The 144,179-nt window shown below is 32.8% G+C and overlaps 3 protein-coding genes across 4 annotated transcripts in view; all 3 read right to left on the bottom strand.

The window, feature by feature from the left end:
• The window catches only part of LOC129220147 (rabphilin-1-like), a 105,795-nt gene extending 87,247 nt beyond the window's left edge, over window positions 1–18,548 (bottom strand). The window contains exons 1-3 of one of the 2 annotated variants that reach the window (XM_054854499.1): window positions 18,521–18,548; window positions 17,241–17,337; window positions 8,729–8,866 (exon numbers count right to left, since the gene is read on the bottom strand). In XM_054854499.1, the coding sequence (XP_054710474.1) occupies window positions 8,729–8,866; window positions 17,241–17,311 (209 nt within the window). In that variant the 5' untranslated portion in view covers window positions 17,312–17,337; window positions 18,521–18,548. Of the gene's footprint in view, window positions 1–8,728; window positions 8,867–17,240; window positions 17,362–18,520 lie in introns of both variants that reach the window. The other variant, XM_054854498.1, reaches the window with a different exon arrangement.
• Window positions 18,549–37,540: 18,992 nt separating this feature from the next.
• Window positions 37,541–63,289, bottom strand: LOC129220101 (nucleoredoxin-like). The gene is made up of 7 exons (XM_054854441.1): window positions 62,981–63,289; window positions 48,536–48,790; window positions 44,524–44,731; window positions 43,866–43,954; window positions 40,837–40,927; window positions 39,097–39,230; window positions 37,541–37,732 (listed from the first exon to the last, which is right to left on the bottom strand). The coding sequence occupies exons 1-7, from the start codon at window positions 63,287–63,289 to the stop codon at window positions 37,541–37,543; spliced, it is 1,278 nt and encodes a 425-aa protein (XP_054710416.1).
• Window positions 63,290–71,756: 8,467 nt separating this feature from the next.
• On the bottom strand, window positions 71,757–134,417 carry LOC129219721 (huntingtin-interacting protein 1-like). The gene is given in 33 exon segments (XM_054854008.1): window positions 71,757–71,838; window positions 74,332–74,442; window positions 74,558–74,619; window positions 76,484–76,713; window positions 77,134–77,234; window positions 78,854–78,916; window positions 85,752–85,841; window positions 89,642–89,826; window positions 93,056–93,124; window positions 93,489–93,599; window positions 94,702–94,788; window positions 94,889–94,978; window positions 98,942–99,119; window positions 101,229–101,363; window positions 105,116–105,184; window positions 105,284–105,372; window positions 113,572–113,647; window positions 113,732–113,824; window positions 116,786–116,858; window positions 119,694–119,791; window positions 120,493–120,630; window positions 121,928–122,003; window positions 122,111–122,168; window positions 129,739–129,879; window positions 129,981–130,023; window positions 130,025–130,043; window positions 130,224–130,300; window positions 131,482–131,513; window positions 131,516–131,561; window positions 132,650–132,706; window positions 132,792–132,934; window positions 133,770–133,833; window positions 134,326–134,417. Coding segments are annotated over 33 exon segments (3,006 nt in total). The 5' UTR covers window positions 134,413–134,417; the 3' UTR covers window positions 71,757–71,823.
• Between the last annotated feature and the right edge of the window lie 9,762 nt (window positions 134,418–144,179).

Here is a 144,179-nt window from a genome sequence, read left to right as displayed (position 1 = left end):
CCACCATTAAGGCGCGGATGTGAATGTCACAGGAAAATTTGATGCCCAGTTTCCACCAGATGGAGACACCTGAGCTCTCTTCGATGCGAAACTGCAAAAGGAATTTAATTTTGTCAAAATCATTCACAATCAAACGACCTAAGGGATCTTTTGCATACCGATTAATGGAATGTATACCTAATGAATTAAATTAAGCATCTATGTAATTTTATTTTAACAGCATGTTGTTAATTTTAACAGCAATACATATCATATTTTACGACGCAGGTAATGATTTTTTTTCTTTAATACGATGTTAGCAAAACACTCTATTGCAAGAAATAGTAAATATCTTTAACTTAAAGAAAATAAGAGTTTAAAAAAAAAGGTAATATAGAAACGAAAAACTTAAAAAAAATTTACCTCGTATTCACCTTTTTTTGTTTCTTTGCTTGTAACGCAGTAAATAGCAGTAATTTTCACCTAGTAATTTATAGTTAAATGCAGATGTCTGTTTTTTGTTACGTTTAATGCTACCTTCACAATTTACTAAAGATGGATGCATAGATGCTAATTAAATAACTCCTTAGTACAAAGCCAGTGAATAACAATCAGAAAATGTATTCCAATGATGCAAATACAAATATGTTTAATGGAACAACATCGAATAAGAGATTTTTTCGTCAATTAAAAACTGACTAACTGTTTTCTTTTGGGATCATAGAATCACAATTTAGTAAGATTTAAAAGTAATCATTTCTAATAAATTACTTATTACATGCGTTAATATGGCCTAGCTTGTAATTTCATAAACTGATCACAGTAAAATATTCAAGTAATTTTCAATTTCATTTTTCTATAAAATTTTGATACCGCGAAAAGCTTGTTACATCAACTTCAAGTTTTATTTATTCATTTATTTTATTCATTTTACCTTCAAACACGAATTATTTTTGGGCATTTAATATGTTCCATGATAATGCTTAAATATTATGGGGAAAATATCAGTAAAAAATCTACGTAATTTGTTACTCAGAAAGGAGAGAGATGTTAAAAATAATCTAAAAATTCAAATAAAACTTTTATCAAAATATAAAATGAATCTGAAATGAACCATGCCAAAAATATAAAGAGTTAAAATTTAAAAAAAAAATCAGTAATTATTTTCTCTCATCCTCAAGCACACGAAATGTGTAGAATTTCTTTTTTCGCCGCTGACTTAGAATCTAAAATTAGTTTTTAAATGAAAAACACATAAACATGTAAAATTTCACGTATTATTAAGAAAACTTTAAAAGGAAGCACTGCGACTTACCTAGTTTGGGTAAACTTAATTTTGTTTTGCATACAATTTTTTGCTCAAGATGTGTTTCCTATAAGTATGACATAGATAAAAACTGCGTGTTAAAACAGAAAAGAATCGGACAGGGCCGATCCTAGCAGGTGTGCAGAGTGTGCACCTCACAAGGGCGGCCAAAGCAAGGGGCGGCCGCAGGCTGCATCATATAGTTCTTTTAATCAATCAAAATTCCTCAAGAATTTCTCACAAGATAACATAATAAGTCAAATAAATATGCTGAATTTCAAATGTTCAATTATCAAAGTAAGTGTCAATTTTCCAACAGCATAGGGTATTAAGAAAAATGGAATGTTAGAGCACATTGTGTTCCTCCATTATCCATTGATATCAACTCTTTACACACATGCTTCATTTGGTTGCAAAATTTGTGACTGAACTGGTAGTCAGGCATGGATACAGGGGAAGGGCAATGACGAAAATCCCCCCCCCCCGCCCCGAAGCATGAAAGTGCCTTCTAAAGCCCGCTAATGCTTCACCCAGCCTCCCAAGTTTTTATTGACCCTAAACAATGAAAATATATTTTGTGTAAAAAATACTATGCTGATAGGGTACTCTCGCAAGTATTTCAAACAACAAATTCTGTGTTCAGCAGTCGTGAATGCGCGGAGACTGGAGAGACAATGGAAAATTGCAGCTCCCCTGAGAGTCAAATATATATAATCAACGAACTAAAATTTTTAATTTTCCCCCTTTACAGCAATTTTTTCTAATTAAAATCACGAATGAACTGCCCGGTTTCAGATCAGGTAGGACGACAGGCCTTTTGCCCCGGGTTACAAATTTTAAGTGTGGCTCCAAAACGAAGATCAAAAGGATCCCTTGACGAGACTAAATAAGGCTTCAAACTGCGTTTTTAGGACTTTAATTTCGGAAAATTTCCCTGGTTGAACCACCGATTTTAAGGATCCAATTCAGGCTCTTATTCACCCTTTCTTTAGTAATGTAATCAAACATAGCCTAAAAATGATGGTTCCAAAATGTCTTTTCTGGAGACAACCCTTTCTAACGTCATCAAAAATTGCTCAATGGCACTTTTCAAATTTCTTTTTCGAAATTTTTGCGGTAGAGGGCCCTGAAATTCATTCCCTAAGATTGCTACCAAAGATAGTCTGAATTCGAGTCTTCAGAGAGGCTCCCAATCCCACCCCCTCTCACTTAACGTATTCAAAAACAAACTAAAATTGCGTTTTTCAATCATCTGTTTCGAAGAACCTCTTGGGGGAAATACTCCGAATCCCCCTTTTCTCCAACGTAATTACTATAGCTCAAAATTTCGCTTTTAGACGGTTCCGTGGAGCCACCAAATCCTTCCTGCCTAAACTAGCCTGAAATTGACTTCAATTTCAAAAAACAATTATCTTGAGGGCACACTGAACCCCCGCCCGCCCTTTGTCCCATCGTTATCAAACAATGCCTAAGATATGATTTTGGGACTTCCATTTCTGAAAAATTCCGGATGGCTTAGGTAAATTTTCACGGCGCTAGGGCATCCGGCATCCCCCCATCAATAGCCGAGGTGAGGTGCAGAAAAGTCTTTAGTTGTATTTTTCCAAATATTAATATCGAAAAATATTCAGAAAGATCGGTTGAAGCTTCCCGGTTTCCTTAACGTCACTAAAGATAGCACAAAATTGCGCTTTTTAGAGTCACAAAATCCTTCCTTCACAAAAATAGTCAAAAATTGATTTTAATTCCGTAAAATATTTCAGTTCGGAATACTTTCCCGTTTCCCCTATCGTGTCCAAATCTAACGAAAAATGTGTTTTTGATACAATAGTGCCGATAATTTACCGGAGGAAAGATTCCACACCCCCTAACGTCGCCAAAGACAGCCTAAATTTGAGTTTTAAAACTTCAATTTCGAAAACTTTCGATAGGAGACGACCGAATCTTCCTCCCTCCAGCAATTTCAACAAATATAACCCGAAATTGCGTGTTTAAAACTTCTGTTTCAGAAAATTTTCGGGAAGAGCGCCGATCGTTCCTAAACTAAGGTCACAAAAAATAGCTGCAATTTGACATCAATCTTGAAAGAATTTCAGGAAAGAATTCCAACATTACTTTCCCCTCAAGTCTCGAAAAAATTCTTAAAATTGCAATTTTTGACGTCAATATTGAAAAATTTTCCATGGACCTTGAATGTCCTCGACTTTTTTGTCCTTGCAAACAAACACAACCAAAGATTAATTTCAGCTATTTTTCATACGCCAATTTCGTATATTTTTCGGGGGCGATCCCTCCCTCCCCACCTTCCTCTGATGTCACCAAAATGCGTTTTTACGACTAGTAACTATTACTTTCTTCAAAGATATAAATTGTACCTAAGGAGTTTCTAACTTTTTACATAAATTCATCCTTCTTCTGTTTTTTTTATTTTTTTTTTTTTTTTTTATTTTTTTTTTTTAAATTAGAACTTGATACGGAATTTTATATGGGCGTTAAGTATTAGTCAAAACATGCAAATTGCTCTTCAGGGGCGGCACATTAGGTCTTTGCACACGGGCGGCCGACACCCTAGGATCGGCCCTGGAATCGGAATTCAATTACTGATTCATCAGGAACACTCCTCACTCTGGCTGTATTTCGTACAACATGCGTCTACGAAATCCACAAAAATCCAAAAAGAAAGGAGAAAGAAATAAAGAAAACCACGCTAATGAGACTGTGGGATGCGACGAAAGTGGCAATAAATGCTTGTTTTTACTTTGCCGATGGCAATTTGATGAACCAAAGGCGAGGGGCTGAATTTCAAGGTCACACGACCCAGCTGGTTTGAAAGAAGAAAGGGACATTTCCCCGTTTCGGACAAAGCAAAAAGCAGACGAAAATTGGGAACCTGTAGTTGTTGCACGAGGTTCTCGTGTTCTGAATTGACTCAAGCGCTGAGAATATTGCCGAATAATGGGAATATTTAAGGGGAAAATGCTGCGTTTTATAAAAACATTACCTTTCGGTAAAATTTTGTTGATGCGAGATGCAACAACTGAAAAAAGAGGACAGGGGTATTGGTCTTTCGGGAAGGGGGGTTCCGGACCCCATAGACCACCCCCTTGGCTACGTCCTTGTTTAAGCTTTAAATAAATCAAAAATAGTCTATTTGAACTGATTATTTTCTCGCAGCGGATATTATTAACATTTAATATTACTTTTGGTTTTTATTTTTAAGTCTTATATAAGGGGCCATCTCCTAATATTTCGTTGGTTTGGTCCGAAATATTGTTACAGAGCATTCCACTACACTGTCCACACATTGAGTTGCAATCGAACCTAGCTTTACGAAAGATACAGTTTGAAGCACATAATCTTCTTAATTGCAAGATACTAATTAGAGAAGTTCACTTGAAGCAGAAGTAATCTTCATGAACTTATGAAACAGTCTGTTGCATGAAGTATAATTCCAACCCCACTCTTCTGGGGGAAGTTTAAAACCTAACCAAGTTTGAATTTGGTGTTGATCCTAAAAACTATGGTGGAAACCTTAAAAAGATGTTGACGAGTGACGTCGGAAGTTGGTGGAAGTTTTGATAAATCAAAAGTGGACTTTAGGGATATTTTTCTGATTACTTGCTTTTCACAAACCTTGATTCAAACTTAGTTAGGTTTTTAACTTCCAGCAGAAGAATGGGTTTAGAAATATATTTCAAGCAACAGACTGATTCCTAAGATCATGACAATAACCTCTGTGCTCCAAGTGAAATTATTCTACTAATATCTTGCAACTGTAAAACATTGTGTTACAAACTGCAGCTGTCGTAAAACTGGGTTCGATTGTACGTCTATGTATGGACACTGTAGTGGAATGCATTGTAACAATATTTCAGACCCAGCCAAAAAACTGTTAAATGACCCCTTATGAAAGAAAAATTATAGTTATAATAAATTGATGCCTTTTTTTTTTTTTTGAATGCAACCTGTTTTTCAGAAACCAGTTGCTACATAGTCTTCGAGTTGTAACATTTCGCAAAACAACGGTTTACACTGATCAGTTTCATGGGCCGGATGTGACCCGTGGGACGTACGTTGGGCACCACTGGTTTATAATATTGTAAGAAGTGAAATAAAAAAAAGGAATATTTCGGTATCATCATTAGTTGTAAGCGTATAATCATAATACTGCTATTGTAATGTTTCGGACGGGGCGGGGAGGGGGGGGGGAGCAATAGGGCTAGGGACTTTGTGTTTTTTTAGTGTATACTTAGTATATCAACATCTTCAAAAAGAAAAAAAAAATCAGCTTTCCCCTATTTAGTTGGGACAAGAAAAGCGTATAATCATAGTACTGCTCTTGCAATGTTTCTGAAGGGGGGGGGGGGGGGCAGAAAGAGGAGTGGGGGTCGGGACTTTGTCTTATTTTAGTGTATATTTTTGTACTAATATCTTGTAAAACATCCGCTTTACCCAAATTAGTGCGACACGAAAAGAGCATAATCATAGTACTGCTCTTGCAATGTTTCGGAGGGGGTGGGAAGGAAAGCAAGAGGGGTGGGGATCGGGGCTTTGTACTTTTTTAAAGAATACAATACCTACTAACATCCTGACAAAATTCAGCTTTCTCTAAATTAGTTGCGACACGAAAAGCGTATAATCATAGTACCGCTATTGCAATGTTTCGGAGGGGGTGGGGGGAAAGCAAGAGGGGTGGGGGGTCGGGGCTTTGTGGCTTTTTAGTGTGTACTTTATGTACTAACATCCTGCCAAAATTCAGCTTTCCCCTAATTAGTTGCGAGACGAAAAGCGTATTATCATAGTACAGCTCTTGCAATGTTTCGGAGGGGGTGGGAGAGAAAGCAAGAGGGGTGGGGGTCAGGACTTTGTGGCTTTTTAGTGTGTACTTTATGTACTAACATCCTGCCAAAATTCAGCTTTCCCTAAATTAGTTGCGACACGAAACCTTTATTGACTGGGCTATTAGTTACACATTTGAAAAAGCCTTTTTTCATAGTCGTCGGAAGTCTACGAGACGCTCGCCGTGTTATTTACACCACTAAAAAGCAAAAAATAACTTACTTTTAAATTAAAAAAAAAAACCCTCTTCAAAAAATACCCAGGAACTAAAAAGCAAAAAATAACTGATTACACTCACATTCTATTTCCTACCCAAACATAGAAATGAAATTTATTTTACAATTCCAGTACAAAAATCAACTAAACTAAACAATGAATTATAAAATAAACACTGATTTATATTACTATACGATGAATTATTTTAAATACCTAACTAATTATATACGATCTCTTACTTTTTAATAACCTTTTGAAGTCGGGGCCTTCTATAAACTACTACCTAACGTAACTGAGTAGGTTTAATTTTAAAGATTAATTTCGCGTATAGTTGAATTAGTGTTTAATTCAGGATTCGGTGAGTTGTCAGTTACGTTATGTATTTGTTTATAGGAGGCCCCGACTTCAAAAGGTTATTAAAAATTAAGAGATCATACATAATTAGTTGGGTATTTAAAATAATTCATCGTATAGTAATATAAATCAGTGTTTATTTTATAATTCGGTGTTTAGTTTAGTTGATTTTTGTACTGGAATTGTAAAATAAATTTCATTTCTATGTTTGGGTAGGAAATAGAATGTAAGTGTAATCAGTTATTTTTTGCTCTTTAGTTCCTGGGTATTTTTTGAAGACGGTTTTTTTTATTTAAAAGTAATTTATTTACCTTAGGAAATTTGACTTTTACTGAAAATTTAATGGAATATGATCCATGGCGCAAGTTGCACAAAATTTATGGAAGGGGAGGGGTGTGGGAGAATGGATAGTTTAGAAGGATAAGAAATTTGATCTCACTTCAAAGTGGGGCTTTGTAGCATATGAGGAGGAGATCCTCCTTGGGGGGAGGGGGCATCCCGCTTAACTGATACTTTTTTTTTATGTTGAAGGTTTAACGCTGGCCACTGAAACTTGATACCCTTTACAAAAATTTCTGGATCCGCCCCTGGGGATAAGGATTGACTGCATTCAATGGTAATCCTTAATCATAAAAAATAAGATCTAATATTACCTGAACGTGAAAAATTCCAAATCAATTGAAACCACAGGAGTTAGAATTTTCAAATTGTTCGGATTTTCGAAAATAACCAAGGCAATACTGTTTAGAAAAATTGTATGCCATTTAATGAAATTAAGAGTCAAAAAGATATGTATACACATAACATACAAAACAGTACATAACGCTATAAGTGGGGGTAACGAGAAATGTTTCATCAAAGGGGGGGGGGGGCATATGAAATTTTTCGAAATTAAAGGAAGAAAAGCGCAATTTGAGGCCCCCTATTCTCCTTTGGTTACGCCACTGAACGCTGCTGCATGTAATTACATTTTCCATCGAAATTTAACATAAATTAATCTTCATTATTTGCTGAACATAAAAAAAAAATAATAATAAAGATTTACGGTTCCGTATGTACTATATTACAGTATTCTATTATACCGTAATATAATAAAGAATATTGAATGAACTGCTGAAAAATACACCGACCGATGCAACAAAGGAAGTTGAACTAATTTCTGTGAGAAAAACTGACTTTAGCTCATTTTTAAAAACTCACTGATTTTTGGTTGAGGGAACTATTAAATACTTTTGAGTTTTTAAACTTTTTGAGATTTTTGACTTTTACTGAAGTTTTAAAATGACTACGTATTGAATCATCAACATTTTGAATCATTAAGTTTTCACGCGCTTGCTATCCGTTCAGAGATTATGCAATCTAAGCGATAGCGGGATGGAGGAGGTAGTAGGGCTGTATTACAGGCATCCAGTTCTTTCTTTCCATAAAGCTTTATATAACGTTACAAGCTCCTAAAACGCATTCCTGCTTCTAAATAATCCATATGCACAAGTATGGACGAGCCAAAAAAAAAAAAAAAAACTATTTAACATTCATTCGGGGGTGAGCAAAATGTATCTTTTTTCGAAATTGGAGCGAAATGACGGTCATGTTTAAGAGGTTTTAAAAAGGATTCTAATCAAGTTATCTTTACTAATAATAAAGCTGAAAGTCTCTCTGTCTGTCCGGATCTCTGTCTGTCAGGATCTCTGTGACGCGCATAGCGCCTAGACCGTTCGGCGATTTTCATGAAATTTGGCACAAAGTTAGTTTGTAGCATGGGGGTGTGCACCTCGAAGCGATTTTTCAAAAATTCGATGTGGTTTTTTTTCTATTCCAATTTTAAGAACAAAATTATCATAAGATGGACGAGTAAATTACGAAATTATCATAACGTGGAACCGTAACATGTGCACAAGTCAATTGGGGAGAAAATTCACCACACATTATTTGTAAATATACAGGGGAACCAAAATACCTTTTAATTTTCTATTACTGGCAAAGCCGTGCGGGTATCACTAGTTCCTGAAATAAAAGAAGAAATATTAGTCTTACTGTATTCTTTCGGATTCTAGTATTTCCAAATGCTTAGCTCTGTGAAGAACATCTTCGATCGACTGCCTTTCTGTTGAGGGCAGGACAGTACCTTTTCTGAACACATCATTCGAATGAACAGACCACCCAGCACCCAATCTGAAGAAATACAAAATAATACGAATATTCAACAAATAAAATGTGGATATTCGTACAATAAATGAAACACGATGTAAGAGCCATTCCGCGGAAAAGTAGATCCCATTTCAAAACGAGTAAGAAACAAACAAAATTTTGCCTGAGAAATCCCGCCTGTATGTGTGATTCCTTACGAAAAAAAAGTGATTAACTTTTTAAAATAGTGTTCGTAAAAGAAAATATAGAGCTGTCAAATGGGCAGGATAAAATGCTTTACTTTCTGTGAAATGGCCTAGTTATTAATTTTTTTTTTTTAAGTTACACTAAAAATAATTAGGCAGAAAGCGAAGTATTGAGTATAAAAAGTATGCAACAATCAATTCAGACGACGCGACGCTACGTTTTGTTAGTTTTAAGGAAGTCCGACTGATGCCCAAAAGTGTGTCCTGATCTGAAAATAACGGTTTATCCCCAGTTTCGCCGACATTTCATATTTCCTCCCCGTCCTCCTTAATATATCAAAAGGTATGATTAAAACTGAAAACCGTGGGGGGGGGGGGGATGAAATGTCGTCGAAACGGGAGAGACACCCAAATAACATTTAAATAAGATACTGTTTTTTTTTTAACTTAACAATTAAGGTCAACAAATTTTTAACTAATAGTCCAAAATAATATGTATGCGTACATATAAATGTAAAGGAAAATGAAGTCCAATTTGTCCTACACGAGATGGTGGGGATCACTCATTACGACGTTTAATTTACTCAAAAGCAATTAACAATAGTGATGTGCCGGATCGTTAAAAACGTAGATCCGCGGATACGGATACGGATCATTAGTGTCAAGATCCGCGGATACGGATCTCATTTTTTTTAAAACCCAATTCAATTATCCAAGTGTAAAATTTGTTACGGAAGGTATTCCCGTCAGAATAATGGCAGTTTCTTCAAAAAATGTCAACTGCGGCAAAAATATAATCAAGACTATGATTTACTCTTTAAAGAAATCTCCGTTAAAATTGAGGGAGAGTTGGAAGGAATGGGTCAGCGCTGCATTAATGCTTAGATGTAAAGTGAAAAATTATTTTTTAGCTTACTCGGTAGATGTAAGATACAGGAGCAAGAATGTAAAACTGCTTCTGGACAGGCTAGAAATAAGTTTTCCCATTTTATTTCAGTATAAATGCAGCACTGACCCATTCCACCGAACTTCTCCGAACGACGAAATACAGAGCCACAAACAGTAAATAGAGAATTAAATCTCACTTTCTTTGAAGGATGACGAGAAAAACAAAAATGAAGAATAACAGAAACCCCAAATCAATAACAAAAACTAATATTAAATTAAAAATTAAAAAAAAAAAAAAATCTGTGACCCACTTCCCCCAATTAACTCTAATTTGAATTCCGAAACTTTGAATTCAAATTATGTTTTTCGCAATCACGAGTTGCGACAAGACCCTACTGATTAGAGTTATTGTTTCTAGAAATGGCTCCACCCCCCCCCCAAGCATGTCCCTCCTCCTGGGTGGTTACGTGTGTATAGTTGTGTGTGTAGGCTTACGTGTGTATGTGTGTAAAGGCGTGCGCGCGTAGGGGAATGTGGATGAGCATGCATGTGTAGGACATGGACGCCACCGCCCAGCAAAAGTGGATTCCGGTGGACGGTGTTCAGGGCCAGCCGCGCCGCCGCCGGTGGACGGTGGTGCTGCAGCCCTGGTCCAAGCTGAAAAAGGAACCACAACGTCAAGGACGGTCAAATGAAAGCAATAAGCAATCGTGATTGCTCAAAAAACATGTCCCAGAGAGCCGACCTCATATTAAGATGAATTTCGCGGGTCAGAACATACATTTGTTAACAAATATGAACTGACAGCAGGTAAATTTTTTAAATCATTGAGCTTTTTCTCCTTATCTTCCGACTATGAAATCGGCTACCAATCACGCGTATAAAGGCTTAGAATTGCATTTAAAATTTACTTAACAAGATGATAGCTCCTACTGTATATAAGTTAGAAGTTTCAAACAAATATCAAACGCAGAAAACTTCGTTCTCTCAATTAAGGCCAACATCTTTAACGTACGGGTAAATTTTTACTACCATAATTGTGAAAAACGTGAAGTCGGTCTTTAATTAATATCTCCGGTAATTAAAATTCTACAAAAACGAGACCAAGCTAAGAACACTTTCGATCAAGTCACCTTTTGAACGAAAAATGAACTATCAAACTTGGTTCATCTGTTTAGGAGCTACGATGCCACAAAAAGACACACTGATATACAGTTTTAAAACTTATTTCCCTTTCCTTTTTGCAACAAGGGGGGGGGGGAAGATTGGTTTCTGAAATGAAAACTTATAATTTAAATAGGGAATAAAGCCTAATTTAAACGGAGTTTAAGAGTCTTTTATTCAAATATTTAAAATTTTTTATGATAGAAATGATCCGTTTAAGATCCGTCAGAAAGGTAATGGATACGGATACAGATCTTTATTTTCCCTCGGATATCCGCGGATACGGATATCCGGAACATCACTAATTAACTAATAGAGCGGCTACACAAAAAAAGTAAGTTACATTAAAAATTTCTGTAAGGAATGAAAATACATACATAGCCAAGCATTTATCGCTTGGTCTGCCAGGGCGGGTAAGGGACCGGACGGGGATCAAAGCTCACCAATGTTTAGCAGGAAAACTGCAGATTTCTCCATTAAAACTGCAGTTTTTCTGAAGGTAAAGCCTCAAATCTTTAAAATATCTGCATAATTCTTCAAAATTTCTGCAGATGAACTTCTGCAGATTTTGTGAGGAAAACACAGCACATTTGGCTATTCACGTTTAAAATTAGGCATTTTCGCGCAAAACAAAATGTGGTACTGATTTGATTACGCTAGTTACATTGATGTGTTTAGATACATGTATTTTAATTACAGTTATGTCATGAGATTTTAGGAAAAAAATGCTGGGATGAATTTGGAGATGACAGATGACTAATCTCTTTTGCGCGTAGTAATAATTGGACACTTTAATCAGAGGTTCCCCCCCCCCCCCGCAATGACACCCGAACCCCAAATGTTGCATAGCAACCCCCTCCCCCCTCCCTTCCTCAAAAAAGAAAGACCCTATAAAAGAGTGACTAAAAGCACGTTGAAAAATCAAATTCAAAAACAAAAACAGCGCATTCTGTGTCATGATCCCCCCCCCCCCTTTCCGTGTCTTCTCCGCCATTTTTTGGCACTAATGCTTCTTAGCCATTATTATTGAAATAACGTGCTCGAATGTTTTCCGACATGGCCGATGGCTGATCTCTACTACGCGTCTTAATATTCAGAAACCTTAGGGAGGGGTAACCCCCCCCCCCCCGCAGGAAAATGGTGCCACCTCCCAAATTTTGCAGCGCACCCCCCACCTCCTTTCCTAAAATAAGGAAACCTCCAGAAAAATGAGAGTAAATACACGTTCTAGAACCGCCATGAAACTTTTCAACTATGCATTCTGCGTCATGAACCCCCCCCCCCTCCCTTTGCCGCTATTTTTGGCACTAATGCTCTTCAGCCATTGTTATTGAAATAACGCGCTCGAATGTTTTGCGATATGGCCGATGGCTGATCTCTACTACGTATCTTAATATTCAGAAACTTTAGGGAGGGGGTTCCCCCCCCCCTCCAGGAAATGGGGACTTTCAAAAAAAAATTTTTTTTGGGGGGGGAGTACAGTTTCCTTAAGTTTCTGAATATTAAGACACCTACTAGAGATCAGCCGTCGACCATCTCGAAAAACACTCCAGTATTCAATATTTTAGCCATTATTATTGAAATAATAATGGCTAAAACGAATCAGTGCCCAAAAATGGCGGAGAAGACGGGGAAGGGGAGGGGGTCAAGACGAAGAATGCGCTATTTTTATTTTTGAATCCGATTTTTTAACATGCTTTTAGTCACTCTTTTAGAGAGTCTTTCTTTTTTGAGGAAGGGAAGGGGGAGGGCGGGAGAAACCTCTGGCTAAAGTATCCAATTATTGCTACGCGCAAAAGAGATTAACCATCTGCCATCTCCAAAATCATTCCAGCATTTTTTTTTTTAAATCTATAGCTTAATCAGTAGCTCCCTTTATAGTTCAAAATCACCCCCCCCCCTCCTCATACAGATCGCCCCTTGTTCTGAAAACCAGGAAGAAACTGCCATTACGTGTACTACGTACACGCTCACATACGTAATCTCATGACATAACTGTAACTAAAATTGATTCCCGAGTTAATTACAACGAGTTTTCCCGTGACGTCTGCATGTACGTATGTATGTCGCATAACTCAAGAACTGTATGCCCTAGAAAGTTAAAATTTGATACGTAGACTCCTAAAGGGGTCTAGTTGTGCACCTCCCTTTTTGGTTGCATTCGGGTGTTTCTAAAGGGATCTTTCGCACCTTTTTTGGGGGAAATTATTGTTAATTTCGATGCAACCTCAAGTGATGTTATAATTTGGCGGACACTCGACGACATATCGTCTTTTGGTCGCCAAGTTTTTTCACCACCTTGGCGACAAATTTGGCGATTTTTTTTTTTAAATCTGGTTTTAATTTGGACACTGTTGGTGATATTTAGAAAGTTAACTATTGAATCACATTAAAATAGCCAATAATGGGGAAATAACATTGAATTAGTGTAAAAAGGAAGACATGTGATGCGCTTATGAGCTCGTTTCATTTAAGGTTGGAAAAACTTTTTTATTTTATAGCTTCAATTTTGCGCTCCTGGGGTTTTACAACCGGTTACAGATGTTTCCTTGCTCTCGTAAGCTACGTCTTTGGTCATGTTTTGAATTTAAAAGAAAGTTTTCTTAAATAGTAATGATACTTTGCGCGGTTAAAAAAAAAAAAATAGCTGCACCTGAAAGATAAAAAGTACCTGGAAGTGGGAAAAGTGTCAAATGAAATAACAACATATAAAGACAATCTGATATTATGAAAAAGCTCAACTTAAACGCGATTAGGTGTGATAAAATAAAAATGAGAAGTATAATACAGCATTTTCTTTTCTTTTTTTTTTTTTTTTTTGTAAGCATGCGTAGAAGAAAATTTTTCATGAAAAAAAATGTTCATTCAAAAATAAGGGTTGCTTACGGCGTCAGCATAACAGGAACTTTCCGATACTTCGATGACCCAGTACGCTACTGCTAATGTCGACTAATAGTTACAATGTGGCACAACTAGTGATGTGGATCGGGTAAATACCCAGTGGGTAGGTAAATATTTTTTGGGTATTTACCCAAGGCCAGGGTAAATACCCAAAAACTGGGTATTTTACAAAAAAAAAAAAAAAAAAAAAGCAAAAAGTGAGTTGGAATTTTTTTTAAAAATCTAAATATGAAATAATTTTTAAAACTGATACATACATATGTATTATATATTTTTTATTGGAAGACTTGATGAAATTATGAAAGAAACATATTGTGAACCAAAGAATCTTTCTTTTCAATGTCATAATTGGACAAGTATAAGCAATTCAATGATGGACTTCAGGATTTCAAAATCACAATCTAGGTTAGTCATATCCAGAATGAAAAAAAAAAAGGTAAGCATGAGGGATGCTTGGAAGAATTTACTGAGAAGTTATTAAGACTATGATGTTATTCATTTATTTATATTATTGCTGTTTTAAGTGATAACGTGGCAAATATAGAAACAGTTTTCACATTAATAAGCAAAAATCAAAATCGAAATATTGTTTTGTTGCCTTGCTCATTTGCATTTGCTCCCCGGTACTTCATGATGAAAATTTATTCGAACTATTTTTAATACACCCAATTAGTGATGTAGGGTGGGAAGGCAAATATTTTTTTGGGTATTTCCCCTCAGCGTAAATCTCCTAGTAATTGAGCATTTTGCCCCCCCCAAAAAAAATTTAGTGGTATCAAAAGGTGATAATTTTCTTTTTAAAACTGTAAAAACTTTAAAACTTTACTTAACTTTAAAACAGTAAAAACTGTTAAAACTCTCTTTTTAAAACTTAAAACTGTTTTTACAACTGTAAAATGAAAGATAAAAAATGTAAAAATTTATATATTATAATTTTTTCAAATTTAAGGTGTAATGAAATCTTATCAAAAAAACTGTAAGAATTTGGAATGAACTATTCTAAAACTTAAATAGGATGGCAGGTTAATTCAATTTTTTAAGGGGTAAAGCAAAGGGATTTAAATTTACATAGATGGCGCTAGCGCAATTTATCATCTTTGATTTTTCATAATATCATGCTACTAGTTAGTTTTGGCTTTGATTTGTGATAAGTTTGTCCAAAGCCTCCTAAATACTAAATGCCTATCACATTTGCTTTAAAAGTGATCATCCGCCGGTACACAAACAACGCTACCTGACAGCAATACATGGATGGTGTTGGTATGATGAAGGATCCAAACAATTCAAATCAAATCGTTAATTGGTTAATTTTAAAATTTAGATTTAGAAGTTAACGAATTGTTTTCTCCGCTTTTAATTTTTAATGCTTTCGACCTTCGATAGTTGGCAGTAGCCAGAAGACCGAAATTATGCTTACTGGGATCATTTTGCTCTGTGTTAGAAGGGAGAACGTGATATTTAGTATTTAGGAGGCGTTAGTTTGTCACTCACTTTGTATTTGCACGGGAAAAACTTTAAATTTTGCTTTGAAAAGTGAAAAACAAAAAAAGAAAGATGGGGACATTGATTAGGCATATCCAACGCATTCAATGTGAATATCATATTAGATTGTTAAGTTGTTTCCACAATAATTCTTTAAATATGTGATCAAAATACAATTTTGGGGCAAAATTTTATTGTTTTGTATGGTTGGTTATATATATACATAGTAGAATACAGACAGAAAAGTATTTTAGCTAAATATAAATTTTTGAAATAAATACCCGGGTAAATACCCATTTTGGGTATTTACCCGGGTATATACCCTGGGTATTTACCCCAAAAAATAAATACCCAGGTATTTTACATCACTAGGCTCAACATATTGAATTTTTGATCTTGTTTCTTTTATTTTTTTTCCTCAAATTACCGTGGATTTTTTTTTTTTTTTTTTTTCAACAACTGTGGCGGAACCCAAGGGTTCCGCGGAACACACTTTGGAAATCGCTGCAGTAGACCCTCGTTTTACGCGGGTTTATTTTACGCGGCTTTGATGCGGTTTAAGATTTAATTTGATTTTACGCGGATGAGTTTTGATTTTAAGTGAATGCGACAATGCAAACGGACAATATTTTCTCTTCTTTCAAAATCCACACTCCTGATACTGCAGACCCACAAGTAATAAACTGTATTTTGGCGTGCTTATAATCGAGATTGGGCCACTGGAGACATTTTTTGCGATTGGTTCCAAAGCGCTTTCTAGAAATAAAGTTATTAAACTCACATAATTCAAAGCTAACTGGAAGAAGAGCTTGTACAAGTGACAAAGGAGAACGAAACCAATGAGGATACCGACATCGATGACATACAACCATAAGCGTTCACACTAAAATGCTTCAGCCATTCCTTGACAATAATAGCAAATGATCTTTCTCACTTGTTAGTGAAGGGAAGATCCCTTCATGGATGCGTTACTTTGCGACAGATCATGGATGTGTTGTTAATGCCACCAGGGGCGCGCACAGAAATTTTGGGGCCCGTCAGAAATGACTTTTCCGGACCCACCTCTATATTTTTAACTCCTAAATTTCGCGCCATGTTTTAAAAATATTGGGCCCTCTTCAGGCTCGGGTCCGGGCAACAGGTGTCCCTTCTTCCCCCTCCCCCCCTATGCACGCCCCTAAATGCCACTCAAAAAACTACAGAGAAAAATTCTTAATGACTGCAAAAAGACTATCCTGACCAGCTCCTTTTTATAAACACCAAATTAATTTATCTATTATTCTTCTGTTATGTTGTGCATATGTATCGATATAAGCGCACATTAAACTTATTATATAATTAGTCCTCACTAGAATGAAGGTTTTTTTTTTTTTTTTTTTTTTAACCTATGGAACCTAACCTTTATTTTAATACTATTAAGTCTTAATTTACGCGGTTTTGATCTATGCGGCATTTTAATGGAACGTAACCCCGCGTAAAACAAGGGTCTACTGTATACAAAACGTTACCTTTTGAATGAGATATATTTCGGATTTTAAAAATTTTAATACGGACCTTAATGTCATTTTCAGAATCTGACACCCTGCAGTAAATGGATTTTGAATTTGTTAAACAAATTCATGGCAACATAATGGTTTATACGCGACCAAAGTTTTACAGCTTCTTTTAAGAGGACATTGAATTTTTTAATTTATTTCGCTTTTCGAACAAATTTTCAAAGAAACAAATCAACAGAACTCTTAAGTCATCTCTTTAACTATTTTGATTGTGCAACTTACTTTGCTCGGAGTGTCAGTTCACGATCGCTTGGGCAAATCCAACTCTTCCCATTCCATTCCATTTTATCCATTCCATCACAAGTTGCCAAATTTATTTCTATGAAAGTAGATTTAAGAAATGCTAATGATGGAAAAAAAAGAATTTCAACAAAATTTATTTATACGATTTCATAGAATGAACGCCTGACTGAGTTGATGAAATATGTGGCTAACCGAAGTTGTAAAATACAAGCCAGAGCAGCAAAAAGGCTAATTTTCCTAAATGCGCTCTTTCAAAGTATGTTTGAGCATTGACAATTTTAGTTTTCTTCATTGCAATCTTTTCCATTCTTACAGACGTTACAAAATGGAATAATGATTTGTAAATTTTAATTTATCGTGTTTATATATCAGCAGAGGAGGTCAGAAAATTAGGCTTATTTCATGGGGTGTATCCATCCCCCCTCCCCCAACAGCGTTGGCACAGCCCTTGAATTCTTACGGTCATCAAGAATGTAACCACCCCCTCCCCCCCAAAAAAAGAACCAGACTCCGTAAAACACCCTAAAAATTTCATTGGCACAGACTGCCACATGTTCCCCTCCTCCCGCCCCACCCTACTAGAAGCATCCTTGCTTATTTTTTAGGTAATTAATTCTTCCTCAGGAAGAAATATTGAGTTCTTAATGTTCTTTTTCCCTATTTTAATGCTTTAAATTTACAATGTTATACTGATTAGTTTTTAGGCTGTCGAACACATAGCCATTAAAAAAAACCGCGATGTAGTGAAGCCGCGAAAGTCGAAGACCGAAGTAGCGAGGGACGACTATATAATATTAATATGTACACAAGTAATCCCCCCCCCCATATTCGGGAAATAGTGTAAAAATTGGGACTAAATTGGGAATTTAAAAAAAAAAACTATTTATCGGATTTTTTTGAACCCGTTCGCAAACCTTTTCCAGACTTGAAGAAACAAACTGAAAATTTCAGCGAAATCGATCGGGTATTCTTTAGTTTTGCGCGTTCAAACACTCAGGCGCTTTTTGGAGACGTCATTTTAGTACTATGCATTCATGAAAAGTAATTTCTAAGTCCCATTTCTTAGACATCAATTGATATTTAAATCATTTATGCAGCATTTACCCGCAGTTGTAGAATTCGATCAAACTTACAGGTGGAAATTCTATAGCCGAATCCAAGCATAAAAATATCAATAGCAACAAAACGAATCAAGTAAAGTAGGGTGTTCAATATTAAAAATATGAAATAATGACTCTAGAACTTGGTGAAATACTTACGAATACAATGAAGAATATTTCGAGTTCTACCCAAATGCGTAAGACGCAGAGATATGTGAGACTTTATGAAATGCTTTTAAAAGCGGATATGCCAAACCGCAACGCAGGAAACGGAACTCGGAAGATGGAATAAAAAGTCTACGTATGTCTGCGAGACATGTAAATCATATGTCATGAAATCACTGTTTTTTTTTTAACTTTGAAGACCTTGGTTCTAAAAGTTTTAAACTTTAATTTTTGAAGGTTTTGTCTCTATGTTTAATGTTATGTAATGACAGTGACACAAATACAATTGAATCAAATTTACCCAAACCCAAACACATTTAACAACCCAAATAATATTCGGTTCTAAGGAGAAAGCAAAGTTTGTCTTGTGTAATATAAAACTTCAGTTCTGAAAATAATACGTACCTTGAGTTGCAAAATTGGTGTAATGTTTACATTCACTTTCCTGTATAAAATCTGGGTCTACATCAATAGTTGATTTTCAAGACTCAATGCAAAAAAGTACTAACAAACAATATCAATAATGTAACCTCACAAAGTTAGCATTGTACTGAAGTAAACAAAGTAAGAGATTGAAATTGTTGAGTGCTTGCGCACCCGTAGCGACCAGACACTTTTTTTTTTTTTTCGTTGAAACTCGATATAATAATAAATCATTTTAATTAAACCTTAATAACTAAGTTCTTAAACTAATGAAAGTATACCTAAGTATATATTTTTGTAATAATTTAGAGTTTTTAAATAACCTTAATAACTCAGTTCTTAAATTAATGTAAGTATACCTAAGTAGTTTTGAGTCGGTGCCAAACAAGCAATTAATTATTTTTGTAAAGCGTGAGGCGCAGCGGTGGCGTATGGCGACACGCCACTTCGCCGGAAAATGCCGAGCGTTCACGAAGTTAAACCCGAACGTCGTCGAGTGGTCTCGAAGAAGCACGTGTCGAGTATTTGGCTGCTACTGAGCTTTTGCCTCATATACAACAGTCAAAATGTTTATATCATTGTTCATCATACTGAAGAAGGATTTCTCATCTTGTTAAAAGCTCAAATAAATGGTTTTGTGGGTCATAGTATTATTCAGCGTAAGTATGGCATAACAACTGTAGCCGTTAATTGCATACATGATCCTGAAGATTTTTCTCACTGGTTGTTTGCCTCTCTCGTGCGAGGTCCCAAAGGTTTCAAAGCTCCAACGAGAGGTACTTTTTGTTGTATACGATCTACTAGTATTCATGATTTAATGATGGCGTACGGAGGAAGCATTTTTTGAAACATTTATGTTTATCGCCGGACATTTCACATTACATTGCTAATTTTATTTGGTTATTTCTTTAAATTTAGGTAATTTAGGGATCTTTGTTTATTTATTGTTTGGCACCGACTCAAAACTACTTAGGTATACTTACATTAATTTAAGAACTGAGTTATTAAGGTTAATTAAAAACTCTAAATTATTACAAAAATATATACTTAGGTATACTTTCATCAGTTTAAGAACTTAGTTATTAAGGTTTAATTAAAATGATTTATTATTTTTTGCTTTTCAGTTTTTTCGGCGGTTCAATTTTTTTGTTAAAAAGTTTTTATTTTATAATTTTTTGTGGCTATAAGCTACTAATGTGGCTATAATCTGTATGCTTATATTTTTGATTACTTTTAAAATAGCTACCTACCTTACTTTATCTATTAACATATATATATAATCGTATTTTAACAATTATCTGTTGTGTTACATAAATAATTTTAAAAAAGCAGGCTTTATATACTAACATGGGTAGGCCTACAAAAAATGCTGCTCGGATGAGGAAAAGATGTTTAGAAGAATCTATTAATGAGAAAGAAAAAAGGTTGGAAGCAAACAGAAAGAGAATTACATTAACACGTTCACAGGAGAGTTTAGGTCAGCGCGAGGAAAGACTGTCAAGAATGAGAAGCTACAATAACGATAGGTTATTGCAAGAAGGTGATAAGCAGCGCGTTCGTCGTTTAGATATGATAAGAGAGCGACTTTCAAATGAGAGTGAAGAGCAACGCGCTCATCGTTTAGATCTGATAAGAGAGCGACTTTCAAATGAGAGTGAAGAGCAACGCGCTCATCGTTTAGATCTGATAAGAGAGCGAGTTTCAAATGAAATTGAGGACGAACGTATGCTGCGTTTGGATGCTGCTCGTAACCGTTCAGCGATGGTGGTACTTCACGAATCTTGCGAGGAGAGAACTAATCGTCTGAGCGCCATGCGACAAGCAGCTCGCGAGCGAAGAAACCAGTGTAACGCAGAAAACTTTAAGAAATCAATTAATGTTTATGCTGACTTGTCGTGTTCAATATGCAAAAAAAATTTGTATCCTCAGCAACGTAGGAAATTGCAAACTAAAAATTTAGGCTCTATTTTGCCTAACGAACTGGTAGCTTTAGGTAATATAATTACTTGTTCACGATGCACAAACAATATTAAAAAACATAAAACTCCACCCCAGGCCTATTGGAACAAAATGTCGGTAGCTGCAATACCTACAGAAATTGATGAGTTATCGGAAATTGAGAAACGTTTTATTTGCAGAGTAGTGCCATTTCTCTTAAAATAATAAAAGTTCAAAATCGTTTGAGTCAAGACTGGTGCAAAGGGCAGGCAATCCTTTTTGCTCAGGATGTGGTCGAGCTGGCGGAACAACTTCCGCTTGAACATAATCAAACTGGATTAGTGCTCGTAGTAGAAAGTCGTGAAAATTTAGAACATTTAGGGAGTTTCAAATTAATATAGGTAAACTTCAAGTGGCATTGCAGTGGCTCCTAAAGAATAATGCACTGTATAAAGATGTTCGTGTGCATTTTCCTACTGTGATCGATATTTCTACGATAACACAAATTGCTGACGAACCCGCACATGTTCATGACAGTGAAGAACCAATTGTTGAACGGTCAACTATTAATAAAAATAACTATACTGTCTTGCAAAACAATGTATCTATACTACATGGGTCCTTTCATCAGGGCAATGAACGATTTAGTCCACAGTCACGTGGTCGACAATGCACAGGGATTGCAACTGTTGCTATTGTGGCATTTTCTTTGATCAATCCTAATGATTGGTGCAAAAGTGACATAGATTATATGTTACTAGTAGGAGATAAGTATTATAGAGACTGTATTGCGGCTCGGGTTAACCCCAATCCTGAAGAAGCACACATAGATTATTTGGCTGCAACTGAGCTTTTACCAAGTATCATATACAATAATCGAAAAGTTCATATCAATATTCTTCATGAATCATCATTTAATGGTCACGCAGACAACGACAATAGTGGAGAAGGATTTCCGAATTTGTTAAACGCTCTAATAAATGTATTTAGGGATCATAGTTATGCCATACTTACTATGAATAATACAACTGTAGCCGTCCATTGCAGACCAGATCCTGGAGGTTTTTCTTACTGGTTGTTTGACTCCCACGCGCGAGGTCTAAAAGATTTCAAAGCTCCAACGAGAGGTACTTCATGTTGTATACAATTTACTAGTATCCATGAACTGCATAATATCGTGCGTAGAAATTTGATTATTAAAAACACATCTGTAAGTGTGTTAACTGGGAATGTTTTTTCACTGACACCAATTACGATAACACCCGAAAATACACTAGAACAGTTAAATCAAGGTAAAGAAACATCTTCAGTTCTTCAAAAACAACGCCAATGATTTAATTGTCATCAGCCGCAAATAATGCATACATCTAAAATCGTGCAACATAGTATGTCACCATCACTAAACTTCGCCCTATTTTTTCATACAAATCCTGAATATAAAAAATGTTTGACGACTGGCACTGAAAACTAACCCTAATCACAAGTACCAGAGATTGAGAGGTCTACACTGCCGTGTGCAGGTAAAGGGCTATAACTGCAATTTTATCTTTTTTTTTTTTTTTTTGCATTTTGTCATCATTGTTTGTACGTTAGCTTTGTTGTACAAACTAACTTATTTGGTTTCCGCTAAAAAAAAATATAATTCCAACATTTCCCAGTTGATAGTACTGAATCCAGCGCACAATTCTTCAAATATCTCGAAAACTCATTTCTGCAGATACTGTCGTTTACTTGCTCAAGACAGTGCACACGAGAGACATACAAGTCTGCATCTCATTCATCGTGAGGTTTTTTTTTTTTTTTTTGTTATACCTAATTCAGCATCAAAAAATCTTAGAGTGAACTACTAATCGCCCCCCTTTCCCCACCCTTAGGGTAGGATTTTTTCCCTCAAATTTATATAGGAACAACTTCAGGCTATACCCTTTCCAATAAAAAAAAGAATATTCTAAATCGGACTATTCTGTAAAAAGTTATGTGTGGTCATATATAAAAAAAAGTCTGTGAGTGAACAACAAATCTCCCCCTTTTCCCACCCTTAGGGTAGGAATTTTTTCTCCAAATTTATATGAGACCAACTTCAGGGTATAACCTCTCCAATAAAAAAAGAATTATCAAAATCGGACTATTTTGTAAAAAGTTATGTGTGGTCATACATTAAAAATCTGTGAGTGAACAACAAATCAACCCCCTTTTCCCACCCTTAGGGTAGGAATTTTTTTTCAAAAATGTTATGGGACCACCTTCGGGGTATACGCTTTCCAATAAAAAAAGAATTATCACAATCAGACTGTTCTGTAAAAAGTTATGCGTGGTCATACATTAAAAAAAATATATATATACGTGTCGAATTGAGAACCTCCTCCGTTTTTTCGTCGGTTAAAAACTTGAAAGAAGGTAATGGGGTCGTTTCCAAAATTTTAAAAGTATTTTTTTCTGAAAGAGCATGCTTAAAAACATAGGATCTGACCATTTTTTAAATGTATTTTTTAACTTTAACATTTAAAAAAATTACTTAAATCAGTGCTCTTTCATCGTTTAACGCTTCTGTCCGATGACATCACAAATGATGAAATGACATTCTGTGTTGCCATTCACAGAGCAAAATACTTAATTCGCATCTTTACTCACGTATATTGGCAACGATATGGTTGATAGCAAGCGTACAGCGCAATTTTAATTCGCTTCTTGATTATCATAACGTGGAATCGCGGTAGAAAGGTGCGGCAAAGTGCGTCATTTTTGACGTCATCAAGACCACGCCTTGTTTCAAAAATCAGACATTTTAAGAAAATAATTAAAAAATAAATGTTGGGAATATGAAAGTATTTTCTGGGTGATGTTTTTTTTTTTTTTTCCTTATTCTATCAATTTCAGTGACAAAAAGTACTATTTTTGACTGAAGGAAACAACCCCATTATAAGGGCGGCAGCTCCAAGTTTTTGCCCCAGCTCGAAAAACTCGAGTATCCGGCACTGAACCTGCCTCAAACAGTGGCGTAGGAAAAGAAGCGGAATCCGAACCCACTATTCTTACATTCAAAATTAATTAAATGAAACTTAAAGTTTTTCACTTTTGTTCAAAAGATGTTTTTCGCCAAGTTCTCAGTTTTATGAATGTAAAATTAAAATCAAAGTATGCCTGGTTGTTTTTACATTTCCAAGCCTCAAAGTTAGCTATTTTTTATTTATTTATTTTGGCTAGACCTTGTCGAATTTCTTGAAACGTTTCTGACCTGCAGTGGCTAAAATATGTTTGGATTTTGTAGGGGCCCATATGAACAAGCTTCTTTTTACTTCCTTTTTACAAAAAGGAAGTATTGTATTCGCGAAAAAAATTTCACTCAAAAATCGACCTTAATTTCCATTTTACTCACTCCCGAATGAATGATGAATTTTTTTTTCGACTCGACCACACGTGGATAAGTGCCGAAGAACGTATAGACACGCGAAATATCCATTTTGACGATTCCCGGGTCAATTACAACGAGTTTTATGTATGTAGCATAACTCAAGAACGGTAAGTCCTAGAAAGTTGAAATTTGGTACGTAGACTCCTAGTGGGGTCTAGTCGTGCACCTTTGGTTGCATTCGGGTGTTTCTAAGGGAGTCTTTTGTCCCTTTTTGGGGGGAAGTCATTCTTAATTTCGATGTAAACTCAAGTGGTGTTATTATTTGGTGGGCACTTGGCGATATATCGCCAATCTTTTGGTCGCCAACTTGGCGACAAATTTGGCGTGTTTTTTTTTTTTTTTTTTTTTTTTTTAATCTGTTTCAATTTGGCCACTGTTGGTGATATTTAGAGAGTAAACTATTGAATCACATTAAAATTGCCAGTAATGGGGAAATGACATTAAAAGAAAGGAGTAAAAGGAAATCATGTGATGCACACATCAGCTCGTTCTTTTGTGCAATCTAAAGTTATTAAAGGAGAAAACGCTAGGGTCAGATCTGTTCTTAAAATTTTTCGAGGTAGAACATAAAACTAAAACTGCCACCCTATTCATCTTCCTTCAAGTTTCTATACACGAATTTTTATTGTTATTATTATTTTTTTAAAGGCAGAAAAGGGGAGAATTCATAAAGCGTCAGATTATTTTAGTACTGGATGTTCTTTATGTGCTATGTCTTGCTTTGAAGGACAGATAAACATGGATAGAGTAAGTAAGATTAGAATTGAAATTGTGTTCATAATATAGAATTAATGTATGTTTATATTTCTGGTTTTGTGTTGAGTTTTCATGTTCAGATTTTGTAATAAAATACTACTATGTAAAAAGGAATTTTTATAGTTACATTTTTCCACTATATTTTATTAACTTTTTTTTTTTTGAAAATGTTGATTAAAACGTCCTTTCCTAACAAACCATTTTTTATAAGTTTTACACCCCTTTATAAATAAAAAAACATTTGGAATTCTTTTACACAGGAAAGGAGGTATTGTAATCACGAAAAAAAATCCGTCAAATTTCGGTTTAAAGTTCCATTTTACTTACCCTCAAATGAACACATAGACGGCAGAAATGTCGATTTTGATCATCCCCGCCCCCCCCCCCCCCCCCCCCCCCCCGAGTTTCTCATCACGAGTTTCCTTGTAACGTCTGTATGTGCGTATGTATCTTGCATAACTCAAAAATGGTAAGCCGTACCAAGGTTGAAATTTTCAATGTAGATTCTGAGTGGTGTCTAGTTGCACACTTCCCCTTTTGGTTGCATTAAAATGTTCCAAAAGAAGCCTTTTGCATGCTTTTGGAGGCAAATCCGTGTTTCAAACAACAGCAGTTTCAAAAAATAAAACAAAAAATAAATTTGTCAAAATCTTTATTTTCTTCATTGGAATATAATAATAAACAGCACATATTGTTCCATGCATACACATCTCTACAGTTTTATGAAAGTAAAAAGTTCCAAGCACAGGAAGAAAAGTAGATTGACGCTCACATGTGCAAATATTACAAGATTGTCAAATTTTGATTCATGAAAGGGTAACAGAGATTTATGCTTTGCATAATATATCTTGAAACACAGCAGTTCAGTTAGATAATTAATAATAGTGATGGGCTTCTTAGTTTTTTTTTTTTTTTTTTTGTGACCAGTTATTGCCATTACCAAAATCTGGCATAAATTAGCATAGTATTTAAAAGTATTTTGATCCACATGAGGCTTGAAATTGGCTTTAAAAAAATTTAAGTATTAAAAATCAATGAGAAGGAAGATAGCTGAGGATATCAAAAAGCTCATCATTTTATTTAATGGAAAATGAAGAGAGAAAAACGTGTGGAGGGGGGGGGGGATTCAGCTATTTTTATTCCAGATTTCAGTTCAATAACTGGTCAAAACAATTGCAGGTGATCATCTTTCTAAATTTTTTATCCCATGTATCCATTAGCATTCTCAAGGTGTTCTTTAATAATGAAATTAAGGAGCTTATAAAAGTTTTGATCCTCCAAAAACTAATAGCAACCCACCAGTGGTTCAACCTGCAGTTTGTGAAGTACTACTAGTGCAAAAATGCATAAAAATTTAGAATGGTACATAAAAGGTAATACAAAAAAATATAGAAAAAAACAAAACGAAAAGCAATTTAATTATTGTTAGATATTTATATAAAAAAATAATTTAGACTTTATTTAGTGTAGTATTAAATATGCATTAACATCATTAAAGAAAATTATGTTGTTTTCTGTTGTAACATTTTATGCCTCATTTACCACCAAATAAACCAACGTTAAAAATAATAAGAAAATACTTCTATCTAATATTACATACTAAATTTCCAATAATATTTGTTTGCAACCAAATTTTTCTGCAATAAACATATTTTTTCTTCCACCATCATTTTACTGAGAATACTTTTTTAGAAATTAAGAACAGTGTATACTACAACATGATTCATCACTTCATATCTTCCAATTAATTGAGAATCTATTGCACCATTAAACAGTAAATATTAAAAGTTAAAACACACTTGTACACACTTTTGCAAAAAAACATGAAAAATAAAGTAATAATGTTAAAACTTCACATGCAAATAAACTCCTTTCAAGAAGTATGCAAATGATGAAGTTTCCAGTGCCAATGTAGGTTAGTTTCGGTCACAGCATGAATTTCTACATTGCAACTTGAATGACAAAAAACCAGCAATTGTAGCGGAGGATTTACCCTGTTTCATTGTCACTAGTGCAGCTTGGTGGGTGGAACAACAAGGAATATGGACATTACGACATTGTGAAAGAGCCTTAAAGCCAACTGAATGACTTCAAAAGTAATTGTACAGTATAAATGCACAAAACTAGGTAATCACATGCAGCAATAAGCTGTCTTTTGCGATATACAGAAACAGTTCTGATGCAGCAATGATCACTGCAAGCAGGGCGGCATTTCAGCATTTCATTTGGGGGGTCAAGTTTCTTAAATCTGTATTACCAAACACACATTAGCTAACAGGAAGTGGTCATAAAAACGGTTTAATATGAATAAAAATGAGTGTTTAGAAACAATTAAAATTTTGAATCACTTTCTAATAAGTTGTCACACAAAACATCTCGATACTAAAGTTTTATACCTTTTGGAAAAGTTTTAATGCATGATTTTTAGAATTCGAAAGAGCAGGGAAATGTGTAACTAATCTATCAGTGTTCAGTGCCCAGTGACGTGCTGTTTTGCCAGTACAGCTAAACATAAAAGATGGTGAGAAGGCTCATGCCCTTCAGCATGTATGACTTCGTTTGAATTTTTTGCCCATTGTGCTTCGAAAATAATTCTCTAACCTCCTGAGACATTTTTTTTAAAAAAATCTTTCTCTACTAGCTGAGCTGATTGGAATAGTTAAAAAATAATTGAAGTAGCAAAGTTATGTATGAAAACACTTTTTATATCTTGCTCTTCAAAATTACCAAGACAACTTCAAAAATTGTAAGGGGCTTGATTTTTCATCATTGAATAATCTAGTCTCGTTGGCACTCTCAGCTTCAATGAGATATCATCTGCCTCCAGCTCTGTTATTCACTATTCCAGATTGATGAGTCCATAACAAGGACGAAACTGCAGTCTCTCGACATGATAACCGGTCTGTTGGTATATTGCTTGTAATTTTTCTTGCCTCGGGCTAAAAATTTTACTCATAATTGAAACATTTTATTTTTCGTTTCAAAAATCCAATACAGATAATATACTAACCATACAGAAAAATAATTTTCATCAAATCTTGTGTTAATTTCATTCGAAAGTAAACCCATTACTTCATACAAAATTTAAAAAATCAATGTTTGACTTCACATCATCATGTGGATTTTTGTCGCTTTTTTTTTTAAATTGCCTCGGAAGAAGAATTTTTTTAAAAAGTTTCACGCTTGATTGAAATATACATCTACAATATGCAAAATCTATTTTCAGTTTCAATTGTAGATTGAACTATGGTAGTATGGTGCACAGATCAGTTGTAGATTGAACTGTGGCTTGAATAGTCTAAAAATTAAGGGTAGCAGATTGAAGATGTTTTGATACAGAAAAGCATTTTTCAAAAACTTTCCTCAGTACAAACAAATTGAATACTAGTATGTTGTGGCCATCACGAAACTTTCTTCTATATTTTTCCTTTTTCTGATCCCTCCCCATGCTTGACGAGGAAGCAATATTCCCAACAAAAACAAAGTTACACATGCAAAAACTTGACGACCATCCCAATGTCTGAATTATTGCAAAAACAAAACAAAGAGCGAAAATTGAAAGTTACTTTAAAAGCCTTACTTGAATTAATTACAAATATTTTATTTATTAACAAACATAAGATGGCAACAGTTAAAAATTTTAAATTATTGAGATAATATTTCAGATCATTTCCATACAATTAAAATCACGAGAAATACGCAGACGACAATCTATTACGATTTATCTTTCTTATTGTTGCATTAATAAAACTATTTTTATTCGCAAAAAAAAAAAAAAAATCAACACCTCTTGGAGCGATTGGAGTCAAAATTGAACCAAAGCCTGTTTACGTATGGATTCACATATATTCCAAATTTCAACCAGAACGTAGCATTACTTCTTGAGATAGGGCACTCACAATGGAAAAAAAGAACGGGCGATTGCGCTACCCCCCTTTTTAGCTGTTGACACCAAAATAAAATCAGCTCTTATACCCACTAAGGGCTACTTGTCAAAAAATTTTTGTTTCATTCCGTCCGTTATTTCTTGAGATACAGCAGTCACAATTGATGACAAAAAACGTTCTATAACTCAACCCCCGTTTGAGCTATTGACACCAAAATTGAATCAGCACCTGCTCCTGTTAGGGGCAACACATGGACCAAATTTTGTTTGATTCCGCCAGTTACTTCCTGAGGAATAGCAAGCAGGAGTAACTCAAAAAAACGTCCCATTGCTCCACCCCCTTGGAGGAATTCGCGCCAAAAACTAATGGGCACAAGTTCACATAGGGGCACATATGTGTACCAAATTTCGTTCAATTTCATGCGGTAGTTTTTGCTGTAGAGCGGCCACAAAAAACTGGTCACACACAGACGTGACACACATACACACACACATACACACACACATACACACATACACACACACATACACACACACAGACAGACATTTTCCAAAAATAGTCGAAATGGACTCAGTACACCTCAAAACGTTCGAATCCGTCAAAATTCGAAATTCGAAAATTTGCACGAATCCAATACTTTCTTCTATATATTAGATATAGAAGAAAGTAAAAAATTCAAACTAAGTCAAATATGCTTAAAAGGCATGAGCTTTTTCACCGTTGAAAGAATCGTTTTGCAATAATTCTTCCAGTCGTCAAATCACTGCTTTGAAATTATAGAGTAATGTTTCTATGGTTTTAACTCTTGAAGACCATTTTATGGCACTCCGAGATTGCATAATTATAGAGCCCCATAACAGGTATTTGTCGATACGGTTTTTTTAATTCAATAATCACATGCATTTTTAAGAAGCTTCTAAAAAAAAAACATGTAATGCATTGAGCAGAAGTAGTAGAAGAAAGCGATGAACCCTCATTAAATAAATATACACTGAAAAAATGAGCGTAAAAATGAATGTTAAAATATCAAGGAATTTTCTTGTGAAAACCATGCAGTCACACCACTTTGCACGAGCCCCTCATATCGGACATACCATCGTTACACTGGGCACACAAGTATGAAATATTTAGCTTGTATGAGAAAATGTCTTCTTTAGTTAAAATTAACCATGGTTCTCTATCAGTTTTTTATGTTCTGAAAAGGCCGGAAAATACTTCATGAATTTCTAAGTCATCATCAAAATAACGAAAAATACTTTTTATAGTCTGGGAATGTGTCGAGTTTCATCAAATAGTTTCTGAGAACCAGCGAGATTTTTTTAAATGAACATTGAATTCCGACTTTCACAAATTGAATTCACCCATTTTCTAACATTCTGCGCAAAAAATTTGGGCATGCGATTGTCCCCTCTTGAACCCCCTATTTGCCGCCCCTGACTGCAAGGAACTTATCATGAAATGAGGGTTTTGGGAAGTCAATGGACACAAGCAGCAGCTCAGCTCCCCAACAGCATAATTCTCAACTCTTCAAAGTGCTATAACCTCTGTCATGTCGCCGGAGGTATCGTTCACTGTTTCATCTTGCTTGGCTGAGGCTTCCTCATGCTCAAAGAGGCATTGAGAATCCTGCACTAGGCTCCACAGCATTGGTTCACTTGTCTAGAGTAGTAATACAGCTTTTCTTCTAATACAGTTTGTGGTACTAAATTGCTACAGCAAATTAGTACCACACAGTGTTTATCAATGGATCCTGTTACACTTTTGGAGCAAATGATCTATGGATGTATGGAGGGGCATAAGCCTTTGTTTCAGAGGAGCATATAGACTGGGTTTTATGTTAAGGGATGCTATTTTTATGACAGCAGGTAGTCTCTGCAACCTTAACAACATCACACTACATTGACTCCTATGACCATTATTGTTCACAGTACATCATCCTGAGGACATTAAGCTGTAAGTTATTGCCCCTAATTTAGGGCTATCAGCTTGTTAGCACTCTCAGCTTTAATGAGATAGCATCTGCCTCCAGCTCAGTTATTCCCTATTTTATACTAAAGAGTCTATAACAAGGACATAACTTCAGTCTCTGGATGGGATAATCGTGAAGTTGGTGTATTGCATATAATCCTGACCCTGAGGACAGTTCTCAACAAGATAATACCAGGGTATTGACCCTAAAAACAGCTTTTGTATCACTTGAATGCCACTATAAACTGTTGTTAGTTCTCCTTCTGTGTTAGTAAGGCCAATAGACCTTTCCCCAATCAAACATGTCTGGGACCTGATAGTTTATCAGATTTGGGCTTCATAAATCAACCTAGACCCAGAGCAACAACAGATAAGTGCAAGGCAGAATTTATAGTTGGATGACTAGACTAGTAGAAATCTTTATCACTCCTTACCTAGGCATAACAAGGGTGCATCACAACACAGAGCTTCATCAGCTACTAATTTAAACACTTTGGGATCAATTTATTAATACATGTGTTTAATGGCCTTCAAATTTTTATAACTTCATTCTCTGTGTATGAGTTTTATACAAAATTTAATTTAAATAAAAAGGACATTTGCTTGAAACTTATTTTCTTTTTATGTTTTTGCAAAAGAGTGTATTCAACTAATATCCACATAGACACGTACCGAGTACTCGGTAACTACTCGGTACTCGGCCTTCTCGGCCAATTTGCCGAGTACTCGGTACTCGGCCAAATTTTGATCCGATACTCGGCCAATACCGAGTAGTTGCAAAAAATTGAATATTGTCCAAGACAGATATTAAAATTTATAAAAAAGTGCAAACATATATAATATTCTGCAATCATTTATAAAGGTCAAATTTAAATTTTGAGAATAATGAAGTTTGTAATGCTTCAATGGAATAAATCTCTATTTTAATGTCCCCAAAGTAAATAAAACTTATTTATTAAAAATTGTGCAAAAAAAAGTAAGTATAGAAAACATGGAATTTTTATATTAAAAATGGATTTTTGCTACAAACAAAAATTAGTTATAAGAATTATAAAAATACCTTTGCTTAAAAAATAAAAGGAAATAAAACAACGTTAAAAGCACATTACAGACATGTGTTATAGCATTACAAGGAATTCCTTTTTCAATGCACAAAGTGTGAGTTCGTGGTTTTAAAGGCATCCGACAAAAGTCGGATTCTTTTGTCAAATGTCTTTACATTCTTTAGCTCACATTTTATGCACTGAAAAAGACGTTCCTTATATCGCAGAAACACGTGTCTGCAGTGTTCCTACACATTTGTTTTATTTGCTTTTAAAAATTATTTATGTTTGGCAGACTATAACTATAATTGGTATAATTTGTTTTAATTCCAACTTGATTCATACCTTTTATTTATGTATTTTTAATTTTAAATATAATTTTTTTGTAAAATTTTTGACATAAACAAAATTTTTTAAATAATGCCTAATTAAATTTCAGCAGGAATTTAGTTTTAAAAACTATTATACATACAAGGAGGTCTATACAACTATTCCAATAAGTTCAAAATTCACCACGTGTGTCGGTGGTCCTTCTTAAAACGTAATTAGTACTTGGTAACTCAGCCGAGTAGTGAAAGGCCGAGTACTCGGTAACTCGGTACTTGGCCGAGTAATGAAAGGCCGAGTACTCGGTACTCGGCTACTCGGCCAAAGTGCTACTCGGTACGTCTCTAATAAACACACACACACACAGAATGTTGTGACTAGAAAAGAAACACAAAACATAAAGCATTCCTGCATACATAATTTTTGCACTTGCATATCATTTAAACTTCAATGACATATAACAAAATCCCAAGAACGTACCCAGGACTGCTGAAGTGAGAAAATATCTAGCACTATATCAAAAAGACTTATACCCATTTCAAACTGTCTAAGCAATGTGCAGTTTATCACTCTTAGGAAGAATTACCACAATAAGTAAAATAAGAAATAACAATGTTAAAAAGCACAAATTGCAGATTCCTGCAGACAGGTGTTTCGTTGTTATAAGAAACGCCTTTTTCAATGCAAAAGAAATGAGCTTATGGATGAAAAGACATCCGACAAATGTCATATGTCTTTTCTTGAAACACCTCTTCTGCAGTAATCTGCAATTTGTGCTTTTCAACGTTATTTCTGTTTTTACTTATTAGCATAAAGGTATTAATTTATTTCAACTCAATAAGGTTTCAATTAATTTATTCAAGACAAATAATCTCAATGTTATTGACTGGCTGAACAACGATTTAATTAATTAGTTTTTCTATATTTTGTTAATTATCGCTTTTATATTTGGTAAATTGATTGTATGAATGTGAATTCGGTTAGTTGATTAACTTAAACAGAAATAAGCATGTTTTCACTTCATTATTTTGTTGAAAGAGATAGTGAGCAATGATTGGTTTTACCACGTAATTTCAGACTAATAAAGAAGTAAGAAATAAATAAGTTTTGTCACAAGGTGCTCTTAAATACTTGCATCCCTTTATTAATAATAATTATTGATCAAAAAGGTTTAGAACATATAAAAATTGGACACACTACCTAAATATTCCTACCAATAGCCTTTTGCACTTACACTGCAATAAATATTCACAACTCCAGCGCTCGAATACGCTACCTTGCGGTGATTTATAAAACTGCCGGGAAAACTAACACATTGCCACGTTGCGTTCCACGTGTGTCTGCTGACGTAAACACATGCAGTTTGTTCTGATTATTTATTAACGCAATCGATGTGTCTAAGTTTGCTTTCAGCTACAGAAATTAATTCGTCCCTTAGTAGTATTCTCGAGCTTCTCAAAATAATGTTAGTTTTCATTATTTCCTTCTAAAATATGAGTTGAGAAATAGTGAAAGCGAAAATTCTGGATTAACAAGCTTGGATAACGTTATACAAGGTAAAAAATTTTATCGTTTTGTATGAATTTGTAAAAATATGGGTCTTTTTTTTTAAATCTTAAATTAATTAAACTAACCATATTTTACAGCAGCATTTAGTTGGAATGGACAGTATGCAAAATATTTTCTTGAATATATTATCGTAGAACAAAATGAGAAATGTTTAACCGAGAAAGAATTTACTTTATTCCTTTTATTCTCAGCTGAACGGTTTCACCAAATTTGTTTAGGGTTATAGTTTTAGTATTGTGCAAGCAAAGTAGCCTTGGCGAGATTTCGCGTTTTTAGTTAAACCATTTTTAATTTTTATCATGAGTGGAATAAAATGGTAGTAAGATTACAGAATTCGATAAGTAAAAAGAAATAATGGTCAATCAACTGAAAAGAAAACTACCACCATATATCCGTGAGAATTTTGTTGATGATTTGTATAACATGACATAATTAAATCGTAACTCAGAAATTAGAAAAATCGAAACAGAAAAATTTTAAATTAACCGATTCGGGAATTCGAGAGAAATAACTCAGCTACAAATGCAAAACAATAAGCGCTAGCCAAGCAAGGCAAAAAAGTATCATCTTCTTTCGATAATAATTTGTAATATCGTATTGAATTTTCTAGCATTAATTGTTATTCTTGTCAGGCCACAATTATTATTTAGTTTTATCAAGAATTGATAAATATCGAATTCAACATCGTGGAAATAGCTGCTTAGGACTACGAACTGCGTAGTTTGCATTAATCTTTGACGTTTAGTAATGCTTCTTGAATTCTCATTTCTTTCTACGTGGGCCAGAATATCCACAAGACTTTGAAAATTAATTTAAAAAGAATAAAGCGAAAAAATCATACATACGAACAAAAATCACAACACTTTTAGCATTTTCTTCGTTACCACATGCGTTTGTTTTAGTTTTTTCGTCCTCCATTAGACAGTGACTGCAGTGCCCCCTATAGTTCGTTGGAGTTGCGAATTACTAACACTATCAAACTAAAAGAAATTAAAAAATTAAAATATTATGTCTTTGGACTTGTTGAAATCTTATACTAAGTAAAAGTTGTTAAATCACAACATTTTAAATTTTTTTATGAAACATAACAAAACATGAGAAGTGTAACAACATATATGTAAAAATATTAATATTAAAATCTTTTTCAAAAGCAAAACAACTTGGACGCATTTGTGATTTTATCTTAGATGACTGACACATATTCACACACACATATATACACAAATATAATACACTAAAAGTAACATTAAAATGCAATTATATACTTTTTGGTATTTAAAGCACAGGTCTTTTACATTAAAAAGAAAATTTTAAAACATTGCACATTGAAAGGGAGTTATTTTCAAATTTCATAAAGAAAGAAAATGAACTTTGTGTGAACTAAGGAGATACAAAGGATAAACTCACTAAGTGCAGAAAAGCAGCAACACCAAGCCAGTGATTTTAAGTGTTTCCAGGGGGTTGAGTAAAAAGTGTCTACTCATTGCAAAATTTCATCAAAAAATTGCAAAAAACACACTCATTTATATGTGAAGGCATATATAAATGGCCTGTTTTGCTATAATGGATAATTTTTTAAAGCCAGGGGAAAACTGACTCCTCTACCCCCCCCCCCCCCCCAATGACGGGCCAGAGAAACTCTTCAGAACTATTGAATATCCCAAATCAAAGATTTTTGAGAGGAAAAAATTCCATACAACTACCAGTGTTTCATGCTAATAAAAACTATACCAGTATAGTATGAAAGTGATTGGTACAAATTTTGGGCACATGATAGATATCAATGAAATGGGAAGTATTTAGTTAAAAACAAAAATATTTTATCAACATTAGCAACAACATAACTATAGTATTTGACATGTACTAGATGTTTGAAAAATATTGTTGTCAAAGTATGGTAAAGCTGCATCAGAATTTTTGCTTTCGGGGTGGGTAATTTTGGTTGAAAATATTTTTCAGATATCTATGATAAAGAAAGGCAATACTGACAAAACCTTTTGTGTGCAACCAAAAAAATAGAGGTTAATTTTTCTTTTGTCAGATATCAAAAGTTTTGTTTTTAAACCAAAACCGCAAAATTTCTCGTTAGCAGCACAACTGTTTGGTTTCTTCATCGTAGACTATTATTTGAATGTGAATATCTCTCGCAATACACAGAGGAAAGAACAAAAAAAAAGGAAATTTGAGGAGAAATTATTCAAAGGATATCAATCAGATATAAAATGACTAGGCTTAGGAAAACCAAAATGCTTTCATATTTACCTCAAAGTTGTCTCAACCAGAGAAGGGTAAATCATGGTAATTTATAAACTGAAATGGATATCGTGGAAAAAACTTTTAAAAATATGATTGAGGTGTGCGAGTTTGTAATAGGAGATTTTCACTTTTAAAGATTTTTGATGACACTTGAGATTTTGACAAGCTCCTGACGTTGTGTAAAATCTTTGTACCTTGCATTACAAGCAACATACTTTTTACTTCCAAAGAGAGGACACCAGAGTATATATGTTCCGCAGGAGTTGAACAAATAAAAGATATTGTGATATTCATAATTTTTAGGTTCTACCATACAGGAAAACATTTATTGTATGGCACACCAGAGCTCAGATGTTTTGCATGTGTTAAACAAGTAAAAAGTATCGCATTAGTGATATTTAAGCTTTTTGGGTTTTATCATTCAAGAAAACATTTATTGTGTGGCACACCAGAGCTCAGATAATTTGCATGTGCTAAACAAGTAAAAAGTACTGCATTAGTGATATTTAAGTTTCTGGGTTTTACCATTCACGAAAACATTTATTGTACGATACACCAGAGCACAGAGGTTCAGCAAAGGTTCAACGAGAAAAAAAAATATTGCTTTTGAGATAGTTATGCTTTTTAAGTTTTACCATCCAAGAAAATATTTACTGCATGGTTCACCAGGGCACAGACATTTTGCACTTGTTGAACAAGAAAAAAGTATTGCATTAGAGATATTTATGCTGTTTAGGTTTTACCATACAAGAAAACATTGTATTGTCCACCAGAGCACATGGGTTGAACAAATAAAAAATATTGCATTTGTAATGTTTATGCTTTTTAGTTCTAAAAATAAATAAACAAATAAATAAATACATTAACAAGATGAATGTTTAATTCTAACTTATGTTGTCTAATCAACAATGGAATTTAAGATAATTACTGGTTCAATGAAGGAAATGATTTGAATAGCGCAATCTGATACAAGTTTTACTCAATAAATGACATATTTTGCTTTAAGCACTTGGTCCATTAAAACATCAACTGAATATTTAAATAATAATCATAACATTTGAACATTCTATCACTAATATTGATTTCACGCCAATGGCAACAAGAACAAAAAATTGTTGCAGAATTTTGAGCACCTCATTGGTTCTACATATTTAACCCTCATGCTGCGAATGGCTTATTCATTGGCTGTCATTTATTCAATAATTAAATATTACTTTCATCTAGTGGATTACAATTTGTTGATTGTGCTACAACATAATCAAGAAAATAGATAAATCATCATTACTGATGTAATATACATAACATCAGATGTATTCTGTTACTATCAGCTTATTGCAATTGGAGTAAAATCAGCATGTTTCTATAAAATCTATATTTGTACTCTTTGAGAGACATGAGTTATGAAGCTGGTGACAGCAAAAAATGGATGGAATTTTTAATTGCCAATAACACATGGCATCAGTTTTTGTGAGAGGAAATCTCTAACAAATTTTCCGATGGTCTCAGAGGATATAGCGTCTTTTTTATCATGAATGTATTTCTTACTATTGGCTATGTCCAAAATGACTAGAAATGGAGACTCATCGCCAAATCCGATTATGTCTCGAACGGAATCACAAATTTCAGCCTGAAATAGAGAAATAAATGCATTAAGAGTAAAAATGGAAGATTAAACATTTCAGTTTTAATTAGTGTTAAGGTACAAACATGTTGCCAATGTATGAATACAGGGTGTCCCAAAAGGTCGTTTACAAACTTAACATGCTGGTCAGTCATATCATGATGAACAAATTTATGCAGTAACATACAATCGCAAACACAATGCTGGTGGACTACATGCGCACAAAGTCAGATGCAACGGATGCACAACATGTTGCATATTCATTACACAAAGACAATTTTACACAACATTTTAGTTTTCAAGGAAGGCTTATAGCTGTTGTTAAAATATGCTGCCTTTAGCTGTCATACACTCGTTGCAACAACAAAGTACCGACCGACGTAATAATGATCCATTCTGACAAGATTTCACTGATCGCTGCGTTGTCGTTGCAACGTAATTATGAGAGCTGGCAGGACGTAAATTTTAGCAACTGCTTTGAGCTTTCCTTAAAAACTAAAATGTTGAGTAAAATTGTCTTTGTGTAATAGATATGTGACATGTTGTGCATCCGTTAGTGTCTGCCTTTGTGTGCATGTAGTGCGCCAGCATTGCGTTTGCAAACACATGTTCTTATGAAAATCTTGTTCATCATGATATGACAGACCAGCATGTTAAGATTGTAAACGACCTTTTGGGACACTCTGTATAAACAAGAAAATGTTTAAAAATAAAATAATTTTTCCAAACCAAACACCACATCAAAATAAAAATATAAAGTATCTGCGTACATAACTCAAAACTATCTGCAGGAATGAAAATCAACAAGCAGTGGGTCGGTAACATTTTTAGTAAGAAAATGCCTTTTGCTTTCAATCATGTATTTGTGAAAGCAATAATGAATATTTATCTTCAAATTTTGAAGATAATCAGTGTTTAATATGGATATTATTAATAATTTTCAGCCAATGCACATATCTACAGCAAATGTATCTGCACATCATCAAATGTATCTGTGCACGCGTACATCTATATTATCTAGCTATGCCAAACACATGTAATGAATCAATAGTCTATTCCCTGAAATTCTATTAAAGCAAGGCTCAGCTAAAGAGGACTTTTGGGGACTTGAAACTAAAAAAGGGACTTTTAGGGTAAAAGGAAAGAGCTCTCACATAGTCACTTTGTATTCGACAATTCAAATTTCCCTTTGAAGTTTGCAAGACTAACAAAGTACAACTTAGATACTAAAATAATAATTTTTCTCTGTCATTCCATGGATAATTAATAATACACATAACAGTAATCAATTTTGAATGCATCATGTTTAAAAATACTAAAACAGAGTAAAAATTACATTTTTGATAAGCTAAAAGGTTTTGAAAACTTACATCTCCAGCATAGAAAAAATTTAATTTTGGTATAGGATTTTCTTCAATTGAAGCCCGCTTCAATCTTGCTTCATATTCTTCAGCAACTGGCAACAAGGCAAAGTGAGCTAATTCCATTTCTTTCTCTTCGCATGCTTCAACATAAAAATTAATTCAGTTGATAAAGTTAAATGAATTAGCTTGTGTTTTCTTAAAACTAATACTTGTGCTTTGTAGCATAAAATAAAAGGTATTAAAACGTTTTTTAGCTTTTCTCCCCCTCCCCCCTTTTTTCGGAAAGGTTCAATCAGAGCTACAAAATACCATTTGCAATAAAAAATAAGACATAAATAAAATGGTTATAAATTAAAGTAGAAATATAATTTATGTTGACTACATTTTACATTAAGTGGACTAGTCATTATGTTTGTGGACTAGTATATCTACATGCTTACTGGTCACTAAGACCAATTATTTTTAAGGATTTTGACATTGCCAATTTTTAGAGCAGGGCTGATTTAAAAATACCACCTTACAAGTTACTATATGATGTTTTAGTTTCTTCTCAAAACGTGGGTAAGGCAGAATTCATTAGAAAGAGTGAAATCATTCATTCTGAGAAATTCATTATTGCAGTGAAGGGAAGACAGATACAAAAGTTGCAAGCCCTAAAACTACAATTTTAAACTTGTCTTTGTTAAAGTTAGAAAAATGAGCAAGGTGGGGTGAAAGGAATTTCTCTTAAAAAATGTTCAAAAGTGAAATCTTAAAGATGCGATCGTTTGATGATATTAAAAGAAGGGCCTTAAAGAAAAATCCAGCTTCTGGTTTTGAAAGAGGTTATTATTGAAAAGGGGTCAAAGAGCAACTTTGGGCTCATATAGAGAATCTGGGGTGTGTTTTCTAGATTTTAAATCCCCAAAATGCAGCTTTTAAGAAACAATCGGTAATTTAAGGGGGGGGGCCTTGACCCTCCCCTGAATCCATGTTTGGAAGGGCTAAAGTTCAGAGCCCCCAAAAAACTTTTGTTGTTGAAGTTTTTGAAACACAATTACAGGCTATACATAGTGACATTAGATTAGAAAGTAGGACTTACACAAAAAAAAAAATCATTGAAGGCCTGAAAATTTGCTTTAAGGCCCCCAGTGCTAAGTGCCATTAGGCTTTCCCCTAATGTTCGGAGCTCAACCCAGACTTTTTCTGATATTTAAGGGGCTAAAAATGCAATTTTATTGCTGTTTTATATGGTTGTAGGGAAAAGGGGAGGGAGAGGGAAGATTTTAAAGAGCTCTAGCTTCAGATCTTTGATTTTTACAAGCCGGGGCCAAAACTTAAAACTGCAGCCCCTATCCATCTTTCTTTAAGTTTTATTTTGAGTTTTAGTTAAAAAAAAAAAACACAGAAATAGGGTAAATTTGCCGCCCATCACAAGTTGTCACCTGCGACAAGGAGCACTTATTCCCCCTAGATCCGGCACTAAGGAGCTCTCTTCTTGGTTACAACACTTTTCTATCAAAACTAATTAATAAAGTGTGCATGAAAGTCTGATTGTACATTTGACTGATAATAAATGCTTGTATTTTACAAACTTTTGTCTTAAAATATTTTGACAAAAATTTAGCTTTAAACTTCTCAAGTACAAATCTTACCGTTTTTCAAGGGCTTTTTTGAAATCTTTAAAATTTGTCTGAATGAACTTATAAATAAATAAATAAATACATATATTATATGCATAAGCATAAGAAAAAGCAATATACTAACATGTAAAAAAGATGAGGCATGGTTCTTCATTCAATTTGGAAAAGTGCTTTTCTGCAAGTTCATCAACCAGTTTCGGCTTCCAAGGAAAATCCTTTGGGGAAATGTATACAATTAAGTAAAGACACATTATGCTAATAAGAACTCTACATCTTATAAATTGAAAACCGAGTATAATTTGTATGTATGTATCTATGTCATAGCTACTCCTGGTGAATGACAGAAAACTGAGCATCGAACTAGGCATCGATGGATTTTTGACTTTTCTGGCTACTTGTTTGACTTGGTTGCATAATTTTACGACTTTAATAAGCAGAGATATTAGGGGAGACTGGGGTAATAGGTGTCACCTAAGGGAAAATGTATATAAAACTTTACTTTGTGTTAAATTTGAAACTCAATCATGCAAAATTGCTTACATATAGTATATTTTATCTATTACAGATTCAAATTGAGCCTTAATTGATTTTACCTATTGAAAAATAAACAATATTGCACAATATTCATTCTCTTCCAGACAAAATGAATTTCAGGAGTTTTCAGGAGTCAAAAGCAAAATTTTCAGGAGTAATAACACGAGTGGTTTTTACAAGAAAATTAGTTTCAGTAACACTTAATCTACTTTGCTGTCAAAATTTAAAAATAATTTTTTTTTTATTCATTAGCAATTTTTTTTCACACTATTCAATCAAAAAATAATAATAATATGAGTATTCATCTGAAGACTTATTCAGTTCACAAATGTCAATTTACAGACACTTCCTTTTAACGCCACTATTAAACTTCATCCATTAAACACCCATTTACTGCCCGGCATATTATCAATACTAAATGTACTACGAAATAGCAATAGAACAACTAATTAGCAATAAAGAAAATATGCTTAATAGCTGTTAACACAAAACCTAGCACATGCTCTTGGTTCGTTCTCTAGTGGCAGTTACGATCAGTCAATGTAATGGGTATGATCGGACAGAGTAACTGGTCAGTCGTTAGAATAAACCCAATTTCTTTGCGAAAAGCACTGGGTGCTCTGTATAATATGAGAATTTTGATTGACTGCCAGCGATTCAATATGGCTGCTGAAACGGAGACGACATTAAAATTAAAATTAGCGATTGTTAAAGTTTTATTTCGAGATAGATGAAGCACTTATACTAGTCAAAATTATTTTCAGGAGGAGAGGGGGAAAATCAGGAGGTTAAAACAAAAATTCAGGAGTTTTAAGGGCCCTTAGAAGAAAAAATTAAATTTCAGGAGTTTTTCAGGATTTTCAGGAGGTGTACGAACCCTGATTGTAAAATCAGCTTCAACAGGATAACCCGTAACCTGGGATAGTGGTAGTCAGTAATGTCATTTACTACTTAACGGTTGTAAAGTAAGAAATATGAGGATTTTCAATGACATAAGCCCATTAAACTGAACTCTTTATGTTTATTTTATTATATAATTCTGCTTTTTAGATGTTACAAAAAGGAATTGAAAGTATAGACACGATATGTAGACAATGATTTAAAAAAACACCTTTCCATTGTAAAAAAGGTTAAATTAACTCAAGTTAATTTCACTTTACAGATCTCATCACATAAAAATAGCAATGTTTAAAACATTAATAAAACACTATGTGATACAACAATATGGTTTACCTTGTTCTTCTGAGAGCAGTCTTGTTCCGAGAAAAGTAAACAGTAAGAGCTGGTAGAGGATTAAACTATTCTATTTCTTATAAGGCAAAAAATCAAAAAAGTATTTCATACACAACGGGCAAACGACGACTGGCAAGATCCCCAGCGCTTCAGTAGTACAACACGTCTATAATTTGCCGTGAAATGGCAGCACCAATCAGTTTAAATCTGAGTTATTCACTTCACGAGAAATCATAGTGACTGCATTACCCGTGGACCGCCATTACCCCAGTCTCCCTTAATCAAAAACAATTATTGTTCTTCCTTGGTATTTAACTGTTTTTTTGTTTTTGTTTTTCCTTTCAGCATCTTCGTTTCTTCCTTCCATCTTTCCTTTTCATGGCCATATCGCTGAAACATTTCTAGCGGAAGTAAAAAACCAAATAAGGCACCTTTTTTGAAAGCTTTTGAATTGCCTCATCCATTCTGTTAGGGGAAAATTAAAGGCAGGTTGACCTTGGAATGGCTCCAGCAAAAGCGGGTCAAGTTGCCACACCGAAAATTAATCCACTGCCCAATAATTATTGTACTGCCCCAGGCGGCAAGGAGGGGGCAAAGTTCCCAAATAGTACATCCCCTTCGATGATGTAAACCAACGCCCCGTAATACAGTGAACAATAAAATTCAGTGAAAAAGTGTTGATGATGATATTAAAATTCTATTAGAAAGATTTATGTCTGTTGATAGAATTATTCCAAAATGTTTGAAAAAGTTAAATTGTTTAGTAGTTTAGTTATAAATAATTACAGGCAAATTACTTACACATTCTGATAAAAAAAAATCTTTTCGAAGGTCTGTGCAAGTTAACAGTAATACAGAACTAGCACAGTTACGCTTTAAGAGTAGACCTAACAGCTTTATAACTATTTGCAACTTGTGATAAAACATGTTTGCCATTACTTTTATCATTTTTAGCCCCCCCCCCCCCACACACACATAAAAAAAAGGATATAGTAAGGTTGAAAAATTGATAAAAAAAAGGTTGGAAATGAAAAGATTGAACTTGAGATGAACAACACAAAGTGTGACTTTGAAATATTGCGAAAGGAAAACTAGAATTAAAAATTGGAAGAAAATAAGATAACTAAGAAATAGAAAAACAATGTTTAAGACAAAAGTAACATGTAAATGAAAAGAAATACACTGTAAGATACACTGTCAAGAAATGTACACGTGAAAAATTCGTGAAGAACAACTGCACTGCCTATCCGTTCAAAATTGTAGTTTAATAACACAAACTAGATTGTATTATCATTTTTAAAAAAAGAGAAAGAAAGAAAGAACAAAACAAAGTGATCATTTTTAAACAAGAACTTTAATCAATAATAGTTATTATATTTTGCATACTTCTCCATCAGGATCTTCATTTACTTCCAGCCGACCTTCCTTTGTTATAACAAAGTTGCTTTCATCAAGTAAGATAAGGCTAGGTATACCTAATAAATAATATTATACTTTGTAGTTCACAGTGAACATTTTTCAAACAATAACTTAATGAAGCATTTCATTGTTATCAAAAAAAAAAATCAAAACAAGAAAAAATTTATAACAAACTGGTAATATTTTCTTTTCAGTAATGAAATTCAAACCAAAAATTTAATATTTTTTTAAATTTAGAAATAGTTTTAAAATACTGGATTTTTTACAATACATTTATTTGCACATGAATTCCCTGGAATAACTTTAAGCATATGCTTCAGTGGTAGTTATAAATGCATTTTATGATTAATGTAATAATTTAAAAATACATCAATAACAGATTGTGCATGTGAATTTATTTTACTTATTTAAAAATTATTTTGTTCATAATGTTATTTTAGTTGTTTGACTAGAAAAACACTCAAAATAATGTAGCTGGTGTCCAGTTACTTTTTTTGACAAATAAGTAGAACCTTGTGTAATTATTATAAAAGTAACAAATATTTTCGTTTGCATAAAACAAATTTTAATAACAGAATGCTTTTTAAATTGCATAAAACACGATAATTGACAAGAAATAGTATACCTCCAACACCGTAGACATAACCCAATTCTTTCCTTTTTTTCTCCTCTGAAAAAGGCACAGCAAGCCAAGGCATTGTAGAAAAATACTGCTTAAAAGATTGTTCACTGCGATCAGAACTCACAAAAATAATTTCAAATTTCTTGCCAGCTTTTTTAAGTTTTTTGTACAATTTGACTAAAATGGGAGTAAAAGCTTTACAAGGAGGGCACTGCAAGTAAAAAGAAAAGAAAGAAGCAATTAAAGTGAAATCGATTTAAAATTTCAAAACATGTTCTTTTACTGGCAGAGATTGTTGTTGCAAACAACAATGTTGCAACAACTAATCTTGTTGTAAACTGTGTATACCAATATAACATGAGTATTACTTTATGCATTAATTAATTTTTATCTTAATTATTAACTTTTATTTTATTACTTATTATTACATTTATTTTATTACTTATTATTTATTCATTTTTGTACATTTAGTGCTCACCAAAAATTAGGAAATATCTTCAATAATTCAGTACATTTAAGTAGTTAACATTATTTGCTACTATACTACAGCAGCATTTGGTATCAAATAAAATTTTTAAAAAATACAAATATGATTTTGGAGCAGAAATTTGAAGTTCAGGACTAATATCTTCTGTTTCTTCATCAATATCAGAAAATGAGTCTACAGTTAAGAAGTTCTTGTCAAAGGTTTCTAAATTGTTCAGAAAATATCAAAGCTCATAAATCAGAAAAGCTTCTTTGTTTCTTTCTCAAAGCCAAAAATTCTGCCACATAAAATTTGCTTGAAGTAAATATACATTTTAGATCAGGTTCGAGAACGCAAAATACAATGACTTTCTCATTTTTTACCAGACGATGATAAGGTTGTAATTTTAGAAATTTTTGGAGCGTCATAGCCGATTCTCTAGCATTTAGGGATCGTTACAAGCGTTTGAAATTGCATTAATGACGTAGGCCTTCAGTTAGGACCGTTCAAATGTTCCCTACAACCAGGGGATCATTACATCCCGGGTTCACTATAGAAGGGTTCGACTGTATTCTAACATTCAAAGTAATTTAATGTGAAAGAAAACACCATTATAAATTAAAATTTTTTCGCCTTTCGATTTTTCTTAAGTCTTTTAATACATTAACCTACTATTACTAACTCATTTACTCATTTAATACAAAACAGAAACTAGAGACAAAAAATAGCCTTATAATATTAAGTGTTCATAAATATGTGAAACCATAAATATGTAACAACTGACTTTTTTTAAGAAAATATTCAGGTAAAGAAATATTGTTTCATAAATATTTAAAAAAATAAATTAATAAAACAAATAAATTAACAAAATATTTTGTAGTATTTTAATTGCTGAAGTTTTATACTACATTGAAGATCTCTGTTTACACGTTTTTGAGGGGAATGTATGAAAGAAGCGTACAAACGAAAAAACGTATAATAGGTATAGATTAATGTTAATATGTATTAGGCTTCTGAGGGACCAATTTTAGAAACGTATAATTGATAAAAACGTATAAAAGAGAAACGTATAAACGGTGCTTCACTGTATATGAAATATTAAATATTGCTTAAAAACAAACTAATTAAATTAATCACTGTAATCAAGGTTTTATAACAGTAAGTTATGGTATAGAACATTAGGCATTCTGTATTTTCAGGTTGCAGCCTATTACATTTTCGTTCATTGGCAGTCCCTGTTTCTGAAAATAGACTTTCACTATCAGTTGCAGTTTAAAAATGTCAACCAAATATTCAACATTCGGTTTGAGTAAACCAATATTCAATGTTCAGCAAATTTTGATATTCAGTGCATCTCTAAACAGTGGCGGCGCTAGGCGTCGGCGACTGCCGACGGCCTCGCGCAGATAGGGCCTCGCAAAATTCTCAGAAGTAAATTCTCAGAAGTTTTAAAAAATTTCCATGTTTTCAATTGGAGCTCTTATTAAATACAACAGACACAAAAGTAATCAAAATTACACAAATTAATTCCATGAATTCAATTATTAGTCTGAGAATATTTTATGATTACAAGGGCCTCGCAAAACTGCATCGCCGACGTCTACTTTTGTTCTCGCGCCGCCACTGTCTCTAAATTCAATATTGTTTCTGGAAATCGTTAAAATACAGTAGAACCTCGATTATTCGAAGTAATTGGAACCGAACTTACTTCGGATAATCGAAAATTTTCGGATAATCGGGAATTCATCTATAATCATCTAGTTTAATATGTAGTATCGCCATTCAACTGTTATGGCTATTTTAACTGTTAAATAAATTTAAATTATAAATGAAAATTAATTTATCTCTGAAACAAAATTTACAATGGTTTAAATGGAAGCTTTATCTGGTACAAATTGGCTGTATTTTGCCGTGCAGTTCTATCCCAAAGTTTTCTTAAGATCATGAGTTCAGAGGAATCACACTGTTTCTGTTGTTCCAACCAAATAAGACCTTTTGAGAAACTCTCAAAAGCATCATTGAAACTTATCTTATTTATTCGAGAATCATTCTCATATTCATCATCACCTTCTTCTTTTGGAGAATTCCGGACTTCTGCTATTAATTCCTCATCATTGAGCAACTGGAAACCTGCAACTTCCGTGTCACAATTCAACTGATCTGTGATTTCTCTATCACCACAATTTTCAAAGCCTTTTATTGTGCTAAAAACGCTTGAAAACTCAGTGACAATATCTTTCGCAATGTCTGTAGCACTTTCATCTGCGCCACTTGAAAAATTCAGCTAAATTTTTCGCCAACTTCGTCTTAGTGTCGATTGCAGCAAAGATTCCTACGCGTCACTAATCATATGAATGCAGTCTTTGATGTTGTCTTTTCCGAAACTCAGTTATTGAAGCTGCACCAGATTCAGAATCTCCTTCAAGAAGTAATTTTCTGATCAACTGCTTTCAGTAACGTCGTTTTAAAGACTGCAAGACACCTTGATCCATAGGCTGCAGCACAGACCTTGTATTCGGGGGGTAAAGATAAACATGGCATGTTACCAGATTTTAGAGAATTATGTTCCGGATGAGCTGGACAGTTGTCGAATAACAGAAGCGCTTCATTCAAACGTTATTTTTCTTGCCAAGATTTTACTGCAGGCATAAAAAAAAAAAAAAAAAAACAGGACAGAGAACAGCAAATGGGTTTTCCTTCCTTTCCCCTGTTCTGGGATAGAATTGTCCACAACAGATAAGTGACACAAAGTGACCTCTCCCTTTTCAAATTCTGCTGCGAAGAAAACTTCTCTGTTCTTGAGATAACAAAAGAAGTGATTCTTTGCATTCGCTTACAATCAGATGGTGCAATAACATTTGATTGTTCTGGGACTTGGTAGTATGACCTTCAAAATTTCGAAATGGGGTGTTTTTTTGTTCAGAACAGGAACGCTTGGAAGTGAGGAAGAGTACACTCATACTAAAAATTGAGCTTGTGAGAAGGAATTCCAAAATATTTATCTGCACTCGTAGTTTGGAAAGGACGGCTTGCATACGAAAGAAATGTGGGTGGGGGAGGATTTAAACATAGATGTTTGTTAAGAGAACATTTTAGACGATAACAACAAATGAAAAAAGAAAGTGAACTAAAAGAGACTTCTGTTTCGGAGAGTTTCGGTTAATAGAGGTTCGGATAACAGAGGTTCTACTGTATAATCGCATAATATGGAAGTAGCAGGAGTGGCCACCTAGGGGGGGGGGGGGGGGGGTCATGGCACAGACTGCGGCATTAAAATTTTTAAGGTGAGGGGTGTTTTGAGGGTATTTTTCTTTTTTCTTGGGGGGGGGGGTCTTTGCAATACTGAGGGGGTGCACCCTTGCCCTAAGAGTGGGTGGGCTCCCTTGGAAGAAGTTCATTTTTTTCATAATTCAACATGTATTTTGACTTTTTGTAGGATGCTTTGTGCAACATCATTGCTTTTGATTGGAAATAAGGCGCACATTATATGTTTTACAAAAAGCATATTGTCACAATTTTATCTCAAGTATGAAGTTAAAATACAAATACCCAGTGAGCTGAGAAGTAAAGGCCTTTGATGCTATCTGAAATGGTATCAAATGACACTCTTCCATTAGTTGCAGATATCAGAGAAATTTCAGTAAGAACTTCTGTTGAATGTCTCATCTTCCATGGAAAACAAAGGCCAAGAGGATCATCCATAACACAAGCACGACCAAATGAAGTTATCAGTTTCCCTGAATTAGCTTCAATGATAACAAGAGCTGGAATGCTCTGCACACGATATTTTCGTGCAAGATCCATCTGCAGCAAAAATTTGAAAATATATTAAAAAATAAAATAACTTCAATGAAATTTAGAAAAACAAATTCTGCACTAAAACTCATCTTTTAAAGCTTACTTAATACAGAGTTGGTACTAGTGTCGAACCGAGTACATACTTGGCCAATACCAAATGAAATATTTATTTGTATGAATGAAGACAAATAATTTGTAATTGATAAAAAAGTATTCAAATATAAATTTACAATATGCAATTATTTATTAATGCTGGACTGATAAAATATGGCTTATTAAAGGTGGAGTCAGGACTTATTTATTGGATCACAGGGCACATTGTGCCAGTTTTTATAACTTTAATATTAATGTTTCTTACTTAAATTTATGACAAACGAATAACAACAGCCAAACCCAAAAAAAACCTATAATGAAACCACATGGAGGTTACAATGAACAAATTTTAGAGTGAAGACACATTATTTTTAACTGATAAAAAGTATTCAGATATAAACTTAAAATAGTGAAAATGCAATCATTTATTACTGCCATGGGTGCAAGTTTAGTGATGTGTTCAAGACAGATATTTTAAGTCCCTCCCTCCCCAAGCATGTGTGTTTAAAAAAAATTTATGTGTATAAACGTTGTAGATTTTAGCTATGCCAGTTTTGAAATCTGATTTGAATTTTAAGCTTTGGATTTTTCTAACAACTTGAATTTAGGTTAAATTGTAATATTTAAGAGCTTTGATATTGTAATTCCAAAGACCTAAAAACCGCCAATAGCAGGGGGTCTGGGGGTTTTTTTAATTGAAGTTCAAAAAACGCAATAGTAGGCCATTTTGGTAAAGTTCAGGGAAAGGAGGGGTTCAGAGACTCTCTTACATGAATTTTTTCAAACTGATAGTCCGACCTGATTGGGCGACCTTCAAAATTATTAAGAGAAAGAGGCGGGGGATGCGCTCTGGTCTCTCCCTGACATTGAAGCTTTGAAAACGAGTTCAGGAACTCTCCTTCAGCAATATTTCGAAATTGAAGTTTCAAAAACGCAATTTTAGACGATGTTGAATAATGTTAGGGGTAAAAGCGTTCGGGGTTCCCCGACATTAGTTTTTTGCCGATTGTAAACAATTTTATTGCAGCAATAAAATCGTTGGAACATAAGATTTTCACATTTGCAACATAAATCAGTTCTGATCTGAAAGTCTACACATGGTAGTGCCAACAAACTAGAAAAGAAGGAAAGGTGGGGGAAGGGTATGATTGACTAATGATAACAAACTGGCACCTTTCCCCCACACAGTCTTCATTTGATAAAAAAATCTTTTATAAGATAGCAGGTAATGAAATTAGCCATAAAAAAAACCCACTGCAGTGAAGTCGATACATTTTTCAAACAAGATACACTTTCCAATATTCATTAATTAAAAAAAAGCAATAGGGGAACTGAATCCTTACCCCAGAGAGGGCCACCGAATCACATCCTTCTGAAGGCACTCAAATATAGCCTAAAGTGACCTTTGTAATATTTCAGCATAGAAAAATTTTTGGAATGAAACTCCCGAACCCCTTCTTCTGAATTCATTAAATATCCTAAATTTGAGTTTTAAGGCTTCAGTTTCAAAAATTTTTTTCTAGGAACAGTACCCCATTTACCTACATACATGACTTATGATCACCTTAAAGTTTTAATACTTTAATTTCGGAACCTTTTTGAAAGAAACTTCCTACTCCTTTCCCCTTTAAGTCATCCAAAGATAGCCCAAAACAGAGCCTTTAAAATTTCAGAAACAGAAACATTTCGGGCTGGGCTGAGGAATACCCCATCCCCCTTTCTCTTTGTCTTTATTAAAGGCAGTGTACATAGGCGGATTTATGCCGAAATATTTGGGGGTGCAACAATAACAGGGATCTGGGGAGGGGAGAGGGGAGGCATTTCTGGAATAAAAAGGCAGTGGCGAAATCAGAAAATGATTTTAGGCCGGGACACACTTTTAAGCCTAAAAAACGCGATGTAAACCATTTTTAGTAAGATTAGGGGATGGGTGTATCCAGCTACTGGTTTGGAATGGGATTCACGCCCCAGAAAAAAATTTGAAATAGTAGTTTTGAAAACGCAGTTTTACAGTTCTTGGTGATATTTTAGGGGCAAGAAAGGTACATGTGGATCCAAGGCTATTTTTAGAAATTTTACTCTTATAAATGTGATTATAGTCCAGTGGCGGATCACCGCATAGGCGCATGAGGCGATAGCTGGGGCCTCAAGCAAAGCAGGGGGCCTCGGAGCTGCCAAGTGTCACATCCTCAAAATTATGGTTTTCCATGATAAATCCTCAAAACTCATGGAAATTGATAGATAATCATGGATTTTAGGCGCGGGATGATTGCTCATTGCTCCCAATGGAGATAGGGCCCCCTGAGTCTTAAGGGGCCCCAGGCTTCAGGTGCCTTTGTTTAGATTTCCCCAGGAGTTTGGATTTTCCTCATTCTTCCCAGAATTTCAGTACAAAATAGTATGTTCTTAAATACTCCACAAAACTGTTTAGTACTTTCCGATAAAATGCAGTTAGTCTTGCTAGAATGATTTTTACCGTTCCAAACAGTTTTTTGGCCGAGTACTCCGTACACTCGACCACTTACTACTTTGCTGAATAAAGAATATTCATCTTGTTAAAAAAAAAAACTGTTGATCACGAAGATATTTGCTTTAATTGGAATAGCCAAGGACAGGCCCGGATCTGCCCCGCTGATCCCGCAGTGCGGGTGCCCACCTCCGTAAGGGGCCCAACGGCCCAAGAAATTGAAGGGAAAATTTTAAAAAAAGAAAAAAAAAAACTAGCACTAAGGCTTATTAACATTACAAATATACACTGCTGACCTCTAGAGAGGGGCCCTACAGATTTTGATGCAGGGGGGCCCAAAATTTATAGCTCAGGGCCTGGCCAAGAACGTGTCTAGAGGGGGTTAGACCCCCCCCCCCCAAACAAACGATAACCAGTCGTTATTTGTCGCAGCATTATATCAGTCCTCAAAATATCCCAGTCGTCATTTGTGAGATTATGCCCGAGTCGGTGTTTTTAAGGCAAGTAGGACTTTTATTGAATGGGATGTAACTCGACCTATTCGAATGGTCACTTTTCTTGACGAACAATTATATTGCCCTTCCTTATCTAGAAGGGAGCAGACAGATCGGTGGGGGGTCCAGATCGAAGTCATCGGCACAATGGCACAGCTGTGTTTTCTTTCTTTACTTTTTGCAAAGTTTCCCGCTTTCCCACCAGTAACCAACCCGTAACAAAATAGCTTTATGACGTATTTAGTTAAATAAGTAATTGGGAAAAGGCAGGAATTTTTTCTTTTTTTGGAGGAAGAACGAGAAACGTTCGTCATTCGCTGTTTTGATTCACTCGTGCTCGTGAACGTGCTTTTGCTCTGTCTTCAATCAACGACAAGACCATTCTTTTTGAGATAAGTTTAATGATATGTTTTAACAACTTTAATTTTTAGAATAATGCTGCTATCATGGTGTTAAATGATGATATGGTGTTTTGAACAAATAGGTTTAATGGTACAAAGGTATAGCTTTTAAAAAAAATATATACTGTTCATTCTTCTTTAAATTATATTTCCATTACAGAGAAAAGGAACATCTGTTAATTCATTGCAAAAACGCTTTATAAAATTACTATAAAAATTTTAAATGCCTCTGCTGCGAAAGTAGTTGATTTTGAGTGTTCTCCTTCTTTCACTGGTGCCATTTGTTTGTAATATATTTTACAATTTCCACTTCATAAAGATTGATTTACTCATTAAAGGTAAACGTTTTATATATAAACTGTAGTTAGGGCAAACCTAGCCTGACAGCGTCGTAATGCAATAATTAAGAATTAGACCTGCGTAACTTTCACAATGCTGCCAGGTTAGGTTTTCCCTAACTATAGAAGTGTTTCAGTTTTATTTTCAGGAGTGTAAATATGCCATATTCTACACAGGTAAAGAGCGTGTTTTAATGCTTTAAAAAAAAAAAAAAAATGATGGTAATGATTTAAAAAAAAAAAAAATTAAAAAAACATAGGCTTTAAGATTTACTTGAAAACTTCTGAAGAATAAGGATTTTCGAACTTTGAATTTCAGAAGAAAATAAATAATTCCAGGAAAATGCTGTCAAAATATCTGGATACTCAAAAACTCTTATGTTTCTTTTATATTTTTTTTCATTCTGTAAAAGTACTACGAAAGAAATTCATCATCCAACTGAAGTCAAAAAATAAATAAATAAATAAAGGAACGAAAATAAAAGGGCTTCATTGATGACTTATTAAATGACCCTCGAAAAATTACTGACCCTAATGTTACAAAATATGATCTTAAGAATCGCCTTTTTAAGACTTAAATTTCAGGAAACATTTGAACAAGGTTCCCCGAACTGCCTTCCTTTAATATTATAAGAAAATCAAGTTTTTTGAACTACACTGGTGCCATTTGTTTGTAATACATATTACAATTTCTACATCATAAAGATTGATTTACTCATTAAAGGCAAAAGTTTTATAAACTGTAGTTGGGGCAAACCTAACCTGACAGCGTCGCAATGCTATAATTAAGAATTAGACCTGCGTAACTTTCACAATGCTGCCAGGTTAGGTTTTCCCCAACTATAGAAGTGTTTAAGTTTCATTTTCAGGAGTGTACATATGCCATATTCTACACAGGCAAAGAGCGTGTTTTAATGCTTCGAAAAAAAAAAGATGGTAATGGTTTAAAAATTTTATTTTAAAAACATAGGCTTTTAGATTTACTTGAAAACTTCTGAAGAATAAGGATTTTCGAATTTTGAATTTCAGAAGAAAATAAACAATTCCAGGAAAATACTTTTAAAAAATCTGGATACTCAGGAATTCTGATGTTTCTTTCATATTTTCTTCATTCTGTAAATGTACTACAAAAGAAATTCATCATCCAACTGAAGTCGAAAAATAAATAAATAAGTAAAGGAACGAATATAAAAGGGCTTCATTGATGACTTATTAAATGACCCTCGAAAAATTTACTGGTTACAAAATATGGTCTTAAGAATCGCCTTTTTAAGACTTAAATTTCAGGAAATATTCGAGCAAGGGTCCCCGAACACCTTTAATATTATAAAAAAATCAGGTTTTTTAAACTACACTTAAAAAAAAACTTAATTGGAATAGCCCCTGAGTAAAAAAACAAAAAAAATGCTGAAGCTTAGGACCATAATTTTTGAACAAATTTTCACGGAAGAGATTCAGCACCTCTTTCTTGAAAAATTGTTTATCATGTAACGTTTGTCTACAATTGCGTTTTTGGAACTTCAATTTCGAAAATTGGGAAGGGGGGAGGGGAGAGAGAAAGAAATTGATTTCGATCTATTTTTTAAAAAGATTGATCGGGGGCACTCCCTTGGCTCCATCCCTTACCCTAACGTTGATAAATATGGCCTATAATCGCGTTTGTAATGCTTCATTTTCTACTACTTTCCGCTGAAACACCTGCACCTTTTTGTTCCCAAACATCAGCAAAGAAAGTCTAAAATTACGTTTTTAAAACTTCAAGTTTCAAAATTTTTGCGGGGGAGAACCCCCGGACCCCCCTTCACTTCTTAGATCACAGGTTTTCTCTTTTCTTTTGTTAAGTGTCCCGCCCTCCAAAGACTTTTTTCTGGTTGCGCCACTAAATTACACTTGCATTGGAAAACTGGGTAAAGCTGGGATTTTGCTAAATGCCAGAAATCGGGGCTCGGTGGAAATCTCCCCTTGCACTGACTAAGTTACGAAAAAATATAGTTTTTTTTTGGTCAGAAATGTCGTTTTTTCCCTTTTAAATAAGAATGTAACTGCGCCCCCACCTCTTCCAAAACTTGTTTTTTATCATATATATATGTATATATATATATATATATATATATATGATTTTCTGTATTGTTAATATTAATAAACTATATCGTTTTTGTTGTGTCAATAGAGGGCCTCCGGATAAGGCTGCGCCTGGGGCCTCACAATCCCATGATCCGCCACTGTTATAGTCCATATTTATAGTTATAGTTTGGGTTAGGAATGAGACTTATAGACTGTCTCCAATCGATTTTTTGAAAAGCAGATAGAAATACGTACCCCCTCCCCTTACCCATGCTACCTCTTTAACTTTTCATAATTGAAGTTCCAAAAATACTATGGAGGACAGTTTTTGATGCTGTTTATAAACGAGGTGTTCTGGAGCTCTCCCCTGGAAAATTTTCGAAATTGAAGTCCTAAAAATGAAGTTCTTCTGCAATACTCCATGGAATTTAAAAAAAAAAGGATTCTCCCAAACATTTCGAAATAGTAGTTTTCAAAACCAAAATATTCTCTTTGATGATATTAGAGAAAGGGGGCCGGATGCCCTTGTTTGAATATTTTCCAAAATTACAGTCTTAAACACATGAGTGTAGGACCATATTTGGTAACGTTAGGGACACGGCAGTTTTTCAAAACTGAAGCTTCAAAAACGCAATTTTAAACTATTTTCGATGTATTTAGGTGATTAGAAGAGCTTCCTTGGAAATTTTGCGAAAGTGAAGCTCAAGAAACGAAATTTGAGGTACTCTGTAATAACTTTGGCTGGAGAAAGGGCTTTGGAGAAGAAAAATTTTGAAGACTAATGGAAAAAATGAAAACGAAATATTTAAAAATGAAAAAAAAGGGAGGGGGAGATATGAAAGAAAGAGGATTGTGCGAGGAGAGGGGAGGAGGCACACAATTCGCCGTCAATAATCTGAAACTGTTGAAAAATTAAAATGTCAATATTTCTTTTTGAAAGAAATTAAGATTTTTCCTCAACATTCTTTTTTTTTTTTTTCATAAAATAACTGCGTTTTCCCAAAATGAGATCTTTTCTTCTCTTCAATAATAAAGAATATTTTTTTAAAAACATCTACTCAGCATTTTGTGGGGAGGGTCACCAGTGTTGTGATTTTGTTTAAAACCTCAACCTCCCCATTTTTACACCATTAAAGACAGCCTAAATATTTTTGACTTTTAAATTTTTAAGAGTTTACAGAGGAAAAGTCCCAAACATCACTCCTAGCTTCAAAATACTATCAACTCAGTTTTTCAATAATTTATTCTGGAGCCCTTGAGTAGCCCCCCCCCCCCCCTCTTAGATTGTCCAAGATACAAACATTTTAAGACCTCAGTATAGGGGATTTATTTGCGGACTTACCCTCTTTACAACAGCAGCGTTTTTTCGTAAATTCGTGCAGCCCTTAATTTACGTTTCCTTTTCTCTCTTCTCTCTCTCGCTCCCCCCATATTTTCATTCTAGCGAGTGTTAGATTGAAAGACAATGGAATTCAGTGATTCCTCAAGTCTTAGAATATTTTACTAGAAACATGTCAAAAATTCAGGAACAGTTGCCCATTGGTGTTTCAAACCAGCTTGAAAATTTCCCCCAACTCTTTCCAAAATTCCCATTTTATTAAAATCTTTAAAGTAACTGATAGTTCCCGTTTTGTCTGGTATGTGGACGCACTTTGCTGTGGTGTAAACATTTCATCCCATCAGCAATCACTATAAATCGGTGATTCAGATTCAACTCTAAGACCTTTTTTGCAAAAAAAAAAAACGCAAATAAAAAACCAAACAAAAGGATGATCGAAAATAGAAAGAGCAAAGGCTAAATTTTCAAATCGAGACGATTAATCTGATAAATCAGGGAGAATAGCGAGCAACTCCGCAGTCTGCAATGCATTGAGTTGGAAATAACAGAGCAACCTAAAACAAAGTCAAATGGTGCGAGTCTAAAAGCCACTCCTCCAAAAGCATGTTGCAAACAAAACAAGCCCATGGCGGAAAATCGTGAGAATGTCAATGTAAATTCGTGGTTATGGAACGGCCCAGTAATATTAATTAGCATATTTTTCAAACATGCAATTTTTCTTTTTTAAGTAAAAACTGAAAGAAAGTCATCTAATTTCTTTCTGTCCCAACCTCTGTCTCAGAAATTTTGTCCAAGACGGAAGGTCTTGCACCAATTATTACTGCTTGACTCATCATAAAATATGAACTTTTGTCGAAAAACATTAAATGTGAAATTAACAGGTAAAATAAAATTAGCTATGCACATATTGTATATATTGTTTCTACCAATGGGTCATTCCATGTCAGTTCAACCACACCCCAACACCCACCATCTCAGATTCCAATGAAACTTTGTATACTTCTACTTTTCATAGTCCTAAGTAACCTCCTAAAGTATTTCTTCTCTATTAAAAATAGTTTTTATTTTTTGGCCCTTCAAAGTTTTGCGATTTTGCGTTAGTTGTCATTTACTGTTCTCTGAGAATGAATAGCAGCTGTTTGCAAAAAAAATTATTTCTCAATAACTAAAGATAAAAAAATTTGGAAAATTTTTATATTAAATATTAAGATTTCAAGTATTTCAGAAAAAAATATGTGAAAAATCTAAATTTATATTCAGCAATTAAAAAAATTAACAAACTGAAAAATTTTAAATTTTTTCAATAAAAAAATGATAGTCAAAATTTTGGCATGAGGGTCTAAATCAAAATAATTTATATATTTTTTTTAATGATCATTAACATGTGTGCTAACATATAAAATGAAAATCTTTAGGGGACTTTGAGGGATTCTGCCCCCCCCCCCAGCCCCTTATTTTGATTAATGAAAAAAAGTTGACTACAATATTACAAGCTAAGTTAATAATTGCATTAAAGAAAATTTAAATATTGAAATACATTGGTGTTTGAACTTAAATGTAAACATTTAAATACTCAAGATTTTTTTTTGAATTGTAAATAATTAATTAAATTAATTAATAATAAACAATAAAAATAAGATATCGCAAAATTCGAAATTTTCCTACAACAATTTATGCATGCTAAAAATTATTGTTAAACAACATAGAAATTAAAACTTTAAATCTAATTCTAATTTATAATTACGCAGTTTATACAAAGTATTAAAAATCCTATAAATACCAGCTTAGAGCTTTTAACTTGATTCATTAATCGAATGCAATATCAAACTGAAAATTGGATTTGGTTTAACATAGCAATTTATTGGGTATGAGTTTAAAATGGTTACCATTGCCCAAAATGTTTATAATTAAGGCTTTGCAACAATCTTATTCAAGGGCGCCCATATATGGGGGCAAGGGGGGGGGGGGGGCTCGAGCCCCCCTTTTCAAATTAGAACTTCCTTGCTTTTAGTACTTTTTTCTTTGCACAAATGTAAAAATATTTCTTCTCCACCCCTTTTAATGAATAAGTTATTAAAAATGTCTAATTTTAATGACTCTAATCTGTCCTGAAATTGTTTTCTACGGGGAAAATATCCAGCTAAACCACGGGGAAAATATTTGAGCCCCCCCCCTTGCGACTTTGCATATGGGCGCCCATGATCTCATTTGACCCTAAAAGTGTGTTTTGTTATCTTGAGTGTTTCTATGATCATAAATGGATACTAATAACCTGGCATTTGTAAAAATGACAGGTATTTTTATTTTACACTTCACTAGTAATTTATTTAGATGTTTTGTTTTCTTTTTAATATATTTGCCTGTCACCTCCCTAACTTTGATTGCTTTACTAGCCCCCAAAAAGGAACAGCTGGTATTAGATGACAGCTGATCAGCAAGCTGTATGGTTTACGTTTATAGTTAGTTGTTTATATTATGACTGTGAGCTTGGTAACTACTTTTTATTTAAAATACTTCCTTTTTCTTTATTCCTCTTTCAACTGCTGCATTAGTTTTATCAAGGGCAGTATGTTCTTTTTTTCTACAAATGATTTATAAACATTATGTATAATTCCAGTTTAAATACAGTGAAACTTCAGTAACTGGACACACCGATAATCCAGGTAACTCGACATTTATTTTTCTTAGGGTCTGCCCAATGCTAACTTCAATGGTTGAAAAGCTTTCTAGCTTGACACACATTTTGCTAGAACTCCTATAAGTCAACATCTAATTGTTATTCTAGTTCAATTCATTCTTTCATATTGACCTTTTCTCAAAATTTTAGAAAAGTTCTTTCTGAGAATTCTATCTTTTATCCAGGGGAGTCAGCAACCACTCTGTGCAATTCTGATAGGGTAGGATAAAATGTACTCCATGGGAGGCGTGTAGAGAAAGAAGGCACCATTACTTGTTTTCTAAACAAGTGTGAGCAGGACTTGTTTTTTTAGCAGACCTGACTAACAAGAAGCTTTTATCTCTTTTCAACAATTATGTATTTATTCCTCACAAGATATTCAAATCTATTATTGTTTTTAAAAAGAAAAAAAAACAAAAATAATAGAAAATTCATTTACTGGAATTAATTTTCATAATGTGAATGTTAAGCATTAATAAGCATAAGTGATACAAAATTTTGGAACCCCAGTAAGTTGAGGAAAAGTTGCGAGTTATGTCATTAAGCTGGGGGGGGGGGGGGATCTGGACAAAAAAAAATTCCATGTAAATAATAATTTGTTTTCCAATTGTCATTAAAAAATATAAAAATCCATTGAATACGAGAGGTGCATAAATACTAATTTATTTCTTCATTTGCTTTGAGGTGAGGGGGAAAGGTAATTTACTTTATTTAGTCATATTATTTCTAAACAATCAGGCCATTAATTTTTAAGGGGTGTTAAATGTAATTTCAAGAAATTAAAAGGATGAATTTGTCATTGTACAGCAGTAAAACTATAATGGAAAAGCAGTTCCACGATAGCAATTTCTCTCAAACGTAGGGGGGGGGGGGGTGGATCCTGAAAGTACTAGTAACTGCATGATTATGAACTGGTGTTAAGACTTTTACTTTTGTTTTAACTTGTCTGAACTAAAATGCAGTAATCCATATGCAGATATTGTTGTCTGCAACTTTTGAATTTCATGATATCTAATTTTCAGAATGTTTATATTTAATGTAATAATTGTAATAATTTTTAACTATTTCAAATAAAAAAATAGCTTGAATATTAAATTTATATGTTTGATAATAATTTATACTTAACACACTTTATATTTAAATTTTTTAAATAATTGCTGGGAACTCTTGTTTCAAAGACATGGAAAAACTTTTCTCTATGATGCTTTCCTTGTTTCTAGGGGGGAGGGGACATAATCCCTAAAAGACCTATAACTTTTTTCATAGGAAAAGTTAAAGCACATATTCATGATCATTTTCTCTTTAAATCATGATTTTTAAAACTGGCCCTGATGTTAAAAATTTAGAATTTCAACAATGGTTTTTTTGACCAAAAAAAATCAAAATGTTTAACTTTCTGATTTTTAAAAAATTCTTTGTATAAACTAAGATTATTATAATATTTTTTATAAAAATATTCAAAATCTTAACATTTTTTATGAAAATTTTCAAGAAGATAATATTATTAGTTACTGAGAAACATTTTTTTTACCCATTAACAACAGGACAGTTAGTGTCTTTGAAAATGACAAAAAAAGTGCAAAATCGAAAAATTTCAAAAGTTTATAAATTAAAATACATTGAGATTGAAACAAAAGAAACTAAGGGGTTGCTTTTAACCACAAAATAAGGAAGTATACCAAGTTTCATCAAAACCTAGATGGTAGGTGTTGAAATCCCATTTTTGTGGTTGATTTGACAAATTTCAAACTATTTCAAATAAAATAGAAGCTTAAGTATATTTTTTTTTATATTTGAGTTCCATATTCAACACATTATATTTGAATTTTTGTCATAATTGTTGACAGTTCTGTTTTTAAGAACATGGAAGAGATTGTATGATGTTTTATGCTTTTTTTTCCAGAATGGGGGGAGGGGGGGGGGCAGAATCCCTTAAAGTCCCCTAATGTTTTTCATTTGATAAGTTAGAGTACATATTCATGATCATTTTTTAAAAAAATCGTGATTTTTAAAACTGACCCTTTTGTTGAAATTCAGTTTTTTGTCAACATCTTTTTTTTGAAAAAAAAATTCAAAATTTTCAATTTTCTAATTTTTTAAAAAAATTTTGTGCAAACTAAGATTATTGAAATATTTTTTATCAACATGATCAAAGTCTTTCTATTTTGTGTAAAAATTTTCAAAAAGATTATAGCATTAGTTACCATGAAATAATTTTTTTCGTAAACAACAACATCTCAGTTTGAGTGTCTCGAAAATGACAAAAAATGTAAAATCGCCAAATTTCAAAAGGCTGTAAAATCAAAACGCATTGATACTGAAAGAAAAAAAATTAGGGGGTTACTTGTAATCATAAAGGGATGAAGTATACCAAGTTTGATCAAATTCCGAGACGGTGGGTGTTAAAATCTCATTTTTGTGGTTGATTTGACGTGGAACGACCCCAATGCCTTTATGAAGATTTTTTTAAAAAGCACAGTAAAGTTACAGATTTATTCTGAATTCTTTTACATTATTCAAAAACTTTATTACCAATAAAAATCATTCATAGCTGGTAAATTTTGAATATTAGAAGAGCTATAATGGATTTATAAATCAAAATTTCATTTTGATTTTAATCATATAAAGTCGGACCTCTATATATTGAACCTATCAAAATTTTCTATACATCGAAATCCCAGCAAATTTTCATGTCCATTACATAGAAAATTTATTTCTATGTATCAAAAACTCTATATATTGAAATTTTTTATGAGACATTCGTAGATTTTTTTCGGCTTTCAATTGTTTGTCTCATAAAAAATGAATGTTAGGGTAGAAAATTATGTCCACTTAGGGTTACTACGAAACTCACAAGGAATCTGGGATTGAGGGGTGAGCAGATAGGGCGTTGTTCTGTTACTGAGTTCTTAAATTCTCTCAAGGTTATTTCAAATCTGAGTTGCAACCAGTAATACAGTAAAATCAGTTTCAAGGTATCCCTATTGTCTGTTGATTATCGTCCCAAGTTTTTTTTAGCTTCAGTGAGAGTCATTAAGTTACGTAAATTGATTTTTTACTTTTCTCTTGAGGACATTGTCAAAGCAAAAATCCCCTAATGTTATGGATCAAGTTGAATTGCCAAAGAAGGAAGATGTATGAAAGCTCAAAAATGTCATTTCAGGTAAATTTAGTATTTCTGCAAGCAAAGGACCCGCCTTCATAAGAAAAGCCGTAATAAAATATACTGAAACTTAAAGAAAACTTTCACTCAAAAACATGAAACAGCATTACGCTTGGTTTTTTAGAAACTATGCAGTGCTCAGTAAATGTTTCACATTTAATTTTTTAATTATTAACTTTCATTTAATTCAATACTCATATAAATTAGAAATTTAATTTTACATGAAAATAAGCTTTAATGTTTTAGAGACTTTTATGATAAACTAAGATCATTTCTATATATAGAATTTTTTTTCAACAAATTTGCTACTTTGATCTATGGAGGTCTGACTGTATTTCAAAGTAAAACACTTGCATTGAAAATAAGCACATTTTTCCTGAGTATTTCAAAAAATATTTTAAAATAATTTCAAGGCTATAAAATTTTTGAGTTAAAATCTTCAATGAGCTTTAAATAAATTTCAAATTCAACTTAAATTTGATATAACTCGACCAATACCTAACAGTTATAAAAATGATATCATATGTATACTAATAAACAGCAGAGAAAACATCAAATTGAATTATGGATTAAAAATCAATTTAGTGTCAATGCAAAAAAAAGAAGTCTTTACTGAAGCCTCATCTGATTCCTTCTTGCAACAGAAATTAAAACACACCTATCCCTTGATTTGCACAGAAGATGGGTTCCATATTAAAATGTCATCGAGTATTTTACCCAGAGCCCTGATCAAGGGTTCTGGGGTGCAAAGCAGATGTTCAGGCTAGATGAACGCTGAACCCCCAAGGTTTAGCTGACAAGAACGCTTGATGCTCATTTTATTGACCCACTGAAGGGATGAACGGCTGGGGCTTTATTGAACTTTCTACTTATACAAACTATTTCTTCTATTTTAACGTATCTTTCAGACCATAAAAAAAAAGAAATTTTAATGACAATAATAAACAAAAAGCCTAAATTCAAATAATTACACACGTAAAAAGTGAGAAAATGTAAAAATTGTTGTCTTATTATCTATTTTAAGAGCATTGGAAAATAAATATGAAAATTAACTATTCTTTTCCCCACGTGCATCAGTTTCATTTAACTAAAATCAAGGGCTACATATTTACTTAAAACTCTGCAATGTTTAATCGATTTCTAAAATACAAATATCATACTGGACGTTGTCTGTCTGAAAAGGGAAGAGAAAGCCATGGCATCGAGTTCATATGATCCTTATATTGCTTTTCAGTATAGTCTGAACTGATGTAAATTATTTCAAATAAGCCTTTCTTGCCGGACTTATTAAAATTTCTGTAAAACAAGACGAGTTCAGGAGTAAAAGCAATGCAGGATGGGCACCAGTGTGCAGAATAGTACAATCCAATAAACTCATTTTTTTCGTACAATGAACGAGTTTGTACGATCTCACCCGATTTCGACACCAACGTTTCTCCTAAAAATTCTACAATAGAATCTTGCTCCATTGCTCATCATAACAGCTATATTTAACATTAAAATTATGTCATAGTTTAATATTTTCAAACATAAACAAATACTGAAAGCAAAACAAAAACGCGTTGCCAAAGATAACTCAGAAATCATTGTGACATTTATTTTCCACTATGGCTGCGTTCGGAAATAATCCACCGATTACACCGCGTGGTTCCTCCAAGCTTGCGCTCGACACCCCTAACCGGTTGCTAACCGCAGCTTTCTTGAGAACTGGTTGCTTCCGATGTCGTTCGGTGAGCCTCACCGGTCGATCTACTGATCAACCGCAACTTAAGGTGGTTGATGGAACCACGTGATTTTTGGCCAATTATAAGTATTTTTCACATGCGTGTTATTCGTCTGCGCAAGTAACCGGTGATCAACCGAAAGCGTTCGATGAAGCATTGATTCGTGAATAACCGATTAGTAACCCCTGACGTCTTTGTTGTCACGTGATTAACCTACCGGTCGCTCTGTAACGGCAAACCCAGTAAAAACAAGCATTTTTACATACTTTGGTTGCGTTCGACGAACCTCACCGATTGACCGGTGAGTAACCAGTTACTAACCGCAGCGTTCTATGATCAACCGGTTACCATTCTAAGCTGTTGATTGGTTGATTGGAGCACGTGATCATTAACTGTCACGTGATTAACTAACCGGACGCTACCGGGTTGCTCGTCGAACGTAAGCTTTAAGCGCCTAAAATTTCCTGTAAACTTGGTGTGAACTTGGCAATTTGACAGGAAAAGCTAATCCGCCATCTTGGATCCCATTTTTCGGAAATTCTAGATCCTCAGGATTTGGATCTAGGAAGCTGAAAATTTGCATAGATCATTTTCAAAGGCATCTCTACGCCTCTATAAAACTTCATCCAAATCGGAGATGGTCGAGTGGGACCTCTAGGTCACTTGACATGGAATGACTCAATAACCAACTGTTATTAAAGTTGCTCCAAATTGACCAATATGGAGGGGAAGTGCTTTCCTCCAAAAACACTCTATGCCATTCAAATCTCTGAGGCGCACCCTCAACTTTTAAATAAAACATCATTTCACACAGTCAAATGGCTTTCAGAAAAAGCAATATAAACCCATCTTAATATGCAATACAGTTCCTTCTAATAGAAATAGAAATCTTGAACACTAATCAGATATGAGACATGAAGTCGATCAGAACTTCAATCAAAGACTTGTAGATCAAACGAACTGTAGAAGAAGAAGAGACCTGCAGAATACTTTGTGGGAGACATCAACTAGTCTCCCACAAAGATCCGACCCCCTAGCTTACCCCAATCTTATTTTGTTCGGTTCAGAGTACATGGTGGCAAAAAGAACAAAACTTATTTCTATACCATGTGCTATCAGAAAAATATTCTACCTATGTGGAAGTTGGGGCAATTATTGAACCACTAATAGAGATACTACTACAGAACAACTTAGCTAAAAAACCTTCGTATGAATCCAGTACTTATCTTCTCTTAATTTATGCCTCCCCTGCCAATCCACTTTCTGAATGTAATACATTACTGTTAATGAAACAAATACAGCCTTGCAAACATATAGACATATAGCATGGATTGATTTTGAACTGCTTAAATTGCTGTACTATTGGTATAAAAATTCATCATTTATTTTGCTCTGATTATTAGCTTTAAATTATTAGTCATTATGAATTAGGCCATGTGTTTGGTTTTCTTTTAAAACATTGGTTCTCAACCTGTGGTGATTAGAATTAAATTATACTAATAAAATATGCATTTGTTTTATTTACGGGAAGGGGGAGGGCATGACAGTCATCAAAGAAGTTCACTCAGTCATCAAAATTTTTAAAGAGTAGCTTCTAGGATCCTTTTTCTATTTCACTGAGGGATTTTGTTCATGGGGGAGAGGATACACAATAGGGAACCCCGCTCTGCTATGCCATCTGGGGCTTCCAGAGAACGGACCTTTCGGCCGGGGCCCCCTTACCCATAAGGGAACAAGAACTAAACCACTTACGACTCTAGACACCGTGGACCCAGGTACGGACCTGACTCTGGTGGTGCCCATTGCCTACTCACTGTTCCACTCGATAGCCACTGGGCAGATACAGATCTGCTCAAGCGTAAGTAAAGAGTGGTCGTTTTACATGCGTGGATGCTACACCATCGCAAAACCCTCCCCATTTACCCGGGCTAGGGACCGGTATAGGGACGGGCCTGGTCCCCCAAAGACCAAACCCCACCTACGGCTGGGTTATGGGGGAGAGGGTAACATCGCTCTTGTGACGAACAGTCATGTAGTTAATATAATTATTAACTTTTCAAATTGAGGGTCTCATAAAATTGTTTCACCCCCCCCCCTCAAATGATGTTGAGAGCAATGTTGATGCTACGTGACCTATATCCTAAACTACCTTAAATTAATTTGCATTTCGTTCCTTGATTCCATCTGTTTTCTGTTCGAATAATAGTTTTAAAATTAAGTTATGTGTAGCAATACTAAATTTTGTGTAATTTTTCTATCTTTCTCTTTAATAACCAGCTTCAGCTATCCTAATCAGCATTAGTTTCAAATTTCCATTTCCCGATTGCATTTTATGTATCAACTTCACATCAGTATTCAAAGTGGGCGCAGAGCCTGAAAGGTTGAGAACCCCCGTTTTAAACAACGTGTAATTCTCTAGATTTCTCGTTTAGATACATGATTTCTCTGAAGCATCACCCTTGCAAACACAATCACTAACAGAAAAACAATTTAATCGTGCTTCTCCTATTAGTTCCAGTAAGTATGTTGATAGCTCATAACATTTGCATTTCCTCATGCATCTTCAACACTATTTCATTTTTCTAAGTAAATTTCGACTTTACCATTTTAGAATAGAAAAAACCATTCATATAAAACAATTACTTCAGCAAATAGACTATAGTTTAAATCCATTTCACATTATAAGCACACACAAAAGCAGTATTCAGCCAAAACACTAATGAATGTAAAAAAATTTATTAGCAAGAAACATGAAAATCATTTGAGGAATACATATCTGTATATGGAGTGTGTACCTCATCAGCATTTCAAAATGTTCACTTTGCTTTATGATAATCTTTTTCTCAGCCATAAAAAAGTTCTAAAACATTTGATAAAGAAATCTATCTAAAACATATACAACATTTTTAACAATAAGGCTTTCTTTTAAGTTAATATTATTGATGTTATATAAAACATTTTACAGAAGCAGAACAAACTTCTTTGAAGTTTATTTTAAAAAATTAAAAAAAAAAAAAAAAAAAAACTGCACTAAAGAGCTACAAAATTATTATTATTCATTAGCAACATTTTACTTCCAACATCATGAATTAAAGAAAATAAATGATCATGTAGCAAATTTTTTAGAAAGTAGGCCAAACAAAATTTCTAATTTCTAAGCCTAAATATCTACATTTGCAAAACATGTTTTTAACAATATCAGAACGAAGTGTACAGAAAAAAATGCAATGGAAACTTAAAACAAAACATTTAAAACACCAAAATTCTTTTAAAACACATTTGTTATGAAATTATTTAAATTTGATTCATATTTTAAAATAAAAATATAGAATAAATAACAAAAATATTCAGAAATGAAATACATAAAATTATGATACATTTAGTTTTAGTAATTAAACAAGATATAAATATTCAACAGTCTGAGAATTTTAACTTTTAGCTAGCTAATTTTATGTAAAAAAAATATAAACCATTAATTGTTTTTGGAAAATATACATAATCAAACAGTTACATTTTAAAAATTCACTGAAATTTAGTAACTATAAGCAAATTATTTATCAAATGCAAAAGAAAATTAATAAATTCATATAACTTAGAAGCTAAAGGAAGATAAATATATTGTATTATATTGACAATTTTCAGCTTTTGCTCTCTTCAGGAAATTACTTATCCTCATATAAATAATAGCCAATGATAAAGTAACCCACGTGTTTCAACAATGAAACTCGCGCCACAGCATGATGATTTGATAATAAAATTTGGTAGAGTTTAGCATGCAGGGAAAGGCTTTATTGTGACAGGGCTGAACTCGATCCGGTGACTTGATTGTTTTACTGGTAAGACTGTCATTTTAGGAGAATAAAGAAACATAAAATGGTCAACAATGACCGCTATCTACTGGAGTTAATCAGAGAGTGAAGAAATTTACATACAGAGGCCCCGTCTATGGTGAAAAGGAGATGAAATTGAAGCTGAATTAGGGTATACAATGATACAGCGGTGCAATGCTGAGCGGGGTTATGATAACATGCTCGCTTTGCGAGAATAGTTTTCAACAATCTGGCAAAGACACCGAGTAAAGTAGCTGGTGGATTTGTTTGCATTTTAATTCATGTGTTATGCAATTTCAAAAACGTGCTTCATAAACTTGCAGAAATATCTAAATTTAAATTAACAACCAATTGAGATTCAGTTATGGAATTTTGTGAATCAAAATGCATCTTAAGATATTTAGCAAGAAGCTAAGGATTTTGGGATACAGTGGTGCAACTTCCGGCTTCAATTTCTTATTATAACGGGGCCTCTCGATGTAATTTTTTTATTTTATGAGATTAATCCACTGGAGCTAGGGTTAAAACTTAAACTACCAAAATACCCCAAAACAGGCAATGGTTGCATTCAAATGTAGAAGTAAATTTTCACCCGTCATACCATGATGGGCGACTTTCTAGTTTAATAGAAAACATGTCTCTGAACAGTCATAATGTAATGAAAAATCCCTTCAGTGATTAACAGAACTATGGTTTAAAGTATTATTTTCAATATCAATAAGAGGAAAAAATAGCTTTTAAAATGAGTATAAATCTCAAAATTATAGTTTTAATGAATAAAAAAGGAATAAAATGTCATATATTTTGATATTTGACACAGGAAATTGCTCTATTAGTTCAACATTTACAAAAAACAGTATGGAAAAGAAAGGGTAAACTACTCTGCTAAAGGTATTCTCCCCCCCCCCCAAAAAAAAGAAGAAGAAAATGAAGGGCTTAATGGCAAAGACTTTTTTGAACTGTAGTTAATGAAATTATTTTTATTTATTTATTTGTCTCTTTAGTAAGATGATAAATCACAGAAAATGATAGTTACTACCAACAGTTACAAGAAGATATTGAATTTAAGTAGGCATGAAAATAAAAAAAAAGAATAGGGAGTAAGCTCCTTGATTTTATATTCATTTTTTCAGTTTACAGTGATTTATAACAGCTAGTACATAGATTATTATTTATGCAGCAAAAGTTCAATTATCAGTACTAAGTGAAAACCAGAATTCTCAGCGACTTTAAGAACTATTTTCATTAGTTATAAGTTTGATGCTGCACTTTTTTGTCCCAGCTTGCCAAAATTTTTCAAGACTATACCTAAATTTAGAGTGATTATAAAAGCATGAGTGATCATTGGACAGGGGTACCCACCTAACAGGTTCATGGTGCAGACTGCACCTTTGAAACTTGGGGGGGGGGGGGGATGTTTTAAGGGGAATTTTCCTATTATTGGAGGGCTGCCAATTGGGCATGGGGGGGGCTTGTGGTATTGGGGGAGGGGCACCCTTGCTCTTAGGGGGTGGGCACCCCTGGAATAGATGAAATATTGATGCTTTGGCAAAATTTGACTTTAGAAAGTGGGGGAAATAATAACTGAAAAAATAATCAAATATAGGAGAAAAGTGTATTTGAAAATGGGGGAGGTCTTGGCCCCAAGTTTGGGCTTTTGTTGATAGGAATTTGAAATTACCTGTTACAGTATTTATGGAACTGAATTTTTTAGGGGCAATCTGTTTTGCAATTTTAAGCAAGTGAAAAAAATACTGTAAGATAACTGTACATAGTTTGTTTTTCATTACATTTCCAAATAGTTAAAATGTCCCCCCCCCCCCCGAATTAAAATCGTTCCTTCATTCAACTGTCCAATATTGCATGTTAGCAATAAATAGCTGCTATAAAATTCAAATGTATGATACTGAGCTGCAATGAATGTTCAGGTGACAAAATGCAAATACAAAATCTTTCACAAAAGTTTTGAAAACTGAATTATTTTTAAATTCTGTTGAATATATAAAAATGTCAAGGCAAAATTAATTAGTTTTTCGATATGATTAAAACACATGCACACAGAGACAGACAGACTTAGATAACACTAATAGTTACTACTACAAATCAACCTGAAGTAGTAAGTGCCATATTTTCATGATTAGTTTATTTAGAAAATTTATTTGAACACAAATTTAAAAAAAAATCTCACATTTTATAGCAACAGTACTTTGTGTAGAAAAAGGTTAGTTGATTTTTTAAAAAACTTCTATTATGACTATGCACATTTTTATTGTCACTGCCAGAAATAGAATAATGCACATCTGAATAGATAATTTCTCTATTGATTTTTATTTTGAATTCAAGTTAATAGTTATCTTATTTTATTAATGGCTTCTTGAAAATGGTTCAAAGAAAAACAGTTCTGTTCAAAAAGCGCATGATTTTAACTGTGGGAATATAGGAAAATATTTTTTCCCAAATGGTTACATAGAAATCCTTTATAAAGCTTGCAGGAAATATTTGTATTGGTAAAAATCAGTATGCATTTGTATTTAGGCTTTTTTTTTTTTTTTTTTTTTAATTGCTTTTTCACTAGGCATACTTTAAGAAACATTTTTAGGAATTCAACCATCTAGACTATTTACATGATAGAAATTAGTTTCATTTTTTATCATTTCATTTAGTTGTTGAAAGTTATTTTGTTGATAATAGAACTCTTAGTATATATAAGAGTGTATATATAACTTTGTTAAAAGGCTGAGTATCATAAAATTCAACTTTTTAAAGTTGTTTAAAAATTAAAAAGACTCCATGAAAAAACTGAAGAAATTTGATTCCCAATTTATGCATATTGGACGGACGTTAGGCAAATACTAATAAATCAATATATTTTCATAATATTAAATACAGTCAACATTATTTTGCTAACAACTCAGATGTAAAATATTATATTTTTCTATTAGTGCAATATTGAAAACCAATTTAGTAAAAACTCCATTTTTGAGCAATGCATTTATGTATATTCACAGATGTAATCTGTTACATATTTGACAGTCACATGAAACTGAAATACTTATGAACATCAGCTATGATAATATGCTCTGTTAATTCTAGCAGTCTTATTTGTATTAACATTATACATTTGAAAAACAGTAAAAATTTTACTCCTCCGTTTTAATGATGACTATTTTATGTGTGAGCATATCAAAAATGTATACAAAGATGATGCAGATTTGAAATTAATTAGTATTCATTACTTGCACAAATAGCAATAAAATTATAGACACCCGTTTCAGGGTTACGAGGAACTCCTTTATCAAGGCTAAGATGCTTATGGATGAAAATATATTCGACAAAGGCAGTTGTTTTCATGCATAAGTTCGTTTTTTTTTGTATTGGAAATGGGATACCTTGTAAGATGGAAACACGTCTGCAGTTTTATTGCTGCTTGTATATTTAAAATGTTGCTTTAGACCCGTACCTTTACATCTTGCACATATTTGCATGCTAAATATATATCATAAACCAACTAAAATTAGGCTAATTTCCAAAAGTTAATGAACAAAAAATTAATGTCAATTAATTAGTTTTCAGTGTATGTATTTTAAGAGGATAATATATATATATTTTTTTTTGCTTATGAAAATTATACATATAACCTAACAGTGAGTAAATGCTAGCTTAGAAAAACATTTATAAAATGGTGACTCTTTAAAAAGAAATTTTTAAAATCATACAGGAAAGAAAAGGGTTCAAGCAACAGATTTTTATGGCTTTTTTTTAAAATAAAATATTTTTTATTAAAGTGTTCTCGAAATAATCCGCTACATGGATTTTACCTATTTTAGAATATTTTAAATCAAATGTCGCAGTGAAGATAGAAATAAGGGAAACAATAGCAATTGTGGGCAATTCTTAAAAAAAAACTATAAACGAAAATAACAAATGAAAAGATTGTCTTTTAAAATAAAAAGTACAAAGTTAACTAAAACTCTTAAATAGATTTTTAAAAAATCTGTGTCCTGAGTTAAGAATAATATATATATAAAAGCAAAATAGAACTATAAATCTTACAAATACTAATACTTTGAAAGCAATATATATAAAACATATTACAAACGCATATTTCAAAGGCGATTATAATACAATTTTTTTAAAGAAATGCTTTGGAAACACAAGTAATCATTATAAAATTATTTACATATCCTACAAAGTTAAATTACTTACTACAAAACAGAACAATGCTTTTGAAATTATATATATATATATATATATATATATATATATATATATATATATATATATATATATATATATATATATATATATATATACATACATACATATATATATACTCTCAAACTTTCAGTAATGAAACATTTTAGAAATATAGTTAACTTTCAGCAAGTGTTTGCAAATACAGCATAGTTGATTAGAATGTGCTTTTGCTCAGGATCAAACTGATGAGTTTCAGTGAGCAAAATCCTGAAATAAACACACATAAATAAATTAGATTTGTAATATATGATTTATTAGTAATTGTCTGTAAAACAAAAACTACAAGGAAAGACAAAGTACAGGGCGATCATTCCAAGCTCGTCAGCTTGCGAGATCGAGATTTTCGCTCACGTGATCGGTTGTGACGTAGAAATGTCGTAAAGTAGCATTTTAATCTACTCGAATGTAGCTTGCGGCTAGGTTCGAGTAGATTAGAATACTATTTTGCGACATTTCTATGTCACAACAGATCACGTGAGCAAGAATCTCGATCCTGCAAGCTGACGAGCTTGGAATGACCGCCCTGAATAACAGCTTCCTACATGAAATTTGTTAAAATATGAGAAGTGCTAAAATGGCAACAGTGAAAAAAAGTACCAATGAAACAGCCTTACATGAATTATTTGACACATCAATACAATATAAGATCATCAATTCCCTACTCTCTCAAAATTCTTAGTACAATGAACTCTTGATTATGTGCAGAATAGGGAGGCACAATAACCATTTATAAGTTGCAAAATATCTAAAAAAACAATGCTAGCGTATGCAATAGCTTTAAAAAATAATAATAAAATAACAATCGTGTGTATTTAAACTATAACTAAAAACAATAACTGCATTAAAAAAATTATGCATCAACTAAAAAAAAGTTGCTCATTATTACAAATGGATTACTCACACACATGAGCAAATTGGGCTAACAGAACTGAACCAGATAAAACTAGGTTACTTCAAAAACACATAGGGGAGGGAAATTTCTTTGACAAATCTGGTCTGTGTTAAATTAGTGCCCATCACATTGTTTAAAAATATTTTTATCTTTTTTATTAATTAACTGTAAGTTTAATTTAACATTTGTCCGAAGTTAGTTGAATGGCAACAAGCCGCTCTTGCAAAGCTATGCTTTTGTGGTTTGGCAATGTTCCTGCCATGTTGCGGTTGCTCTTGCTTGCTGTGCTCGCCAGCGTGCTGCGTATGTCTGTAAATATCATCATGTAAAACTGTAAATACAACTCATTTCTTCAATCCGAACGTATCTGTGTACTTTTTCCGCCAACAGTCTGAACATACATTTATGTGTGTAAATAGTATAGATCTATATTTCAGGTTCAACTAGTAATGTAGATCTAAAAATCAGGTTCTACTAGTGTAGATATAAAAAACGGGTTCAACTAGTAGTGTAGATCTAAAAATCAGGTTTTAACTAGTCAGGTTTCAGTGACCTTTGATGATTTGATGTTGTTGGTAGGGATGGGGAAGAAAGAAACCAGACTGTCTATAAAAAAGATTTTGCATTTGTTAAGTTAAAATGGGTACATTTATCAATTTTCAGTTCATCATCGCTGAGAAGTATTTTTTGAGTGTGAAAGATTGCAGATAATCTGGGCCACAGAGAATGTACAGTAGGGTGGTTCGAAAAAAATTTTTTTTTTGCAATTCAAAGAAAAAATGCATTTTTGGCCTGAATTTGCGAACTTTAACCGCCTTGCGGCGCATAAAGATATTATCTAACCAACTTGAAGTTTTACATGTAATTGTTTAGTCCTAGTGGACAACTTTTCTCAACCCTGGCCGATTTCGAATTCTGAAAAAAAAAAAAAAACTTTTGATCCACCCTAATGTATAGTGTTTGAAAATGGTCTGCTTTTACTGATTGCCCTTTTTGCAAAAAGTTTCATTATGTATTTGAACTTAAGTTTTGTCACTATTGCTTCTTTACTTTTCCTAATAACAATCCAATTTGAGGAGGATAAAAGCAAATATTGATATAAGATTAAAAATTACACATTACAAAACCAAATAATTAATCATTGATCAAACATTCATTGTATGACATATTCTCTTCTTTGAGCACTTTATTAAGGGAGAAAGAAATTATAAAACTTTAAAAAGTTTTGAAGTATAAAATGAGTGCCAAGATGACATGTACATGTGAAATGGAAATGAAACTTCAATAAAATACTTTATTTCTGAAAATCTACAATGATAATTTTTCTCAGTATCTTTTTATTCCATAAGCATTATGTATAAAAGACCACAAAATATATTTAGATTTTCTAAATGTATCGAAACTTCTGAAATTTCTATGTGGAGCTATGTGTCTTTTGGACACTTTCTTTAAAATGTTTATAGTTCATTATTTTTCCTTTTTGAGCAACCTTGGATGAAATTCAGAAATGTTGTTAGATTTCAGGCTAATGTATTTTATGCGTCAAAATCAGGAGGTAAAGAATGACCTTCAGATGTTCCTTTTATTTGAAAAAAGCACAATGTTTAAAAGATATTATTGTTGTTTTAAATGGGCACAAATATGCACTCAAGATCAAAAATAGCAAAAAAAAAAAAAAAAGAAAGAAAAATACTTTTATAGAAGTTTTTCTTTATGGATAAATAATTTTTGAAACCCATTAAAATTTAGTGAATGGTTTTTAATTTTAAAATAAAAAAATGAGACTTCAAAGATAAAGAATGAGATACCTCTTCTTCCCATCCTTCACTAGCTCCAGCTAGTTGATAATGCTTTTTCCTAAGACCAGCTAATTTTACTCGTTCTTTTACAAGCATACTTTCAAGCTCCAAAACTCGAACCTGTTCCCAAAAATTATGAATATTTTAAATAAAGATAAATAAAATATCATAATTGTACATCATGGCAGTATCAGTGAATTCATATAAAAAAGAAAAAAAAATTCAAAAGAGCTACCTGAGATTCGACTTCCAGACGCTTAGCTTGGTGTAGAGTTAACTTTGAAAAATCCATTTCTTCTATTTTTGATTTAAAAAAAGAAAAGAAAATGTGAAATAAACGAATTTTTTACAAGTAATGATTCATAACTAGCAGTTCAGTTTGCTATTAATAAATCGATTATTACATCTAAAAAATATTCTGAACGATTTCAAATGCATTAATAAGCATGAGAGACTTATGTTTCCATACGTGTGATTATCAAGCAAAATTGTTTTGTGAGAAACATTACATTCTTAAATTATTAATTTGTATTGAAGTTGTTTGAGACATAAAAGTTTCAAAAGAACAAAGACTTTAATTGAATTTGTGTTAATGAGTGATGCAAGAAGAAGCATTCCAGGGCAGGGGATTAATATATTATCTTATATGCACATAATTATATGCACCTTATAACTCCAAAACCAAATTAAACTGCTAAAAAGGTTTAGAAATTTTAAGTAAAAGAAATTTTGTTTTGAGTATCTAGGAGGGTGATTTAGCCTGTTATTTTCCTGCATGGATGTACCTTCACTAATCACAATATACAAATAGTAATTATTTATAAAAGGTAGTTGTAGATGGTTGTAAAAGTTTATTGAAAACTCCATCTTGTATAAAATATAGAGTTCATGTAATTCATTTTTTGAAGAGAACATGAACAGTTTTAAAGGTTAGAATTGGAATGTTTTTTTGATTTTGTGAAAAGAAAAAGAGAGAAAGTCTGAAAATCTACTCTTTCGAAAAATTTTGTCCTAATATGAGGAATAGAAGTTTATAATTATTGTATATGGATATCTAAGGCAAATTGCAGTAAATAGGTCAATAAAAATCGGCCTCGACTTTTTAATCTTGACACAGAGAACAGAGTAGATGTCTCTTTGAAAGATTTCATAGGAAATCAGAAATTAAATTCATGAACATCCAATGCCAACAATCAACCAGTAGAATGTTTTTCATCTCTAAGTATCTCAACAGTAGCGATATACCAGGGTGAATCGGAAAATAAGTTTTCCCTGTTGACTGTAATCAAAATTGAGCATGAAAGTCAAAAAATAGAATGAGACATCAAAGATAAAATATAACTTCATTTTTCTACACAAGTATCAACGACATAGGGACATCCTTCATACGTCTTGGCAAGCTTCAAAAAGCCCTCGAGGGAAAACTCTGGGTTTTGCATACAGAAGAAGCGTTTACTAGCTTGTCTGACTTCAGCATTGCTTCCAAAGCACCTTCCATTGAGATTCATCTTGAAAGCCGAGTGTGCTCTTGCATTGTCATCCAACGTCAGAACACCAGATCTGAGAAGGCAAAGGTCGATCTTTCTGAATCGCCTCTTTCAATTTTGACAGAGTGCCACAGTATCACATACCAACCTCTAGAAAGTCTAACATCAAAACTCTTTGGGTATCCCAGAAAACTGGGGAGTACTTTACCTTCAGAGAGAGTTGTTTTGATCTTCTTTCGTTCATAGTCATTCAACACTTTGTATGCAAAACCTTGATGTTTTCCTGGAACACGTTTTGAAATTTATCAAGCAGTATGACAAATGTCTCAATGTGCATGGTATTTAAGTTGACAAATAAAATTGTGTTGTACCTTTCCTGTCTCCTTATATTGCTTGACTTTTACACACGCTTTTGTTCACAGTCAACAGGGGAAACTTATTTTCTAACTCACCCTCATATTCATGCGATAGTTATAAAAATACAAACATATAGTTTTTGAAAGTTGCAGTTTTGAAGAACTAAATTAAATACAAAACTTTTAAATGAATAATTCTTTTAATTTGACTGCAGCTGGTTTTTAAATACAATGAAAAAAATCTGTCACCATAAAATTTTAAATTGGGCTTGTTTTGAATATTAGAAAGAGAAAAAAGTTTGAATGAACCATATTTACCAGATTCTTCAACCATTTCGGCACAACTTTTAGCAGTTGCAACAACTTGGCCCGTGGCTTCCGTAACACTTTTTGATGCTTGTGACACTTTTGATAACTTCTCACTTCCTCTCTCTGCTTTCACGCGAGATGCTACAACTAGTTGCGCAGTTGCTGCAGCTATTTGTTGTGATGCAACAACCAATTCCTCAAATTTGGTTTGTTTGCTTACAACTTTATCAGCAGCATTGCTAGAATGGTATTGCATATGTTAGATAGTACACATGGAAAAAAGTAAAAATATAAATATTTATTAGATCTGCATGTCAGATTTCCTTTTTGTAACTACTAAGCAAAAATTGCCTTTTTACAGCTATATGTGAGTTAATTATGCAGTAAAGGAAAACATTTCTTCCATGGAATCAAAAATGACAGGCAATAAATCTAGCACAATCAATAAGTAATGGAAACAATGGAATATAATTTTAAAAAGTGCAACAAAATTATAGTAGCAATAAAATATAATTTTAAAAGTTGTTATAAAATTTTGTAAAGACAAAATGTAACATTGAAAGCTGCATCAATTTTACAAAAAATAAATAAATAAACAAATAATTCATGTAAATGTTAAAAAATAGATCATATCAGAATAAATAAAGTAAATAGCTTACACTAGAAATCGTGCTCCTAAACCAACAACCTTAGCAGCAGAGATTAGACCTTCTGTCCATCGATGGTTACGATTGTAAAATTCTTTAACTGATGCAGTTCCCTAAGATGAGTTTTCAAATAATTATCATTCATGATAAACTAAAGAATCTGAATGCATTATTTTAAAGTGGACAGGGATAAGTTATGAAAGCATTTAATGAATAGTAAATATTGCACATTAGACCACTCGCTTTGCTCATCCCACTTCCTAAAAGGGATGGCACCCCCCTAAATGTTACGGAGCACCCCAAACAAGATTTAAAAAAAACTTTAAATTATCCCCCCATAGGCGGCTTGTACAGGAAAAGGGGGGGGGGACAACTGTCCTCTCACTCCCAAAAGTAAAGGGTCCTTGTCTCCTCACTTTTCAGAGTCGAAAATTAATAGTTGATTGAAAAACGATTTTTTACAGGAGGGATTTATTTCACAAAAGTAAAAAGTAAAAATAGCAAATAAATGTACTTTTCTCATCCTATTTCATAAAAATGGAAGGGAAAAGTCTGCGGTGGCAATCCACCCTGATTTTGATGATAAATTTCATTTTTAGAAGTTTTTAAATCAATAATATTAAAAGCCGTAATATAACCCAATTCAAAAAAAAAAAGCTTGCTTCAGGGGCCATGACTCCTAAGCCCTTCACTTCTTTTGATTCCCCGCTTTTTTTAGTGCACCAGCTGCCTATGCCCTCCCCTCAAAAAATAGACAATGGCAGGGTTTGTGTCATGGACCTTTGCTCGTGAGCACCCCTGCAATAGAACTTTTTTTATGACTATCATACCATACCTATTCCTAAAATTGGTTAATTTCTTTCAAAATAGATTAATTTTCCTTAACAATAATAATACACAAGTATCGAGTTTATATTCATGTTGATCACCAGAAAGCATGTGGTTTTCAGATATTTAAAAGAATTTTTCTGCTACATTTCACAAAGTAAATTGAGAAACTTAAAAAAATTCTTAAGATATAGTCATTTTTGCTTGTTAATAGCATTAGAGTGGTATAAAAATACTAGAATGTTTGGGAAAGATCATATGCTTTGCTACTGATCTGAGCAACAGCATGGATGAAAAGTATTTCCTAGAAAACATTTCTTTATTTAAGCACTATAAAGATGCATCGCAATTTTTTTTTCCTTTTGTAAAATGTAATGTTATAAAATGTAAAAATGTTATAAAATGTAAAAATGTTAGAAAATTTTGAAAATGCAAGTACCATGTTTCATTGTACCAAAAACAAGAATAATATATTTTTTTTCTTCTAAAATTGGAAAACTATTCATTTTATTTATGCTACTTTAAGTAAAATAAGTTATTTATTTTCTAATAATCACTAAAAAGAAATTGCAATTTATATTTATTTTTGCTTGATTATGTAATTTGTCTATTGCACAGATTCCATCTTTTTTTTTCCTTTGATTTTAGTATGAAATAAACATGATATTTTTGTTCTACTGCAAGGAATTTAAAATTTGAAAGTGAGAGATTTTTTATTTTTTCAATTCTAACTGAATAGAGCTTTAAAGTGATTATAAAAAACTTAGAAAATAAATAAAAAATATTTAATACTTTTGCTTTAGGTTTAGGCAGTGCAAAAGAAACTGTATTTGCTATTTCTGAAACATCAGCTTGATTATTTTCTTTAGCGAAAAACTTTTCAAAAAAATATGTAATAACTTACTTTTCCCTGAGAAACAATTTCTTCTTGAAGATTTTTGGATGCATGGACCAAAACTTTTATTGCCTAAGAAGAAAAACAAAAACATGTTGAAATTTATAGTAGTACTTGGTATTTGATTAACCATTGCACTACAAATACAAAATGTAAATACATTTCAAATTAATCAAGACTTAAAACACAAAAAGGAGTTTCTAAGAAATATATTAGAAAAATTATTCTGATAAATTTCAGGCAAAATATTCATTCATACATTGACTACAATGAAATGATTGTAAAATAAAATTGATTTCAATTCAACAGTTACACAATTGAACCTCTTTAAAACAAACTCAAAAAGGACCTTTAGTATTAATTTGTCTCATCCAGAAAGCAAAAAATAGCGTTATTTGTAAATGCATTGGGATTGGGATGGCAAATTTAGTTCATCTTAACCCAACGCTATTATTAAAAGAATATTTGAAGCAATATTAAAAGTTGTAGATAACACTTTGAAGTTAAAAAAGGGGGACAGGAGGGGGGATAGATAACAAAAGCAAAATAATTTTCGTTTCATAAAAGCTGTATTTGAAACCTACCCAGTGTATTTGCCACAAACTTTCAACAAGTTCTAGAAAATCAAAACCATAATGGACAAACATTGTGTTTATATTTTAAAAATAATATTTATCATTAAAAAAAGGGGGGGAGGGGCTCTAGAAAGGATGAAAAATATGTCACATAACCTGAAAGCATGTGTCTAAGACTGAGCCTGTACCATTTGATTATTGTTGCAATGCAGAGTGATTATGTTTTTTAAGGATCCTTTAAGATCTTTTACAGCATTTTTTCCTACAAAAAGCAGGAATATATATAGATATATCTTAATATATAAAAATCTTCTGTGCAGACGTTTGTCACCATAAGGCTTTTAAATGGCTGGACAGATTTTGATCAAAATTTTTGTGTGTAATTAAAATGTGGCAAGCATGGTTGCGAAGCACGATGGATCGAATCAGAAACGTTTTTGCTAATTAATTAATTAATTAATTTAAACAATGGATGGTTATATATCCCAAATGATTAATATTTATTTTAACCTATTGTTGAGCGAGAACTGAAATAAATATTTAACCCGTTGCCAAAGTACAATGAGAAAGCCAGCTCTGCTTTTTGTAATGAAATTTCCCACTGTGATATATGTCAATTGAGAATAGATAAAACGTAGAGAGAGAGAGAGAGAAAGTGAAGCCTTTTTTCATTTTTCTCTCTCTCTCTCTCTCTTGAAAGCAACGATTTTAGGTCCCGAGATATATTTTAAAGTAAAGTACTGGAAGGTTCACGCAAAACGTGTGTTCTGTCATCGTAGTTGAACCATGTGACCGGATCGGTGCTTTAGGTTTTCCTAACTAAATGATCAAAAAGAGTACCGTATCTAGCAACATTTGTTTATCCGCTCAAATCGTTGCGACGGCATCGCTCAAATCCATCAGAGTTTTGGCACCAATGTATAGAATACTTTAAGGATTGTCAAACTAATCAGAACATTATTAAAGGAAAAAATGATGGAATTTAAAGAAGAAACCAAATTTATTTTCGTCCAGATAAATTACAACAGGGTAGTTATGTACACAAAAGATCAGTGCAGTGGAAGATCTTTCTCTTTGATGGAAGGAACAAATTAGGCAATATATAAAGTTTTAAAAGTTTTCGTTCAAAAGATCGGACCGCTAATCGGTCGGAGTTGGCTTCGCTCACTGATGGGCTGTATTACAGTAAGGTGGAGGCTTGGCGGCTTTGGCTATAAATAACAGAGTTGTGTGATCATTTGTTTACATTTTAAAGCTACTGTTAATGTAATTTATTGTATTTTTCGTTTTTTTTGGGGGGGCGGAGGGAAATATTATAAATTGTAAAGAATGGTTTTTCGTTTATAAAGAGTTTTTTGTCATTTTAGTTGAAGAAAGTTTATTTTACATCGGAAGGGGGGGGGGGAGAGGATGAGTGATTTTCGCTTATTCAGAGAACTGTTTTTACCTTTATCCTTTTTTTTAAACGATATCCTTTCGATTGTTTTATTCTTTTTCATATGGGGATGTTGCAGCCGGATTTCCCGTTTGTTCTAGATGGGTAGCTATTTTTTACACTTAATATCTGAGGACGCTTTTTATCCTTTCAGTATGGCTGATGAAACAAACCATCTAGTAAGCGAGATAAATAGTTAATAAAACAACTGCTCAGTGGACATTAGACAAATCAAGTTGTAAGAAATATATGCATTCTTACACCAAGCAGCTTAAAACATTTTCTTTTTTCAACAAAACGGTTCAAACACTTGATAGTTTATTGATTTTTTTTTAACTTTTCAATTTACAAAGTTTGAACAGAACAACGTCTGTCGGGTCCTCTAGTATATATATATATATATATATATATATATATATATATATATATATATATATATATATATATATATATATATATATGGCTATGTTTTCCAAAACAACAATTTTTAGTGCAGTATATTTCTCAAAATGCACTTTATCAAGTGATTTTTAAGGATTGAAGATTCATTTTGGAGGCAATTTTCTATACCTCTTGAACGATATAGTTTTCATGGGACCTCTTAAAATCTTAAAAGTTTTTCTCTTACACAGTACTTTTTTCAAAATTTCTCAGAGAAAATAATTTTATGGTGCAGTACTGAGGAGGATTAACATACATTGCAGGGGTTTTATTTGAAATGAGAATTATGTGTTACTTTGTAACTGAAATGAACCCCTCCTCTATTTATTTTTTTCATTTGAAGGCAGTTTTCTGTCTCTTGAATGCAAGTGTTTTTATAGTCAATTTTTTTCTCTTGTATACAGTCGAGTCCCGACTTACGCGAGGGATGCGTTCCAAGACTCCTTGCGTAAGTTGAAATTTCGCGTTGTGGAAAAATATACGCATATAAATTTTTTAAAGCATACCAAATACTTTTAGGCACTTATAAACACCCCTCAAACTGCTCTAAAGCATTCTTTAACCATTACAGTTTCTTCCATAAAGACAGGGCTGATCCTAGGGTGTCGGCCGCCTGTGTGCAAAGACCTAATGTGCCGCCCCTCAAGAGTAATTTGCATATTTTGACTAATCTTTAATGTCTATATAAATCTTTCTTTAAATTTCTATGCCAAGTTCGAATTTAAAAAAGGGGGGGGGCAGAAGAATGATCTTATAAAAAGGAAGACATTTTTTATGATAAGAAACTCCTTAGGTGCAATTTATATCTTTGAAGCAAGTAATAGATACCAAAATTTACCAGTCGTAAAAACGCATTTTACAGTCTTTCTTCGGTGACATCAGAGAAGGGACGGAGGAAGAGGAAGCGTGGGGGGAGGTGTCAGGGGTTTAGGGGAGAAGGATTGCTCCAAGAAAATTATCGAAATTTGCGTATAAAAATATTTTTAGTTAATCTTTAGTTGTGTTTGGTTGCAAGGACCAAAGAGTCAAGTATATTCAAGATGCATGGAGAATTTTTCGAAACTGGCGTCAAATATCGCAATTTTAGGAACTTTTTCGAAACTTTAGATGAAAGTAATGTTGCAGTTCTTTCCTAAAATTCTTTCAAAATTGAAATCAATTTGAAGCTATTTTTTAACACCGTAGCTTAGGAAAGATCAGCGTTCTTCCCGAAAAATTTCCAAAACTGGAATTTTGAACCCGCAATTTTGGGTTACCTTTGTTGACGTTGCAAGAGGGAGGGAGATTCAATCGTCTCCCATCGAAAGATTTCGAAATATAAGTTTAAAACGCAAATTTAGGCCGTCTTTGGTGATGGTAGGGGATCTGGCGGCCATCCTCCGGTAATTTCTTGGCACTATTTTTTCAAAAACCCGTTTTTGGCTAGATTTAAAAACAATAGAGGAAACGTGAAAACATTCCGAACCAAAATATTTTTTGGAACTGAAATCCATTATAGGCTATTTTTGGGAAGGAAGGATTTTGAAGCTCTTAAGCGGATATTTCTAAAATCGCAATTTTATATTATCTTTGGTGACGTTAACAAAACTGGGAAGCTTCTACGGATCTTTCGGATATTTTTCAACATTAATATCTGAAAAATATAACTATAGACTTTTGTCCACCTCACCTCGACGATTGATGGATATGCCCTAGCGCCGTAAAAAGTTACATAAGCCTGGCAGTTCTCCTCCGGAATTCTTTAGAAATATAAGTTCCAAAATCTTATTTTAAGCATTGTTTGATAACGATGGGACTAAGAGCAGGCGGGGGTTCAGCTTACCCTCACGAACTGTGTTTTTGAAACTGAAGTCAATTTCAGGCTAGTTTAGGCAGGAAGCTTTGGCTCCACGGAACCGTCTAAAAACGAAATTTTCAGGTATAGTGATTGCGTTGGAGAAAAGGAGGATCCAGAGTCTTTCCCTAAAAGTTCTTGAAAGTGATATTTGAAAAACACAACTTTAGTTTGTTTTTCAACACGTTAAGTGAGAGGGGTGGAATTAGGGGCTTCTCTAAAGACACTAATTGAAACTGTCTTTGATAGTAATGTTTGTGAATGGATTTCCGGGTCCTCCACTGCAAAAATTTTGAAAAATGCCAAAGCAATTTTATATGATGTTTGATGATAGAAAGGGCTGTCGTCTGAAAACCCTTTTTGGATTTTGGAGCCAACATTTTTAGGCTATGTTTGATTAAGTTAAGGTGGAAGAGGTGAATCAGAGACTTAATTGGCTCCTTAAGATCGATGGTTCAACCAGCGAAATTTTCCGAAAGTAAAGTCCTAGAAACACAATTTTAAGCCTTCTTTAGTTTCGTCAAGGAGGTCATGGCATCCTTTTGTATCTTCGTTTTGGGGCCACATTTAAATTTACTCCCCGGGGCAAATGCCATGTCCTCCTACCTGATCTGAAACCGGGCAGTTCATTCAAGATTTTAATCAGAAAAATTGTTGTAAAGGGGGGAAAGTACAACATTTTAGTTTGTCATTCACATATGTTACTCTCAAGGAAGTCGCAATTTTCCACTTACTCTCCATGCATTCAAGATTGTTAAACACAGAGTTTGTTACATAGTTTGTTGTTTGAAATACTTGCGAGAGTATCTAATCAGTATAGCTTTTTTTTTAATAAATAAAATATGTCTTCATTGTTTAGGCCTATAAAAGCTTGGGGGGTAAACATTAGTGGCCGCCCTCGGTGCTCCTTTTAGATGGCACCATTTCATGCTTCAGAAGGGGGGCTTTCCCCTCCCCTGTATCCATGCCTGATTACCGGATCTGTCACAAACTTTGCATCCAAATGAAGCATATGTATTAAGAGTACATATTAATGGACAATGAACCAACACAATGTCCCCTAACATTCTATTTTTCTTAAACTATGCTATGCTGTCGGGAAATCGACACATACTTTGACAATTGAACATTTAAAAATCAGCATATTTATTCTACTTATTATGAGTTATCGTGTGAGAAATTCTTGAGGAATTTTGCTTGATTATAAGAACTATATGATGCGGTCTGCGGCCGCCCCTTGCTTTGGCCGCCCTTGCAGAGTGTGCGGTGCATAAGACCTGCTAAGATCGGCCCTGCATAAAGAACTGAACTTTTACTGTATTTAAAAAATAAAAAACTGCTATTCAACATGAAATACTTAAGATGCACAAAATGAATGATCAATAGGAATAAAAGATATAACAATAAAACAACTCGGTACGCACTGCATGCAGCAAAATTAAAATGATGCACAAATATGTACTGTACAGTAGATACAGTAGCAATATTTACGAGTTAAAAAATGTACTGTATGTATCACGTATACTAGTGATGATTTATGCTCCAAGATCAGATCGTTATTCTCATTTAATACATTTTTTAAATACGCTTCACCTTTTATTTAAAACGTTTCAATTTGTGGCTACATTTCCTCTACCTGATCTTTTTATTGATCCACAATTCAAGAGCGCGCGTAGCTTCCATTTTCATAATTTTTACTTTACTAGACTGCTCTGCAAGCTTCAATATTGAAACTAAGTTCTAAACTTTTACGGACATTTTTGTTTTGACTTTTAATTGTATATATACTTATTGTCGCGTGACCTTCGACGTTTTGTAATTGTTCAAGCATATCCAGAATCTTAGCCTTTTTAAAAAAATTTTTATCAGAAACTTTCTTTTTCTTCACATTTTCAAACTTTAGATGAAGGTGACAAAAAGGTGCCATTATGGTTATTTGATGCACTAGACTAGTTTGGCGTGGGAACTTTGGCTGTCAGTGATGCTCAAAGGGACGTAATAACATTCACGAAATCAATATTTAGTAGCCAATAACGAAGCTGATACTTCCTTCTAAAAAAATTCATGTTGGGGGCGAAAAATTCGTGCTAGCTCTAAAATTCGTTACTCGTGAAAAATTCGTGTTATAGCCATTTCGTGTAAGTTGAATCGCGTTGTAGCGGGAGTTGACTGTATTTCTTTTTTCAAATTTTCTTGAAGAAAATAATTTTTTGGCATAGCTTTGAGGCTTTTTAATACCCATTTTATTTCAAAAGAAAATTAATTATTTTGCAATTGCAATGTACCCCCTCCCCCTTCGTTTGAAAAATAGAAAAGGAGTTATAAAAATGGCCACATTGCATATCATAAACTTAACGTTGTTTGGATTTTAACATTAAAAAAGATATATTGTTTTCAAAGACATAAAATTTCATCTTTACTTGATAAAGCACCTCTCTGATGAACTCACATACCTCTATTAATTAGAAATAAAAAAATTCAGATGATACTTGGATAATTGATGTGCACATGCAATTATCAAATACATAAATGTTACATGAGCTTTAATGCGAAACAAAACTATATCGTTATAAATGCAAAATATTTTATAAAAGGCATTAAAAGGACAAGGTATTTATATACCTGCATTAAACTTGTACAGGAATCTAAAATCTTGCTGTTTACTTCTAGCTTCATACCCGAATCTCCAGCTCGGCTTTTGTTCAACATTTCCTAACAACAAAACAAAAATCATAATGGGATTTTGAAGCACACTAATGCTACATAACTTTCAACTTTTAGAGTGCTATGCCTCATTAGAAAAATAAGAGAAAATATATACTATAAAATGCAAAAACAAAATGAAAATATCCTATTCTTCATGACAAAACTATACACCAATTCAAGCCAAAAGCCAAGTATTTATACATACTCATATGACTGAAAAATTCAAAATATTTTGATCTTTTCTATCACGACACCTTTGGGACTGTCAACAAAGTGTCGTCATAGCCGGAGCGACATCATAACCGGGATAGTTTAAAAAATTCATAATTAAATATTAGTTAACCATAAAAATAGATTTAACTAATGTAAATTTGAATTCTTGGTGAATGTAACCAAAATTATTGAAAAAAAAAACAGCACTTATTATTATTATAATTGTTTTCTTCTTTTTTTTTTCAATTCTACAATACTTTCCAATAAAATGTTTGATAAATTTTTGAATAACATTTGTCACACACCTTCCACAAAGTTACCAGCAAGATAGAAACCAATTCAAAACTCATCATTTTTGTCCACTATTTGATTAGATTTTGAGGGCTAAGCCTCACCTTTCAAAGGTGAAAAAACCATTTCTAAACCTTTTATCCACTTTAAGAGTTGTGTGTCCCCTTTCAATCTAATGAGGAGCTCCTTATCTCTTTTTCCCTCATGGGAGAAGCTTGTTGTGACCACCTACAGCTTAACGTAGCTATGGTCGTTCTCTTCTCTTGCTGTTTTCCTCTTCCAGTATTGCAATCCACCTGCTTTGAATTCCTTTCTATTACCCCTCTTGTCAAAGGCTGAAACCCGTACTTTTCAGAACTTATCTACTCGCCCCCCACCATTCTCGAGGTGTTATGCCTGGTAAAATCTCTTGTCAGAGTCCAAAGTTCCTACAACAAACATTTCCAGATGTCTTCATTATTTTAGTGAAAATTTTTCAATTTCAAAGACATTTTTTTCATTCAGTCTGCCCAGCTCGATGCCTCATCGTAATCGGAGTTGCAGTAAAAAAACTGTCGTAAAATCCAGAGCCACTTAACATTAAAATTATATGGCATAACTTCGGAACTTTGAAAAAGTGACGTGACATTCGGAGGGTTGTGAAATTTGGATGTCGCGATAACGAGGTTTGACTGTAGTGTGTTGAAAGAAAGGAATTTCAATTACAGTAACCCCTCGTTATATCGCGCTTTTCGGGGTACAAAGAAAAAGAGCGATATATCCGAAAGCGCGATATAATAGAGGTCATTAAAAATAGTTATAAGTCCAATACACAAGTAAATTAGCATTCGTTCTTTTTGACATGATTTTCTAATTGTTTCGATTTAGTTCATGAATGTACTATCACAACTATTGAAATTTAAGTAAATTTTCACCGTCAGAAAGTTAAAAACATCAAATGGTGAATGAAGACGATCTTTTTGAGCTGCTGTGAGATTAACAGTGAGCATTCCAATACCCTCTTATCCCCAATAGACTTTCTAATCCGTTTGACTTTATGTAGAAAGGATGTGAAAAGTAAAAGTAACCATACTGTTAACAGAAAACTCTTTCGCCCATCCAGACCATTCTTCCTTTCTTTGATACAAATCCCAGTTTGTGCAACCATGCACAAATCTTTCTGTACTAAAAGAAAGACGTACGTTCTCTTCTACATGGGCTAGTATGACATGACACATGCTTGGTGTCTCTCACTCATTGTAAAGGCAATGTATCAATACAAAAGAAGATGTAAGTAGTTTACACACTATCTGAAATATACTGTGCAGATATGTACACTGATGTGCAAAAATTAAGGACAAGACGGTTTTTTCAATATAACTTTGTACAAAAGTTTTCCAAATCAACACATTTAATACCGTAAGATCCCCAATACGTAAGGACATGTGTAATGTAAGCAACACTTACTAAAAGAGAAATCAGAGGGATAAAAAGAAGCTTTATTGAAAAAGTAGCATGGAGCTCAATGTGACTGAAGGCCGAAACATCCCTGTGATGGGTGTCCAGCAAGAAACATCCGGTCTTCAGTAGGGGATATGATCTCCTCCGACTGCTAGGCAGGTTTCAGAGTCTGCCCATGCTGAGAATGAGGGTGTCAATGAGTTGTTGAGTCATTGCTGCACATTCGTCTTGCAGCGCCAATCGAAGCTCCCGAATCGTTACTGGTAATAAGGTACGAGCTGCCAAGCGCCTGCCTAGAAAATCCCATACATGCTCGATGGGATTGAGATCCGGAGATCGTGCCGGCCAATCCATACGTTCAATATCCTCATTCTCCAAGAGCTGTTCGGCAGCTACTGTGCGATGACATGGTGCATTGTCGTCCATGAAAAGGAACTGCGGACCCATAGCGCCTCTAAAAAGATGCACATATGAAAGAAGAATCTCGTTACAATAACAGGTCCCGTTGACTGAACCTGCGTCAAAGATGTGAAGGTCTGTACGACTTCCAAGCATGATGCCTCCCCAAACGAGAATACCGCGACCTCCATACCTGTCCCTTTCAATGACGTTCGAGGGATGATTGCGGCTTCCTTGCTCTCTCCAGATGAGTATGCGATGAGAATCGCTACTCAGACTGAATCTGCTCTCATCTGTAAAGAGTACTCGTCCCCATTCATTGTCTCTCCAATTCCGGTGTTCCCGGTACCACAGAGAACGCCTTCTCTGATGGGCAGGCGTTAGAGGTACACACCGTATAGGGCGTTGTGCAAACAGACCACCACCGTGCAGTCTTCTGGCCACGGTAAAACGCGATATCGGTCGTCCAGTCACCTGTGTCGTGTGTCTAGCGATTTCTCCCACTATCTACCGCCTGTTTCTTCTGGTCTGTAAGACAATATACCGGTCATCTGCGGGTGTGGTTCCTCGTGGACGACCACTACTGAACCCCCGGATAGCTGTTCCTGTAGTTTGAAATTGTCTCCAAAGTTGTGAAACGATGCTGTGAGCAATTCCGAACTCTGCAGCCACACTTGTCACACTGCGGCCTTCCCCCAACTTCCCAATGATTCGGCCTCGGGTAAAAGCATCCAGATGTCGTCTAACAGATTGATTATTCGCCATTTCTCGCTGAAGCAGCAACTCGGTGTGATTTTAACTGCTATACGGCGTACAATCTCTTTGCCAGAAATACTGATCTTACACCGACAACATGCTTTATACTACTCTGACACTCCCCTATTACGTCTGCCTGCATATCTGCGCATGTGCTACCATACATCACCTTACTTAATCTCCTGATTGGTCTTTCTGTCCGCTCTGCCTCTTCGTTCAGCTGATATGTTAATTTTTCGACTTTGTCCTTAATTTTTGCTCACCAGTGTACATTTGGGTGACACGTATTGCTGTTCCTTTTCCAGCGAATTCAGAAGAATAGATTCCTTTTGTTCATTGACAAAATAAAGAAGAAAGAGACTTTCTCTGAGCAATACCATATGTTTTCAGAAATAATTTCAAACTTAAAGCAAAGTTTTTTTTCTTTCTTATTTTAAACTTTAATATTTCAGGAGACAGAAGAAAAGAGTGATATATTCGAATGAGCGATATAACGAGGTGCTACTGTATTTAAGCAAAAGTAAAATATCCTATTATCTGTGTCAATAGCATACATAAATTCTAGCCCAACACCAAATTTATATAAAAACTCATATAGCTGAAAATGTAAGGTTTTTATCTTTATCCTCAAACATAATGCGTTGAAAAAAAATAAGTTCGACATTTGTTACGCTATCTGGAAACGTATTTATAAAATAAAATCTTACTTGTATTCTTAAAGCAGCTTGTTCAATATCTAGGTCCATCTGCTTCAATTCCCTTTCAAAAACATCGCCAAAATTTTGGGTTTGGTCTTGAGCCATATTAGGTACCAGAGCTTCCATAATTTTTCTTGCATTGACTATAGCTTCAGATATTTTAGTGAATTCTTCAATCATTTCCGATTTTGGAGCTGATGATATTGAACAAAATCAATAAAAAATGCAATTTTTTTTTTGCTTTTATAATTTGCTATCATATGTCTATGTCCATATAAGAAGAGAAAAATTTGAAGAAGAAAAAGAGTAATCAGTCATTTAATACATAAAAGTTTTACAATTATTTCCAGGGGTCGGAGTGAGGATTCAAAGCATACCAGGACACAACTTTGAAAACATTTTAGAACAATAAATATCAAATAGAAACAAATACAAACAGCTTTATTTTAAAGATTTTCCAACTTTGTTATGGACTAATTACCCCTCCCCCCCCCCCTCTCAAAAAATATGTAAAGTAGGATTTTCTATTTTTTTCTTAAAGGTAAATCAGGAGTGATTCCTAAGTTTGCTTACTCATAAAATATTTGCAGAGTGTGAGTAGCTTCCATTTACTCTAGAAATTATAGGGAATAAATTCAGAATACCAATCATACTTTTAAACTCGAGGTATCAAGCTCAGCCAAACATTCAAATTTTACGAAATAGTCATGGAAGTGACATATACTCGTATATTTTAAAGAATAAAAATTCCCTCATAACCAGAAAGTTACTCCCTTATATTACTCCACTTTCCTGTTAAAAGACAACAACATTGGTTTAATGTCTTGTGTCTCACATTATTTCTGTCTATATGTACATGTTAATGCAAATTGATGGCCAAGATTACATTGGTTTTTAAGCTCCTTTTTTCCTTTTATAGTATGCATACAGTGCAGTAACAGGTATCATATGCCATACATTTTTCCGCTTCATACCATTTAACACTGTCTTAAGATTGCCTTATTGTTTTCTAGTGCCAGATGTAGGATGGAGCATGTTGGGGCCCTTGCCCGAGCAGAAACTTCTAAAGGCCTGAGAGACAGCAAATTCATCCTAGCTCTGTGCTATTTTTGTTGAACCTCTACATAAAAACTTGAAGAAAAATGAGTAAGGGAGGCAGTTGCAAGTTTTTGTCCCAGTTTGGAAAAATCAAAAGATGCAGCACTGGTGTCTTCATTTTAAAATAATTAAATCCTGGATAAAGTAGTGACTACTAATAATAAAAAGATAGCTTAAAAGTAAATTGGGCACTTGCTACTAACTAAAAATTTAAATTTTAAACTCTACAACTATTTACCATTTCATACTTGGACCATGATGACAAATCTACTGAAGTTACATCATATGACATGTAGTTCTTGACAGACAAAAGATTTATACCACACATGTGAACAAATGCTTCAATCAAATTTGTGAGATGCAAACAAGGAGTAAATAAGACAAGTAGAAAATGTTTAAAGCAATCTCAAGGAAACTTTCTCTGAAAAATGATAAATATTTTATAATATTTAGGACAAAGTTCAAATTAAGGTTGGTTGGGGGAAGTGGGTCACTGGAGTAAGTGCCCCTCCCCCTAAAACTGAAATATGGATAAAGTTTTGAAACTTTTATGCACTCATCATGTTAAATTTCATCACAGTTATTGGTTTTTCGTATATTTGGGTTTCGTGGAATTTTTTTGTAAATCATAGCACTTAGCCAAAAAAAAAAAAGATTTTTTTTTTGCGAGTTTAAGCAATATTTTATGAAAAAAGGGTTTCCAGGTCAGTTATTATTATTTTTTTATGATAATTAATTTTTCACGTGTAGTTTAACTTAAAGTTCATACAGTAACAAGAATTTTTGCATAAAATATCATTAATAAGTGTTTAAGAGGAGGGGTCCCACTTACCACATACATTTTTGCTGTAAAGGGAAAGTGGGTTCCCTCGGTATAAGGTAAGTGGGTCCCCCTATAATAATGGGGATTTCAAAATCGAAAGTAACTCTGATTACAGATTTGTATTAGTGAAATACAAGACAACTATGATGACCAAGTAGGAATTGATAGTTCATCTACAAAAACTGCTCAAGCTGGTGATTACGTATTTGTTAAACTTACATCAAAGTAAATCATAAAAAAGTCTGTAGGTCTAATGTTGGAAGTTGATGATACAAGTTAAAACAAAAAAAAAAAAAAAAAATACTGTTGCAAGAACAAATAGAAATGGTGAGTTTTTATTGGCCTGGTGCAGAGGATGTTAGAATTATTATTGAGGATAAAGTCCAGTATGATGATAGTTCTTCTTTAGCACACTTTTAACAGCCATTTAGTGCTTACAATTTCTTTTTCAGCTTATAGTTTTGGTTAATTTACCGAAATCAACCTTAACTAAATGTATTACGTTTATTGAACACACCTTTACATGTTAAAAGTAAAATATGCACCTATAGGCTTTCAATAAATTTTACAGATGTAATTATTTTGTTTTTTAATTAAATATTTCCTGTCATACAGATTTAAAAGACAATATCTCGTAAATTCACACTAAAAATGTACATATTTTATCAAGTAAAACCTACTTACCCCCCTTTTTTAGATACACTTGATTTAAATTAAAATAAAAGACTTACCTCGTATAATGGGGTAAGTGGAACACCTATCTGATATTTTTAAAACTACAATCATTAAGAATATTTAATGCATTAATTTAGAAAATAATGATGAACTTAATTCATTAGTAACGTCCAAGATAAAGTAAGACAATAAGTTTAAATTTTTTTGTTTCAAAACTTTTGTATAACGTTTCAAAAACGAACTGTTATCAAAAGGGGTCCCACTTACCAACCCTATATGAAAATTTAGGAAGTTTTAAAAAAAATAGGAATTGAAGGAAAATTCGGATAATTTTAAGCACTGCATTTCCCTCCAATGGTTAAACAAATGTGCATTTTTATTTTGTTGTTCAAATGTAGTTACACATAGAATGAAAATTTTAAATAGTAATATCTGAACCTCAAAGTCAGAGAAACGTAAGTCACATTATGATAATTTTACAGTAGAGAGAAAAAAGTTTTTCCTGGCACATGATGGGAAACATGCTCTTTTAACCCTGGTAGAAAATTGAAAAGGATTTTTTAAAGAATGGCATTCACATGGCTTGATACGGGATAGGCTTCTACATACAATGCACTAAAAACACAAAATCGCAATCTTCGGACTTACATCCTTCTGGCTCTGAGGTACAGATATGTTATACACTGCACCTGTACTTTATCTTAATTTTTTTGTTTTTTTTGCTTTTTTGTTTAGCAACATGTTTTATTGTTTTAAGAGTAACTTACAAACAATAGCCTTTTTTTTTTAAAATAAAACTTTAAAAATTAATAACTAAAAATACAAACCTTTTTTCTGAAATTTTCTTAATAAACTTAACGCATCTAATCCTAAATGTTTGCAAGCCGAAGCAAGTTCTATAAGAAAAAAAAATAGAATAATGACAAAAAATTAAAAGAGCTAAGATATCTTCAAAATTCATACAAATGACCACTGGTTCCAAATGGAACACAATTAACTAAAAAATTAAAGTTGAAGTTCTCAGAAATTAACTGTCTAGATGGAGTATGCCTACTCTACGTTAAACAACATACACGAGCTGGAGTTGACTTGGATTCACCACCAAGTGAGTTAATGTAGTAATAATAGATTGATTGAAACTATACACCACAACAAGTATTTATTGAATTGTGCATACTTTTATACACATACACACAGCATAATTGACTAGTCAACTGAATGAAAAATTATAACTCAGAAAAAAAATTTAAAAGCACTTACGGTCCCCTTGTTCAATGTTGGGTGAAGCATTGGATGTGGCTTTACCTTCCATTAAGACATTTGACAATAAATGGGAAAAATAAGTTACAGATTGCAAGATGTCTGCCATATCTAAAAAATGAAAGTACACCAAAATGAGTTCTTTTAAAGTTACTTGTTTTTAAATCAATAATAAATTACACTGAGGTATCTTTTCTTTCAGTTTGAACTATATTTGGGGCAAACCTAACCTGACAGCATTGTGAAGGCTATGCAACATTACAACACTGCCAGGTTAGGTTTGCCCCAACCATAGTACAGATTGCATTAAGTTTCAAACATATTTAAGGGTTTTAGAACTTAATCTAAAGATATTATAACACAGTCTAACTTACTTAAAATGAGCTCTAATTTAACGAGAGCCCAGAGTTGGCGAGGATATCAGAAATAGTTGGTGCAATGTAAAGTCTATGGGAGCATGACTTGCTATTAATGAAACTAATCTGGCTTAAAACCGAGCACTATTTCTGTGTTTCATAAAAAATTTTATTGACTTCCAGCTTAGCTTATCTTTTTTAGGAAAAATTACTTTAACATTCCGAACACATCAGATCATGGTTTTTTTTTTTTTTTTTTTTTTAATTTGTGGAGTAGAGAAACATTTCAAAATCATAAATGTTTGTTGACGCCCAAAGTTATCACTCTTGAAGATTTTTTCTATGGATGTTGTAGCTCAAGTTCAAGCCAAAACAGCTTAAAAAATGATTAAAGCAATAACGATAATGAAAAATGTGAGGAATTTCAAGCTGAACCACCCTCAACTTTGTCAATTGCTTTCAATATACTGATTAACTTCAAATGAGAAGCTGACCATGTTTTTTGGATCATGGTGATCCACAAAAAACAACAAACACAAGAATGAATCAATAAGCCTTTTCAAAGTAAATTAGTCAATTTCCATAGTACTGCACAGAAATAAAAATAAGCAAAGTATATATATATATATGCATTATATTTTTTTCCTTCAAAAACCCATTTTTAAGAGCACTCAGTTGTAAAAAGCAAATATCCCAGCCCCTTCATGCTAATTATAAATGAGTTTAACTGTACACATGAAAATTGCATACACACATTCATTTTACCATTGTAGCCAAGTTAATATAACAATTGAACTATAAAATAAAAAACAGAAAAGAAAAAGTTTACATGTAACAGAAAGTAATACTGTATTTACCATCAGGATTATCTGTAAATCTAACATAAGAGTTTTGAAACTGTTCTCCAACAATTGTTATATTGTTTAAATGCTGAAGGAAATACTCTGGAAAAAAAAAAAAAAAAAACAGAAAGCTTTAAAATAAATAGACAAATACACCTCCAAAATTGAATCGCATGTGAATGCTACAATACAAAACACAAACCTGGAGCACAATTATTTACAGCAAGGGAAGGACTGTCAAGATCTTCAACAGCTATTTGTATAATATGTTCAGCCTCTTTCAGCACACATTCTAAAAGGAAATGTAAAACATTTTACTATTACAGAAAATTAAATAGAAATTATGATATTCAGCCATTTGGGGTTATGATATGAGAACAAAGTTAGTAACTCTCTTCGTGCTTGATAACCATGAATAACTTATATTAACATCTATCTCCTTATATATAATAAAACATTCCCTTCTCAAACATAATTGTCAAATTTCATTTTCTTTACATTTAAAATTTAAGGGAAAAAGTCAAATGTGTCCAGTTGCCTTTCGATTTTGGGGGAAATGATGTTTTTTTTTTATATAAACTATCGTAACATGAATTAAAGTAAGAGTTTGGAAATATATAAATACCATAAATAACTACTATTTGAAGCACATGATAATCAAGTTATCAGTGATGCAAGCTTGAGGAATGAGAGGTTTAAAACCAAAAAAATTTCAAGTGCTGCTACTTTAATATACCAGTCCACTCATGTTGTAACAACCCTGTGATGTAACAGCCCACCACATTATAACAACTCTTGAAAAAAAAAAAAAAAAAAAAAAAACCAGACACATAGGAATTCCCCTATTCTACAAACTTAAAATATTGCATTTATCTTATACCAATGACTCAGAGAAATCTGAATGGGGTCATCAAAAGCAAAATGTTATCAAATATTTTATAAGTCACACAAATCATAATGAATTACTAATGCAGAAGTCACAGTTAAAATTCCCTTAATAAGACCAGGTTTACAATTTCCTATTATATATTTCAAGTTTTTGTTTTCTGAATTTTTGTTTATTGTTGTATTTTGACTATGACTTTTCACTTCTTGTTTCTTATTCATTCTGTTATTGTTTGATTTTGTTTATTCTCATTTGGTTTTGTTTTGCTTTTGATTATGTCTCAAATCAATAGGCTTGCCAATCTTTGGATTAAGATATTTCGTTTTTTGAACCATTTAAAATTTCTTCAAGAGTGTAGGCGCAAGAAAATTATGCCGAAGTTTATCTCTTTGAAATGTGATTTACCACATTCTGTCAAAATTGACAAAGTAATCTTTCGGTCCAAATTGGCTTTACTCAGTGCTTCGATCCAGGAAACTAGGAAGCATTTATCGTTTATTGAACATGAACTTTATGATTTGCATCTTTCAGTTTCTAATTCCATCCCGACTTTAACACTATTAACAGAAATTCTTGGTCTAGAACCCTTCATTCCTCTGATAAACATGAAATTGTTTTGAAAAAGAAATTAGCTATGCTTTGTAAAACTTCTCATGTGGTTCCTCTTGATAATTTACCTGTTGTTAATAAGAATGTTGTTGTAAATCTTTCTAGTGTTCCATTAAGAAATTCTCAAATTGAGGCTCTAAAATGTAATGATAATTTTGCAGTGAGTGTTAAACCTTCTTTTTCAAAGCTTATTGCTCCTGTTGAGAAAGCTTTTAAAATTAGTGCCTTAACTTCCTCTCAAAAAGATTCAATTCGGCATCTTATAGCTTCTAATATTGACTTTAACTCGAGAATTTCTAAACCTGTATTTGCTAATACTGTTAGCCGTTCTGTTAAAGACTTAGTTTCGAATTCTGATCTGGTTGTTACTAAAGCTGACAAGGGTAGCCAAATTGTTGTTCTTAAAAAATCATCTTATGTTGATAAAACTAATGATTTGATTTCTTCTGGCCCATATGTCGAAATTTCTAAAAATCCTAGTGATAAAGAGTTAAAAACTATTTCATCTGCTGTCAAGTCTGTTAAGTCTATTCCTTCAAATGTTAAACACTCTGTTGTTCCATCTATTGCTAATTGTGCTAGATTTTATGCTTTACCTAAGGTGCATAAAGCTGGTATTCCTTTCAGGCCGATTGTTTCCAATATTGGTACGACTTTGTACGAACTTGCAAAATATTTAGTCTCTCTCTGTGTTTTCTCCTCTTAGGAGTCACAATTTATTTACTTTTAAAAATTCGGTTGAGTTTGTTAAAAAAATTCATAGTTTTGTTCCAAACAATTCTTTTATGGCTTCTTTTGATGTTAACTCTTTATTTACGAACGTTCCCGTCGATGGTTCATTGTTATGCCTTCGAAGAAGACTTTCTGAATTTCATTTCACCAATACGGAAATAGAGGATTTAATTTTCCTTACCTGTACTTGTCTTAAGCAATGTTCTTTGTTTTTAATGGGAAGTTTTATATTATGTTAGATGGTCTGGCTATGGGAAACCCACTTAGCCCCATTCTTAGTGATATTTACATGCATTATTTTGAGGTTAAGCTGTTCCAAAAACTGCAGTTTCAATTTTATGTTCGGTATGTTGATGATTGTTTTGTTCTAATGAACCAGAATCAGTTTGAGAGTGATGAGGTTTTATCTATTTTAAACTCCATTGATCCTCATATTCAGTTTTCTTGTGAGAAAGAACAGAATAATTGCATTTCATTTCTTGATGTAATTGTTTCTCGAATTGAAATTGGTTTTGAAACTACTGTTTATCAGACCTTTTGCTGTTTCTTTACCTCCTCATAGACTATCGTCTCATCTTTCAAATAAAAAATATTCTGCTTTCAATTCTTTTGTTTATCGCGCAATTAATATTTGTTCTTCATCGGAACTTCTTAAAGTGGAACTTAATTATCTTACAGCTGTGGCAATTAATAGAGACTATCCGCCAACTTTGATTGATTCCATTTATAAAAAACTTTCAAATAAATCCCAAACTAACATTCTTAACCGAACCTTCATCAGAAAAAATTTGGTTGTTTTGCCATTCTTTCCATCTGTAAGCTATCAGGTTGCTAAAATTCTAAAATGTTTCCAATTCCAGGTGGTGTTCTCTCCTATCAATAAACTTTCATTCTCTTCTCTTAAAGATCCTATTCACCCTCTTAATTGTTGTGGAATTTATAGAATTAATTGTAGTTGTAAACTAGCCTATATTGGACAGACTCGGCATGCTTTGAAAATTCGCTTGAAAGAGTATCAAAATTATTTGAAAAACAACAATTAAATAAGTCTAGTATTGCTCAACATTGTTAAGATTCGAATCACTCTTTTGATTTTAACTCTTATCAGATTATCCAAAAATGCCCCAATTCATCAGATCTTGACTTTTGGGAATCTTTTCATATTTTGAGGAACAGTTCCAACTTAGTTAATAATCTTAAAGCAGTTCCATATTTTTCCAATATTTGGCTCCCATATCTTTAATACTGTCCTTTCCCCATACCCCATTTTTCCCCCATTCATTTTTATCTATCTTCCTTTGTTTATTTTTACCTTTTTTGTTTTGTTGACACCCCCCCTCCCCCCCCCATTTTCTTCTATTTATCTTTATTTTTCCTTTTTTCGAATATTTTTGTTTCTGTTTATTTTATTTCGTGGTGTTTTTTTTTCCCATTCAGCTTTTCGGTTCACGGTTACCGACATTTTCTTTTTGTTTAAGCTTCGGCTTAACCTTTGTCCAATTGAATTCTTTCTGTCTGGGTTCCATACCTAAGAAAAAGCTCTTGGCCTTTGCTTGCATTCCTATTGGTTCCTGATTGGTTTATAATTTTCTGATTGGTGTTTGGCTAATCCACTATTTTTATCTTTTAAGCTGCATGCTCACCTGCTCTTGGCTTTTGTGGGATGTCTTTTCATCCATAAGCTCATTACTTTTTGCATTGAAAAAGGCGTTCCCTGTAACGCCGAAACACGTGTCTGCTGTAATTGGCAAATTTGTGCTTTTTTTTTTAATGTTGTTTTTCTTACTTTAATGTATAGGCGTGGTTTAATAATACTACATACATTATATATATATAAATATATTTAGTAATACTACATATATATTATATATGCAGTACTACTAAATCACTTTATTTGTAATGAATGAAGCAAAGAGCTTCATTTATTATTAATAACGTGAATTTATTTACCTGAATGTAATTTTAAAAACTTCAAGAAGCAAAAATTTACTTAGAATTTTCAAACAATGCAAAAATTATAGTTCTTACCTAAATAATGATATTTTTTATTTGATTCTAACTTATTTGTCTTTTCTAATGACTCACACTGTTCACTTAACATCGTTAATTTGTTTTTAAGCTCTTGTACATTTCCTGATACAACATTGAATTCATTTTCAAGACTTGAATGTTTGGATTGTGCAATGGATAACTCATTCTGTAAATCCTAAAAATAAATAATAAAAAAAGTTTTTAAGTAACAATTGAAAATCAAGCTTACACTATGGGCAAGAAACGTTTTACATAGATAGTCAGATATAGTTTTGGGTAAGTGTAATGCAGACACAGGTTCATGCAACACTAGTACTATAAGGTATATAATTTTGCAGTTAACAATACAGTTAATTTAGTCATTTTCAACACTGTATAGTACCCTGCATTATAAAATTATGTACATTAAAAGCGTCACAGCTGCCAACCTGGAGAAACAGGTTTTTAATTCATGTTAGTAGTCAAATAAATATGTTAGCCTGTCGCTTTTAACATAAGTTTCAAATTAAATTAAAGATTTTTATTTTCAATCACGGCTGCTTAAATTTTTGCCTCAAATTCAGATTTTTCGCTTTCTTAGAATTATTTTGTTTGATGAAGTGAACTCCAAATTCTGCCGAATGATGATATTTTTGATGAATAGAATTCCAAATTTTGCAGAATGATAAATTTGTCAAATCGACAGACAAAATTTATCAAATAAGGAAATTTTTAGGAGATCACAAGGATCTCTGGGGACTTCCCATTGAGGCGCCCTTAACTTGAGAAGGGGGGAGGGAGCTACATCATTTATAGCTAACACACCTGAAATATAGAGATTTATCCAAGCAAGTCCTATTACTTTCCTTTTTCGTTGAAAGTAGAGATCCTGTATACGGAGAGATTGGACAATGGCGTGCCTCTGTCCGCCATGTTTAGTCCAAATGTTGTCAGCTCGAAATGTTGTGCTGTCTAATTTCTAGCTTTCCCAGGTAATATAGGACATGAAATCTTCAAAGAATAGACTGATTTTTCTTCTCGTCATATTTTCATTAAGCGGGGTGAGTTCCAAGTCTGGCAATCCGGCGCCAATTGTTTCGTATCGTCATAGCGCTTACAAAGAACATTTTTTTTCTCAAAAATTTGTTCATAAAGATAGAAAACAAACAGATATTTGTGATCTGCACATTTCCCTTCATGATATCATAACTAGCTTATAATTTTTTCGCTACAATGTGCAGTGATATTTGGAGTAGAAGATGCATTACGGTCTACGGGGAGGGAGCAACTTTGGACAAAAGATGGCCGCCGTTCCGAAGTTGTCCAATCTCTCCGTATTTAGGATCTCTAGTTGAAAGGGGTGTTCTAAAATTTCATTTTATAATTTCAAATTTATAGTAATTCCCTAGAATGTTTCGAAACCCCCTCCCAGTTTTGAAAAATTCCCAGAAGAAAAAGTCACTGAACCCATTTCTTCCTCTAATAACACTACCTCAAATGTTTATAATTGCGTCTTACGTCGTCCTCCTAACATCATCAAATATCATCTGAAATCGTTTTTTTTTTAAATTTCAGTACTGAAAAGTTTCCCGAGAAAAAGATTCAAATCCTATTCCTTTCAATACCATTCTAATATAGCCTACAGTGGCATTTTAGAACTCCAATTTAGAAAAATTGCCGGTGCAAGATCCCTTAAGGGAGGGGCATGTTTCTGTCCTTGGAGGTAATGTGACTCGCATCTGTGGACATCCTTAAATCACAGGTGCCTCATTGGTAGTGCTAAATATGTACATTTCAGAACTCACAAGATTTTCATCTGTTTCTATTTTCAATTTTTCATGGAGCGCGAGGAATCACTTTGGAAGTGTAGTTCCAAAAAAAAAAAAGAAGCAAAAACAGCTTAGTGGTGGTAACTATGACACTCTCCAGGTAGTAATTCTCGTTTCAATTGCTTCTGTATTTTATTATCCTACTTACTCTTATGTGATACCCGAGCTGTCTTAATTGTATGGATTGATTATTCCAATAAAGCCATATGTAATAACAAGTTTTTTTTTTCCTTTTGATAATGAATTATTATTATTTTTTAGTTGTCTAAAATTAAACGAAGCACGCTATAAGTAACAATATAACAAGTACATCAAACACCAATATAAATAAATTACACAATTATTTTATGAATTAAAAGTTTATATATTATTCAGTTTTTAAAAGATGTTTTTCACTATAATGATTAACAAAAGCCTCAGACTGATTCCACAGTAAACAAAAAAGTATATAAATGAGAATCAAATAAATAATGTACCTCATTTCTCTTTTGCAATGTTGTGTTTTCAGAAGCTAAACTATTAATTTGCACTTCAAGGGATTCTGATTTCTGCAATTGTTCAGTTTCTAATTGTTTAGATGCACTAAGCTCAGCAATTTTTGCAGTAAGCACCTGAAAAGAAATATGTGACATCACATGCATTAATCATTTTCCAGCAGATAGTTCACTGGTAAATAACAGACAAAACACTCCCTCGATGGAGCATAGCTCATAACCCATAAATTTCAATTTAATGAAATCATGCACACGCACAAAGAAGGGCAAGGAGAGGTACATGCCCCTTTATGGAAATTCTGCAGCAATACTCTTCCTCAACTAGGAGACAAAACCAAGAAATTTTTCTAGGAATCAAAATTAAAATTTAGGTATTTTCTCAGCAATCACGAATTGCTTACTATCCTCACTTTACCAAAGTTGATGTTGCTTTGATTTTTCAGATTACCATGACAACAGGGCTCTCAGTAGACTTTTTCAAAATTTTAGGAACTCTTCGGCAAAATTTTAGGAAAATTTTAGGGGTAATTAAAAATTTTGTTTGATTACAAACAGTAGCTTGTGTGTGTGACCATAGTTAATTACATAACTGACAAACCAAACTGAAAATACATTTTATTTTTTAAACTAATTTGTATTAAGTATCCAGAAAGCACTTGAATTAGTAGTTATCTTTTCAAAATTCACTCTTTTCACTTTCAAGGATGTGCAATTCCAAGTTTTTGCACTTGACCAGCTCCTACAAATATTAAATTCTGTTCAAAAGTCACTGCCATAATGTCTTGCCTACAGCGGCTTTCTAGTTTTTTTTTTTTTTTTTAATTGACATAGAGCTAAACTTTCATTTTTTTAAAAACTGATTAGTATTTTTGTTATTTCAAAAAATCTTTAAATATAGATTCCTTCCCCTCCCCTCCCTAGTTCATTCCTTTTTAAGTTCATTCTTTGTCATTTTTCTTTTCAACAACTAACACCAGTGGTGCAGAACCTACGGATTGCGAAGTTGACCCATGTGTCCTGTTATGTTCAATGTTACGACTCTCTTTGATGCGACAACAATTTTTAACTTGTATTTTCATTCTCTTCCATAGTTTCAAATGTTAGTTAGAAAATTAAAAATAAATATACTATACACATGCTCTGGGCAGTGAGATTCATCTTTATAATTGTAGGCCTAAGGTTTAAAAAAAAAAAAATTGGATCTATTGAATTTATGTACTTTTTGTTTTATTTATGATAATCCTTAACTGCCTTTTAGCAATCAACAAAACCGTGACTAAGAGATGATACAAATAAAACTTTGATTTTCCAATGCCAGTAAACTAGGGAAAATCTTAATTGTAAAATGATTTTCAGTAATGTCACATCTTTATAAATTCTACTAGCTGCTTATAATGCATATTTACTTTTTTCTTTGAAAAACTGAAAATGGTTTGTTATTTTTTTTTTTTTTTACTTCCTCAATTTCCAAAAAAGTTTCCTATGCATGAAGTTCTTCACACTTACAACAATTATTTGATTTGAAATGGATATTGTACTAAAAATATTGATTATTTATTATATACTTGTATATAATAAATACCATATACTTGTTTTTCAACCCTGTCCCCCTACCCCCCACTCCCCAAGAATATTGTGATATTTTAAGTAGTATAAACATTTTTGAGTATTAAATAAAGAGGAAGTTGCAATTTTTTTTTTTTATACCAGCTAAAAAATATCAAGAAAAAAGATGTGATAAGTTAATACATTTTTTAAAGCAGAAAAAGTATGCAAATGGCAATGAAAAAAATTTTGAGCAGAAATTTTTAAGAACTGTTTGAACAATTAATATCATAGTTCACATCGCAAACAAAATTTTGAACGGGCAACAAAAATAAAGAAAAGAAATCCTTGACTTGTGCTGCCCACAACATTTTACGACATTTGCCTAAATTTACTAGACCTGCTGAATTCCCGATTTCTGGATTATAATGCTATCACAAACACACTAATCAACATTTTAGATTCATTTAATTTTTAACATCTTTATAAACATAAGGTACAACTTGATAAAAACTAATGCTAACATTCAAGAATGCTAATGGTTTGAAACGATTCAAGTGCAATAGGATTGACATTTTTGAACTAACTTGAGAAACTGACAAGTTTACAAGTCCTCCTACAGACCATAAAAACTAAGCAAGGTTCAGACTAATGGTAAGAATAAAATAATTGATGTCTAAACGTTGAAATTACAGAGTAAATTGAAATGAGTCAGTTTTACAGAAGAGAATGCAAATGGCTATTGAAATTCGTAAATGATTCAGATTGGCGTGCAAGAAAGTTAAAATCCTAAAAATTTCAGGCATTGTAAGTTTTGTTCAGGTAGAGCTGTAAAATATCTGTTTTAAACATTAAATGGTTCGTTTTTAGAGAAAATTTTTTGTGAATGGTCTGTTACAAAAGGTAAAATATTGCGAGGGGTCTGATTTTCAACGAAATATTTTGTGAACTGTCTATTCATCATATTAAGTATCTAGGGAAAAGTTTGTAGTTTGTTTTGCAAAAAAATATTTTGTGAAGGGTCTCCTCCTCCTAAAAAACCACTTAAATTCTCATAAAGAGACCACTGTGAAATTTTCAAATTTTTGTTTAGGAACACCAACAAAATTTTAGTACAATTATAGGAGCTGAAATTTTTTTAGGAAATTTAGGAATTTTAAGGGGAATGAGACAATGATTGTTTTCAATATTTATCTAGAGAGCAAAATTTTCCTCATCACAGTTACAAATCGTGTGCGGTTTTATTTCATTCATATTTTTTTAGGGTTTAACTCAAGCGACTTCACATTAAAAATAGGATTTTTTGTGTAAAAATATGTTTTTTCTGGAAAAAAAACACCTATAAGATGAACTTCAATTCTTCATGCAAAATTCCAGAATACTAATTCCCATCCTTTAAGATTCATAAGAAATAAAAATAGATAACTTTATAAGCTGTAAATAATCTTTATGATAAGTATACTGGTGGGTATTGGGCTTAAAATCTTTATTTTTACATCTTTATTTTCAAATCTTAATTTTTACATCCTAATCACACCTTCTTTTTTTATGGGTATGTCTCACATTACCTATTCCAGAAAATCACCAGTCATAATTAAACAGGTGCAAATTTCTTGGACATTTCTATTCCATTTCATTTGTAGAAACAAGATACCCAACGAGTTGGGTCAAATAGCAATTTGTGATAGCAAAAACCATAATTTGAATTCAAAACATCAAAATTCAAATGATTTTTATTATTATTAGTAATTTTTATCTGACTCGAAAAGCAGAGTAGTACAAAATAACATATACATCAACATAATCAAAGATTATTGAGAAACATTTTCTTCTATTCTTTTCATCAGCTGTGTACAGTAAAACCTGTTTACAACGATACTGTTGGGACCTAAAAAAAATATTGTAATAGACAGGTTATCGTTATAGACAGTTTGATTATTCCTGCTGACATTTTTGCTGGGGCCAAAAAAAAAATATTGTTATAGGCAGGTTATCGTTATAGACAGTATCGTTATACACAGGTTCCACTGTACTGTGATCATATTGAGCCACTTAAAAAATAATTTATAGGGCCGAAAATTTATGTACTTCGATTTTTAACAACAAAACAGTTTGTTTTTTCTAAAACAGCAGCTCTTTCATTCAGCTTTTTTCCTTTTTAAAGTCAGTACCAAAGAACATCGAACCAAAATATGGACTGGACAGAGCAAGCTTATTTTTATGCAAAATATTTATGCATTATCTACACTGATTTCTCCCAGAGTTTGATTCTTTGGACTAGGTTTTTTATTGTTATTCTTTTAAATATTGTTCAATAAACATACCTGTTTTTCACTTTCAACTGTTTCAGCTGATGTTTTTAACATAGATAGCTGCTTATCCAATTCAGCTTTCTAAAAGAAATGTTAAAGAAAAATTTAGTACAAAATAAATAAATAAGTATTTTTAAAAAATCAGAGGAGGTTAATAAAAATCAATCATTGAACTCTCACCCCTCGTAGAAGACCTATGTGTTCTTCTCTAAGCTTGGCATAAACTTCTTTCATTTTACAAAATTTTTCTTCTTGAACTTTGGCTTTTTCTAAAGTTAATAAAGTGTGAAAATTGATGAACAATCAGTGTTTATGCAAATTAGCATAAAATGCTGTAACCGCCACTACGCGGCCCAAGTTTATAACTGATGGCTAATTCAGTCTGTCAGGTTCTGTTTTTTGAGAGTGTAATGTGCTTGTTTTGCAGCGCCAGAGTGTCGCTAATAAAGGTGTTTTTTGCGCAAGGTGTTTAAGTGCTTTTTTGTACCTTAGAGCTATCGAAGTTGGCAATTTTGGCCAACAAATTCCGAAACTCCAGCTCGACGGACCACATATTTGTTGGCCAAAATTACCAACTTCGATAGCTCTAAGTCAAAAAAGCACTTAACACCTTGTGCAAAAAAACACCTTTATTAGTGACACTCTGGCGCTGCAACACAAACACATTACACTCTCAAAGAACAGAACTGAACTTAACAGACTGAATTAGCCATCAGTTATAAACTTGGGCCGCGTAGCGGCGGTTACAGCATTATATGCTAATTTGCATAAACATACCGCTGGCCTTGATAAATTTTACAAAAATTTTCAAAACGTTAATCATTCATATTAAAGAAAACTTCATAAAGAAATCAATGAAAAAAAAAAGAACAAAGAGTCCATCACAAAATACACAATAGCACAATACAAAATAACACTAAGCACAAATCAATTTTCAATTGGTAAAAGAACAATCTTGTTTACTGATCGTTTAAGTTCACCTGTTGCAGTTCGAATCTTCACAACTCTAACCTTATCATCGGAACCCTTATGCAGTTGCACAATCCTACCAAGTAACCACTTGCAACATAGCAAACTGTCCTTTATCAAAACTAAAGAGCCCAATTTAACATTATCCTTTGCAAACATCCATTTTGAGCGTTGCTGAAGTGTGCTTAAATAGTCCGTTTTCCATTTTTTCCAAATTGTTTGGACTACCTTAGTGGTTCTTTGCCAGCGGCTTAACCTGTTATCATTTATATCAAGTAGTTGAGGCTCTGCAATTGCAGAAATTGGCCTACCAACTAAAAAGTGACCTGGGGTTATACATTGAAAGTTAACATCATCATTTGACAAAGAAGTAAGAGGTCGCGAATTTAAAACCCCTTCAATTTGAATAATTACAGTTTCAAATTCCTCATAAGTGAGTCTTAAATTTGACATTACTCGTTTCAAATGGTGTTTAACAGATTTTACACCAGCCTTCCAAAGTCCACCAAAATGGGGGGATTTAGGAGGGATGTACGACCAATCAATACCTTCAGAATTAAAGAAAGAAGCTAATTTTTCATCTGGAAAATTAATCATACTATACCACTTTTTTGACTGAGCATTGGCTCCAACGAAATTGGTCGCATTATCTGTAAATATTTTGGAACACTTTCCGCGTCTAGCAAAAAATCTTTTAAGAGTTGCTATTAAGGCATCTGTAGTTAAATCTGCGAGCAATTCAAGATGAATTGCTCGGGTTACAAAACATATACATACACAAATGTAAACTTTATTCAGAACACCCTTTCGTTGATTTTTAAACTTAACGTAGAAATGACCGCATAGATCCAAACCCGTGTAATTAAAGACATAAGAAATATTTACCCTTTCACTAGGTAAGTTACTCATAATTTGAGAAGTTAAAATAGGTATACACTTAAAACAAGTAACACAGGAATGAACACATTTTCTAGCTAAATTTCTACCTCCTAAAGGTTAAAATTTATTACGAACAACATTTAATAAAGCTTGCGGACCTGCATGCAGTAATTTTAAATGATAGGTATAAAATATAATTTCACTTAACTTAGAGTTTTTTGGCAAAAGAATAGGACATTTATGATTGAAAGGCAAAGATGCTTTTTCAAGCCAACCACCTACTCTATGGACACCATTTTCATCAATAAATGGATTTAAATTACACAACTTACCTGCCCTTTTTGTTTTACATTTATCATTTAAAGATAATTGTGCTGCTCTAATAACTAAAATTTCAGCATCACATATTTCTTTTGAAGTGATAACTCCAGTTAATCTATTATCTTTACTTTTTAAATTATGAATAAACCTACGAACATAACAAAGTATGCGACGAATTTTGTCATAATTATTACTTAATTTTAAAAATTCATTTACAAAAGAAAAATCACAGTCATTTTTTAACACTACAGTAGGTAGGTTTTCAACAGTCAAACATTTAATCTCTTTTAGAGAAGATTCATCACCAAGTACCACATTTTCATGATCGAAAGGAAAATTAGGAGTGTCCTGCTTTAGAAAAGGTGGACCGTTAAACAAAAAGTCATTATTTATCAATTGTTCAGGGTCTAAATCTTGCGATACCAAATCAGCCGCATTCTCCTCCGATTTTACGTGAAACCAGCGATTGATATCTGTCAATCGCTGAATTGTAGCTACTCGTGAGGCAACAAAAGTTTTTAACTCACATGGTGATCTTTGTAGCCACGCTAGCACTATAGTACTGTCAGAGTAAAAGTAAATCAAATTATCCTTTAATTTGAGAACTCTTAGCACTTTTGTCACCAACTTCGCTAATAGCACTGCTGCACACAATTCCAGCCGTGGAACTGTAACGGTTTTAATTGGAGCAACTCTGCTTTTGCTGCAGAGTAATTTGCAGCAGGATGAGTTTCTTGCATTGGACGAAACAATATAAACGCAAGCTCCATACGCACATTCTGAAGCATCGGAAAATCCAACAATTGTCTTGACAACTGGAGTTTCAGTCAGAACATATCTGTCGACGTAAACGTTACTAATTTTCTTCAGGGCATGAATAAACCGAAGCCATTCTTCAGTTTCTTTTTTAGGTAGAGATTCATCCCAGTCTACTTTTAACTTCCATAAGCGCTGAAGAATAATTTTAGCTTTTGTTACTATGGGGCCAAGCAACCCCAATGGATCGAATATCCGCGCAATTTTAGATAAGACAGTTCTTTTCGTAACTTTAGGTTGATCTTCACAGGATAAATTAAAAGCAAAAACATCATTCTGTGATTTCCATAACAGTCCTAAAGTTTTCGTGTCACTCAGCTTATCAAAATCGTAGCAATCTGCAGCTGATGATGTATCAATCAACTCTGGATGATTGCCGCACCACTTGTGAAGATGCATTCCACAACTTCCTAACAGTTTTATAATTTCCCCTTTAAGATCCTTCGCAGTCTCTAAATCCGCCACTCCGGTCAGAACATCGTCCATATAGAAGTCTGACTTCACAATGGTTGAAGCTTTTGGATACTGCTGTTCCCCATCTGCACTTAACTGCTTGAGACATCTCATGGCGAGGTATGGTGCGCTTGTTGTACCATATGTTACCGTACATAACCTATAAGTCTTGACCTTTTCATTTTTAGAATTTTTCCATACAATTCTTTGCAAGTCACGTTGACTCTCATCCACATTAATCATTCTGTACATCATTCGGACATCTGCAGTAAATGCATAACGGTAAGTCCTGAACCTTAAAATTATAGAAAACAAATCTTCTTGGATAACTCTGCTATTCATTTGCAAGGAATTTAACGATTCCCCTGTAGAAGTTATCTGCGAACCATTAAACCCTACTCTAAGTTTTGTTGAGTTTTTCTCAGGCCTATAGACACCGTGATGAGGTAAATAATAACATGGAGTAGGGTCTTTAGTTTCCATTACTCTTTCCATGTGACCTAAACGTTCGTACTCCGTCATAAATTTACAATACAAATCTGCGAGCATTGGATTTTTGTTCAATCGATTCCATAAAGAATTTAACCTTTTTATGGCGATTTGTTTCGAATCTCCTAATAACCGCGGATCCTGTTTAAAAGGCATTTGAACTACAAATCTTCCCGATTGATCTCGTTTGTGAGTTTTTAAGAAATGCTTATTGCACTCAATTTCTTCGGAACTTTTAAATTGATCTGTTTCGTCAATATTTTCAATTTCCCAGAATTTCTTGATTTCCATAGTTAATTCTGCCTCATTAATTAACCCGCAATGAAAGTCTTTAGGCTGGGAATTATCTTTGGTACTACCACCCACTATAAAGCCAAACAAGGTATTTTGCAATACTAAATTAGAATTAGGTACATGCAATTGACCAAATCTTAATAATTCTAAGAACACTTCTGCTCCTAATAGCAATTCAATTTTCCTTGGTTTATTAAACTCAGAATCAGCTAAGTTAACATTCTGAAATATTCCCATCTCCGAGATAGTTACATGACTAGCAGGAGTAATTTGAGTTATTTTCGGAACAATTAAAAAATCCAATACCCGAGAATAACCTCCACCCTTGTTTCGAATCACAGCTGACGTTTTAAATTTAACATTCATTGACACCCCAGTCAAACAAGATACGGAAACATTTGCTTTTTCTTTTCTCAGTTCTAATTTGTCCGCTAATTCGCAACTCATAAATTGACTCTGCGAGCCACAATCTAACAAACACTTAGCAGGAAAGAAATTTCCAACCCTACTTTTGATATAAACAATCGCTGTACTTAATAAAACTCTCTTCGGTTGAAACGATTCGTTGGAAATACCCTGCAAAACTTTGCTTGTCACTAATTGGTTCAAACGGACTCGCATCTACGTTCAAATGATTTATGTTTGATTCTAATACGACCCCCTGGGAAATCTCGTTAGTATTTACTTCCACTGCGTTCAACTGACCTCGCGAACCAGTAAGCAAATTAGATTTTTTCCCGGTATCAAAACATAAAAGAGTATTATGCTTTTTATTGCAAGTATTACACAGAGATTTTGAAACACAATTTCTTGAGGCATGATTTCTATCAAAACACAGAAAACATAAATTGTGCTTCTTAAGAGCTTTTACTCTATCTCTTGCGTTTAATTTAAGAAATTGATAGCAAGAGGAAATGTTATGATTTCCTTTACCGCAAATTATGCACTTTTGCAAAACTTTATCTACTACACCGGAAACCATTGCGGCCGTTTTTGCCTGGTTTTGCTTAACATTTACATTTGTTTTTGAAGCATTTAAAGTACGCGCATGATCTTTCAAAAAGTCTAATAATTCCGATACCTTCGACAAATTATCTTTTTTCAGATTCCTTTCCCACCATAGCTTAGTGTTTGTATCTAACTTTTGACTTAAAATAAAAGTTAGAATTACAGACGAAAAACCAACTACCTTTTGATCTAACATTTCTAAAGACCTCACACACTCAGTGCTTATATCTATTAAATTTAAGATTGCTGCGGCAGATTCATTTTGAATTGCAGGAATTCTAAAAAAGCACTTTAGATGAGCATAAACTTGTTCCCGGGAATTTGAATAACATTCCTCTAGCAGAGACCAAGCTACTGCATAATTACTATCTACAATTGAAATCGATTGATCAATCTGAAAAGCATCGCCTTTTAACGATGATTTTAAATACAGTAGACTCCCGATTATCCGCGAGCGGTTTATCCGCGGGGCGGATTATCCGCGAATCAATCAACAATCACGAACATGTATTTTCGCAGTAAAAAGCGAATACCAGTGGCTGTTTTTTTTTTTTTTTTGTAAAATTGTAAATTTACACTCAGTTGTTTTTGCTTGATTGATTGATTTATTTTAATTTTATTATTATTATTATTTTTGTGCGTTCTTCATCGTTCATACACTTGTTTGTTATTGATTTTAAGTTCGGTTGTGCAAAAATACAAAACATTTGTACTGTACTCTATATATATTTTCACTGTTTGCAGAAAGTGTTATGCATCAATACAGTTAAGAATTTGAGATAGGACAATTTTTACCTGATTTGTCCCCTATTTTAGTCTTTTTGCGGTTATCCGCGATTTTTATTATCCGCGGCACTTGTGCCACCCAATTCCGCGGATAATCGGGAGTTTACTGTATTGTAATTTCATTGCATCAGACAAATTCTTGTTCTGATGAATGCTTGCAAGAAATATATCTTTAAAGGAAAGCCACTCGTGCAAATTTCCTGAAAACGACGGTAAGTTCATTTTAGGCAACTTAACATTTGTCTCAGCATTCGAGTTTGATTCAACCCTCGAATTGACCTAAAAGTCACTTTTCGCTTTTGAATGCTTTCGGTGTAATTCATAGGCCAATTCATCTAAAACATCGTTAATTTCTTCTTGCTCTTTTTCAAAAGACTCAGTAGCATCTTCATTACATGCAACATAAATAGATTTAAAACAAGCATTTAATTCCAATTCTAAATCTTTATGCTTACGTTCTAATAGTTCAAAGTCACTAATTTCAAACTCAGTTATAGATACCTTTTGTTTGAACTTCGTAAGTTGTATTTTGAGAACTCGCTTTCTCGATAATAGTTCTTTAAGAGTTTCAGACATGGTACAATCGTATAAGCGTTCACTTACCTTATAACGATATATGTGTAATACTTTCGCAACTAAATGCACTGTATCACTCGACTTTCACTGATTCTTAGGAGCGTATATCCACACAGCTCCTGTGAGACGGACCATATTTGTTGGCCAAAATTACCAACTTCGATAGCTCTAAGTCAAAAAAGCACTTAACACCTTGTGCAAAAAAACACCTTTATTAGCGACACTCTGGCGCTGCAACACAAACACATTACACTCTCAAAGAACAGAACTGAACTTAACAGACTGAATTAGCCATCAGTTATAAACTTGGGCCGCGTAGCGGCGGTTACAGCATTATATGCTAATTTGCATAAACATATGGTTCCGAAACCCGGTTTCGACATTCGTTTTACCAATTGAAAATTGATTTGTGCTTAGTGTTATTTTGTATTAGTGCTATATTATTGTGTATTTTGTGAAGGACTTTCTTTTCATTGCTTTCTTTATGAAGTTTTCTTTAATATGAATGATTAACGTTTTGAAAATTTTTGTAAAATTTATCAAGGCCGGCGGTATGTTTATGCAAATTAGCATAAAATGCTGTAACCGCCGCTACCCGGCCCAAGTTTATAACTGATGGTTAATTCAGTCTGTCAGGTTCTGTTTTTTGAGAGTGTAATGTGCTTGTTTTGCAGCGTCAGAGTGTCGCTAATAAAGGTGTTTTTTGTGCAAGGTGTTTAAGTGCTTTTTTGTACCTTAGAGCTATCGAAGTTGGCAATTTTGGCCAACAATCAGAATAAAAAAACTTAAAACTCTAAAAGTTTAGAGTTGCTTCAATTGAAACATATTTATGAATTACTAATGTTCGAGCATTAGTAATAAGTTACACTCATTCAAAAGTACTTTTATCAATCCTTTAATACTAAAAATAAATACAAACACACATAATAATCGAATAAAAATGAATATATTACCACATCAATATCAGTTTGATAAAACAGTGGAATGTACAAATATGACTTTTGCAATTAATGACTATAATGGTATAAAATTTTAAAGTATCTGCTAATCAAGTATGCATGTCGAACAGAATACTTTTTAATACAAAGAGTCTTTTATAAGCCTAACATTTTGCTCATTTCATTTAACAATATGAAGTTGCCTATTTTGCTCTAAAACATTCATGAAATTCTGAAATTAGACAGGTGTTTTAATCTTCATTCAAAAACTGTAGCTTTCTTGTACAGAAAGCATCAAAAGTGTCAATAAACTTATTTCTGCGAAAACAGTACTTTTGATGGTAAATATAATAGTATAGTTTTCAATAAGATATTTTAAGTTAGTTGATAAAATATAAAATGAGGCAGTAGGGGAGGGGGGCAGCAAAGGGATGCAAGTGCAAAAATTAAAAATTTGGAGATAACCAGTACAAATGGAAGGGGAACTTCTCTGTTTTGGTGTAAGAAATAGTACTAATAGCCCTGGTAGGTGTGCTGCTATACAGCATGATTTAGAAAAACTTGCTATGACAACCTACCTAAGACCGGAACTGGAAACGTGTTATATTCAAAACTTGAAGATATCCACTGACATCCCTTTGCTTCTAACTGCCTCAAATGTTGTCCTCAGTTATTGAATAAACAAGCTATTGCAATGAATCAGAACAATTAACTAGTGAAAAGAACATGTGCTACAAATAAATCATATATTTCAAGCACAATAATTTATTTAATCTATCTCCCTCAAATGACATAATAATAGAATTCTGATGATCATTTATCATTCTTGTGTCACCTAAGACCGTAATTTATGGTGATGCATTAGAAAAAAAAAATTACCGTTTTAGAAATTACATTAAAATTTAAAAAAGTGCAAAATTTGGGAAAAAAACAACTTACTTTCCGCTTCATTTAGCTTCAGGTTAAGTTCAGATGAATCTTCTATGGTATCATTTTGCTTCAAACTATCGTTTTCCTTAAGAAAAGAATAAGTCAGAATTAATAATTGTGATTCAAAAGCAGATATCTGCAATTAAAAGCAGCATTTAAAGCTACTTACATCTTTTAGGTTCTTGATAGTTTGGTCTTGCTCAGTTATATGTGCTTCAAGACCAACCATTTGGCGTTTAAAATCATCAATTTTTCTCTCATACTAAAAAGCAATAAAACGAAGTCAGAAAAAATGAGTAAATAACTAATGAATAGTTTATGGCAGAAAAAGTTATACGAAATCATTTAAATGTACATTTTTTGTGGATCACATGCTTCAAGACTTTACTTTAAAATGTTTGGCTTTTAAAAGTTTAACCTGGAAATAAAATTTTGGGTGAGAAAAACGGTTATATATCAAAAACTTACATAATCAGAACCCCATTTTACTTCAGAGAGAGCAAAACAATGAATGTTTATCACTTGTGAAAATAAGAGTCAAAAGATTACTCAGTGACTTAAATGCTGATGAAGGAAGATATGTGAACTGCTGCATAAAACTCATTGGAATATTATAAGGTAGGTAATTATAGATCTGTGAATCATACTGCATCGCTTTAGGAAATTTTTCAAGCAATAATCAATCTAATAATTTAAAGTTTGGGTTGACTTCGAAGTTTCCTTAACTCAGGATGTTATTTCTGAGAGCAGAGTGATAAAGAGATTGGCCACTACAATATGGAAGTTTTTTGAAAAATGCTACCTAATTTTTTGCAGTAGGTCATTAAAATTATACATGATTTGGGTTGTTTTCTTCTAGAGTAATAGAAAAATTGCCAATTAAGAGGTCAAAAAACATTTTAAATGGAAATCACATGAGGCACAAGCAAGAATTCTAGAATGGAATTTAGTGCAACTAATGGATTGGAACAATATTCATGCACTTTGGCCATGGTCTTAAAAATATTAACAAAATAACTTCAAAGCTAAAAACTGTGAAGACACAGGCATTAAATTTATATTTTCAAACTAAAACACAGTATGAAATACACCTATATCGATTCGTTATTCTCGTTATCCTATATTGAAATTGTTTTATTTTATAATTAAATAATGCTAATTTCTACTTGCAGCACAAAAGAAACTTTCCATAACTCTCATATCGTCACTTCAGAGCAATAGTAAGATATTTAATCCCAGAAATAACACTAGAATATCTTACTGTTGCTCTGAGGCGACAATATGAACAACATAAATATTAAATACCATTTTAACATACAGTCAAACCTCCCAATAGAGGACACCGTCTGGACCAAAGTTCATGTCCGTTAACGGGGAGTGTCTGCTATTGGGGAATTTGAATTTACAATGACATTTTAATTTTGTATTAAATTAATAAGTAGCGCTAGTAGTGCTTATACAAGTATACTTACCCAATAAGTAAATAACCCGCTGAATTTTTCGGGAAAATAGAATAGGAAGGCATTTTTTATGTGTTACATCATTTATCTGAAATGCGATAGGATAATTCTGTAAATTCTGCTCAATAAAGTTTTAGATCGCAGCAAAATGTAGCCCAATCGGATACTTTTCATTTAATCTGGCAATACTGTGCTGATTTCTCATCAGCGTCTGGAGGGAAAAGACATGGCGCTGACGCTCATTTCCCAAAATTTAGTGGGGGGGGGGGGGGGGGGGGGGGGAATACCCTTAAGTTGCACGAGTTTCTTTTCTTTTTTTTTTGAATGCATTCCTCTCCTATGCAAACTGATTAAGCAAAGTACTGTGTAAAATGAGAAAGATTTTTTTTTCTTCCATTTTTTGCTGGAATTTCATGCATAAAATGAAAAAAAAAACTTTCAAGGTTTGACTTAATAGTTCGTTCGTCTTGAATGGCTCGTTTTCGGAGCAAAAGGGGTGCAATCCTCTCATTGGTACTGGTTTGCCCTAGAACATCCTAAAGGAGTAGAAAAAATGCTTGTTATGAAAGCAGTGCTGAGCAAAATTTTACCAGACACAGAAAAATAAAACGAAACTCGGCTGATTTACGGTCTGCTAACGGGAGTGTCTTTTAACGAAGAGTGAAATACATTATACGCCTATCTCGAGGGTCTGGAGATTCAGAAATGTCCGCTAACGGGGAGTGTCCATTAAAGGAGGTTTGACTGCAGTTGAAAAGGGCGACCCAAAACTCATGTAGCCCATTATAAAATATTTTAACTTAAAAAATACAACTAATTTTAAATGCAACTTATCTTGCTTTCTGACAACTCTATACTTTTCAGTATGATACCTCATTTTCATTTTCATATTCCACGTGCAGTGAACACTGACACATTTAGTAGCTTTTAGTTTGTCAATTTGTTAAATTTCATTTTCTAGGATTAAACAATTCTATACATTCGGCGAAATTTTCTAACTGATTTGTTTGATGCCAAAGTTGAGGCCTTCAATAACTAACTTCTAAGTATTTCTGCGCCCAACCAGACAATTTTTTTTTTCGATAGATAACTAGTTTTCTGTAAACTGGAAATGTTGGAGACTGAAAAAGTTGGCACCCAATTTTACTGGGTCAGCACAAAATAGTCAAGTTAAAAAGCAAAATGCTGAGTTTAAATTTAAGAGTCTCAGAAAACTGGCATTACAGGTGGATTTAACAAATGTAATTTTTCTCAGAGCTCTGAAGAAACTGGTGTTTCACGCTTACAGTGTTCGAATTATTGCATTGTGTGTGTTTGAATTATTCAAGAATTGAAAGTTCCTGATAAAATTACACAATTAAGTTATTATTGATCACTATGGACATTAGAAGAGAAAAAGTTGATATTGTGCTCTATAGAGATGAAGACTGATTATTTAATTTCACAGGCTATGTTAGTAGCCAGAATACAAGAATTTAGTTTGTCAAAAAATCCATATGCTAATAAGAAAAGATCTTGCATTCGGCAAACATTCCTAATCCAGGGAAAAGTTTATCTTGCTCATGCTACTAACAAAAAAGTTACTGAAAGTAACAGTGTGTATGGAATACAAAAACAACATGTCATTCTGAAAAGTATTGCCAACAAGCTAAATAATTAGTACTTTTTAAATGAAATATTTTATAACAGGTTGAATGACTCTTGCATCATCCTGGATTTATAAAAACGATTGACTACTGAAGCCAGAAGAAAGTCGAAATTACCTCAATTTTCATCCTTTGAAAATCCATTCTCAGCATCTCAATATCTTTTTGCAAACGTTCAATTAAGAGATCCCTAAAAATACAAATAGCTCTGTCATGCATAGCAAAATAGATGCACATAATAGAATTTAGTCATAAAGAGCAGTGGCAGATACACACAGCAAGCCACCTGGCATTTGCTCGGTGGGCCGCTCATGTTTTGGGCTGATCAGTTGCCTTGTCTACAAACAGCAAAATGTAAATACCGCTACATAAATTCTCTAGCTTCAATTCCTTTTTACACATGGGCTCAAGCCTGTGGATGGAGGGCGCAAGGCCGTCGCTAAAGGGGTCATGGGGGTGCTGCACCAGCCCAGTTTTTCACAAATGAGGCCGCCAATTTCATTTTAGTAATGCAATAAAAATCAGAAAAACAAGAGCAGTACTTAAAAGTTAAAATAATTTTGTCCATTTTTCAATTTCATCTATAAATTGCAATTCACATTTACTTTACTTATGAATGGCAATTCCCAATTGTTATGAATTGTAGTTCATAATAATTGCAATAAAAGTGACAAAAATTATTCTTTTAATAAAGCTTTACCAGAAAAAGCAATCTTAAAACACAATTTGAAGCATCCAAAATTCTGTATTAAAAAGATTATTTAACTAAAGACCTCCGAAATGTGCGAAAAAATTTTTTACGCAAAAATTAAATATTTAATTTCTCTCACTCAATATCCCTTGAAAGGTTCAAACCTATGGTTGAAGACCCATACCATGTAAAAGTCCATGTCATGGTGTCATGCACTCACAGGTACACCAGAGCTTTATATCTTCCATTGTCCATTAACCTCATCTTTCCGCATTAAATATTACCCCTCTCTTTCTCTTTTCGAAGTTTCGATTGTTTACTGGGTGAAAGCTCTCAATTCTCTCTTCTTAGTAACAATATGAAAGATCATTTATAACTCCGTTTTCAAGTCTACAGCATTGAAAAATTTCAAGGAAAGCCCCCCCCCCCACCCCACCCCTTCCTCATAATCAGCAAAGCACGTCAGAAATCTCATTTTTAATGATTCAATTTCAAAAAAAAATCCAAGGAGAGCCCCGCCATATCTCCTCCTCCTAAAATCATCGAAAGTTGGTAAAAGTTTTGTTTTTGGAACTTAACTTTTGAATAATTATTGATGTCCTAGTTTATCTCAAAGAAAAAAAAAGCTTACAGTCACCTTTTTAAGATTTCAATTTCAAAAAAATTCTTGGTGGCTGTTGCTCCTTTCCCTAGCATCAGCCAAAATCTTTTGAAACTGCGTTTTCAGAGCTAATATTTTGAAATTTTCCCGGATTCCATCTTCCTAACATAACTGAGGATAATATATAAATGTCATTTTGGAGTTTCACTTCCAAAAAATTGTTGGAGGAATACCCTCGAACCTCCACTCTCCCTAACATCACCAGAGATCATCTAAAATTGCATTTTTAGGACTTTGAAAAATTTTGGGGGAGAGACACCAGGACCCTATATTTCAGACTTAATGTTAAACTTACAATTAGGCTTATATAATGCTAATATTTAATGACTCCCATAAGCAAGAAAAATAATCTACTCCCTTTCTCTCTCTGTATTGATATATGTGTTTGACAAAATTAAGGGGTCGAACACACCCCTCGTCTCCCTAATAACCTCCCTATTCTAACTGAAGTAATGTTAGAAGATATCATTACGGAAATAATCAAGCGCCAGGCACTTAAAAATACTTAAATAGATTATTACAAGGTTTAGCTTATCTTGTATCAATTGTTCACCATTAAAACACAGAAAAGAATCCCATTTGTTAAATTTTGTTTAAAAGAAAGTATTTAATTTTTCTGAATAATTTCCTCATATTTAAGTGATATCGTTTCCCAATCATTTTTGTAAAAATTAGTATTTTTCGGAGCCATGGGGCCGCAAATATCCCTTTATGCCAGGGTTGATTTCTTTACTCAATCCGCCACTGATAAAGAGCACCTCAAAAATTAAGTTTGCACTAAAGAAAGGTGAAAAAATTGGAAAGGATTTAAAAGATGAAATTTTACAGTTGAATTATTGATGCACAATCAAAATGGAATGTGTGACATAAAATGCATTGTCAAAGTAATTATTTTTAGATTCATTCCTTTTAAAGAGACAAAACTATGTTCTTTTTAAACCTAGAACCATTTAATATTTTTTTACAAACATAACTATCGTTAGAGTAAGTAATTTCAGGTGTAATATTACAAAAGAGCTTGAATTTTGTAAAAGCAAAAGGATAAGCACTAAGAAAAAACAACTTCTCATCTCTTTCAAAAAGGGTCTTATGAGCAGCCATGGGTGCTGACCACTTGGGATTATCAAGTAATTTAAAAACTGATAATGAAATAACATATTTGTATGCCTCCGGTATCAAATAAAGAAATTAATGAAAAAAGAAAATTTCTACGGAGAAAAGAAAAACAATTTTCCCTGACATTAATGACTATACACAATGAAACATTAATAACTATATATGATGAAACATTAATGACCGTAAACAATGTCCCTTCCCCCTCAAAAGTAAAAAAGAAAAAAAGAAGAAGGAAGGAAAAAACCTGAATAGCTTTTTCAATATTTTTTTAAAATAAAATCCTACTTTTGGAAAAGTTTTGACATTTTTCTCATGTTTATGCATTTTATTTTTAAATTTTTAAAAATCTTATAACATATTTTCAGAAGTGGAAAGCTTTATGATATTTTGATATGGCTTTATAAAACATTAATATCTATTGAAAAATGAGGACTTTGAATACAAATATTAAGGAATTAAAATGAAAGCAGAGTTAATTATATTATACTTTTAACTTCTCACCATAAAATAAAATTTTAAAAATACCAACTTGACTGAACAGCCAGAGAAAAACTTACTTGTCTGACATTTGGTCTGGCGAACTTGATCCATTGCTATGAGGATACTCAAGAGGACTTTTGTGACTAAAAACTCCATCCAAAACATCAGGGCTTGGCTACAAAGAGTAAACAGTTAAACTGATCCAAACTGCAGTTAGAAAAACTTTTCTGAACAATTCCAAATCTAATTTTTCTCCAAATAAAAATTTAAATTTGCACACCATAACTTCCCAAAAATTAAACAACATACCTAAATAAATGTACTTGCATGACAATGTTGCACATGAATACCACAACAATGTTGCAGGATTTATTTAATGTAAGTAGTCATGCACATGTATGTTTAATAGATGATATTTTAAACCTGGCATTACAGGTGGATTTAACAAATGGAATTTCTCACAGAGCTCTGAAGAAATTGGTGTTTCACACTTACTATATTTGTGAGTTATTGGTTTAGCAGATATAAAGAAATCCATTATGTGCATCAAAATATAAATTCTATAAGCAAATTAGCAATAAAAAGTGTATGATGTATTTCATCAAACATGCATTTTTAACATGTTCCAAATGTAAACATGACTTCTTTCTTTTCAAAAAAATTAAAAAATAAATAAAATAAAATAAAATATACACAATTTTAACAGATAAAAGGTAAAATAAAGAACTCAGCTACGCATTTTTTTTATTTTGTTCCATGGTTGCCATTGCTGGACCACAGAACTGCCGTCTTTGTAAGTGATTGAGGTTCACTCATAAAAGTTCACTGAAGAAAGTGAGTTAAACTTGAGGATAATAATAATACCAAAACACTTACGCAAGACTTTGGCACAGTAGTATCAACCAGATTCATATCAACCGTTTCATTTTCTGGAGTATCTGCATGAGGAGGGAGAATAACCACGGGGCTTACATGAGCACTTAGGTCAGATGCTATTAGAAAATTTGGTGGATTCTGGAATTTAAAAGAAAAAAAAGTTACAAATAGGTTTTAATACAAAATCAATTGATTCATAACAAATATAGCAGCAATCAAGAAATTTTGGTTGATGGAAAAAAAAAAAAATAAAAAATAAAGCAATGAAGCCCAATTGTGCCATTCTACAAAAAAGTAGCCATGTTGTCCTGGATGCAACAGCTCATATATTTCATTAAAAAGTAATAATTTTAAAGGGTAGCAAAATTTTTTGCTTAAGAAATTACACACACATTTGTGATTTCTTACACATTTTTTTTTTTCTTTTGTTCATTACCATTTTAAAGTATTATTTTTAATGAAATATATGAGCTGCCAAGTACGGAACAAAAGGACTGTTTTCCAGTAGAATGGTCCAATTAATGTTTTGATTCAGAAAGCCTCCACCCTACATGACAATGCAACAAAACTGGGAAAATATGTTAACATTAATCATTACAATTATTACTTAAAATTTTAATTTGATTAATCCCCATACAATATTCCTTTCCATAACATAGCACTGCCTAATTCAAGAGTAACAATACTTGTAGACATACAACAGTTGTCTTCATCTGTATACAAAGTATAATTTAAAAAAGAAAAGACATACTTGAACAAATGAATAGAATATTTACAATATTAGATATAAATAAATCTAGATCAGGAAAACATTTGGTTTAGTCTGTTGGTAAATGCCAACAAACTAAATGAAATTAAGCAAGCATGAAAATAAATTAATATTGATAATTAATTAATAATTCTTGTTAGGTTTCACATTAGTAATTGTAAGCTGATTTTTGTTCATCTGGTATCCAAGCTAAGACTTTTTCCCATGAAATTGAAAACAGCAAAACTTCTAAGTAATTTACAATTGACAATAAAAAAATAGCTTAATTTGAGTACCTAGTGAGATTATAAATTTTGAAATTGTGAGTAATAAAATACACAAGCAAAAGAAAATTTGTATTGTTTTCTTACTTTCAAGCTGGTTTTAAGGCTCCTGAAAATAAATTATTTATGGGTCTTAATGACTGATATCACAGATATGAAAGTACTGGCTTTTAAACAAATTTCTTAACTTTAGATTGCAAGTAAAAAAAAAGTAAAAATTATCTAACTTGCTTCAAATAATTATCCCATTCTTGATATACAGAAGTAAAAAATATTTCTAACATGAGCATCTACCAGCTGTCTTTTAGTGATGTTATCAAATGCACGCGTAAAAGAAAATATTAGAAAAGATAAGTAAAATTCTTTATATGAAAGAAATAAAATTCACACTGAAATAACTTACTTCTGGGAGTAAAGGAACATGAATTAAATGCTTAAAATACTGGAGGTTACTTGCACTTAAATAAAATTGTTTTAATCTGTAAAACAAATAAATTAAACATTTAATTAAGAACAAAAAATTGCACCAGAATAAAAATACAAAATATGAAGACTCAAGAGTAAAAGTGCAAAAAATGTACATTACATTTCAAATTGCTTCATAAACCTCTCTCTGTGTCCTGAAAGTGTATCAGGGGGAAGTGCTGCAAAAGAAAAAAAGTTTAAAAGAAGTCTACAACAGACCCCGAAGTGGTTTTTCTTGGAAAAAAGTAGGAAATAAGGAATCAAAAATTTAAAAATTAGGAAAAGTAGGAAAAACATCACTTAAAAAAGTAGGAAGAGATAGGACTGCACACATGTCAAGAGGAAACAAATTCAGCATAAACTTTATTTCTAATGTAAAATAAACTAACAGTATTTTTGATTTAAAACTGTCCCAAAAATAAACTAACAGTACTTTTGAAGTATTAAAGGGATTTAATGAAAGACCGAGTCATAAAAACAAAACGAAAGAAACAAGTTGACAATTTTCAGTACGAAAAATAAACTGGTGGAAACAAAGATACTAAATACAAAAATATGAAAATAAAATCCAAACAAAGAAACACCTTTCAACAATGCAGTAATAAAAATTTTAAGTATGAAAGAATAAAATGCCCCAAAATAGCATCTATATATCATTTGAAAATAGCTCTTGAAATAGCTTTCAGCTGTTGTTGTCATAAACTACGATACAAAAAGAAAAGTAAATATTAATTTAGTTTCAGTTAAAAATAATCAGCAGCTGACATGCATTCTTCATAAACAGGGGCAGATGTTTGAATTTGAAAAACAAAAGAAAAAAAGACTGAAACTGCAGAACTAAAATAAATTTGTTCTTAAATATGAGACATAAAATTTATACTAAAATAATTAAACTGAATAAATAACGAAATAAACTAAAGCGTTTGTATTGTTATATATTTTTAGCATTCAAAAATTTCTTTCTTCAGGAACGTCATTTAGGGGGGTCAGTGGGGTAAATTTCTCCCTTCCCTCGCTTTAGAAAATTAATGTTTAACAATATACAAGTTTGTGCCGTTTCGTTGTTTTCAGACAAAATTTGCATTCAGTATACATATTTCACTAGCCATCCACGGAAGGGGGGGGGGGAATCAAAATGACAGGGCAGTTTTAATTTTAACCCCTTGAGGACCAGCGCTCGGAAAACGAAGCGCAGCTACGGGACCGAACGTTCTAAAATGGAACGCCGCCATCGGCTCCGAGCATTTACAGCAGTTAAGCCTAACTGAACAAAAATATTCATATAAAATCAGCATCTCAAAATAATGGCTTGAAATTTTAATTTTGTTTAAACAATGTACTACTGATTACTAATTACTAATATAAAGACTATTACATTATTAGAAGGAACGAAATAAGTAGAATACTAAAACTTTAACCATGTGCACAAAATTAAAATGATATGTGCACAAAAACAAAGTTAGAGTTTGACATCATGAGTGTGGAATCAAAGAAAAAGAAATGTAGCAAAAAAATATGTTCCTTATGTAATTTTGATTAAAACAACTTAGGTCAACGAATTTAAACTAGTTATATTTCCCACGCGACAAGTCTCAAAACATCATTCACTCGAAATATGTTCGAGTGAATTCACTCAACTCATAATTCACTCGAAAACATTCCCTTTCACTCACTTCGCTAATCATTTTTATTGCAGTTTCCCATCCCCAAATGAAAAAGAATAAATACAGAAGAACAATATCAGAAAGGATTCAAAAATAATCATAAACTTCAGGCCTCTTGAACTCATTCCTCTACTCTCATTGAACGGAGAATCCCAAAAGTCTGGAACACATACGCGAAAATATTTTAACCTTCCTTCCCTCCCCCATAATTTATCCAGCTAGATGTATATCTCTTTCAATTACTCGTAAAAAAAAGAGAAGCAAAGATATAAGCAAGAGCAATTGAGACCTCATAAATCATATGCGCAGAGCAGTGATTCACTGTTGTTTACATAAAAAAAAAATCTATCCCATTGAGAGGCCCAAATAAGAAACTAAAGCGTGTACATGAAGGTCAAATACCATGTGACTCGAATATGATCAAAGTTATAGCCATTTAGCGCCATCTAGTATCATTTAAATATTCAATTCAATCGTTCCATTTCGAGAAAGCATATACGTGACGCTGGGACTACAGCGTCGATCAGAGCGCGTAGCGGATAAGTGACGCTGGGCTGATAGGAGAGGAATCGTTGCGTAGCGTCCGCGTGACGCTGGGTGCGAACGGGTTAATCAAGCAATAAAAACGAATATTGCTTCATTGGTTTGATGATTTTTTACCTCCTTCTTCCAAAAATTTTGTCACGGAAAAAAAAAGGAAAAATCCATGCATGATAAACATAACATTTTTACTCAATCCTCACCATACAACAAAAATATTCATTCAGAAAGTGTTCACGAAATTGAGAGTGAGGGTGGGGGGGGAGCAACTCCTTGATATTGATGATACATCAGATTAGAAAATACCCATTTAAAAGAAATACAGTACAAATTTGCTTGTGGCTCCATCCCCCCCCCCAACTTTTAAAAATGTGAAATGAACTAATAAAAACGGAATCTCGCATTTAAATTGATTTCTGATTTTTCTCCGAAAATCGGGGACGTTTTGCCCATCTAGGTTTTGCCGAGTTTTTTTTGAAAACACTCTTTGCAAGAAAAGAAACTGAAATTTTATAATCATGTTTCCTATTTAGAATGAACAATAATCATATTTATGTATGAAAAAAGTTAGTTTCTGCGATTATTTTTGAAGTGTTCTGTTTTTGCAATTTCTGTTATATGTCGCTTTTATTTTGCACTAACATTAAGAAAATATGTACAGTGTACAGGTTTTTCATTTTTTGCTTCCTTACATTCATTTTAAGGTTTTACATTGCCTTTCTGTTTAAAGAGAGCTCCGTTTCCCTAGTAATCATCTATACGAAAAATTGGTGAATAGGAAATTCGGCTTTTCCCGCACTTTTTGAACAGTCGGCCATTTATTTTAATTAAAGCTTATAAGTGATGGGTAACTAATATATAATTGCATCAAAATGTGCCGGTATCCATTTCTTTATTGTTTCGTTAAAACAGTAGGACTGAAGTCGGGGCGATAAAAAGAAAAGTTGATCATAAACGCAGCAACGGTAAAAAAAAAGTCACGAAAATTTAACTGTTAACGCAGACACCACGGCATTCCTTTCAGAAATTACTGTAGTCAGTCAATGAAAAGTTCAGGATTCGCTTGTTTCTTTTGCTTTTCAAAATAGAAACATGCAAAAAATTATCGGTGCGGCATTGTAAAAATCAGAATCAATGTACAATTAGAAGTGCTATACCAAAGAAAGAAAAAGTAGGAAAAAAAGGGAAAAAGTAAGAAAATAAGGAGAGAGCTCTAAAAAATAGGAAAAAGTGGGAAAAATAGGAACTCTTTGCGGTCTGCTACAAGGCAAGATCTTTTTTATTTGAATTTATAAATCAGAATTACAAATCGGTTGGGACAGTAAAATAAAAGTTGCAAGAAAAATGCATACTCAAATAAAATTAATGAACAATTCTTTTTTTTAAATAACTTTTTGTGAGTGAAAAACTTAACTTTTACAGGTTTATTCTCACACTTAAGAAAACTATTTCTTACAGCCTTTTATAATGTTTATAATTCTAAATGATAATAAGTTTTATAATTCAAAATGATAAAACTAAGTTTTCATTGGACATCCGAGTTTATTTTTACTTTGTTTCGTGCACTAAACAATATACTTAAAAAAAAAGTTTTAGAAACCTTTTATTGTAAGCTTTTGAATTACTCTGCCTCAGTTCTAGAAATAAGACGCTGTAAGTGGCATTTTGAGACTAAAAATTTTGATTTGATTACAAACCCTAGGTGCCAAATTTGACGTCTAAAGTTTTGGTTCACATTAAAGCTTTTCTTCACCAAGTCATTTGCATTATGACCTGCGATTGGCACGAAGGATAAATTTGTAATATGAATTTTCAAATACAATCAATTTTGTCCTTAAAAAAGGCTGTTTCTTTTGTATATTTTCAATATGCTATCAATAGTATGTAGCATACAGCAGTGCACATCGGCAGTGTGTTTAGTTAAAAAATAAATAAATAAATAATAATTTTTGGATACATATATTTGATTTCATTAAAAATGGCATCCAGGTGGCTAGAAACTTGTATTAGATGCTGTCATGATGCTTTGATATAAATTCTTATTTCTTTCACTGCTCTGTCTTAGAGTCATAAAAATTTCATTGGCATTTAAGATCACATAAAATCTCTTGATGAGAGGAAGAAAAAAAAATTGAATTACAAAAACTGAACAGAAAGAAACAAATAGTTTGCCAAATTACAGTACAACAGATTAAAGACCAACAAGAAAGAAATTACTTAACAATCAACTAAGATAAATAGCATGAAATTGAAAAAATAAGATTCAAAACAATCCTCTAACTTCAGTCAAAAAATTTTAATGAAAATATAAATACATAAAACATTAAAACAGATGAATAAAAATTCAAAAAGAAATAAACTATAAAACTCCAGCAGTTAAAAAAGAAAGGACAATGATTTTTTTAAACCAGAAATGTTACATATGTCCAATACTGTGCATCTTCCAGCACAACTCTATATATCTTTACAAACCCATTATGTTTCTTGTAAATCTTACACAAATGAATGTAAAAATATTATTCTTTAAACTTTATACAAATATAATGTGATATACAGGCAGTTATCAAAATAATGGAAACCCCTGTGAATAAAAGTGACATTTTTGAATGTGCTTCGAACGTAATAAAGAATAAAACTAGACATCTGGTTTTTCATAAATAGCAATGTACATATTCTGGTAGTATATGGTGGATTAACTGAAGTTCTGGACGTGTTGGATTTTCTTCAAGCTCGTGAAACATCGGACCTCTCAAATTTTAAAAGAGGTCAAATTGTTAGAGCGCGTCTAGCTGAAAAGCAAGTGTAACTGAAACATTTAAACTTTTTGATGTTTCTAGACATACAGTATTTAAAGTCATGACGGCATACATGCAGCGCGGTAAGACAAGCTCGCCAAAAGCAAAATAGTGGACTCAAAGAGAAGCTTAGTGAAAGAAACCGAGACGGTATTGAAGAGGATTGTAATGTCTAAAAAGCAAACAATATCAGCAAAAATGACCAGAGAACTCAATCACCATCTGAATTCACCAGTGTGAGTGCTTAGAGTCAGAAGGCACCTTTATCAACAGCATTTATGGCAGAGTAGCGATTCCCAGCACACTTGTCACAGAGTGTTTCCATTATTCTGATAACTACCTGCAAATGAAATCTATATCCTTCTCACATTAACTCAATGGTAATATCAGAAACATTGATTTCTAATGTAGTAAAATCTACTGCGCACTCTTGTATTATTCTTTTACAGAAAAAGAAATTTAATGGTCTCTTTATGCTAAATTTTTACATTTTTTAGTATGGGGACAGAAAGAGAGCAGATGAATTTTATAAATGGAAATTACAGTCGGACCTCCATACATTGAAGAAGTTAATTGCTGGTAAAAATTCAATATATAGAAATTTCGAAAGAAACGATCTTATTTTACCCTAAAACTCTCCTAAACATTAAAATTAAAGTTAATTTTCATGTATGAAAAGAAATTTTTAATTTATACAGGGATCGGATTAAATGAAAATTAAGGTACAGATGTAATATACCCCCCCATTTGGCGACATTCGATTTTTTTGCACAAAATTAAAATATTTTTCTCGCCAATGAGGCGATAATTTTTTATGCATGGCATCCCTGGCCAAACTAACCTGTGTTTAGCAACCCGAAGGCAATCTTACAGATCTGTTCAAACTTGTTTACTTGGGTTGTTTGGGTTTCACGCAGGAGAGATATGTGGTGTTGTTTCGTGCAATATACCTTACAGGAATGCTTATTTTGTGTTAGTTTAAATTCAGTAGTTGTGTTTTGAAGTAAAAACATTAGAAAATGCCAGTTTCTTCAAACTTGAAGGTTAATTAAAAGTTAACTCCAACGTGGTGTGTATCTGTAACGTGCCATTGTCATATGATGTATTGTTTTAGACTGAGTGTGAATATTTATACCATATAAAAAGGTAAGTTCTTTATTTTAGAATTCAAAAAAAACCTCTCACTTCCAAAATTCTTTGTTTTTACAAATCCTTGAATGGTTCTTGTAGTTTTTAACTTTATTTTTACTGTATGTAAATTAATTTTACAGAAATAGTACGGTTATTTTGTTCTAAAAGTTAATTCTTATCGATGCCACGAATTATTTAGACATTCTATTAACGTGCCTCCTTTAGGTACTGAATTTTATGTTAACAATTGAAAGTTCTTTCGGTTGTACTCTTAAAAATGCTGAATTTTATTAATAAATCTGCACAATAATGGTGCATATTTCACACTTAAAACTGTGTCATTATTGTACACTGAATGGAAGGAGCGACCCTTGGGTGTCATGAAAATATACATAACTGTGACCATACTCCGACTGTAATGTATATTAACAGTCGGAGGGATAACGGACCGAGCGGAGCGAGGTCCTGGCGAGCCTGAGGTCTCATAGTACTTTCGTAATGAGACCGAGGCAGGGCCGGCGAGCCGAGGTCTCATTACGAAAGTACTATGAGACCAAGGGCTCGTATCCCGGAGAAATGATGAAAAAAAAATTAATGCATTAATTTCGACTTGTAATTAATACAATAATTTATTTCATTGTATTTTAATATGTTTACAAAAAACCCCGGCCCTGTACATTTTTGAAGCATATATTCGTGATGTTTTTTGTTGTGCTTTTATGTTGTTTTTATATATATTGTGTTCTGAAGTGCTTTGATCATGTTTTTTTATCTGAGTTTTTCCTGTTGGCGCTAAAAAAGCATCGCTAAGAACGATGTATGACATATGTCGTCATACATCGTTTTCTTGGCGACGCTTTCTTGGCGCCAACAGGAAAAAGTCGCCAAGGGTGGGGTATATCACATCAGTTCCAAAATTAATAGTTAAAAACATAACAGAAATTCCATTTTGCGCCTTCATACATCTTCATTTTTTGGCAATTCAACTTGATACGCAACATGAGGGGATTTTCGTTTTGACAATAAAATCGAGAGAAAAGTAAAAAATCTACTTAACTTGAATGATTTTTACTGCTGCTAAAAAGACTAGGAATGATAATCAACAGACAAAAGGGCTAACTTGAAACTGATTTTACAATGTTACTGGTTACAACTAAGATATTTAAAAATAAACTTGACGGAATTAAAGAACTCCAGAACGAAACAACGACCTATCTACACACCCTCCCACCCCAGATTCCTTATGAGTTTTGTAGCAACCTTTAGTGAACATAATTTTTCCTCTAACCTTTATCTTTAATGAGACAAACAGTCTAAAGAGGAAAAAAAAATCTATGAATGTTTCGAAAAAAAATCACTATATAAAGAGATTTTTTTTTGCTACAGAAAAACAATTTTTCTATGTAATGAACATAGAAATTTGCTGGGATTTTGATATATAGAAAATTTCAATATGTGGAAGTTCGATATATGGAGGTTCAACTGTATATTTTTGAGTGTTAATATACATATAAAGACAAAGAATCTAAATTGAAACGTTGAAGGCTTTTTTTAAACTTATTTTAAGTGCAATAAAAAAATTAAAAAATGACGTGAATCCACATGCTCTCAATAATTACCTGCATGAAGTTTAAACAGTACTTTAACAGTATAATCATAAAGCTGACTTGAGTCTTGAATACAAGGAATGAGGGGAGCAAGACGACACTGCCCACAGTTTGTCATTGAGTTTGACCGAGACATATCCAGAGAACCGAACACTGGAAAATAATTATTAAAAAAAGAAGAAAATAAACTGATAGTAACAAAACTTATCCATCAAGATAAACCAACACTATTTCAGAAATAATTAGCTAGTTACCTGCTAACTGTAGAGCAAGTATGTCATCCATGTAATCAAAAAAATTCACAGCTTAGTTGGAAACTAAAATAAAATTTAAATTGACTTTAGTCTATTTTGTTTTAATTATTTTCAACAATAAATGCTTTTAAAAAATAATACTAATATTTTTTTAAAATAAAATAACAAAAAAATAATAATGAATCAGTTAAAAACAATAATAGTGAAGTATCATTCTGAACATTAATTTGAAACTCAACTCACAAGACATTAACATCTCTTTCTCCAATATCATCTAACTTTTCATCTGTAACAGAAAGATTGCCAGGAAATCTGGGATTCTAAAAAGTAAACATGTAATTCAAACCTATTCTTTTAATACATTCACAAACAATTCACCAATCGATAGCACACTGATGTCCCACTTTCAGTAAAAAAAAAGAAAAAGGAAGAATATGCTACTAAAATTAAAAACTACTATGTTTTTAAAAATATATTTCACGTTTAAATTTTAAAAGCAAAAACAAAAGAGATTTTTATTGTTATAGACTGAATTTGAAAGTATTATCAGCACATTCTCTAGCATCAACATCATTTTTGAAAAAAAGTGTGGGAGCTAAGTACTTAACAAAACTGAAGTTTTGAAAAGCTCAATTTCAGAAGATCTTTGATGATGTTAGGGAAGTGGTTTTAAAACATTGAAAAGGAAAGATTATGAAATTGAAGCTATAAAATGCAATTTTAGAATATCTTCCAACGAAAAAGGAAAGGAATAATTTTGGGGACCTTTTTAGCTAAATCTCTATATTTTACTTATTGTGTATAAAATGCTGTGGCAGCTCCCCCCCTCCCCCCCCAGCAAACTTATAAATTCAGATACGTACTATAAGAGGCAAGTTAAAAATACAACTGCCCCATCCTTTAAAAAATTTTAGATCTGCCTTTGCCTCTGAATCAAGCCCGTAATTTGGGCTATCAGGGGGAACCCTGCTGGATTTCAGAAACATAATGAAATTAGGCATTTTTTGTACTTATTTTGTTTGTTTTCCCTATGAAATGTATTGAACCCAAACCCTCCACCCTCCCCCTTTTAAAATTTTGAATTGCTCTCAAATGTTTTTTTATTATTTTGTATGTAGTTAAATACGTTTAACAGTAGAGAAAGATTTCTATTTCAGATTTTACTGAAAACCATTTTACAGCAACTGAAAATATAAAGTAAGCACCTCAAATTAAGTGGAACTTTGAACTTTTGAGAGACTTTATGTATAAAGATTCATCAATATAAAAAAAAAGAAAAAAAAAATCCCTCATCGTATTTAAGTTGTCTCAAAACAACTTGATCTTAAATCCTAACTCCTTATTTAATAAAACCTAAATTATACTAAAAATCAGTTGAGCTTTTAATATTTTAACATAAAATACATTCAAACTTTTTTCTAGTCAGAAGTTTAAATGAAGGAAAAAACTATTCTAGGTATGTGAGTTTTTTAATTTTTCTCTCTTAAATCATGATACTTACTTTTCGGTGAAAATCCAATTTTGTCACCAAAGAGTACAATAACACTGGATTAGACGACCATAGCCATCTTTCAGTAGTCCCTGAAACATAATGAAATTTTTTTGAATATGTGCTTGTATAAATTATTTTGCTTCATAGCAATTTATGAACATTTTAAATTGAAATTGTCTGATATTGAGATAGTGCATAAACTCACAAAATAATCTTATGTTATAACACATTTCACAGAAAAATGAAACGATTATCTTAGGATGATGGATGAAATACTATATAAAAACAAAAAATAACTTAACAGACTTAAGCTTTGGTGTTGCAAGAAAGTTTTTTACATTGTTAGATTGGAGGGTGCTCTTCCCTAGATCCCACCCGGAGCAAGACTGCTGGGCAGGAAATGTATCATATTTCTGCATTGGTTTATTATTATTTAGACTCTATATAAAAACGTGAAGGAAGATGGATAAGGGCGGGCAGTTGCAAGATTTGCCCACTCATGTACAAATCAAAAAGATCCGGCACTGCCTTTTTAAATACATAAGAAGCAAGCTTATTAATGAAAAGACAAAAGCAAGGGTCCCCATATCCTCCAAGACCAATGGTTCATCTGCCCTTTCTCAAATACCACAAAGACCCCCAAGAGTACGAGCTCTTCCCCCCTAAAAAAATATCTCTGAAACTTCCTTAAAATATTTTATGGCAATAAAAAAGCTATGAATGATCTATTTTCTTCAAGTCAAGCAATAAGTAGCGGTTTAGATTGATAAAATTTTGCCTTAGTCCTTTTTAAGATTCATTAAATTAATGCATTTTGATTTCCTGAGCAACCATTTTATAGATATCTCCTAATAATGGCACCTCTCAAGAACAGTTATGTAAGTATGATCCCAGTAGGGATCATCATACAGAAATAATGAAGCTTTTTGTTCTTTTATGCTAACACTCATTTATAAAAATGGGAGAAACTTTTAATCATGAAGACTAAATGAAATGTTTGACTAGATTAGAATTCTAGACTAGATTTTACAAATTTATTTCAATTTGTTTGTTGCACTTTTATTCAAAAAGAAAAAATTTAATGTTTATGAATAAGAAACAAAACTTACAAACCTAAGCAAAATTCAAAATAATAAGAATATGATGTGCATTTTCGTTTAAGAAATAAAATATTTACCCATAGTTTTCCGAGATCTTTTATGCTTGTTCTGTACTTCTGTGAATCTAAAATAGCCTAGTAAATAAAAATACAATAAAGATTTCCGTGTTAAGCATGTCAAAAGTTAAAAACCATCAAAAGCTAAAACAATAAAGCTTACATTGTGATGTCCTTCTCTGATAACTTTATGTAATACATGGCAAAATTTCCAACAAACAATAGGATTCCCTTGCAGCGGAAGTTTCATTACAACAGTCCAGAATGTTCCAGCACCTTTCTCACTAAATGTTCCAATGATCGTAGCTACTTACATTAAGAATAGCAACATTAAAATTATAAGCATAGGGGTGATAGTGGAGTCAAGTAAAATTTTTGGAAGCGATAAAGAAATGACTCCCTACCTCCTTAAAAATCTCCAAATATGCATTGAAAAAAAAACATTTTAAAAGTTTTTTTAAATATTTTTTTTGGTTTTAGAATATGTTGTCAGCCTAAATTGGAGAAACGGCAACCCAAAATTTTCAGATCACAAACACATCTGAAGCACTCCTATTATTATGACATTTTTTTCATGGATTTTAAAAAGGGTGTAAGTTCCAGATTTCAAGGTGAATTGCACCCTTTCTACACTGCAAGAGTTTGGGAATAACTGAAGAAAAGTTACATCCTTGGTTTCTATCAAAATTTAATCTAAATTCTTATGCAAGCATACATAATTTAATTTTAACAAATAAGTCACAACAAACTAGGAGAAAAAAAACTGCTGATGCTCTTAAGGGACAATATAGTTGTTTACTATACATGCAAACACATGTGACTTCTCTTATTGATTATACATACAATAAAGCACCGTTTATACATTTTTGAAGGGACTGAATGAAAAAAGCATATGAATGAGAAAATGTATAAAAAGAACACATTAATATTTATTAGATTATGCAGGGACCAATTTAAATGTATAATTATTAAGAACTTATATAAGAGTAACGTATTAACATTTCTTCACTATATATACATACAAATTCAAATAACTATAGATTTTTTAAATCAATTTTGTTGTGAATTGGGAAAATAATTTCTAACAACAGTAAATATAACAAATTTATCAATTATTAGAAAATGAAATAAAAAAGGATACATCGAACATGCTTCTCTTTAACAGGCGACTCCTGGGTATTAATTGCTTTTGAAATGCTTACACTCTAAAAAAAAAAAAAAAAAAAAAAAGATTGTAAATTTATAAAACATTATTCATAACTGACCTTTAAAAGTAAAAACAAACATCTAATGCATGCAAAACTTTCCCAAAAAAATACCCTTATTCAAAACATTTCGAGATTAAAATATATTCAAAATTTTTTGAATACATAATATGCTTGAAAAAAATAAATAATAAATAAAAGCTTCTGCAAAAATTATATAAGATACCATTTCAGAACAGGCGCGACAAACGTCTTCTTACATTTAAACCGCGGAAGTGTTAAAATCTATTAGGAAATAAAACGAAAAAATAAAAATTCGCATTCCAGAAAAAGCGATGACTAAACGACCGTGAAGAGTGAACTCAAGTGTTTTAGCTCCAAATAATCAGTTCTGCATGAAAGGCGCATACCAAACTACCCAAACTACAATACGTAAGGCGTTTACATCTTCTGTTTAAAGAGTGTGACGATGTTTGTCAAACTGTCATTTACCTGTGATCTTTCAAAATTTTCTCGTTCAGCATCTAAACTATTAGTCTTGCGTTGAGGAAGTACTTTTGAAAGCGGCAAAGCACACATCTTGACATTAATTATAACTTTATCTTAAAAGCAACAAATTTAAAAAATGAAATACAGGTGTAATAATGACTATTTCCGCCTTGATCAAAATGACATAAGGAGCATTCAGTCATTATAAGTCATTAATGTTTCCCTTAGCAGAACAACAAACACATTATTCTGCATATTTTCCTTTCGTTTATGAAACTAAGAAGTACAGGAAAGTTTTAAACAATATAAAAACATTTAACAAACATCATAGCTACACAGCTGTCTTTAAAGTTTACTAAAGATTGTTGCCAGTTAAAAGTTCAAAAATCTCTGAAATAGACTTCCTGTTCCGGTTTTATTCAACATACGTCCTCCCTTTTCCTAAACAGTCCCCATTCTTGTACATTTTTAAATGATTTGACCCCAAAATAGTTTTTCTACTTGTGGATACTAGGAGCGCCCATATTCAAAATATTATGCCAAAATTTGCTGTTGATGTTCCGTTCAATAGGAGCAAAATTGCCAATCTGTTCCAAAAAGTCCCAAATGGATTAAGGGATCTGTCGCAAGGACGGATCTATCAGCTTCTGGAGATAATAAGCAGGGGTGCTCACCTGGGGGGGGGGGGGGGTCGGTGGGAGGTCATGGCGCAGACTGCGCCATTGAATTTTTTTTAGAGAGGGGGTGTCTTTAGGGTATTTTTCTTTTTTTTTGGGGGGGGGGTCATTGCAGTATGAGAGAGGGCCCCCCTTGCTCTTAGGGGGCACCCCTGTTATAAGCTTAAACCATTGAGAAATAGACGTTCTATTCATTCGCTATTTTATGCACTGAAGCAACAATAAGGGCGACTGGTCTTATCTCCGGGGAAAACATCAAATAATTTCGCCGACGTGTACCACATGACTGAGAACTTTGGGATTTCCGCTTTTTCTCCCTCTGTTTCTATTCTACGAGAGCGCTTTAGAACCCTTCTTAAATCGGCATAACTCAAAAATTTATTTTAGAAATTGAAAAAAAAAAAAAAGAAAACCACTTATCCATCATGAATCAGAAATGTTCCAAAATATTTAAGGCAGAAGGTAAAAAATTAAATTCGACGACATTCAAATCTCTACGAGAATTATTGTAGCTCTGGCGAAACGTCTCAGTCACGTGGTCTCCCCTCACTTTCTTCCGCGAAGAGACCTGCCTCAACAACCACTCCCACTTGCCTTATCTATGTCTGAATGGTCCAAGGTTATAAGAGTAATATTATGGCACAAATAGACGGTCTAAATGAATTTTTAAACTGCCCCCTCCCTCTTTTGTCCCCGACCCAGATCAGAAATATTGTCTGCTGTAAGATAGCAAACATGCAGTTTCATGAATGCTTTTAAAATGTATAATCATTTAAAATAGTTGAAAAGTACGTGTAAATAAACCTCAAATATACCCAATTGATTTTTTCTCATATACATCAGATCCTTCATTTCAAATTATACCGAGGGGGAGGGGATATTTACCAACTGAATTCTTTTAACTAAAAGGAAAGAATGCAAAAACCATTTCCACCTGCATGAAAAACATATTGATTTCATAAAGCGGGGGGAATAATTGACCCTGACGGGTCAGGTTACACTATTTAAATGATTTAATAGCTCGGTGACTGGTAGGAGGAGGCAATAGAACCCCTCCCCCCCTATCAAATGCATCTATTATAGTATGTGTGTAGTCACACATCCAGTATAGTGTGTGATGTATATTTTCCATCTCAGCAAAAACAACCCTGTTGTAAAAATTTTCCCACCAACAAAACCTTTAACTCTTCCCCACAAAAAAGAAAGCCTTCATCCTAAACCCAAAACCCCTCAGCCTTAAATGTCATATCTAGTTTGCCCGCCAAGTATCTGCAAAACTATCATCCTCCCTGTTCTCCTCTTTCATCACACCTACTTCTGTTAGAACCTCCTCCCACCTTCAACTCCTCAGAAATATGGATAGATCCTTTAAATTGTTTATCTTGTTTGGAGGAAAGCTTTTCTAAGTGAGGTGGTTGCTTGGTGAGCAAAAAACTTGGCAGGCAAACTAGACATCATGACTTTTTAAGGCTGAGGGTTTTTCGGTTTAGGATGAAGGCTTTCTTTTTTGTGGGGAAGAGTTTAAAGGTTTTCTTGGCGGTGAAATTTTTACAATGGGATGTTTTTGCTGCAATATCACATCTTTTTGCATTGATGTTATTACTTTGTCTGTATTTTTAGAATTGAGAATTTCAAGTCATAAATTTTCAATTGAAACAATTTTTTGTTCTGTGTTTTTAAGGAACAATAATGACAAGAAAAATTTTATGTTATTTTCTGACCAGTAAGATTTTATGTTTGTTTGGCGAGAATTGGGCCGTTTAAATTTTATTGCAATCCTTGTATCCCCTCTGTTGCAAAGAAAACTGCTTGGATAATAAAATACTATGTTTTAAATTATATTGCTTTCAAGTATATGACAACTTCACAATAAATTCTATTACAGTTTTTTCATTTGACTGGATTATTCAACATTTTCATGGGTTTTTTTATGCTTTACAGCTTGTGCGCTATTTTATTCTAGCTTTTCAGTTTTGTTTAATTACTTCTTTTCTTAAATTGTGGATTATTTTAAGTTTTATGGGATAATTTTAATTCTTGGGTGATTTACCTTTCTCTTGATGGAACTCTTAGTCTTGTTTAATACCTAGTTTTGTTTAAAAGTTCATTAAAAAGACAAAATAACGTATGTTATGACCAAGCAAAATAAATAAATAAATAAATAGACCGAGTCATTAAATTTGAATATGTCAGGAGATGTAGGCAACTGCACTCAACGTCAAATCACTGATTTCACAAATATGCCACAGTGACTGCGCATGAGCGTGGACAGCTCATTTCATGAGTCTTGCTTAAATTAAATGCAAAAATTTTGTCAGTTAGCAAATTACTGGAAAACACGGATATCCACATACATATTTCATATATTTTCAATTCATAATGTGTTATGTTTGTGAAAAATGCATTAATTTAGAAAATAAGCAAACCAATAAATAAGTGCTATTTTTGCTTTCAATTATAAAGTTAGATGTATAATTTTCATATACATACAGTTTCATATAATATGTCACACAAAATATTCTAATGGTTTAACCCCTGTTTCGTTGACATTTAAAATTTCTTCCTCTTTAAATATATCAAAACTGAAAAACAGGAAGGAAGGAAATTTGACCCAAAAGCCTATCAGGACCTATTCCCATTGGGTTTCATTTGTGTACTAATTCTTGATAAGCTCTTTGCATTATTTTTTGAAAGCACCCTCAAAACGTTTACTTACACTGAGACACACACACACATTTTCCGAAAAGGTCAAATCTTAAAAATTATACTAGTAAAAATTTCTTTTAAAGCAGTTTTAATATTTCAACACTTTTAAAACACAAAAAGGAAAGTATGTCAGTGTCATAAAAGTAGGAATAAAATATACTAAAAATTGAAAGCTAATTATACTGATTTTTGATGGTAACGTTTTATAGGCAGATGTAGATAATTCCCTTACCTTCAAGTACAGTAGAGAACCAATTATCCGGGAAGTTTGGGATCATCGCTGTCCCGGATATCTGAATTTCCCGGTTTTCTGGATCGCTAAAAAGCGCCATTGGTCGTTTGTTTATGAAACTTAAATTACTATAATAAATAGTAATACATATTAAAATAAGAAGAAAACAGTTCAGAAATGCTTATTGTTGAAAGTTATCCATAAGACCTGAGACCCTCACATTTATTTTTAAAAGGGAGAAAAAACCACTTTTCCATGTTTTTAAAACAAAAGAAAATGAAGGGAAGGGCAAGCAACAAGTTTTTGAGCATAAATGTGCGATTTTTCTACTAAATTGTATAAAAGAATTTGTTTTCTTGAACGCGCTTTTTTTTAAACTATTTTTTTTTTTTGATAACTTAAGCATTAAGCATTAAGTTCATACCAATAGAAATCTGATTTATGAGTCTTGCATTTAACGATTTCTAGATTCCACCATCAACTATCGAAAAAATTCGCAAATCTGGTTTTCGGTGTTTCCCCGCACGTTTCCGAGGTCACTTACGCTCCAAACGGCTTTAACTCATTTTTAACTCATTCGCTCATTTTCTTTTAGATATTTAAAAAAAAAAAAAAAAAAAAAAAAAAAAAAAAAAGCTTTGTTTTTTCAAAAATTGCCAAAGCCGAAAATACACTTTTAAAAATGGCGGGAAAATTGGCAAAAGGTTGCCGGTTTTCTGGTTTCCCGGATAAAAGGTTCTGCACTGTATTTCCAAATGTGATGTTGTTCCTTCTAAATGTAAAAGCTTTCCTTTACCCTGGATATCTAACACAAATAAGATGGAACAAAAGAATTTCTTTGTTGACATCAAATATGCAGATAAGAACAACGTTACACAGTGGTTTCCTTTTAGACACAGATACAAATCTAACACAACTGAAAAGTTATCACTACAAGTTTTTAAATTTTTCTTATTTCTCTTCAACGGTAATGAAGATAATATGAATGTAATTGAATGTATGAAAAAGTTAATTTATAAAAATATGCATAATACATCCATCATACTTTCAAAAGATTATATCAGAATTGAAGAAAAAATTATACTTCAAGAAATAAAATATAAGCGAATAAAATGAAAATATAATTCAGCTGATTTTTAGATCTTCTTAAGCATATTTTGGAAATTTGAAGAACTGTTAAAAGAAAAAAAAAGCTGTTGAAGTTACACCAGATAATTTCCTACTTAATGCCATAATTATAATAGCTAAGTTTAATTCCGATCAAATATCAATTAGCTAAATCATGATTATTTGATAACATTGTCAACAAAAGGTGCCTCCTTCCCCCTTTTTTTGCTTCAATAAAAAAAAAAAAAATATCAAATAAAATTGTAGAATAGATAAGCACACAAAATGCATACCAGATGATGATGCAAACTTATGTCTTGCATTTATGAATTAACTAAATTTTGTGATCATTGCATTAAAAATAATACAAGCAAAGAATGTACACTAAAACTTCAAATTATACAGGTTTGAAAGAGGGGAGGGGTATTTGCACCCCTGGAACCTGAAAAATTTATGTTTTTACAAGGTAGGGATAGTTTTTGTTGTTTTCTGAAAAAAATGTAATTGGTACTCATCTCCCCCCCCCCCAGAAAATTCTAAATGACGGACCTTAAACTAAATATTACTTAACTTTATAAGTAGTAATTCTCCTCCCCCGCACCCTCATATTATCAGTTTCAATGGTTTTGTTTTAGAGAACATGGGCAAATTGGTTGCATCATGTATCTGATCATAATGCTTTATCGGAGATTTTTTAAGCCTCAATATGTGAAATGCTCCAATTATCACTCCATTTAGGAGTGTCTACAGCCTTCTAAATTATTTCATCAATAAAATGCTCCAATTATTATTTGGGCCAGTCCAATAACAGGGTGGCAACAGAAACTGTCAAAAAAAGTTCCCTGACTTTTCCCTGATTAAATTCACCAAATTTCCCTGATTTACGTTACCAATAATAGTGGTTTCTTTGTTTTGCCCTATGTGAAAACCACTGCATATTAAATAAAATGCAGTGTTTAAAAAGTTTTAAACTGTTAATTAAAAATATATTTTGAAAATATGCTCCTTTTTGTAGTACATTAAATTATCTACAGGGAATTTTTTTGGAAATTTAAAACAAATACTTTACTTTTAGTAACCAGTTAACATAAGAATTCAAAGAAATTATTAAACATGCTTAAAAAAAATCTAATCATGATAAAACTAGAAAGTTTAGATAGAAATAATTTCGAACTAAATTTTTAAACAGTATAATTATTGCTGCTATAAACAAAACAAATTTACTTATGTACACAAGGTAACTCAATTTCAAATGATTTCTTTATTTGTCGGGGGAAAAAAATCTTAGATTACTTTTGTAAAACATTGAAATGCAAAAAACAATCAATTCCAAAATATATATGTACATATAACTTAGTTTTAAAATAAAAAAAAATTTAAAGTCTGAAAAAAAAAACCCTTCGTATAATTTGAGGCACAGCGAATAATATGATGGCAAAAAAACGAAGTTGATTTTCATTCAACAATCAATTTTAGCAATTACATTAAAAATGCAAAGAAGTAATAATTTTTCAGCTTTTATCTGGCATTAATTTTAAAAACAAAGATTTTTTCTTGAAATCGTGACGGCAGTTGCTAATTACTTCAAGACAATGAGTAAAGGCAAGGGCGCTAAGGCATTAATGACAGCTTCCTCTTTGCCTGTAAAGTTGTTTATTTTACGTAGCATGGAACTCGTGAAAGGTAAATTCGAGCTATGTAAAATAAACAACTTTAGATACACAGAAGCAATTATAGGAAGTTGATCTTGTGTTAAATAAGTAAGTTAAGATTCAATGCTTCGATGTTGAGAAAAAAAGATGCACAAATATGCAGCAGTGTATAATCGCATCTCATTAATTTTACTTTTTCTCAACAGATAATTGGGTGGAAGATGCGTAGGAAATTAGGGTACTTAATTTTACAAAGCAAAAAAAAATTTTTTTTTCTTCATTCAATAAATTTTCCTGATTTTTCCGAAATTCCGATATCAGCCTTGACTTTTTCCTGATATGTCGCCACCCTGAATTATCAATCCTGAACACCATTATTTTCAGAAATAGCTTAACTAGGTCAATTAAAAATTTTAAAAAAGTGTTCTAGTTTTAATTCTTCAGTAATTCAAAACATTAAAAAAGTTTGGTGGAATCTCAAATGATGTAAGAAGAAAAATTGTGCTTATATATATTGCCATACAAGTGAAAAATGCTTTCAACCTAATGTGTGTGACCTCACCTTTTTCTTTCTAACATGTATGAATAGTTGTGTAAAAATAGATGGTCCACAACACTTAAAATGTTTTTTGTAGTTAATACATTATGCAACCAATAATACCACTGCACTTTAGTGAGATGGGGGGAGTTCATATTGCAAATACGTGTTACATAATTGATTAATCACTAATTCTAATTAACAACACCCTAGTGAAGGCAGAATTCACCCAAAGGATCATAAAATATCTCACATGAATAAAAATTACCATATTAGGATTGCTTTGTGCGTTAAAACCAAGGGTTCTGATGGAGTTGACGCTTGAAACAATTATGAATAGAATTACTTCGGTTTCAACATTTTATTTTATCTCTTTACTGATATAATCTGATTAAATTCAAACATTTTGTTTTGAAAGATTTAATTTGAGTTACGGGAAAGGTAATATTTCCTATCTAGGATGCATAACATTAAATTATATGGTCAAAAAATCCTCACAGAAAAATTTAGAACAAAAAAAAAACTTCTTTTGGGACAAAACTGTATGCCTTTGGTCTTTTTTGGCAAAAACTATTGAAATGACTTGCTTCCATTTCAAACCAATGCAAATTTTACTTTTACTTGTAAACACAGCATATATTTTAGATACACGACTTTTTGAAGATAGTTACCAGAAATTTTTGTTTACAAATTCCATTTCTTCATTGCTATCATTATTTTCACTTATGATAGAGTCAAGTGTGTCCATGCAAGATTGTTTTCGAAAACAAAAACATTCAAGCCATTTGTTAGTTCTGAAAGCTTCAAATAATTTAAAACATCTAGGGTTTTTTTGCTTGTTTCACGTGGAGAATTTTTTTCCCCCATGCATCCTTGTGAGAAACTCCAGGATTGCTGATATTGGATAAATTTGACTTGGGGGCTGTCCATAAATGTTATGATTTTGATTCCCCTCCCTTTGTCAAAACATCATTTGTGGACAGCCCTTAAATCCTTTTTGGCACAAAACTTACATCTAAAATTTTTTTTCAAAAAAAGCCTCTAATTTCATCCTGTTTTCAAAATGACTAAACTTTTTTTTTTTTTTTTTCGAAAATCTACTTATTGTAAATTTAGTTGTGCTAGACATGCACTGCTATTTTTTTCATCAAAATATTAGATTTTGAAAATTTTAACTTGACGCCTGTTAGGAACAAGCTTTTAAAATGTACAATGGATAAAAAAATTAATTAAAAATAAGTCTTAAGATTATGTGTGCTCAAAAGCTTTTATTATTCATAAAATATCAATACACATAACAGATGCACAGAAGCAATTTATAAATAAAAATAAAAATACATCAATTGATAGCTAAAAAAATTTTGATGGAGAATAGTTCTGCATGCTTAAGTATTAATTACTTATTCCACATTTTCCAATACAAAATGGAACATCCTTAAAAAGTCCCTAAAAAGGAAACATAAAACATAAGATTAACATTACTAAATAGACAAAATAAGCAGCAATATAATAACAATAATAACGTATTTTGCATAGCCCTCACTTTTTGATCAAAAATGTTTCGAAACCTTACTAAAAGTTATCAAAAACAAAAAATCTGGATTTTTTTTTTTTTTTGGAACACATCCATTCAATTCACTTTCCACACAAAGAAAATATTTCTATTTACTTGGAAACATGTTTGAAACTCTCACATTTCATCATTTCAAAAATTACGTCTAACATTGTTCTTCGTAATTAATTTATATTTATATTTTAATATACTTGCAACCCATTTTTTGTTTATTTTTCCTCTAAAATGATAACATAATTAGTTAAATCACACTGTGGGGTACTATATCAAGAAGTGATAAATAATGGTGTTGGTTCAACCATAGAAACATTAATATATACTTCAATGCTACATTATAGGCATACCTAAGATCATATTTAATCACAATTATGTCTGGGAATGTAAGGTGGGCTGTTATAATTTACAAAATGTACATATTTCAAAATAGAGAATCAATCATTTTCAAAACAACATACAGTGAAATACGTTTCAACACAAAAATGCTTAACATGAAAAATCAATTAACAAGAAATGATACAGTGATCCAAACAGTAAACTGTACACTTTAATAAAAAACTTTTAATACAATATTTGTTCAACATGAATTTTTTTTCGGTCCATCAGTTTTGTGTTCAACGTTTTCCATTGTTTTTATATTACTATCATTGTGTAAAGAAACCAAGGTGACACAGCTTATAGTGTGGGGGTTTCAAGGAAAGGGCAATGTGAGCTATACTGAGCTGGGTTACTTTTGCAGTAATTTTGCAAACTTGTTCACACTCAAATTTACACCAAAAGATATAAACATGGGTAAGATCATATATCAACTTACCAGAGCCGTATTATAGCTATTTGTAAAGAGCAGGGGGAACTCTGAAAGGTTATGATATCAGGTTATGAAATGTTATTTTTTCACTTTATTTTGTTTCCATTAATTTAGTAGTTGACATAAAGAAAGGCTCTGGACAGAAAAGGACAGAACTCTCAGAAAACCTTCGCGATGGCAGATGTGAATATGAAAAATTAAAAGCTATCAGAAACTAATTTAAAAAAAAATAAAATCAATAAAAATATACATTAATAAAATATATAAATAAACACATAACTCACAGTTCTACAGCTTTTTACAGCACTCAATTTACGCCTCTCTGTATCACTTATGTTTTGGATACAAAGTGAGACTGATGGCACATGCTTCCAAGATGCTCCTAAAGCGGGCTTTATTATGAAACCATTACTTTGGACAGTATTATTGCAAACCTGACACAAAAAACTAAAATTAAAATGCAGGATAAATCCAATCAATAACTTTCAAATAAAAAAAACAGATAAATTCAATTAAAAATATTAATTTGAACCTGGCATGGATTCTCTCAATGTGTAAAAATACTAA

The sequence above is a fragment of the Uloborus diversus genome, chromosome 4 (assembly GCF_026930045.1).
Source record: "Uloborus diversus isolate 005 chromosome 4, Udiv.v.3.1, whole genome shotgun sequence".
Taxonomy (NCBI): domain Eukaryota; kingdom Metazoa; phylum Arthropoda; class Arachnida; order Araneae; family Uloboridae; genus Uloborus; species Uloborus diversus.
This window is presented reverse-complemented; position numbering and strand designations above follow the sequence as displayed.

Bases quoted from the DNA above. Each gene is read 5' to 3' on its own strand.
- LOC129220101 (XM_054854441.1), bottom strand. From the start codon at position 63,289: ATGGAGCAAGATTCTATTGTAGAATTTTTAGGAGAAACGTTGGTGTCG. The intron at 44,732-48,535 runs GTATTTGTATTT...TTTTACTTGCAG, and splicing joins TTTACTTCTCAGCTCACTGG to TGCCCTCCTTGTAAAGCTTT. The intron at 43,955-44,523 runs GTATACTATTTC...ATTATTTATTAG, and splicing joins TTATGTCTACGGTGTTGGAG to GTATACCTAGCCTTATCTTA.